This window comes from Zootoca vivipara, chromosome 11 (genome assembly GCF_965207765.1).
Source record: "Zootoca vivipara chromosome 11, rZooViv2.hap1.1, whole genome shotgun sequence".
Classification (NCBI taxonomy): Eukaryota; Metazoa; Chordata; class Lepidosauria; order Squamata; family Lacertidae; genus Zootoca; species Zootoca vivipara.
This window is the reverse complement of record NC_142594.1, coordinates 13,735,889-13,868,123: the sequence shown is the minus strand read 5'-3', so window position 1 is coordinate 13,868,123 and position 132,235 is coordinate 13,735,889. Positions and strand designations below refer to the sequence as shown.

The 132,235-nt window shown below is 45.9% G+C and overlaps 4 protein-coding genes across 19 annotated transcripts; 2 read left to right on the top strand and 2 right to left on the bottom strand.

The window, feature by feature from the left end:
* Window positions 1–13,219: 13,219 nt before the first annotated feature.
* RPL14 (ribosomal protein L14) lies at window positions 13,220–19,414 on the bottom strand. Its single transcript, XM_035130053.3, has 6 exons — window positions 19,388–19,414; window positions 17,996–18,097; window positions 16,903–16,997; window positions 15,393–15,492; window positions 14,335–14,388; window positions 13,220–13,327 (listed from the first exon to the last, which is right to left on the bottom strand). The coding sequence occupies exons 1-6, from the start codon at window positions 19,388–19,390 to the stop codon at window positions 13,256–13,258; spliced, it is 426 nt and encodes a 141-aa protein (XP_034985944.1). The 5' UTR covers window positions 19,391–19,414; the 3' UTR covers window positions 13,220–13,255.
* A 2,143-nt stretch (window positions 19,415–21,557) lies between these two features.
* Window positions 21,558–49,645, bottom strand: ENTPD3 (ectonucleoside triphosphate diphosphohydrolase 3). 3 transcript variants are annotated; one of them, XM_088653872.1, is made up of 12 exons: window positions 49,473–49,645; window positions 47,552–47,606; window positions 46,268–46,482; window positions 41,536–41,663; window positions 40,506–40,623; window positions 35,945–36,095; window positions 31,583–31,742; window positions 28,159–28,389; window positions 27,294–27,566; window positions 26,280–26,390; window positions 25,374–25,511; window positions 21,558–21,807 (listed from the first exon to the last, which is right to left on the bottom strand). In XM_088653872.1, exons 4-12 carry the CDS (start codon window positions 41,641–41,643, stop codon window positions 21,574–21,576), a joined length of 1,524 nt encoding a protein of 507 aa, XP_088509998.1. In that variant the 5' UTR covers window positions 41,644–41,663; window positions 46,268–46,482; window positions 47,552–47,606; window positions 49,473–49,645; the 3' UTR covers window positions 21,558–21,573. The 3 variants fall into 3 exon arrangements, with proteins under 3 accessions (XP_088509998.1, XP_088509997.1, XP_034985983.1); XM_088653871.1 differs by lacking the exon at window positions 46,268–46,482 and adding an exon at window positions 45,444–45,581; XM_035130092.3 differs by lacking the exon at window positions 46,268–46,482.
* A 22,821-nt stretch (window positions 49,646–72,466) lies between these two features.
* On the top strand, window positions 72,467–83,134 carry GGCT (gamma-glutamylcyclotransferase). Of its 4 annotated transcripts, none has more exons than XM_035129231.3 (5): window positions 72,467–72,567; window positions 75,228–75,408; window positions 76,221–76,366; window positions 79,290–79,425; window positions 82,738–83,134. In XM_035129231.3, the coding sequence occupies exons 2-5, from the start codon at window positions 75,244–75,246 to the stop codon at window positions 82,882–82,884; spliced, it is 594 nt and encodes a 197-aa protein (XP_034985122.3). In that variant the 5' UTR covers window positions 72,467–72,567; window positions 75,228–75,243; the 3' UTR covers window positions 82,885–83,134. The 4 variants fall into 4 exon arrangements, with proteins under 4 accessions (XP_034985122.3, XP_088510223.1, XP_060136631.2 ...); XM_088654097.1 differs by having other exon boundaries at window positions 82,577–83,134; XM_060280648.2 differs by lacking the exon at window positions 82,738–83,134 and adding an exon at window positions 80,991–81,167.
* Window positions 83,135–84,479: 1,345 nt separating this feature from the next.
* Window positions 84,480–119,641, top strand: NOD1 (nucleotide binding oligomerization domain containing 1). Of its 11 annotated transcripts, none has more exons than XM_035129229.3 (12): window positions 84,480–84,724; window positions 90,390–90,729; window positions 93,226–93,400; window positions 95,697–97,500; window positions 99,281–99,364; window positions 102,920–103,003; window positions 105,258–105,341; window positions 106,310–106,393; window positions 112,056–112,139; window positions 116,007–116,090; window positions 117,729–117,812; window positions 119,396–119,641. In XM_035129229.3, the coding sequence occupies exons 2-12, from the start codon at window positions 90,514–90,516 to the stop codon at window positions 119,466–119,468; spliced, it is 2,856 nt and encodes a 951-aa protein (XP_034985120.3). In that variant the 5' UTR covers window positions 84,480–84,724; window positions 90,390–90,513; the 3' UTR covers window positions 119,469–119,641. The 11 variants fall into 11 exon arrangements, with proteins under 11 accessions (XP_034985120.3, XP_088510218.1, XP_034985119.3 ...); XM_088654092.1 differs by having other exon boundaries at window positions 84,507–84,724; window positions 119,221–119,641; XM_035129228.3 differs by lacking the exon at window positions 84,480–84,724 and adding an exon at window positions 84,742–84,803.
* The last annotated feature ends 12,594 nt before the right edge of the window (window positions 119,642–132,235 follow it).

Sequence of the window (132,235 nt, the reverse complement as noted above, 5' to 3'; positions counted from 1 at the left end):
AATGAACCATGGAAGGAGAAGAAGGGAAGCCATTGGATATTTTAACATTTGTAAAATGTTTATTTTGAAATGTAAAATTGAAAACTTAATAAAAACCATTTTTCACCTCCTGGCAAATAAAAGGGGAAGAAATGGAGGCAGTGAGAGATTTACTTTCTTGGGTTCCTTGATCACTGCAGATGGTGACAGCAGTCACGAAATTAAAAGACGCCTGCTTCTTGGGAGAAAAGCAATGACAAACCTAGACAGCATCTTAAAAAGCAGACATCACCTTGCTGACAAAGCTCCGTATAGTTAAAGCTATGGCTTTCCCAGTAGTGATGTATGGAAGTGAGAGCTGGACCATCAAGAAGGCTGATCGCCGAAGAATTGATGCTTTTGAATTATGGTGCTGGAGGAGACTCTTGAGAGTCCCATGGACTGCAAGAAGATCAAACCTATCCATTCTGAAGGAAATCAGCCCCAAGTGCTCACTGGAAGGACAGATCCTGAAGCTGAGACTCCAATACTTTGGCCACCTCATGAGAAGACTGTTGATGTTTTTATGACCGTGGTGCTATAAAGTTCATTAGTGGGTCATAAAACACTTGTGGACCCACGCTGCCAAGTTGCAATGGTGCCCAGCCACGTTCCCGCTGTGCCAGTTTAAAATCCTCTTCTTGTATCTAGCAGAGTTACTGCGCAACTGGAACCAGATAGCAGTTTGCCGGTGTCTTCAAGAAAACAAGCACACTGTAGCTTCAAAGACTAACTTAAACTTTATTTACTGAAGCTTAACATAATACATCTAAACCAACTGAACTAAGCTGCATTTTAGCAGCACTCTTATCTCTTAACACTCCTCTCACCTAACTTTCTGCTCTCATGCTCCGACTCAAACTTCACACAGACAGAGAGAGAGAGCATTCTCTTTAGAGCATGATTTATGACTACACGACAATTAGCAATCAGCGCACAGCTGTGGGCTAGCACCCAGAGAAATAAGAACGCCTGAGAGGGTTTTTTAACTCCTTGCTGTCCAGAATCCCAACACCCCCTCTCGTTCGCAATGTCCTGGGTGCGATTTCAACATCAACTCTATCCCATGTTCAACATTTCACAGAACTTATTGTGCTTTTCAAAAGTCAATGGCTTGGTAAACCCGTCAGCAAGGTTTTCCTGACTAGAACAATATCTGAGCCTGATTACATTTGCTCTTACACTTTCACATACATTTTTGAAGCGTATATCCAAGTGTTTTGTTTGTGCTTTAAATTGGCCTGAATCTGCCAATTTTAGGCATGCTTGATTGTCTTCCCATACTGTTACAGGCAGGAAACAATTCTCACATATCTCCCTGACCAGACATGTGTAGAATTCCAGTTCTCTGCACACACCCGAAAGAGCGCTGAATTCTGCCTCAGTCGATGACAAAGCAATGAGGCTTTGACGCTTTGAACGCCAGCCAACCACTGAACCTCCGAACGTTACCACCATTCCGGAGATTGACTTCCTGTCAGCGGTATTGGCCCAATCCGCGTCAGCCCAGCACTGAAGCTGTGTATCACCCTGAGCGGATAATTTAAGGCTGAATTCCTTGGTCTGTTGTAAATACCTAAGGACCCTTTTTATACCATTCCAGGCCACAGTAGAGGGTTTTGAAGCCTCTCGGCTCAGGAGATTGACCGCAAATGCTATGTCGGGTCTACTCCATTGGGACAGATAAAGCAGACTTCCCAAAGCAGATTGGAACACCTCCTGGTTCTCAAATTCTGGTTTTTTCTCTAACTGGATGTCTTTGAGAAAACACACTTCCATTGGTGTTCTCACACCCTTACAATCTGTCATTTTGAACTTTTGCAGTAATTGCTCTATTTTTGCCTTTTTGCTTAGTAAAAAACTGCCATCATGTTCTCTTTGGATCTGAACTCACAGGACCTAGTTCTTTGAGTCTGAAGTGCTGCTTCAGCTGCCTAGCAAACTCCTGCACCTGTTTGTTTGTCTGGGCAACAAGAATAATGTCATCAACGAACACAAGAGCTAGTTCCTGCTGCGGGCCTGACCCTTTCAGGTACAGGCAGCTGTCTGCCAGACTCTTTTGAAACCCTAGCTTGTTCAGAGCTTCATGGAGACATTGGTTCCAATTTCTGGCCGATTGTTTCAAGCCATAAATGGAACGGTGCAGTCTCCATACCAGTCCCGGCCTATCGCCCTCGAATCCAGGCGGAGGTTGCATATAAATCTCCTCTTGCAGTGGGGAGTTCAAATATGCCACATCAATGTCAAAATGTGTGACCTCTGAACCTCTCTGCGCTGCAACTGTTAGGAGCAACCTCATTGTCTCACTTCTAGCTGTGGGCGCATACACCTGAGAATAATGGACCCCAGGTCGCTGGCTGAAGCCTCTGGCCACCAATCTTGCCTTATATTGTGGCTCTCCACCTGGGGTAGGTTTTAACCTGTACACCCAGCGACAGCCCACTGCCTGCTGGCCAGCCGGCAGGGTTGTGAGTGTGTAAACCCCCAGAGATTCCATGGAACCAATCTCCTTTTCCATGGCTTGTTGCCACTTGCAGAACTCTGCCTGAGGCAATGTCTGCACCTCTGCGAAGCTTTCTGGTTCACACTGTGCAAACCCTGCGTATATATTGGCCATTGAAAAACGATCAGGAGGTTTTCCTTTGGTGGTGCGCTTAGATCGTCTTGGCACCTCAACCAACTCCTCCTCTGACCCAGACGCACCTGTACCGGACTCTGCCTGTGAGTCTGACATACCAGGTGAACCACCACGTGACCTGCTTCTCTTGCCACGTCCCCCTGGACTGGCTCTGGCTGATGGTGACAAGGGAGACCTGTTGCGCTTCTGCCTGCCAGGCCTTGCCTGCGGCGAAGAGAACGGACTCCTGCGGTCTGGCTTCACCTCCCTGTCTGGGCTTGCCCCCTCTGACTTGACACTCTGAACCACATCCTCAGCAGGTTCACTGCCACCAGTTCCATCAGCGTTTTTCTCTGCTGAATCTAAACCACTGATCCAGCTTCTAAGTACCTCAGGGTTTGCGTGAATTCTGGTCCAGCCACTCTGTTCGCAAAATTCAGCATTTCGGCTGATTGTCACCTTGGACCGATCACCCCCTGGGTTAATAAACCTCCAGGCCTTGGATCCTGGCTCGTATCCGCAAAAAATCATTTTTCGTGATCTTGGGCCACCCTTCCTGCGCAACGGCCTGGGGATCAATACCCATGCTTCTGCGCCAAATGTTCTGAAATAATGTACTTTAGGCTTTCTGCCGTGAAGCATAAAATACGGCGTGTTTCCTACCACTGAGTTGAACGTCCGGTTCAACGTGAACGCTGCGGCCTTTACAGCTTCTGCCCAATAGCACCTTGGTAGCCCTGAGTCAAACAGTAGAGCTTCCATTGCTTCCTGAAGCACCCTGTTTTTCCGCTCTGAAACTCCATTCTGCTGGGGGGAGTAAGGAGCTGTCATCCTATGCTTGATTCCTTTTGCCCGGAAAAACCCCTGCAAACTAGAGGCCAAGAACTCCGCACCTCTGTCTGTCTGAAACGATTTGACTCGGGTGTCAAATTCCAGCTCAATTGCAATTACCCACTCTCTTATTTCATTGGCTGCCTGACTTTTGTCTTTAAGCGTAAAAACCCAAGACATTCTAGAGAAATCGTCCGTTAGACACAAAATGTAACAGGAATTCCCCATACTAGCCACCGGCATCGGCCCACAAAGATCTGCGTGGACAAGCTCAAATGCTTGCTTCGCCACTCTATCAGATTTTGGAAAACTGGCCGTGTGGACTTTAGATTTCATGCAAGCTCTACACTCCAGGAACTTAGAGCAGTCCTTCATATTGCAGCCAATGGCGCAATCCACCTGCTTGCGCACATACCGCCAGTTTGCATGTGAAAAACGTCGGTGCCATAAATGAAGGCATTTGTCATGTGCGGGAATGTTAGCGCACTTGGCTTCTGCTTTTTCAGACTTAGCACCGCCCACCTCAGCAACTTGCGCCCCCTTTGAGGCACCACTGTCTGTTTCCAGCACGTACAGACCCTTGCGGCCTTGTACCTGGACTAACTGCTCACCATCCTTGGAGATGGTACAGACCTGGTTCCCAAACTGCACCTGAAAACCAGCCTGGTCTAAAGCATAAACAGACAATAACCCACATTCCATGCCATCCAGTACATATACATCAATATCAGATTTTAAACAGGGCATAAACCTAACAGCAACTTTTGTAATGCCTCTCTTTGTAGCATCAGCTAAGGTGACTGTAGTCCCAGCTGGAATTTTCCTGCAATTTTTCATCTGGTCACTAGGTGGGGCTAGGTGACTACTCGCGCCACTGTCAATTATCCAGCGTTGTTTACAGTTGGTTTTGGCCTGTCCAACAAAAGCATATGCAGCTGTCCTTTGATGTGTTCCAGCACCGCTGCCTCTGCCCCGACGCATCTGGCCTCTTCCAGGACGTGCTCTTCTCCTTATCTCCCAGTTACCATGGAGATTTGCCTTGGGGCAATTTCTCTGCAGGTGTTGCTCAGAGTTACACACATAGCACCTCTTAGCTTCAAACGCATGCACAAAGTTCTCAGCTACTTCTGCACCCCCACGCCTGGGTGCTGGGCAACCTCCCTTCGCAGCTTTCTCTTTCTCTCTTAGCCTTTTGTTCTGATGATCCTCCAATCTGCCTGTCACATAATTTAGATCAAGCTGATCTTGAGGCATGGCTTCCAACGTGAGAGAAAGTGTCTCATAGCTGGGGTCTAAAGAACTCAACAAAATGTAGACTTTCTGCTGCTCTGTGAAGGGTATCTGTAGTTGCCTCAGTTTATTAAACAATGCCAGCATCTGGGATATATGCTGCTTTACGCAGCCCCCTGGCTCCAAACGCAAATCAAACAGCTGCCGGGTAACGTGAATCCTGGCCCCTGCTGTATCACGCTGATATACGCGTTGCAGAGCCTCCCAGATCTCGTGGGCGTTCGTGGCCTGGTCTATGTGCACCATCTGGGATTCATCAATTCCCATGGTTAAATAAGCGACAGTTCTCTGGTCCTCCCTCAGCTCTGCAGCCGCAGTAGCTGGAGGTGCTTGTGCGGGTGGACCCTGTGTACGTGCCCAAAGCCCTTTAGCCACTAAAAAAACCTCCATCTTCTTAGACCAGTCCACCCAATTACTCCCCATCAGTCTTGGGAATGGCACCACGAAAGTTTCCTGAGCCTCAGCCATCTTTCCCCCTGGGGCTGGTGATACTCACACTACTGCCGCTGCACTGTTCTCTCCAGCTTCCAGCTCTCAGCACTCAGCTCCCAGCTCCGGAAAATGGCTTGCTTTCACCAGCGAGTTTCTACTGACCTGTGCCTTAACAGCATGCACAGGCAGGCCTCCAGCTGGGCTTCTCTAAGCTACCGGCTCTTGAAGACACTCCGACCTCCTGTCCTGGCAATCCATCACCTCAGGACGCGCTGCCATCAAAGCGTTGCTATCTTTCCGTGTGCTGGCATAAACAACCATAACCTGTTGATGTTTTTATGACCGTGGTGCTATAAAGTTCATTAGTGGGTCATAAAACACTTGTGGACCCACGCTGCCAAGTTGCAATGGTGCCCAGCCACGTTCCCGCTGTGCCAGTTTAAAATCCTCTTCTTGTATCTAGCAGAGTTACTGCGCAACTGGAACCAGATAGCAGTTTGCCGGTGTCTTCAAGAAAACAAGCACACTGTAGCTTCAAAGACTAACTTAAACTTTATTTACTGAAGCTTAACATAATACATCTAAACCAACTGAACTAAGCTGCATTTTAGCAGCACTCTTATCTCTTAACACTCCTCTCACCTAACTTTCTGCTCTCATGCTCCGACTCAAACTTCACACAGACAGAGAGAGAGAGCATTCTCTTTAGAGCATGATTTATGACTACACGACAATTAGCAATCAGCGCACAGCTGTGGGCTAGCACCCAGAGAAATAAGAACGCCTGAGAGGGTTTTTTAACTCCTTGCTGTCCAGAATCCCAACAAAGACTCCCTGGAAAAGACCCTGATGTTGGGAAAGATTGAGGGCACAAGGAGAAGGGGACGACAGAGGACGAGGTAGTTGGACAGTGTTCTCGAAGCTACCAACATGAGTTTGACCAGTGGAAGACAGGAGTGCCTGGCATGCTCTGGTCCATGGGGTCACGAAAAGTCGGACACGACTAAACGACTAAACAACAACAACAATTGGTGAGAGATTAGGAATAGGTGGGAATAGAACCTCCAGGTCCTGAGGCAGTATATCTCAATTTTTCAGGCAGTAGGATTAAGTGGAAGTAGAAATCTCCACCTGCCCATTAAGCCTTGTTTGTGCACTTCCAAGCAAGAGGAAGCACTTAGATGGTAACTTTTGAAGGCAGGGGGCTGAATTAGATGGAGATTGGTTGGTTTGATCTATATCTCCATTTTTGTGTTGTTGCATTTCCGTTTTTGTTTTTTTTTTCTAAATGCAAGTCTTTTACTATACCATTGCTTGCAGTTCTGAGAGATCTAGAAGCAGGAGAAATGTCACCTCACCTGTCTGAATTCTCCAGCATTCATGTTCAAACATCATTGGATGCTTTTCTCAGGCACCCTGGCTTGGGGAAAATATGGTGTTTGGCTTTCAGAGGGAGTGATTTTATTTTTTCAGTGGAGCTTGTTGGAAGTGGGCAAGCAGGGCAGCGATTCGGGTCTTACCCTTCCTTTCCTGGTTTATTTGTAAAATTTATATGGGACTTTTCACATACAGTTTCACAAAAGGCAATCATAACACAGCATAAATACAGACAATTACAAAAGGCACATGAATAGGCATGAAACAGGCAGAGAAACAAAATCTACCCAAAAATGGAAAACGAGCAATGTCCCAATTAAAGAAGAATGGCAATTTAAGTTGACAGAATATGCACAACTCACAGACTTAACATATAGAATAAGAGAACAAGAAGAACATATGTTTGGAAAAAGTTTATTGAAAATAGGTGAAATAATTGTGTCCAGCTAAACGCTGGCAGCATTAAGATAAATTCAACAGTGTAAACAAGATTGGATGGGTGTAATAATGGAATACCTGCAAAATACACAGGGATTTATGATATGTAAAATGAACCATGGAAAGAGAAGGGAAGTCATTGGATATTTAAAAAATTTTTAACTGTTTATTTTGAAATGTAAAACAGAAAATAATAATAATAATAATAATATTAATAATTGCTTCCAGTAGCACCTTAGTACCAACTAAGTTTGTCATAGGTATGAGCTTTCATGTGCATGGTAATAATAATAACAGCAATAAATTACAGAGAGAAACAAAATCTAGACCACAGACAAGGAAGTTAATGGACCAATGTAAAGGTAAAGGTAAAGGACCCCTGGATGGTTAAGTCCAGTCAGAGGTGACTATGGGGTTGCGGCGCTCATCTTGCTTTCAGGCCGAGGAATGACATCCGGGTCATGTGGCCAGCGTGACTAAATAGCTTCTGGCGCAACAGAACACTGACGGAAACCATAGCGCACAGAAATGCCGTTTACCTTCCCGCCGCAGTGGTACCTATTCATCTACTTGCACTGGTGTGCTTTCGAACTGCTAGGTGGGCAGGAGCAGGGACAGAGCAACAGGAGCTCACTCCGTCACATGGATTCGAACCGCCAACCCTCCAATCGGCAAGCCAAAGAGGCTCAGTGGTTTAGACCACAGCACCACCCACGTACCTGGACCAATGTAAATAAGGCATAGCCGGATGAACGAACCTTTTTGATAGTGAACGAAAGTGGCAAAGGTAAGACAGGGGCTGAAATTACAGTACAAATATTTAATGCAGGGATCAGGAACCTCTGCCCCTGCAGATGTTGCTGCTCTGCAACTCCCATATTGGCTGGAATGGATAGGAGTTTGAATCCAACAACATCTGGCTTGCCAGGTTCTGTTAAGCTGTGATCTATCAAATCTCTGGCACACGCATTGAAAGGTAAGCAGGGTCCATGCTAAGTTTTCATTTGGTACAGATTCTTCTTCTTGCCAATAAGAAAACAGCACCCGTTGCCCGAGGATTTCAGATGCCCACCTCCGAGTGTGAGTCAGTTTCTATCCGAATTGGAAGAGCTTTTTGCAAGGTTATTTATCTTAGCAGAACTCTAGTGTTGCTCAGAGAGACATTCGAAATCTCACGTTTATTGGGTGCTCAGAAAAGCCTTGCTTATTTAAATAATCTCATCTGGAGTTCTGCAAAGGCTGCTTTGTGGTTAGAAAAGCAATTGGAAGCTTTTCAGTATGCACAGTTGGGTCAAGCCATTGGAATGAGTAAATACTTCTGGAAGGCATGATGGTTGCATATTTCCTGCCGCCATATGGTTATCTGAGTCTTAATCATAACCAGGGAATAAAATAAGTATTTAGGAAATGCAAAAATACTCCAGTTTGGGGGGCGGGGGGGCATATAACCTTAGCACAGATGTTTATGTAATCTCTAGGATACGGGTGTTTGTTAATTTTTTCATAAAAAGATTCTCACCTATTGCCAAAGCTCTCTTTGGAGGTGACATCCTGTTTCTATATGGAAACAAACTTCTTTTTTATTGCAAAATAAAAAAAATTCCTTCAGTAGCACCTTCAAGACCAACTAAGTTTTTATTTTGGTATGAGCTTCCGTGTGCATGCACACTTCTTCAGATACACTTGAAACAGAAGAGTCAGACCCTTATGTACCGTATATACAGAGGGTGGGGGGGTGGGAATGGGTGATGGGTGATGGGAGTGGTAAACCTGTAGATGGCTGTTAACGACTGCTGATGACTGCAATTGATCCTGCGGGGGAGGGGGGAGCAAGGGCTGAGGTGCTAAAGAAAGCTTGATCATGCATAATGAGATAAGAATTTTTTATTTCTTTTTTATTATTATTTATTGAATTTATATACTGCCCTGTACCCGGAGGTCTCAGGGCGGTTCACAGAACAAAATCAAAATATAAAACCACAAAATACATCATCAGCATCAATATACTCTGCAAGCTTGTCTTCTGTTTCCCATTCTAGTAAATAATTAAACATTTTAGACAGAAGTTTATCCTTATTTTGTAGGAGTTCTTTTTTTTCAAATTGTGAGCTTTGTCCAAAAATCCATTCTTTCTATCTAATTAAAACATGCTGTGTATCTGGTGATATTGCAAGCAATGTGTAACTAGGCTCCTTAAGTTTTCCATTGATTTCAGTTTGGGTTCCCCTCCCTGTAAAATCTCTTACCAATATTATTTAACGCCGAGCTACATTGTAAGGCTGCCACAAGCCATTCTCTTTCAGCCACAGAACACACAATATGGAAATAATGGGCTGTATCTATATTAGCTCTGTGGCATTTTAAAAATATGTTTTCAAGCTTTCCCCGCAAAAGGGTCCGTCTCCAGTTTGGTAACAGCATACATACACCCAGAGGGAAACCCAGTTTTTAACAACTGTCCCACACTGTGACCGTTGCTTGCTTATCTCTGTAGCCAAAAAAAGCTTTCGTATTCTTCTTAATTACTCAGAATGCTCAGCCCCTAACAAAAATGATGATAGGACATCCGTAAGCTGAATTTCTTATAGCAAGCACTATATCTCTGCCGCAGGATGACTGAGAGTTAACCATTTTGGTATATTGCCCAACAAATGTCTGCGGTTAAATTTCCTTATTTTAATATTCATTTGCAAACAGATTGAAAAACAACTGGTGCTTCTAATATCAACATCCATTTTATTTTCTGCACCGACTCTCGATCCCCCTTCTGTCCATCAATAAAGCTTGAGATAATTTGATTGGGATGAATACTGGCAAGTTGAGATAAATGACAATTTTCCACAGGTACAGATTTGCAGTGCTCGCCTGACAATTTTAAGGGAAATGCATGATCATGTTTTCCCCAAGAGAACTTTTCAAAAGGAAGAAACAGCACCACCTTGTGACACATAGTTGCCTACTGTTCTTGTGTAATCATTTGCAGATGCCACGGGAAGGTTGCTTCTTCTTCTTCTTCTTCTTCTTCTTCTTCTTCTTCTTCTTCTTCTTCTTCTTCTTCTTCTTCTTCTTCTTCTTCTTCTTCTTCTTCTTCTTCTTCTTCTTCTTCCAATACCTATAAACCTCCTCGAGGTTTCTAAAGGATGTACATCTGTTAAAAGACTGTCCCTGCCCACAGCTTCAAAAATCTAACAGGCACGACACAAAAGGAAAAAGGAAAAAGGAAAGGGGAGGGAAGAGGAAAGCAAGCTGTTCTTTCTCCAGCTCATCAACAGAGCCAGGTTGGTCTCTCCCTTGCCATGATGAGAATGCAATCTCCCAAATAAGACGCAAAATGGATGAAAAGAGGGGGATAGATGAGACAATGTTCCAATGTGCACATTTTTCAAATCACACAGGTTAGTCGTGGCAATGTGTAGCCAGGCAGTGGAAAGAATTGTGCCACCAGTTGTTCGCGACTGTACCTAATGGTCAGGGGTCCCTTTACCTTTTACCTCTGTGAGTAAGCACCAGGAAGCCCTGGACTTTTGTTGGGGATAATTCAGTTGGAAATTCCCAGGTGTCAAAAAAAGGTTATTTATGTATGCCACTACTGCGGCCCGTGTTTCTTAGCCCAAAAATGGAAAACGAACAAGGTCCCAACCAAAGAAGAATAGCAACTTAAGCTGACGGAGTTATGCGCAGCTCATGGACTTAACATATAGAATAAGAGAACAAGAACATACATTTAGAGAAGATTGGAAAATGTTTATTGAACATATGGGGGGGGGATTGTGTACACTTGAAAACGTTGGCAGCATTAAGATAAATTCAACAGTGTAAATAAGTTTTGATGGATGTAATAATGGAATACTGAATGGTTTAGTTTACGTAAAATATCCAGGGATTTATATGCAAAACTAGTGGTTTTCAGCCCGTTTAATAACGGGCGCTAGAATCCTGGGGTTCGGAGAAGCGCTTGCGCAGCGCTTCTCCGAACCCTGGGACCTGTCCTTGCTGTCGGCGGCAGGGGGACAGGAACGGAGGAGAAAGCGCTGCTTTCTCCTCCTCCGTTCCTCTCCCGCAGCCGCCGACAGGAAGCAGACATCCCAGAGTTCGGAGAAGCGCTTGCACAGCGCTTCTCTGAACCCTGGGACCTGTCCTTGCTGTCGGCGGCAGGGGGACAGGAACGGAGGAGCGCTTTCTCCTTCCTTCCTCTCCCCCAGCCGCCGACAGGAAGGACGCGTGCACTCTCCCCCCCCCTGCCTCCTCCAACCGCCGCTCCTCTCACGGGCCAGGGAGGGTTGTGAGGAGGCCTTCGCCGGCCTCCACCCTCGCTTCCCTGACGTGCCCTGCAGTGAGGCGGTGTCCGGCGGGAGCGGCGGTTGGAGGAGGCAGGGGGGGAGAGTGCGCGCGGGCAGTCTCTGCTGTCCAATCCCTGTATCCCTGGGGCACATGCGCAGTACCTCAGGGACACACGGGACAGCTTGGACGCAGGGACAACTTGGACATTATTATATAGGATGAACCATGGAAAAAGAAGGGAAGTCATTGACATTTTAAGAATGTTTAAATGAGTATTTTAAGTTGCGAAACAGAATTTTTTAAAATATATACATATAAAAAGAAAACTGCTCCTTCCAGAGTATTGCACTGCATTGTTTTATATTGGCAAAGGAATGGCTTTTCTCCCCCTACCCTCCCCCATTAAGAGTTTGTGTATTAGGTTCCTGGTCTGTTCATGTAGAACAGACATGTTGTGCTACAGTGTTAAGTGAAAATATTGTCTGTTTGGGCAAGGCAAGTGAGGAGGAGTGAGAGATTTATCTTGAGGTAGTGAACACATTTGGATTTTTGAGGCAGTGCCACGGGCGTCAGTCCCGGGGGGGGGGGCATGGCGGAAGATGGCTGCCACATCAAACAGTGGAGGATCATTCATTCATTCATGCTCACCCCCACATCAAGAAAAGGCTCCGTCGTCAACCACAGCCATATTTTCTCTGAGACCGCTCTTTTTCTCTCTCCTTTGCTCAACAGAGGGCACACCGTTGCCCAATGAAATGTTGGGAGCATTTTAGACAGGGAGGGCATTTGGCAGACAGATGTTTCCATTCCATACCTGCTAAAATCCCGCAAGCCCACATGGCAGTCCAGCAGGGCAAAGGTGCATGGAGGGAGGAAGTGTGTGGCATAAATCTTTGATTGTGTAGATCTCACTTGATGATGAGGGGAGAATGGGACGGTCATAATATAACAAGTACTGCCTCCTCAGCCCAAAGCTTGTTGGTCAGAAGCAACCAAGCAATAAAACCCAATAAATAAAAGGCAATAATTCAATCTTGGTTTCACATTATTACAGCTGCAGAACTAAAAAACTGGGTTTACTCCATGGGAAGGCATTGTAAGGCCATAATTAAAGCTAAAGGTTTCCCAACTAAGTATTAACTGGCATGGTGAGAATTTGTGTATATCTCATTTTTTCTATGTGTTTCATGTTTCCTCTTTATGACTGCTGTTGTAATAAATCACCCTTCATAAAAGTTATTGCATTACATTCTTCACTAAGCTATCTTTCCACTGATATGTATTTGGTATTACTCCAAAAAAGTGGTGTTACGAGCCATCAAACCTCGAAAATACACTTCTTACAAAAGGTTTCCACAAATTTGGCCACTAGTGTATGTAAAGGACAAACTTGAACAGTTACCCAAAAGACATAAGTTTTAACTGGCTATTGCCTAGTTGACACCTGCACCAGGTATCGATTTGCCTGCACTAAGATGAATGGTAATGGGACGCAGGTGGCGCTGTGGGCTAAATCACAGAACCTAGGCCCTAGGGCTTGCCGATCAGGTCGGCGGTTCCAATCCCCGCGACAGGGTGAGCTCCCGTTGTTCTGTCCCTGCTCCTGCCAACCTAGCAGTTCGAAAGCACGTCAAAGTGCAAGTAGATAAATAGGTACCACTCCGGCGGGAAGGTAAACGCCGTTTCCGTGCGCTGCTCTAGTTCGCCAGAAGTGGCTTAGTCATGCTGGCCACATGACCCAGAAGGTGTACGCCGGCTCCCTCAGCCAGTAAAGCGAGATGAGCACCGCAACCCCAGAGTCGTCTGCGACTGGACCTAATGGTCAGGGGTCCCTTTACCTTTAAGGTGAATGGTAGCCATTTTATGCACATCTTAGTATTCAGTTTTTATCAAAAATCTGGCAAAAGCAGCTGAAGAAACAGTCATACAGCTATACTAGGTGCACATGAAAATCTTTTATTTGCTGACAATTTATGCTTTTTTGGGAGGAGCAGCGGCAGCCTTTTGCAGCTTCTTCACTTCGTGCTTGATGATTCTGTTTCTCTGTAAAGGAAACAAAATTATACACGGTTGTAAGCAGGACTCACGTTTTCACCCTATCTAACTGACTTTATTACCCTGTTTTCCCTATTTTAAGACTTAGTCATAAAATAAGCCATAGCAGGATTTTTAAGCGTTCAGCCATACCCCGAAAATAAGACATAGTGATAGACGCAGCAGCAATGCCGGCCACGGCAGGAGGGGGGGGGAAATAAGACATCCCCTGAAAATAAGCCATAGTGGGGTTTTGTTTTGTTTTTTTGAGGAAAAATAAATATAAGATGGTGTCTTATTTTCGGAGAAACACAGTGGTTACTAGTGTTTGAGTTGCAATGCAGACTGGGGTTATTTTGCTTGAGCTGCGGTCAACAATTTCCGTTTCCATTTCGCAAAAGTTAAGCTTGCAGAGACTGCGCAGAAAGGACTGCAAAAGTGCAGAGTGAGTGACAGAACAGGTCGGGGGCAGCCCTGTGATAAGGCAACTGCTTCAGGCAGCAGATTGGGAGGGGTGGCAGACAGTCCCCGACCTCCACTTTGAGGTCGCCTCTTGTAAGGAAGGGAGCACTGCTGCAGTGAGCCTTTAAACAGACAGCAAAAATGGTAGGGCTACCTCACCCACAATGCCTCGAATGACCCCTTCCTTGGAGCGCACAGCATGGAGGGCTCAGGTGCGAGGGTGAAAGATGGAGAGGGAAGTGGGAGGTGAAGGAAAAGGCAGCCATCAAAATAAAGCACTGCTTCCCAGCAAGGCAGCGGAGACAACCCTAGAGCCAGCGAGTTGTGTTCCATCCACACATGGCTAGCAGCTGTATTTGGACCCACTGCAGTTTCCAAGGGGTCTTCAGATGTAGCCTTGCATACCATGAATTGCAGCAGTCTAATCAAACCCAGAACATGAAACTACAAGGTGCTCACACTGATATGAAGGACAGTTCTGTTCAAACAGTTATTAAAATGACAAAGGAAAAGGAATATAAATCTAGATTGCCAGCAGTTTTGCCTTTACCTACCATTTTCTTGGCCTTCATGACCTTGTAACGATCAAAATCTGACATCTTGGCTTTCTGTGGAAAGATTTTCCAGGGCAGACAAAAAAATAATTGTTAGAAATATAACCACCTTGCTAAATAAGGCTGAGTTTTGTTCAAACTTTCAAACTTGTTTTCAACCCAATGAAGTACATATCTCATGCCTGCCAATTTAGCTTCTGAGCATTCTTATTTATCTTATTACATTTAGATCCTGCCTTTCCTCTAGCAAGGTCAGGGTAGCGTACTTAGTTCTGCTCGTTTGTCCTTTTTATCCTCGCATCTCTTCTGAGAGGCAACATTTGAAATTTGTCAGGCACTAGGACATCTCCACCACCTGGAGGTGCAAGCCTGGGGATCCTTGGATCTTGCCTGTTTTCACTCAATAGCAACACAACTTGCAGAATTTTGTTGTATTTTATCTGCACCATGATAATGAATTTCAGGAACCAAAAAGCCATATTGGAAAACACAACTTTTGAGCTGTCTGCATGCATTCCATTTTGGTGACTTTAACCCTGATTTAAGGAGCTGTTTGGCGCCTAGCTTTTACAGTATATCTGAGTTTCTAATACTGTGAGGTAGATTAGGTGTGAGAGAGAATTGCTCCAGCAAGGTCTGCGTGGTACGCCAGTTGCCTGTTCTGAATGGTACTTCGAAGAGCATGCAGAGTAGATTTGTTTAGTGTTAATTATAGCTGTTTTTACTGGCCCTTCAAAAAAAAAACTTCTGGGCTCTTCAGAAAACCAGGAACACAGCAATAAGCAATTAAGGTTTTAAGGGGGGGGGGGAGAGAAAGAGTGATCCATTGCAACACCTAAAGGTCCTCTCCTAAATGAACTTAGCATACCGGCAGCCAGGCACATGACAGAGGTGGCTTTTTAACTGAATAGATTTAGATTCAACCTTGTTGACCTACTGGGACTTTTGCTGCTGAAGTCATCCTACTAATCATTCAGTTGCCCACGCAACAGCTTATTTGGCTAGTTTAGCATCAGTATTTCAGCCCAATGTTGCAGCCTTCATTTTCAAAAACATACCTTCTTCCTAGCTTCAATTTTTTGTGCCCATCTGGTGGTTTTCCACTTCTCGTTAACGTTTTCCTTCTCCCAAGCAGCTCTCACATACTTTTGACGAGCACTAATTTAAGAAAAAAGCACCAATATTTGTTACTGAAACAAAACACCAGCTCTCATTATCAAACAAATCTCAGTCTCATTTTCAAATGATTCTCTCATTTTCAAACAAATCTCAATGCACTGAAAAACATTCTACTGTACACTGCATTTCCCTGCTAGCCTCTTGACCTAATAGGAAGGGGTAAAAGCTTTGTAGCAACCATACACCTAGCCCTTCAAAAAATAGTCTCATAAGAGCCGCTTAGAAAAAGTAACAGTTCAGATCCTAACATGGCTTGAAGAATTATCTGTATGGAACGGACTTTTGCTTTGTAAGGACAGTGGTCACAAACAGCAGGTTCTTCTGTTAGGCAGCCTCTAGCAACTATGATTATGTGATGTCATAGTTTCAGCAGACATTCTGAAATCATTTTTATTTGATTTTACAAATATAAATTTATAACAATAACAAATGCATATCCATATACAGATTTCTCTGAATCTCCAGACTTCCCTCCATGGGTCCTATTGTCAACATTTTCAACTGCATATTACTCCATAATCTATACAGTCATACCTCGGTTTAAGTACGCTTCAGTTTGAGTACTTTCAGTTTAAGTACTCTGCGGACCTCATACTTCGGGTTAAGTACACTTCAGGTTGAGTACTCCACGGACCCGGCTGGAACGGATTAATCCACTTTCCATTACTTTCAATGGGAAAGTTCACTTCAGGTTAAGTACGCTTCAGGTTAAGTACACACTTCCGGAACCAATTGTGTACTTAAACCGAGGTACCACTGTATTTTATATCCATCCATATTACCCACCGTATTTGTTACATTACAAGTGAAATTAGAATCCTGCTAATGTTTTCATCTGCTTACAGTGGTCTCCTAAATAAATTATAAAATTTCCCCCATTCTTTTCAAAAGTTTTTGTCCTCTTGGTTCCTGAGCTTTCCAGTCAGCTTTACCATTTCGGCGTAGTCCATCAACTTATGCTTGCCATTCCTCTCTGGTAGGTACTCTTTCTTTTTTCCATCTCATAGTTTCAGCATACATGACCCTATCATGCCAGTCCTTTTGGGGGGGGAGGCAGGGGGAAGGTTTGTGAAGTAAGGGCTGATACCCATTTTTAACATATGCAGTGGGTTGGGACAAGCTAGCAAACTAGGGCCTTCAGCCCAACTATAGCAGGATACCCTTCAAGCTGATACAAAGTGAAGCCTTCCTCGAAAATGAAGGAGAGTCCTATGAAACCACACATCTTCAGCAAAGATTTCAGCCAATGCTGAACATGATAAACAGTTAACAGAAGTGAGTATGATGCACTTTGCTACAGCAGTAGCAATGCAAGCTATTTCCACAATTTTCCAAGTTTAGAGAGGCAGTGATGCTGGATTACAAAAAAAGAGAGAGACAGACACAAACCTGTGAGGAAACTTGAGAACAAAGTCAGTCAGCTGCATGCACTTGAAGGGCATAGCTTGCCTTCTGACACCGCTGCAGGGACCATCTACTAGTGCCTAAAGAAAAGAGAAGGTTTTCAATAGGACCCTTGGATTCAGGGAGAAAAATACAATACTGTTTTGCCAGTCTAAAAGAAAACCTGAATCGATTTAGATTCTAAACCTAAGCACAGAAACTTCAACAGGGAAAAGGCACACAGCACCAGTCGGCAACCATTATTATAAAGCAGCCGTTTCTTGAAACCCAGAAGTTCCCTTGCTACCTCAGTAGCTCACCTGCACACAAGTGGCAGAAAGAAAAGCATCTATGGCAACATTTTAATGGCTAAAGTAGCCATTTAGAATGCAGTTTGACACACAATTTCCCTGGGAATAAGCCCAACTGAATACAGTCACACCTCATGTTGCGTCCGCTTCAGGTTGCGTCTTTTCAGCTTGTGAATGCGGCACCCGCGGAAGTGTTTACTTCCAGGTTTCGCCGTGCACGCAGAAGCACTGCTCTGGTTGCGGACTTTTCGGGGTGCGAATGGCACCCCGGAACAGATCATGTCTGCAACCAGAGGTACCACTGTATAATGGGACTGACTTCTGAGTAAGCATGCATGGGATTGAGCTGCACATGTTGGACAAGGCAACTGGGATATGGCAGACTACAACAATAATAATTTGTGGAAACGTTAAATGTCTGAAAGCCTAACCTTTAGCACAACCCCACCTAAATCTTAGGTAATTGCTCAGTGTCACAGAGCACACACAGACCAGTCATAGGAACTACCGGTAGAAGCCTGAGACCTTCAAAGACTTACATGGTGCTTTTTTACAGGCAAACTAAGGACCACCTGCACCCATATGAACCCATACGCTTACCTCTGTAGTGGTATGTAAAAGGGATAAATTAGTAACTAATTATATATTTTAGGTTGCATATTTCATTACTGCTGGGTTGCTTCAGCACTCAAGTATTTGAAAGGACTTATGTTTAGTAAAAAAATAATGGCACCGACTCTGTTCCTTCTCAATCATCAAGAGACACAAAAGGTAGCATTCAAACTTACCCTGTTCTGATCAATAACATCCACAATCGCTACCAGCTTGCCCGCATGTGGTCCAAAGGAAATATAGGCAACTCTGCCAATCTCAACGTAGCGTTTGAACACCTTAAAGAGACAGGACGTTATTTTAACAACTTACAATGGTGTACTGCTGGGCACTTAGGAACACTTTGAACTGTGAACCTAGCACTATTACAGAACAGCAAAACAAAACAAAACAAAAAAGACGCCCAAGAAACAGTAAAACTCGAGATTTCCTGAAGTGCTCAAGAAAACTAGTGGACAGAACAAAATATATTTAAATTATTACATCTAGGTATCATGAACTTCTATCCATCATCAAGCCCTTGCTTGAAGAGCTTACCCCATCCCCTGCATCGTCCCTTACCTGTAACCAGAGTTCCATCATTAACCACCTTTCCCATTGGGTAAAATCACCAACAGCCAGGGGCTGAGAGAATTATTGGAGGACTTGAACAAATGAAGTCATTACCCCTCCTTCACCCTTCAAAACAATTTTGAAAGGGTAAAAAGTGCTTCAAAACAATTACACAATTCCCCTCGTCACACTTCTATGGTAGGCATTTTTACCCTTTACTTGTTTAGATTGCACAGTCCCTTTGGAAAGACAGAAAAGAGCGAGCCCTTAGTGCTTGCAATGTACACTGGGAGAGGGCAGACAAGAGTAAATTGGGGGGGGGATGAAATGCGATGAGCTAGCAAAGGCTTCGAGGAGAAGACTTGAGTTCTGAAACGGGATCCGAATAAGTATTTCGCGGGACGCTGCAGGGGCATTTCCTTGCAGAAGCAGCGAGCAGGAAGTGGCATCTATGCTATTCATACACAGAAATGCGCGGGAGGGTGTTTCTTTTAAATGAAAATCGTGATTTTTTTGGGAGGGGGGTGAGAGAAAAAAGCATCTCTCTTGCCAATAGAAGCATCTCTTACTGCCTCTGCATAAGGATTTGAACGGCAGGCAAGAAAAGTCTGTAAAAGCTGCGCGGAAGAGCGGGTTTCAGGCGGCAGCTGCTGCTGTTCCGCGGGGCCTGGCTCTTCGCATGCGGGCCGACGGCTGGGTGGCACGAGGTGGTTGGCGGCGGGGCTCCCTCTCCCCGAGATCGCATTCCCCCCCGAGACCGCACTTTCCCCCTCCGTCCCCCTTATTGCCCCCCGCTCCCCGCCCCCCTTGGCCTATTCCCCCCCTCCGAAGCCCTACGGTCTCCCCCCTCCCTCAAGCGAAGGCCCTTCCCGGCCGTCCCCCCGCCTCACGCCGCTCCCCCCGGGCGCCTTCCCCGCCTCACGTGAAGGGCAGGTCGCGCGGCTCCCCTCGACGGCCATTCCGGCCCCCACCCAGTCGCCCTCGAGATAAAGCCATGCGGAGCAGGCTGCGCTCACCATGATGGCCGCCTCACGAGCCGAAGGCCGCGGGGAGAAAGAAAGAGCCGCTTCCGGTCGCTTCGCGTATCCGTTTCCGCTGCTCTGTACTGCGCAGGCGCCCCGGGCAGGACCTCATGCGTCGATTCCCCTCCGCGTTCATTCGAAGTCGGTCGGAGGGGAGGGGGTGAAGAAGCCTCCGCAAAGGCGCATGCGCATTAGCGGATGCGGAGAGAGCCGGGCGAATCCGAGGGCTCGGAGAGCGCGCAAGCGTCGCGAGCGTAGCTGAAGTCCGAGCGCAGGTTGGGAATGGGGAATACCGCTTCTTCGCGAAGCGTACGCGCATGCGCGCTGAGCATTCTGTGTGCCACGGGGATGATTTAGAAAGGAAGCGAATATTCCGAGTAGTTGGACAGTCTTGAGATGCATGGAGAGTGCAATGCTCTGCTGTGTGGTGGTGCTTTGCAAGGCAGAGTGAACAGCCCATATCGGAAGTGGGTTTGGGGCGATTTTCCTATTAAAAAAAGATTTTAAAATTTTCTTTCTTTCTTTTTTTCAACCACTTTGGGAAATTTTCGAAAATCGTGAAAAACGCAGGCAGGAAAAAGACAAGAAAGCTCAACTGCTTTTGGGTCGGGATTTGCACTTTTGGAAATATGGCAACCCTAAAATGACTGAGCATTTGTTCATCTGACTCACATTCACTTTTTGAATCGTAAAATAAAAGGTTCTTTACGTACTTGCAAGCTGTATATTACCCGTGCACACAGTTCCCCCCTTCAATTACTGTTATACATGGAGTTGTAACAAATAAAATGTGGAAAGAGAAGTCATAGATATCTTAAAGGTAAAGGGGCCCCTGACCATCAGGTCCAGTCGTGTCCAACTCTGGAGTTGCGGCACTCATCTTGCTCTATAGGCCGAGGGAGCCGGCGTTTGTCAGCAGACAGCTTCCAGGTCATGTGGCCAGCATGACAAAGCTGCTTCTGGCGAACCAGAGCAGCACACGGAAACGCCATTTACCTTCCCGCTGGAGCGGTACCTATTTATTTACTTGCACTTTGATGTGCTTTCGAACTGCTAGGTAGTTCCCTCCCTGCGAGAAGTGAGGTTACAGGAAACCAAGCAGTGGGCCTTCTCGGGTAGTGGCGCCCATCCTGTGAAACGCCCTCCCATCGAGGAAATAAACAACTACAGTATCTGACTTTTAGAAGACATCTGAAGGTTAGGGAAGTTTTTAATGTTTGATGTTTTATTGTATTTTTATTATTACTATTCTATTGGGAGCCACCCAGAGTGGGTCGTGTATAAATTGATGTTGTTGTTGTTACAAATGTGAAAACAGAATTTGTCTATCACCCAGAGTTCTGGAGTGACCAGTGTATTATATTAGCACTCCTTGTATTGCTCCGATTCCATTTTCTCTGAACCCAAAGGACCTAGACCTGCCTTTTGCAGTATAGAGCTAGTTGCTTTTAGGTACCATACATAGTGACTGTACCGTTCCAGAGCACTGAAAAGAATAAACTGTCAGAATCTTCAGTGGCCGTTGAATGCCTGAAAAGATAATCTGCTGGGCATGGCAATTGTGATTAATATTGAATTGTTTTGTGGACAGATGAAAGGCGATATTGGAAGGCATCTAATGAACAGGAAAATCGGCCAAAGTCTTAATAAATAAAGACACTTAAAAAGGGTTACCGTATATGCAATCACATGATATTATGATAAGGGCTGATCTGAAAAGCCCAATGATTTGATTGGTTTAGGATGATGTCATTGGGTTGCAACTATTAAGACTGCTGTGATCCTTTCATTGGTGAAATGAAATGACGTGTGTAATCTGGAAGTGTATAAAAAAATGACTTTGGATGTGGTCCTTGGCAGCCTCCTCCTTATTTTTGAGACTGTCCCTATGCGTATTTGTATTTCAATAAGGGTCTTTATTTTCACTTGGAGCCTGCACCCTTTTCTTTGGGGTTTCTGGGAGGAATACCTCCGGTCTAGGGACTTCTTTTTAAATTTTCCCAACAGATGCATCATAGAGGCACCCTTTACTGCTCAGGGCTTTTTTCTGCCTGTACTTCATTTCGTCTTGTTGCTGCACCTAAACAGCTCAATTCGGAAGCACCCGCCGTTTTCCTTATGTCGTAAAACACTGCTTTTTCAAATAAGGGACCGTTCTGTTCTCTCCGTTATAAGCGTATTTATTCTACTGGAAACACATGGTCGGCATGGCAGGCGTTCTTTCGCATACGCGACACCACACACGAATACACGAGGAAGATGAGGCACAGTAACGCCACGGCCGTGAAGAAAAGAAGCAGCCCAGCAAACAGAGAGGGGCTCATGGGGGACAAGATCCTATTGCTCTCTGCTGGAATCATGTTGGTGAGACTGAGCATGTAGCCTAGCGACCAAGCTATGCTGCTGTTATCGACCTGAAACAAAGGAAAAGAACAGCAAATTAGACTCTCCAGATAAGAAACCTCAGGGCCATTCTAGAAGACAGAAGATCTGCTTTTCCTGTGTACTGTGTTGCTCCTTTCATCGGATCTGCACACATAGCGGCATTTCTGCATGAGGGATGAGCAGTATCTTCTGTTCAGGGAGGCTAATCTTTATTGTCATTGTCCCATGCAGAACAACAAAATTGAGAATCTACATCAAACTTACAACAACCGTCAGCCTACTATCCAAAAAATGCATATCGACTCGCTACCCATCCCGCCTATACATAATTAACCCCCTAAAAACTCTTAATACCCCTCCTGATTTGCCCCCTAAAACTCTGATGCCCCACAACTGAATACAGACCCTCGCTCACAGACTGCCTTTTGCTGCATTCAAAACCAAAATCGCTCTTGGGTAGAAGCTATTTCTCAGGCGGCTTTTTTCTGGTCTTTATGACCCTAAACCGCCTTCCAGAAGGCAGAAGCTGAAAGAGATCATTTCCAGGCCCGTTCTTCCTATTGGGGATACTGGCGCGTTGCGCCAGGGCGCCGCCCTCTCAGGGGCACCTCTCAGGGGGGAGTGGGGGAGCTGCGCGGCTTTGCCAGTGGTGTCCCCTTTCCCTGAATGCCGGCCACCATGCCGCGCTGGACCTCTGGCAGCCGCGACTTGGTGGGGGGGGTGTCCTTGCCGCCAGCCCATGCACACCACCAGGCCAGCGGCCGAGCTCCAGAGGCGGCGGCCCGGGGCGTAGCTCCATCCTGCCTGCCTGCCGGGGCAGGACCCGGTCCACTGCTGCTACTGGGTGGCCGCTGGGTAGAGGTCGGCCCGCCTGCCGGCTCCGCGGCACCTGCCCGCCCGCCTCCACCGTGCACTCTTGCCCTCGAGCTTTCTGCTCGCTTCACAGCCCTCGAGTTTTCTGCTCGCTTCACAGCCCGGCCGCTCCTTGGACGAGGCGAGGGAAGCTCGGGCGGGCAGGGAGCAGCGGCAGTGGCGGCCCTGTCTATCCCGAGCACGCACGGTACCCTCGGCGCCTCGGAACGGGGTGGGCTCTTCCTTCTTGGGGCCTCTCCCTGCCCAGCGTAGCCCCTTGCCTGGTTCCTGCCCCTCTGCACTCCCTGCTCTTCCAAAGAGGGACGAGCCCGCCCAGAGGGAATCCCTGCACCAGGGCACCAGATAGGCTTAAGATAGCCCTGATCATTTCCGGGGTGCACACTATCTTGCACAATATCTGCAGCTTCCTTATAGCACCTGGAGGCATAGATTTGATCCAAAGAAGAGTGCACTCAATTATCCTCTCCGCAGTCTTTACGACCCTGGACAGTGCTGTTCTTTCTCCAACCGTGCAACTCCCAAACCACACACACAGACCACAGATTAAGACACTTTCTACAGTACAGTGGTAAAATGCCCTCAGCGGGTCCTTTGAGAGATTGTTTTCCCGGAGGATTCTCAGAAAGTATAGCCTCTGCTGTGCTCTCTTCATCAGGTCTTTGCTATTTGCTCCCCATGTTAGATCATCTTTCAACTCCATTCCCAGAAGTCAAAACACCGAGACCTGTTCCACACACTTCCCCTTGATATTAAGTGTTTGAATATTCAATTTACATTTCCTAAAGTCCACAGTTTGGACTTGGTATTTGATGCTTTCCAAAAGAAAGAATAGGCGTTTTAGTCCAGATCGACCCGCTTCAAATGTATTGGGAAATCATGGTTTTCCTTTGCAACCTGGGCTTTGTGCAGCCTCCACTGTTCCCTCTGCCCAATTTAAAAAACAAAGACCATTTTTAAAATTAAAATTTAATTTACTGACTGCTCACATATGATCCCTACCAGTGCTTTCTTCCTCTTTTTTCTTTTTTAATAGGAAAAAGCACTCGCCAGGAAATCCTTACGGCAAGCACCACACTTTTAACATTTGAAAAAGAAAAGGTGCTAACACTGTGTACCCTACAGTACCTCCAGAAAAAAGTACTGATCCCTAGGGGGATGCCAAAAGTTTTGGTGTCCCCCATTTGTTCATTAATATACACACATACAAATGTAAATATACACGCAGGTATGTATTTACTGACCACCCACAAGGGTCCCCTGCTCTGATGCCACACTGCACCTTTCGACGTGCAACCCATGGAGGTTTGGCCAAGGGTTAAGGCATCCATCTACTTGAAAAAGAAACCTTTGCCACCACTTAAAAAAACCTCAAGCTGCCATCTGACAAAGTCCTGGGGGAGCGTCATAGCTCAGTGGTAGAGCAGAGGGTCCCCAGCATCTCTGAATCAGGCTGGGAGAGGCCCCTGACTCATATCCAAGAGAGTCACTGCCAGTCAGTCTAAGCCAGGGGTCCCCAGACTACGGCCCGCGGGCCGGATGCGGCCCAATTGGCCTCCCAATCCGGCCCGCGACGACCCCCGCTGCCGCTGCCCGCTCTTACAGCGCGCGGCGCGGCAGCGCTCTTCCAGGTCGGAAAAAAGCGTCGAAAATCGTTTGTGCACATGCGTATGGGCCTCTCCCAACCCAGAAGAGGTCATTTCCGGTGCACTTCCGGGTCGGGGGAGGCCCATACGCATGCGCACAAACGATTTCCGGGGCTTTTTCCAACCTGGAAGCGCACCACCGCGCCAGTAAGTGTGTGTGCACACGGGCCCACACTCCCCTGCCCTCCGGCCCAAAGCCTGGTCTGGGTACCCCTGGTCTAAGCAATCCTAAGCTAAACGTACAGATGCTCGGACTCTGTAAACCAGCTTTCTATGTCCCTAGTGGCTGGAAAAGTTTTACACATCACTTGGGAAGACAAGTGAACTACAGTAATGCCAGTGTCCTGGAAGAAGCAAAGATTACCAGTGTCAAAGCGATGATTCTTCAACATCAACTTCATTGGACTGGTCATGTTGTGCGGATGCCTGATGATTGTCTTCCAAAGCAACTACTCTATTCCCAACTTAAGAATGGAAAGCGAAATACCAGTGGACAATGAAAGATGTTTAAAGACTCCCTCAAGGCAAATCTTTAAAAATGTGGTATAAACACCGACAATTGGGAAACACTGGCCTGCAGGCACTCCAATTGGAGAACACCCTTTCCAAAGGTGTCGTGGACTTTGAAGACACTCGAACTCAGGACAAAAGGGAGAAACGTGCTAAGAGGAAGGCATGCTTGGCAAACCCTCACCGTGGTCAACTCCTGCCTGGAAACCTACATCCCCACTGTGGAAGGACGTGTGGATCCAGAATTGACCTCCACAGTCACTTACGGACTCACTGTTAAGAGCGTGTTCATGGAAGACAATCTTACTCGGCTATAAGTGATCGCCAGAGAAGAAGTAGTGGCTGGAGCAATTGTGTTCACAGTAAAGTCAACTGTGTTCCAAATTTATTTTTAATTTTTGCAACGGTTAAGAAACATTTCTTGACAATGGCTCTGAGTCCCTAACTTTGTTTTCATCTTTCAAGACTTCCACCCTTAAGACTTCCACCAAGACTTCCAAAGTCTGAATCTTTCAAGGCTTTCAAGACTTCCACTATCTTTTTTTGATGGGGGGGAGAGTTAAACTTACTTCCTTCTGAAAGCGAATCTGTGGCCAAGTCTCTGCACTGAACTTATACCCGTGTATAAGCAGGTGATAGATGTAGTTCGCTGAAAAGCAGTAAGATTTTGCGTAGATTTCATCAAATTTAGGTATCATGTACGGAAGCTGAAAAACAAAAATGGTTACTCAAAACCAAATCAACGTTAATACTTATTTATTTCGTTGGGGAAATTTCTACTCTGGCCTTCTGTTATGATCATGGTCATTATGGTACTCTGAAAATTCAAGGCAAGACTCTTGGTGTAATTACGGTAGCTCTGAATACGAGTTTGTCAAGGGAAAGAAATATGGCAAGGAAACAATATGAATGTGGAGCTCTGCCTGGAAGCAATCATGCCAAATTGTTTCAATGTGATATATATTATATTTCTAGAGGATATTTGCTAAGACGTCTGCTAGAGAATAGCAATTTGGTTTTAGTAATTCGTATAGAACTGAGTATGAGAATAATAGAATCATAGAATTGGAAGGGGCGCTAGTCCAACCCCCTCCAATGCAGGAATATTAGATTTTTTTCTGTTCTATTCTAACAACAAAAATTAAAAGCATGATCCAGCAACAGTTAAACACTTGCATCTAGATAATTTGGCTAGGTAATTCTCAGCATTAGGAATATGGTTCTGTTGTCAAGTTTCAGAGTCTGAATCTAAATTTTATGAAAAGCAAGAGAGTACAATTCTATACATATTTACTTGGAAGTAAGTCTCATGGTAAATAGTGGAAATTATTCACAGGAAAGTGTGCATAGGAATGCAGCCTAAATAAATTTTGTCCGGTCATTTTTCCCCTTAGGCATTTCGATGAAAGTTTACCCAGGTATAGCAAACTTTTGTCAACAGTTCCCTTCTAAAAGTTCAGAAGATCGATACAGACCTGATTCCAATTCTCTGAACATAATGTCCACATGCTTGAATTAAAAACAGCCAGTGAAAATTCTCCAGTTAAATTCAGAGCATTGACTGTGTAGTAAAATCCAGAAAAGGCCTATGGATTAAGGCAGGTGAAAGTTAGATCTCAACTGTGGGTTGTTGGTTTTTTTGTTTTTTAAAAAACTTATTTATTTACTATTTTACGAAAACAAAAGCATGACAGAAACAAAATGGAATAAAAACTGTAAACACACAAACATGTGTATGTATAGATACATGATTCTAAACCAGGGGTCAGCAACCTTTTTTAGCTGTGGGCCGGTCCACTGTCCCTCAGACCATGTGGTCGGCCAGATTATATTTTGGGGGGGAGAAATGAACGAATTCCTATGCCCCACAAATAACCCAGAGATGCATTTTAAATAAAAGCACACATTCTACTCATGTAAAAACACCAGGTAGGCCCCGCAAATAACCCAGAATGCATTTTAAATAAAAGGACACATTCTGCTCATGTAAAAACACACTGATTCCCGGACCATCCGTGGGCCAGTTTGAGAAGGCGATTGGGCCGCATCCGGCCCACGGGCCTTAGGTTGCCTACCCCTGTTCTAAACAATAGTTCACCAAATTTCCTTTAGAGTAACACATGGGGAACACAAATCAGACTTTTATCCTGCATGTTATTCCAGAAATTTCTTAATAAAACCCCTCTTCCAATGAATATTTATTTTCTTGAAAATGCCTTATTTAGCTCTTATCTGGGAAATCATTCTTATCTAAGTTTCCTCCCCTGTTCATGCAATAATAGCAATCAACTTTTCAACTTATCTTTTTTTCAACTTATCTCTTAATCATACATAACATGATTATTTGGGGGCCTTTAGATAAGCAATATCCTGTAATTCCTTGAATAGTTTCCAACACAGTTGTGGTTCTAGTTGTAAGGAAATGCTGACTACAAAACTACACACACACACACACAGCGCACAATAAGCACCAGGAAAATAAGACATACCACAAAGTTCCCTTTAACCTTTGGCTGATAGACTCCATTAAACGAACAGTCTTCCTTCTCCCTGCAACTTGCGAAATCAAATAACTTGGAGACGGCTTGCCTGCAGAGAGCTGGATCTCCACTTCCAGTGACATTTACAAGCTGGTCTGGGTTGTAGTTCTCTGGCCTTAGAAATGCCGTGCAGAGGCTGCCGTACAAGTATTTCATGGTTAAAACAGTTTTATAATTCCGAGGATAGCATGGATTATTGATCCCGGATTTATCACCTGAATTCTGGCAGTTGACAAACAACAAACAAACAAGGAGGTTTTAAACAGGAGGAATAATTTCAGCAGGAGTCATTGTTACAGGCAACGTCACTAAAACAGACTGTGTATGTTTTGCATTTTCCCCTTACCAACATGCATCCATAAAGGGAGGCAGCTTTGCAGTAGAAAAACCTCCCCCAATGCTTCTCTGAATTCCACCTTTCTGAAGTTGCTTTGGCTTAATAAAAACCATTGGGTTTTTTGTTACATCAGCTTTGGACTTCCTCTGTTTTCTCGTCTCTCCATCTTCCCCTGTGGCCAGTAACTTGGACTGACGTAACTTAGATTGTCAATCGCTTTTCTTTTCTTTTTTTGGTGTTGTCTTAAAAAATCTCAACCATTCCTAAACACAACTTTCGGGGGGCATCCCGCTTTTTTTACTTTTTGAAATATATGTCTCTGGGAGAAAGAGGACTGCTGATTGAATCTCCACTGCCCCAGGCTTTTTGTTATGAGAAAATAGCAACCAAGCCATGCTCCACTACTGAACTCTGTACCCTTCTCTGCATTCAAGAAGCAGACCGTCCTAGCAGAGAAGAGGATTCCTTCGGCCATACCTGTAGTATCGATGCCAGCAGTTTTTTCTCTGCTTCATCTCTCCCGTAACACTGGAAGCTGTGCGTGTACACGCTGTATTCATAGCCGTACAGCTGCACTGGCAGCGTGCTGTTGGTCGTGTCGCCAGTCTCATCGGGGATGAATGATATTTGGGTGGAGGCCCCTCCTAAATCAAGGGCGCCCGTGGTCTCTGCTCCGTGGGGATGGACCCAGGCCCTCCAAAGGTTTCTCTGGAAAGGAAGAACTAGATTTGACATCCCGGGCTGCCACGGGGGCTCTGCTCTCCTGTCTAGACTTTCCCTCCTGGGGTTACAGGGCGTCACAAAAGTGCGCTGTAGATCGATGCGGAAAGTGCTCCCAAGATTACCTGCGGGAGTCGTATCGATTGGAGCGTTCTTCCAAAGAATGAAGCCGAAGAAGTAGCAAGACGCTGTCACAACAAGATTGTGTAATAGTATAATTCACCCTACGTGCATTTGATCAGGGTGGTAGGGGTATGATATGCCAACCAGGCCTGTATTGCGAGCCAAATGTGTAGGCAAAGGTGTTCAGCCCGTGCACATTCAGCAGCACAATGCTGAAACCAACAGGATGGGCCAGTTCCAGGTTTGAGGGGGCATTGGGCAAAGTGTTCCCCACAGTCTGTGGGCACTGGCAGGCATACCTGGCCATAAAACAATGAACAGGATGTTGATACAATGACTACTGCAATCAACATGAGATAATATCACCAAGGAGCGTCTCCACCCCCATCATTCTGCCCGGACACTGAGGTCCAGCGCCGAGGGCCTTCTGGCGATTCCCTCGCTACGAGAAGCCAAGTTACAGGGAACCAGGCAGAGGGCCTTCTCGGTAGTGGCACCCATCCTGTGGAATGCCCTCCCACCAGAGGTCAAAGAGAACAACAATTACCAGACCTTTAGAAGGCATCTCAAGGCAGCCCTGTTTAGGGAAGCTTTTAATGTTTGATGGATTTCTGTATTTTAATATTTTGTTGGAAGCTGCCCAGAGTGGCTGGGGGAACCCGACCAGATGGGCGGGGTATAAATAATATATTATTATTATTATTAATATTATTATTATTATTATTATGAAACTGGTGATGAAAGCAAACAATAAACGTCCCTAGAAATGGCAAAAGCAGTTTCTTTTCCAAAGAGGTTTTCTTTTATAACAATTGCAAACGCAGTAAATGAAGAGTTCACTTATGATCTATCAGGGGTTCAGTGCTCATTTCTTCACTTTCCAAAATAGGTTTTATCTTGAGCAATTGCAAACGCAGTAATAAAGATAAAATAGTTGCCCAGGCTTCCATGGCAGCAGTGGCACCACTCTGAGCAGCTCCGGGCGGCTAGGTCTAGCTGCCCTTTTAGTTTCCCACAGTGCATTGAGGGAAAGTAGGCTAGATCTGGCTGTCTGGCACTGCTCAGTGCCAAGCCAGAAAAATAATGCCACCCCTCAAATCAGCGGACAGAATCAGTGGCCTCTGTCAGGGCACTAGCACCTTGGCAACTTGGCCAGCTGCTATCACCACTCCTATCAACAGAGCTCCTTATTCTGTGCATGGGGAGAGAGTTTGCTGTGGGATTTTGTCAGACAGCTGTGAAAGCAAAGGGGCTGCCATACATAGGGACAGGGCTATTGTGCCATTAATTCCTCTGTCCCCGGTTTGGTGTTTTAGCACCAAAGGATAAAAGGAAGATTGCTCCGCTGGGAGAACTGGGTTAATCTGGGAATGGCATGGCTTAGGAGGACATTGAGTGTGGAATGTAAACCACAAAGTTGCACCTGCAAGTGTGATCAGGATGTCTTAGGGGGGCGGAAAATGTTGCAATCTGCTTGGCATATTCTGGCGTGAGGAATTGCCTCTACAATTTAAAATGCCTGTGAAATTTAGAGGGGTTTCCTTTGCCCTGGGCGAGCTACATTTGAAGGTGACTCAGAAACTGCAACTAATCCAGAATGCGGCAACTAGACTGGTGACTGGGAGCGGGCGCAGGGACCATATAACACTGGTCCTGAAAGACCTACACTGGCCCCCAGTTTGTTTCCAAACAGAATTCAAAGTGTTGGTGCTGACCTTTAAGGCCCTAAACCTGGGGTCGGCAACCTCCGGCCCATGGGCCACAAGCGGCCCACGGGGGTCGTTTAAACGGCCCACGAGTCGCTTCCAAACCGAACCACCCACTCGGCGAGTCCCCGTGCGTTGCGCTAAACCGGCACAGCACAGAGCAGGGACTTGCTTCCGTGGTGCCGGAAATCATGTCTGCGCAGACACAGATGCTGAAAAGCGCATCTGCGCAGATGTGATCTGGCCCACGGAGCGATCTTTGCAGGAGTGAACCAGCCCAGGCAAGGAAAACCTTGCCGACCCCTGCCCTAAACGGTCTCGGCCCTGTATTCCGGAAGTAGCGTCTCCACCCCCACTAAGGTCCAGCTCCGAGGCCCTTCTGGTGGTTCCCTTACTGCGAGAAGCGAAGTTACAGGAAACCAGATAGAGGGCCTTCTTGGCAGTGGCACCCTCCCTATTGAACACCCCATCATATGTCAAACAGATAAAAAACTACAGTACACAACTTTCCAAAAAGACATCTGAAGGCAGCTCTGTATAGGGAAGTTTTTAGTGCTTGATGTTTTATTATTTTGTTGTTGTTGTTGTTGTTGTTGTTGTTGTTGTTGTTGTTACCCCACCCATCTGGATGGCTTCCAGCAAAATATAAAAAATAATAAAATGTCAAATGTTTAAAACTTCCTGACAGTCTGCGGGCAGGTAGGGTCTCAGCCTGCGTACCTGATGGAATTTATAGACAGCTGCCCTGGACACAGAATTGATCTGTGCCTCCATGAACAGTCCAAAATGACTCCCAGGGTGCACACCTGGTCCTTCAGGGACACAGTTACCCCATTCAGGACCAGGAAGTCCCTCACACCTGCCCACCCCCTGTCCCCCCAAAACAGTACTTCTGTCTATATTTGTTGGAAGCTGCCCAGAGTGGCTGGGGCAACCGAGTCAGATGGATGAGGTACGAATAATAAAATTATTATTATTATTATTATTATTATTATTATTATTATTATTAAACTTTAAATGGGTTTTGTTGTTTTAAGAACATGACCCAATGTCATCCCCTTATATGATGTTTTATGCCTTTAACAGGAGAGACCAGTTTGCTAGGTAAAACAGAAGACTAATGCAAGGCAGGAACCTTTGCTATAAAGATGTTAGTACTACAACCACAGTTTTAGGTGGTTGTATATTTATATACTGTATGTATACATCATACCACAATCTTCCCTTGCCGGTGTGTGTGTGTGTGTGTGTGTGTGTGTGTGTGTTATGCTAATCTCAGTGTACATCCATTCAAACACTAGCAATTCATCAAAGAATAGTATGCAATAAAACATGCAGCTTCTTCCACGCACCTCCAAGAAATTGCCCATTAAATAGTTGGCTGTTATCCATCCGTACACACCTTCCTCTTGCCCGGTTATGATTTGAGTGCCCCTAAATTCAAAGGGCAGGGCTGCGAAGTAGCTTTGAATGCTCCGAAGGACTTCATGGGCTGCTGATTCATTTTGCAACCTAAGCAAGTCACAAGAATACAAAAGGCTGAGTGGCCAAAAGGAGATGTTCGCCCTTCGTCATCTGCCAAATCTAGTGACTCAGCTTGGCAAGTCAAGGGTTGATTCATACATGCATGTACATCACTTAATTATTCAACATCGGATGGTCCAGGGAAATGTGTGGACTGCTTTCATGGGAAAATACCGTGTCCGAAATGATAGCAGGGGATATGAATGTTCTACTTTGTGCCGGCTGGTTCACACATCAATAGTCAATGCTCCGGTTTGCACATTACAGTAAACGGTAGTTAGTGTTAGGATTCATTCCCCGTCTGCAGTCATAGGGTTATTGTGCATCATATGACTGTATGTGTTTTCATTCCCACAGAGTGGAAGTGACGTAGACAGGATGTTTACGTGGGACTGTTGTTCCTTTGTTCTTACTCTTTACTGGCTGTGATGCCAGAGAGAGGGAGCCATGATGTAGAGCTCTGTTTGTTTATCTGTAAATAAAGCAGTTTAGCCTTATTTACTGACTTGTGTGTTGTTCATCACGTTTGTGAGAGCAATCGCATATTTGGCCTGTGGGACCAGTCTAACAGCTGGCCCCCGGGACGGCCGAATTACTGACAGTTAGTGGTATACCATGAATATCTGGGCTGTGAGTCCCCTTCCCACTCACACAGAGAGAAAACAAACCATGAACTCTGGCTTAGCTGAACCACACATCATCAGTTGTTTTGAACCCCCCCCCCAAAAAAAGCCCCACACTCAGTATGCCGAATAACAAACCATGGCTATAGAGTGGAGCTTGTTGGGAGCATCTAAACCCTGGTTTATGACTCCTAGTTTATATGGGATGTTAGCCAACAAGGATCATGGTTTCTTTTCATTCTTCTTCTTATTATTATTATTTTCCCCACCACCGAGGCCATTCCATTATAACTATCCAGCCTCCCAAAATTTCAACACCTCCTGCGATGGTTTGACCCCTTTCCGTTTTAACAGTACACGTTCCATATCTCCTCAAAATCACTTCTCCCCGTCTTATGTTAATTTATCATTAATAGCTATATTTCACACCTCTTTATACCATCCTTCCATTTTATATTTTGCTTGCCCCTTCCTAGCTATCGTAATTTGTGCAGCTGTCAATAAATTTGTGAGCAAGTCCTTCCTAGCCTGCGAACTTTCCAACCCATCGTAAAATTGATAATAATGCTACCTCTGGACTTTTGGTCAGCTTTCTGTTATCTCCTTAAACACCCTTTGCCAAAAAAATTGTACATATTTACACCCATGATTTGTTTTCTTCCTGCAAACGGGGTTGGACTAGATGACCCTCGGGATCCCTTCCAACTCTGCCGTTCTAGGTTTCTATTATTCTACGCAAGAAGGGAGAGGAGCAGAGAGGAGTGAAGTGGGCATGATTGCTCATGCACAGGAAACCACGGTTTAGGCTTACTGTGATGTGCGAGCTGATGTGTACTGAGACTAGTGAGAGAAGAAAATGCATGTGCAAACAAGCCCCAAGACACACAGCCAGCTAGACCCGTCGGCACAATTTGATGCATGTGTTCTGGGATATAAGGGCTTCTGTGTTCGACAAGGCTTGCTCCCAGGTAAATGTGTCTAGGATTGCATGCTCATTCATCTCCAAAAGATTCAGCAGAACATTATTTAAAGCTGCCAAGTATGTTTCTCCTCATGTCTTCTCTTTGGCGATCCCTCGTAGCCAAGTAAGATTGTCTTCCATGAACATGGTTCTAACAGTGAATCCATAAGTGACTGTGGAGGCCAATTTTGGATCCACGCGTCCTTCCACAGTGGGGACATAGGTTCCCGGGCAGGAGTTGATCACGGAGAGGGTTTGCCAAGCGTGTCTTCCTCTTGGCACGTTTTCCCCTTTCTTCCTGAGTTCAAGCGCCTTCCGAGCCCATGGCTGTTCTCCAATTGGAGCGCTCGCAGACCAGTGTTTCCCAGCTGTTGGTGTTTATACTACATTTTTAAAATATTTGCCTTGAGAGAGTCTTTAAACCGCTTTTGTTGACCACCAGCATTACACTTTCCATTTTAAAGTTTGGAATAGAGTAGTTGCTTTGGAAGACGATCATCAGGCATCCGCACAACATGACCAGTCCAACAAAGTTGATGTTGAAGAATCATCGCTTTGAAACTGGTGATCTTTGCTACTTCTAGTACACTGGCATTAGTTCGCCTGTTTTCCCAAGTGATGTGTAAAAAATTTTGGAGACACCATTGATGGACTCTTTCGAGGAGTTGAATATGGCCCTAAACGGCCTCGGTCCTGTATACCTGAAGGAGCGTCTCCACCCCCATCATTCACTGAGATCCAGCACTGAGGGCTTTCTGGCGGTTCCCTCATTGCGAGAAATGAGGTTGCAGGGAACCAGACAGAGGGCCTTCTCGGTAGTGGCACCCACCCTGTGGAACGCCCTCCCAGCAGATGTCAAGGCAATAAGCAATTATTTTACTTTTAGAAGACAACTGAAGGCAGCCCTGTTTAGGGAAGTTTTTAATGTTTGATGCTGTACTGTTTTTAATATCTGGTTGGAAGCCGCCCAGAGTGGCTGGGGAAACCCAGCCAGATGGGCGGGGTATAAATAATATATTATTATTATTATTATTATCATCATCATCATCATCATCATCATTATTATCATTATTATTATTATTATTATTATCATTATTATTATGGCGTTTATAAGTGGTTCATGTTTCACAAGCATACAGGAAGGTTCATAGTACAATAACAATAAGGTTGTAGTAGAATTCCTGTACTACTACTACTACTAATAATAATAATAATAATTTTATTTCCCAGTCAAGACCGGGCTCAAGGCGGCTAACAACAAGAATATCAAAGCATAAAAGCATAAAAGAAACAATTCGATTAAAATGCAGATTAAATACAATGTTAAAATTCAATTTTAAAATTAGGAATCTACAAGTGCAACCTCATTTAAATATCTATAGGATAAAGCCTTAGGGGAGGGTAACACTGGGGTCAGACTGAGTCAGTCCACACCAGGAAAAAGAATATGCTGTGGATCTTATTTATACGGATTACCATATATCCCGGCGTATAAGACGATTGGACGTATTAGATTACCCCCAACTTTTCCAGTTAAAATACTGTATAGAGTTTGGGATATACTCGCCATATAAGAAATAAGACCCGGCGTATAAGACGACCCCCGACTTTTGAGAAGATTTTCCTGGGTTAAAAAGTAGTCTTATACGCAGGAATATAATTACAGGTGTGTTTTTAGCACAGTCTATGTGCACCCAAAGACCACTCATACAGCAGTTGTAAGACACCATTCCCAAGTATCAGATCTGGCTTTTTTTTATAAGAGGGAGGGAGGGAGGAAGAGAATAATCCCAGCAAACACTTTCTTTATTCAAAATAAATAATTCCTGCCTATATTCCTGCGTATAAGACTACTTTTTAACGCAGGAAAATCTTCTCAAAAGTCGGGGGTCGTCTTATACGCCGGGTCGTATTTCTTATACGGTGAGCATATCCCAAACTCTATATTTTAACTGGAAAAGTTGGAGGTCATCTTATATGCCCAGTCGTCTTATATGCCCAGAAGCATATACGGTAATCCAAACCCATCTATAACCTGCCGGGTGTGTTGAAGGCTACATGACATAGCATGAGTGACACATTGGCCCTTATCTATACTATTTGTCAACACTTAAAAGACAAATCTGTGCACGCACAAAGGATTTTATACAACCACTGGCACATACATAACAACAAGTGCAGGCTGTTGTCAGGTTTGCAACATGGGCCAAGCTGCCACTCTCTCCCTCTTCCTTGGTTGTGGCAGCCCATGGCACAAAGTCCTTGTTTGCCCCCCTCCCCCAAGATTACACATCTATTACAAAATATTCAGGAACACTCCGATCTGGGATCGACCATCTTCTATAAGGCAGTCAATAGTCACAACAAGTTGAATCTGAGGGAAGATTGTACTCACCAGCAATATACCCTGGGAAGATCCAAATCCCTCTTCGGTTTATGGGCGTTGTCTTAACATGCTCCTATCTATTAATCCCCATAGACTGATAGGTTTTAAGGCGAGGACGAGAAAACTTTGTCATGAATAATTTCCCCCGGCTTTATCCACTTAACAATGGATAAAACGATCCACACAACACATCAGCATCTGCTGTGGTTTCCAACCATACCTCAGGAGTCTCATGCCAGCTGTGGCTCCCAGGTAGACAGGTGTGGTTGTATGTAAGTGCAAAGGAATTTTCTCCTTTACTTTATCCATGCAGTCATTAATGGGCTTAGCAATTTCTTGAGGGTTGCTCGCATAGCTGGATATCCCAGGACCTAGGAGAGGGGAATCAATGGATTCAGTTTTGTTACTCACCAAGATCATCAGGACTTTTACTATTCCGCTTTATCTTTACGCTAGCGTCATTCTGAGCACTTTTGCTTCTTTATTTGGAAAGCAAATAAATAAAGTTAGTAAGTAAATAATGTGTAGGAACACTTGAACATTACAGAGGCCATGGAAGCATTGAATTCTAGATGCAGAGAAGGCCTTTGACAATGTTTAATGGACTTTCATGGAAAAAACCTATTGAGATGATGAACTTCGGAGAGTCATTTCTTAGAGGAATTGATGCAATTTTATTCTGACCAACAGGCAATGCTGATAGTAAACCATGTAATAACAGGAAAATGTAAAGTAACGAAAGGGACAAGAAAGGGATGCCCCCTGTCACCATTATCATTAGTTTTAGAGACCCTGGCTAGAAGCATAAGATCAGATGAAGATATAAAAGGGATAGCAGTAAGTTATAAAGCATATAAGCTAAAGGCATTTGCAGATGACCTTGTGTAGAAGACCCTTTGGCTAGTATACCGAGGGTCTTGGAACAGATTCTTAAGTTTGGAAAAGTAGCAGCTTTTAAATTAAACAAAAGTAAAACGAAAGTATTGGTGAAAAATGTGACGGAGCAATATAAAAAAGACCTACAACAAGTAACAGAACTGACAATACTTAGGAGTATGGATAACAGCTAAGAATATAAATATTTTAAGGATGGAACCCTAGAATTGTCGAGTTGGAAGGGGTCCATGGGGTCACCTCAAATCGTTTTATTACTGTCAATGACCAGTATCAAGCCAAGGGTCATCTAGTCCAAAATAATGCACGATCAAAGATGTAAGATGTTGGAAGAATGCAAGAAGTGTTCTGTTTATGTTTCAGTCAGGCTTCATTCCTCCATGCTGTGCCCCAGTCCACCGGATTTCAACTGGTGGGTTGTAAAGCTTATCCCTGTTCCTCCCAGTGGCATAGCATGGGCTGCCAGTTAAAAACACCTAAGCACATAAGCAATCAGGGTGAGAATTTTGCTTCAGATTTAGGTTGATGGATTATGCCAAATTGGCAAAAATGACCAGAAGAATCAGAAGTCTGGAAGACCAAAAGTTTAATAAAGAATGGGGGAAAATATATAATTTATCTTAAAAACCACTGTAAACAGTTAAAATTGTTAGTAGGCTTGGAATAGCACTTGTAGTTTAATGGTGAATTTTGGATATAATGGAGATGTAAAAGATTTGGATTATTATAAAACAGGCACGTCCAACAGGTAGATCGTGATCTACCAGTAGATCACTGGATGTCTGTGGTAGATCACTGGTAGATCACTGGCTCCCTCCAAAGAAACTCAACAACTTTGGCTCCCCTAAAAATGCTCAACATTTTAGCCCTTCACCCCCAAAACAGGGCTTTCTTCCCACCTCAGAAAATCTCAACAACTCTGACCTGAACCCCTAAAAAATGGGCCTTCCTCCTTCCTAAACAACTTTGACCTGAACACCCTAAAAGGGGGTAGATCACTGCCAGTTTTTAACTCTGTGAGTAGATCACAGTCTCTTCGGAGTTGGCCACCCCTGTTATAAAAGATGCAGGAGGAAATGACTAACAGTAGGACCCACAAAGGGGAGGAGGGAAGTCCAGGAGATTCTGTGGAATCTATGTTGTATGTTGGATATGTCATTGTAAAACTGTAATTTGAAAAACTAAATAAATAAATTTTAAAAAGAAGATTTTTGCTTCAGATTACAGCAGAGCCGAAATGATCCTGCCTTTAATTCGTTTGTTGTTGGGTTTTTTTTTTAAAAAAAACCAAACCAATCCCACAAAGCCAATAATTTTCAGACCAAATTCTATTTGCAGGCTTCAGTTCCTATATATATATATTTCCATTCCTGTAGTACAAAAAGCTTGGAAAGAACTTCAAATGCTGTTTCTGAAATGACACTACCTAATTGCATGCATGAAAGGATTTGCTCAGGGGTTTGTACCCATCAATTGGAAATCTCACTTTGCTGAACAGCAACCTTTGATTAAAAGAGTCTGTGCCTTACAAGAGAAGACGGAGAGGAAAACTGTGATCTATGAGAAAATCCCACGATTTAAGCAAAATTTTAAACCTAGGTTAACTCAGGCACTATCTTGTCGGAAATAACGATGAAAGGGCTAGTCGTGAGATACAGCGAGTTAGTGATTCGTTTTGAACCAGGCGTCCTCAAGAGTCAACCTTCCTCAGATTAACCTACCTCACAGGGGCGTTGTGAGAATTAGGGGGGGGGAGAGAGAGAGGGAAGGACCCTGGCACTCCTTGGAGTTATAGTGGATTAAAAAATGAACACATGAACATAATTCTGGTTACAGGTAGGTAGCCGTGTTGGTCTGGGTCGAAGTAAAATAAAATAATAAAGGATTTTTATTTTATTTTACATGAACATAAGAAGAGTTTGCTGGATCAGGCCAATGGCCCATTTAGTCCATGATCCTGTTTGCAGAGCCAAACAGATACCCGGGGGAAACCTGCAAGCAGGATTCAAGCACGAGAGAACTGTCCCCTCTTGCATTTTCCAGCCACATGCCTTTATATGCAATGACCATCATCGTTGTCCTAAGATTTTGAGCCTCATTTTCTTAGGTGTGCAAACACACAAGCATTCGCACCCACGGGAACAAGCTGCCACCGCAGTAGTGTCCGTTAGGCCGGGGCAGCAGAAGATGCAGATGATTTCGATCTGCCGCCCCCGCCGCCCCCGCTTGCTAATCTGTCACGTTTTGAAATGCCACAGGCACGCAAATGGCAAGTCGTGCACGATTTCCACCCGGCTGCATGACACAGCAGCTTCCCACGCCCATTTGGAACGGCAAAACCTGTCCCTGAGTCATTCGCCCAGCCAATACGTCCCCACCGAGAAGCCCGCCCCAATACAAGAAGGGCTACTTCAATTGCTTTGCCTGCCGTTGTATTTTGATTTATAGTCATGGCAGGCAGATTCAGCCACTACTTGCTTAATTTTGGGGTTTGTTGTTGTATTTCATACGCTTATTGTGTGAAGTGCTGTGAATAATAATAATAATAATAATAATAATAATACATTTAATAAGAATAATAAGAGTAATAAGAATAAAATTACCATCCTTCAGGAAGAAATAAACAGGTACCAGATTTTTAGAAGACATCTGAAGGCAGCCCTGTTTAGAGAGGTTTTTAATCTTTAATCAATTATTTTATTCTTCCGTTGGAAGCCGCCCAGAGTGGCTGGGGAAACCCAGCCAGATGGGCGGGGCGGGGTATAAATAATATATTATTATTATTATTATTATTATTATTATTATTATTATTATTATAGCAATACCTTGAAAGCACTATCATACCCCTTTAAACAGTCATGGCTTCACCCAAAGAATCCTGGGAACTGCAGTGTGGTGTTGTTAATTGAATTTATATACTGCCCTATACCCAGAGGTCTCAGGGTGGTTCACAGAAAAAAAAAATCACAACCTATATAATCAGAATAGAAACAACAACCCAATAACATCGCCCCTGAAAAGAGCCACATTTTAAAAGGGTATAGGATGTCATACAGATCAACCAAAGGCCTGGTTAAAATGGAACATTTTTGCCTGGTGCCTAAAGGTGTATAACGAAGGTGCCAGGCGAACTTCCCTGGGGAGAGCATTCCACAGACAGGGGGCCACTGCAGAGAAGGCCCGTTCTTGTGTTGCCACCCTCCGGACCTCTCGTGGAAGAGGCACACGAAGAAGGGCCTCAGAAGATGGTCTCAGGGTCCGGGGTAGGTTCATATGGAAAGAGGCGGTCCTTGAGGTATTGCGGTCCTGAGCCGTTTAAGACTTTATAGGTCAAACCCAGCTCTTTGAATTGGGCCCGGACATTCATTGGTAGCCAGTGCAGTCGGACCAGGATCGGTGTAATATGCTCAGACCGCCTTCCCACGTTGAGCAACCCGGCCGCTGAACTCTGCACTAGCTGAAATTTCCAAACAGTCTTCAGAGGCAGCCCTGTGTATAACGTATTGCAGTCATCTAACCTTGAGCATAGACAACAGCAGTTAGGCGATCCCTGCTAAGGGTGCTGTGAGTACTTAGGGGGTTCCTATTCCCCTCACCCAGCTACCAATCTCTCTTCCCAGAGGGATCTGGGAATTGTAAGTCTGTGAGGAGAATAGGAGTCTCCAAAGAGCAGTTGGCAGCCTTAACCATCTACAGTTTCCAGGATTCTTTGGTGAAAGCCATGGTTATTTAAAGTGGAATGTTGATGCTCTTAATGGACGGTGTATAAGGGGTTTCAAACACAGAAGCTGCCGTTTCTCTTCCTGCCCCCCTCCTTCACCCAACTCATACATTCCGCCCTTAGTATTTGTTTTGGGTCCACCCCAAAATCCACATTTCCTCCTCACCTTTCACATTGCACTTGAAGGTCTGGCTCACGACTCCCGTGTTGTTTTCTTTCTCTGCTGGCCATTCATATACATAGGCAGTGGTCCGAGATGATCCTGCATCAAGCACTATTCCATACTTGGCGGTGGGTGGGTGGGGGGAGAGAGAAAGTTATAGGTTACAAGATGAGCATGATTTCTTGTTGAAAGCGATCAAAGAAAATACAAGTGTTAGAAAAGTAGCCCATCTTTTTGTATTAAGCTAGAGTGATTTCTGTCTCCTTCCTTCCTTCCTTCCTTCCTTCCTTCCTTCCTTCCTTCCTTCCTTCCTTCCTTCCTTCCTTCCTTCCTTCTCTTTCTTTTTTTCTTTCTTTCTTAGTGATTTCTAGCTTCTTCTTTTCTTTGAACAGCTGTTTCCCTATGGGCCGGCTCTACCATTGGGCAGAGTGATGGAGCCGCCTCAGGTGGCAGATGCCTGGCCATTCCCATTCTCTTGATCTTGCTTCTCCTACCTGTTTCTTCCCACTTGCAGTTGAGAGATGGAAAGGTAATACTGTGGGCATGTACTAACTGGTAGGGCAAGCAGGCAGCTCCACCCATCGGGTCCAAATCCTGCCTCGAGGAAAACAGACACAGCCAAGATATGTTTCTTCAAGAGGAGCTTTCAAGTGAGAAGCCTTCGGGCATGTAACTGTCCAGAGATCTTTTTAATAAGGATCTCACCCTCTTATGTAATCACTGCCCTAAAATCCTGATATGCTGCCAAAGGGAGCTCTTGTTGGTTGGCATGTTATGCTCAGGGTTTTGATAATGCTTTCTATGCTAACAGTGATAAGCTTCTAGAAAGGGAGGAACTAAGGATCAGACCTGCAAGGCACCCCTTTTCTAATTGCAGGCACATTCGATCGAGCTGTGCTTACTTTCTGGTGCTGGAAAACTCTTTCCACATGCTCAGAAGCCCTCTTGACTATCCTTACATCACCGGTTCAGCAGCTGAGCCCCGGCACCCAAACTAAGCAACGGATACTGCAGCATATTCCTTTCAACTTACCTTCAGCCCTGGCGAAAGGACCTCTTTCTGATTTACTTGGATCAGAGTAATAGTAACAATAATTGCTATGCTTAAGAGCAGAAAGACAAAAGTTACTATGGTTGACATTTTGTACAGTACTCGGGAACCTAAAAAATAAGAAGGGGGGGGGAACTGATATCATTAATTTGTCAGGGTTAACGTTATTATTTTTCACTGCACTGTAACTTAAGAATTCCAGGTTCATTTGCTCGGGATGAGGAACTCTAGAAATTGTTCATCTGAGTGAGCCCAGAATATATATAGAATAAACGTATGAAAACCCATTAGAAGCCTTTGATGTTTGGAACGAGCTAGAACAGTACAGTGGTACCTTGGTTCTCAAACTTAATCTGTTCCAGAAGTCTGTTCCAAAACCAAAGCGTTCCCAAAACCAAGGCGCGCCTTCCCATAGAAAGTAATGCAAAACAGATTCATCAGTTCCAGATTTTTAAAAACAACCCCTAAAACATCAATTTAACACAAATTTTACTCTCTAACCAGACCATTGGTTCATAAAACGAAAGCAATCATCAATGTACTGTACTATAAAATAAATAAGACAGTATTGTAGATGATAAAAATTATCATCCACACAGTCACAAAAACAAATTAACCGAAAAAGCTTCAAAAACAAAAAACGCAAAATAAGTAGCAAAAACAAAAGTATAAAACTTAATCCGTTCCGGAAGTCAATTTGACTTTTGAAATGTTCGAAAACCAAGGTGCAGCTTCTGATTGGTGCAGGCACCCCAGAAACAATAGCTGACAACTGCATTGGATGTTTGCTTCCGAAAAAACTTTCAAAAACTGGAACGCTTACTTCCGGGTTTTCGGCGTTTGGGAACCAAGGCGTTTGAGAACCAAGGTACCACTGTACAGTAGATGTATTTTCATCAACTAGTCTCGGTAGAATGACCCTCCTACCCCCCCCACCTCCAAACAGAGCTCTTGTGCTTTTCACAACTGCGTAACAGGCAGAAATTCAACAGGTACAGTAGAAGCCGATTCATAGGCATTATGGAACATACAAAGATCCTTGTTCTTGTTCTCACAGTGGCCAACCTGGTGCCTCTGGGAAGCCTACAACCAGGGCCTGAGCTCAACAGCCCTCTCCCCTCCTGTGGTTTCCAGCCTCTGGTATTCAGATGCATACTAGAAATAATTCTTAGCCTATTCTTAAAGGTAAAGGGACCCCTGACCAATAGGTCCAGTCGCGGACGACCCTGGGGTTGCAGCACTCATCTCACTTTACTAGCCGAGGGAGCCGGCGTACAGCTTCCGGGTCATGTGGCCAGCATGACTAAGCCGCTTCTGGCGAACCAGAGCAGCACACGGAAACACCGTTTACCTTCCCACCGGAGCGGTACCTATTTATCTATTTGCACTTTGACGTGCTTTCGAACTGCTAGACTGGCAGGAGCAGGGACCGAACAACGGGAACTTACCCCGTCACAGGGATTCGAACCGCCGACCTTCTGATCAGCAAGCCCTAGGCTCTGTGGTTTAACCCACAGCGCCACCCGCATCCCTAACCTATTCTTAACTATTGTGAAAACCAGAAATATTCCGCAGGCGTAGCCAAGACCGGCTTGCCTAACTCCTACCGTACACTTATAGGACTTACACTTATTAGGAAACCCAACAGGATTTTGTACTTAAAGGGGGGGGGGCGGGAGGATACTGATAACAGAGGTGTAGGATGTTACCATTTCCAATTCCTTGCTTTGCTTAGGGATGATTCATCATCTCATCACGATTCAGTGGAAACAGAATTAGCAACACTTCCTTACCTTAAAGGCTTGTTGCATAAATTGATCTCTTAAACCACGGGAGGTGCACTCCTGACAATGTTCCTTTAGCTAGCAAAGGAAGGATTAATCATGCCCTTTTTTTCAGCGGCCTAGTTATCTTCAAAAGGTGTGCATTTTAAAGGGTGTTTTTTCTTAAAACGATTGCACGTAAACAGGTGAATGTGTACTTCTTCAAGTATCTTCTTCATAGCTGCCAAGTTCTCCCTTTTTTTAAGGGAAATTCCCTTATGCTGAATAGGCTTCCTCACGAGAAAAGGGAAAGCTTGGCAGCTACCGTGTTTCCCCCTTTTTAAGACGTAGTCATAATATAAGCCATGGCAGGATTTGAAAGCTTTTGTAAAATTTAAGCCATACCCTGAAAATAAGCCATGCCGCCGCCTGCCAGCGCTGGGCATGGGAGAGAGCAGGAGACTGATCAGCCACTGCGGCATCGCGCTGCCAGAGACTCGCAGCCACTGAGGAGCTCGCGGCACTGGGGCTTGAGGGCGGCTCTCGCCTTGCCGCCCTTTCTCCCGCTCCCGGGGGAGACGCGGCTTCCATCCCCCGTTGCCAAGGAAATGGCCCAGGGGAGAGACGCCAGAGCGGAGGTGCCGCCCGGCTGTTGCCACCGCCGAAAACGGCAATGCTTAGGGCCGCCTCCTCCTCGCGCGAGATGAAGTAAGGCCCCTCGAGCGGTCCAGGGCTCGCTTCCGAATGCGCAGGGATAGGGCTGCGCCATTAAACTGCTTGCAAACTCCTTGGAAAAAAGAAACGTGTCCTGCAGAGCCCAGATCAAGGAGGTGGCCTGCGGGGTTGTCGCCGCTCAGCACCGCGCAGAGCGCCGGATTAAGGAGCCGGTCTGCAGAGTCGGCGCCCAGCAGCGCGGCGCTGGATTGGGGAGGCGGTGCTTCGTGCGGAGCTGCTGGGCACCGACCCTGCAGACCGGCTCCTCGATCCGGTGCTCTGGGCGGTGCTTCTGGGCGCCGACCCGGCAGGCCACCGGATCGAGGAGCCGGTCTGCAGGGTCGGCGCCCAGCAGCTCCGCACGAAGCACCGCCTCCCCAATCCAGCGCCGCGCTGCTGGGCACCGACTCTGCAGACCAGCTCCTTAATCCGGCGCTCTGCGCGGTGCTGAGCGGCGACAACCCCGCAGGCCACCTCCTTGATCTGGGCTCTGCAGGACACGTTTCTTTTTTCCAAGGAGTTTGCAAGCAGTTTAATGGCGCAGCCCTATCCCTGCGCATTCGGAAGCGAGCCCTGGACCGCTCGAGGGGCCTTACTTCATCTCGCGCGAGGAGGAGGCGGCCCTAAGCATTGCCGTTTTCGGCGGTGGCAACAGCCGGGCGGCCCCTCCGCTCTGGCGTCTCTCCCCTGGGCCATTTCCTTGGCAACGGGGGATGGAAGCCGTGTCTCCCCCTGGAGCGGGAGAAAGGGCGGCAAGGCGAGAGCCGCCCTCAAGCCCCAGTGCCGCGAGCTCCTCAGTGGCTGCGAGTCTCTGGCAGCGCGATGCCGCAGTGGCTGATCAGTCTCCTGCTCTCTCCGATGCCCAGTGCCAGCGCAGCTGGGCGCCAACCCGGCAGGCCGCCTCCAGCAGCAGCAACGTGGCAGAAGGAGAAGGAGGCTTGCTGCACGTCCTGAGCCCTGAGTCCGTGGGACCCAGCAGCAGCAACGTGTACAGTATTTTTTTTTTTTTAAAAAAGACACCCCCCGAAAATAAGCCATAGGCTTGTTTTCTTGGGTAAAATAAATATAAGACGGTGTCTTAAAATGTGGGAAACACGGTATGATCTTCTTCCTTAGAACTGACAACAATTATTGCTTAAGCTGCTTTTGGATCTCCCTGCTTTGGTTACTCTAGGAAATGCTAAATATAGCAACAAGAAAAGTAGGAATGGACTCTCAATGTCGAAATGCTCTCAGTGCTACCAGAGAAGAAGAGAGGGCAAGCATCCAGGAAATCTAAGGCAGAATTGGGAGAGTTTGTCATGCAAATGAATTGTCCAAATGAACATTTGTCATTGAATTCAGCATCTGCCAGTAGTTGTATATTTTACAGAAAACCAGACCCAGCCAGCAAATCTTCTGACATATACACACCTCATGACCTTGTGTCAGCTGAATGTTTTATTACATAGTACAGTAATTGGCTTTCGGGAGGTTCATAATGCAGGAGTGAAACACAGGGCAGTGTTGAAGCCTCAATTTAAACCAAACAAGGCCATTGTCTGCCAATGCCTAAAGGGAAAGAGAGCAACGTTTAACCCCAGGGGTGGCTAAACTGGTTTTGGTTGTCCTCTAGATGTTTTGGATTCCCATTAATCCCAGGCAAGATGGCCGCTGCTGAAGAATGATGGGTATTGGGGTCCAAAACATCTGAAAAGGCTACAGTAGGCACCCCCAAACTCGGCCCTCCAGATGTTTTGGGACTACAACTCCCATCATCCCTAGCTAACAGGAACAGTGGTCAGGGATGATGGGAATTGTAGTCCCAAAACATCTGGAGGGCCGAGTTTGGGGATGCCTGGGCTACAGGCTCCCCATCGCTGCTTTGCCCAATCGTGTACACGTCCGCTCACAAGTAAGCCCCATTGAATTCATTGGGGCTTTCAGGCAGACGTGCAAAAGCTTGATGCCTTCAAGAAGTCATTGACGTTAGTGAATGCAGTCCAAAATTTAGCCATGGTTGTAGGGATGTGAGCAGAATTCTGCTCAGTTTAGATGAATAACTTCATCTAGGTAAAAAGGCAAAGGTAAAAGTCAAAGGCGACTATGGGGTTGCGGCGCTCATCTCACTTTCAGGCCGAGGGAGCCGGCATTTGTCCACAGACAGCTTTCCAGGTCATGTGGCCAGCATGACTACACCGCTTCTGGTGCAACGGAACACTGTGACGGAAACCAGAGCGCACGAAAATGGCGTTTACCTTCCCGCCGCAGCAGTACCTATTTATCTACTTGCATTGGCGTGCTTTCAAACTGCTAGGTTGGCAGGAGCTGGGACAGAGCAACGGGAGCTCACCCCGCCGTGGGGATTCAAACCGCCGACCTTCCAATCAGCAAGCCCAAGAGGCAAATAACTCCATCTATCCTCAGAGTGCAGGGTGGAAGGTAATATTTTGAAAGCAACATCAACAGGACCCTTAGATGTAAAACAATAAAAAAAGAAGGGACTGTCTTAAACTGAGAAGACCTTACATCAACACACCACCTCAGTCCTAGTCACCAAATGTGAGCCCAGAGAAGGAAGTCTTGCAAACAAGAAAGTCTTCCTCAATACATGTAGACATGTACATAACCCCTTGCCATGCTACCTATGGGACCAGGGAGGACACATTTGTAAACTGGAAGGGAGTTGGTTCTTTTTGGCTGTCGGTTGTCTCAAATAACTAACCAACAGGTAAAAAGGAAAAATGTGGGCTGATAACTTTTCGGAATTAATTTCAAGGCGGCTCTAGCACAAATTAAAGCGAGCCCCTAGGGGATGGGAACTGTAAACAGGAGGACATTTTTGTCATTGTCCTCACACAGGTGGAAGAATTAAGAGGGTATGCCTAGCAGATCAGAGGGATGTAGGGGAGGTGGCAGAATCCAGCTCGCTAATGTTTTCAGCCATCAGTCTTATTTCACAGAAGCTAGAGAAAAAGCCAACAGCTACATAAAAAAAAAATGAGAAAGAAACCCCAAACAGCAGTTGTATTTCGCTTTTAGAACAGTATCGTTCTGGAGCAAGGGATAAAATAAATACATTCAATTCCCACGTCCTAATTCAAGTTACAGACCACACAGGACTAGTATTTGTTTCCAATAACTTACTGAAGATGAAAACATGAAGTCTGCTCTCTCTATCACACCAGAATGTGTGTGCAGCCGGCCAGGACAGGACTTTGGAGCAGCGGCCGAGGGCTCCACTCAGATAGATGGGCTCCCAATGCAGCAGGAGCTGGTTTACATGACATTTTGCAAAAATCGGAGTCATAACGCTTTGCTATCTAAAGCCCCCCCCCCATCCCACATGACCATTACTTAAGTCCAAAGTCTAAAATCACCTTAACTGCAGCACTGCCCTGAACATACATGATAGCTAAAGGTACAGCATATTAGGAAATGAACATACATTTCCTAACATACCTATAGCTATAAAGTATTATATACAGTACATGGCAACCCATCTTGGCATGTTGCCACGGCAACCGGCCACAAGTACTGACCTGTATGTTCACAGGATTGTCGGGACAGCGCAGTAAACATCTCTTTATGTTCAAGCTACACAGCAAGAGAAACAGATTATTCGGTGTGAGGCTGGGTTTATGAAAAACAAGCAAGGAGCCGGGGGGGGGGGGAATCATTGCAGGCCCATGACTGCAAAAGGAGTCAGTTCTTCCCAGAGATGGAGAAGGTGAGAAAGTGCTACACAAGCGTAGGGGAGAAGGGGGACAGCTATTGATATGAGGGGTTGGCCAAATCACAGCATGGCACCATCAAAATAGGTGGGAAAGAGAGAGAGAGAAGGAAGGAAGGAAGGAAGGAAGGAAGGAAGGAAGGAAGGAAGGAAGGAAGGAAGGAAGGAAGGAAGGAAATACTACCAAGCAGAGGTTGCACACCTGTATAAGACAGAAGATGTGGAGATAAATTGTTTGTGTGTTCCTGCATGTGTAAGTTGGTGTGTGTTTATTATAGAGAAGAACAAAGCTTTCTAACTGCACATATTATGGGAATCTTTTTAGATGAGAGGATGTGAGCCTAAAAGAGCATGGGACAGGCAGAATGCCTGCCGGAAATATCTCTGTGGATATGAAAGAGAGAATGTGCATGATGTGGGGACTGCCTCTGTGTGTGTGTGTGTGTGTGTGTGTGTGTGAGAGAGAGAGAGAGAGAGAGAGAGAGAGAGAGAGAGAGAGAGAGAGAGAAATAGGAGGGGTGTGTGCATGAGAGAGGGAAGGAGGAAGAGAAATTGCACACTCTCAAAAGCCAAAGCCATAGACATTAAATTGCTTAAATGTAGCCTTGGGCAGCAGCCACCGTGCATAGGCATCTTCTGTGAGGCATTAGACCAGGCATAGGCAAACTCAGCCCTCCAGATATTTTGGGACTACAACTCCCATCATCCCTAGCTAACAGGACCAGTGGTCAGGGATGATGGGAGTTGTAGTCCCAAAACATCTGGAGGGCAGAGTTTGCCTATGCCTGCATTAGACCTTTTGGGAAGCAAGGCCTGCATGATCCCATATACATGGCTCAGTACCCCCACACACCGAGAGAGAGAGAGAGAGAGAGAGAGAGAGAGAGAGAGAGAGAGAGAGAGAGAGAGAGAGAGAGAGAGAAGAGAATCTCTATTATTATTATTTTTTAAAAAAACCTAGTTGTTGCTCATTGCCATTTCTAAGCACCATGCTTTCTAAAACGCGGCGACGTTGCTAAAACGTTCAAAGAAAGATGCAGCATTTGTCCAAGCGAAAAAAACCAAAGGCAACTTTGCATTCGGGAAAAAGCAGCGAACCAATCTCAGTTCCGAATACGTTTAAAATATTGCCAACGCTCCACCTTACTACTGTAAGGAGCATTCCCTGCGTGGTCCAGTCGATTGCTGCTAGCCTGTCTGCTTGTCCTCGGGCAAGCGGCACTCAATCACCCATACACGAAGGCTTTCCCTAGATCATGCCTCGGCCAGCCTGGTGCCTCCACCCCCATCCGGGAAGCTTTGAACCCCAACATCCACCATCAGCCCCATCGGTTCCAAACATCTGGGGGGCACCAAGTTGGGGCAGCCAGCTGTGGAGCTCCAAACTCGACGACCCTCTGTGTTCACACACCCACGAACACAGGCGTCCCCTCCCGACACACCAACTCATCCCATCCAGCAGAATCTCCCCAGCCAGCTCTTCTCTCCACATGTCCAAAAGGAACCCCCTCCCCGCGCGATCCTCAGAGTGCAGCTCCTTGCTCCAGCCATTGGAAATCGCCTGCAGCCATCGGAAGGGAGATGCAACCTTGCAGGCAAGCCGGGCTGCGCTCTCCTCTCGCCAGCTGCGTAACGATTGCGCACGGAAAAGAAGCCTTGCCATTCGAACCCAAAGGGAAACACAAACGCGCGCGCACACACACGATCCCTTGCGCCCCGATGCCTTTTACCTTCCTCTGCGGCAGCAGCCAAGATGGGGAAAAGCAGCTTCCTCCGAGAGGAAGATCCTTCTCCTTAGTATATTCCGCGCGGGGGGTAGAAGAGCAGCCGCCGCCTGGGTGGGGAACCGGGACTCCTCATCGCCCTGTCAGCCGGGCAGCGATGCCCCACGGCGGCGGCGTGGATGGGGCCAGAATGGATGGAGATGGAGGAGGAGACAGAGGAGGGTGACGCCGCAGCCCGGCAGGTTCTTCCTCCCTCCCGTGGCGTCCGAGGAAAGCTCCGGGAAGCTCTCTCGGGCTCCGCCTCTCCGCCGGGGAATGGCAAGAGGGCAAGCAGAGGTGGCAGGATTCGGAAGGACAGCAGCCGGCCACCCAGCCACCCGCTCGCTGCCAGGCGACCGCTTCTTTGCAACCCCCTTCAGCAGGCTTCCGAAGGGTTGTTTTTTGTTTTTGTTTTTGGAGATGGTTTTAAAAAAACATTGAAGATTTATTAATTTACAAAAACACATGCATTGTCTCTTTTTTCAAGTTGCGTTTTCTACAGATCAGTTTCGTTTGTTGTGAGACATTAGTGTTACATAGTGTTGGGTTACATAGGGACCCAGGTGGCGCTGTGGGTTAAACCACAGAGTCTAGGGCTTGCTGATCAGAAGGTCGGCGGTTCGAATCCCTGCAACGGGGTGAGCTCCCGTTGCTTGGTCCCATCTCCTGCCCACCTAGCAGTTTGAAAGCACATCAAAGTGCAAGTAGATAAATAGGGACCGCTCCGGCGAGAAGGTAAACGGCGTTTCCGTGTGCTGCTCTGGTTTGCCAGAAGCAGCTTTGTCATGCTGGCCCCATGACCTGGAAGCTGTCTGCGGACAAACGCCGGCTCCCTCGGCCTATAGAGCGAGATGAGCGCCGCAACCCCAGAGTCGGACACGACTGGACCTGATGGTCAGGGGCCCCTTTTAGTGTTGGGTTAGGAAGAAAAGAGGGGGAGGTGGCAATGCTTCTATTCTTCTACTGAGTGTATGTGTGGGGTTTTGTGTCAGCATCACTTGTGCAGGTTCTCTTAGATGATATTTAACACCAGGGAGATTAAATCAAATAAACATTCGGCGTTCTGTTGGAGGGGACTTGTGTTCACATGTGGCAGGGGTGTAAAAATGCACAGGAATTGGCTCCTATGACTCTAAGTCATCGTTGTAGCGCCCCCTGGGGAGCCCTCTCGGCTCGGCACTCAGTGCAGGCGAAACACTCACACTTCCCTGGATAATGGCCTCTTGGGCTTGCCGATCAGAAGGTTGGCAGTTCGAATCCCTGCAATGGGGTGAGCTCCCGTTGCTCGGTCCCAGCTCCTGCCAACCTAGCAGTTCAAAAGCACACCAGTGCAAGTAGATAAATAGGTACCGCTGTGGCGGGAAGGTAAACAGTGTTTCCGTGCGCTGCTCCGGTTTCGGTGTTCCGTTGTGCCAGAAGCTGCTTAGTCATGCTGGCCACATGACCAAAAAAAAAAAAAACTGTCTGTGGACAAAAGTCGGCTCCCTCGGCCAGTAAAGCGAGATGAGCATCACAGCCCCAGAGTCGTTCGCAACTGGACTTAACTGTCAGGGGTCCTTTACCTTTTTAAGAGACCACAAAAGTCATCCCATCCAACCATGTGTAAGGCAGGAATCTTTCGCCCAGCATAGGACTTGAACCCACAACCCTGAGATTAAGAGTCTCATGGTCTACCAACAGAGCCACCTCTGTAAGACCCATTCCATGTAGTGGGCCTTACCGGGTAAATATGGCAAGGGTCAGGCTCTTGGTGAGACATGTCCTCCTTCCATTGCCTCTGTCCACACATGATATTTTCTGCACCCAGGGGTACAAGGGAGTCAACCATGAAGGGAAGCCCTGATTAGTGGGTGGAAAACATGGCACTTCTGGAATCCAAGTGTGCAAGGAGGTTGCTTGTTTTGAACACATGGACCTCAAAGCCTAGCAGATATGGGATGCAGAGTCAGTTTAGGCTGCGATCTAAAAAAGGAATTTGTGGCATTTGATGACATTCTAGTGCAATACAGAGCAGTCGGCAACTACTAATGTCCTGCATGCCAAATCCTAGCAAGTGAGAATCACTGGTTGGTCAACCAACTTTTACATCCACTCATAAGAACATCACAAAAAAAGAGTTGAGCTGGATCAAAGACTAGCCCCTTCAAATATTTTATTGGCTCCTATGATTGATTGATTGATTGATAAAATATTGTTTATAACCATATTGTCCAAACTAACAAAGGCAACAAAAGGGCCAGCTAAAACAGATTTACTCTGTTCTCTTCCTCTCCCATCAGAAACCTTTTCCTGGACATGCGAAGGGTGAAAGAAATGCGGAACATCATCAGGATTCCCTGTTATTTCTGGATTTTCCAGAAGTGATCCGGGAAGGGCAGAATGGTTGCTAAGCAATGCTCCCTTGTGCTTTCTCCACTTCTTCCCACTTTACTAGCTGCTACTGTGCGGACGAGAGAAAGGAACGACAGAGAAACTCCCTCCTGCTCACTATCAATGCAAGGATGTGGGAGGAAGATTCATCGGGACTCAAGAACACAGATTGAACAGAGTCGCCTACTTCTCTGGCACCAGTGGCGGCTGATCGTGTTGTTGTCAAGAGAATAATGGACACAAAGAAACAGGCCTGGCGTTAACACACAGCATCCTTGGGCAAATGTGGGGTCCCACGGCTCTGTGGTATTATTATTATTATTATTATTATTATTATTATTATTATTATTATTAACAGCCTGTGGTGGCTTTAAAAGTGCCGATTCCGCCAATTGAAGTGGTCAAGCGGGCACCTATGGGCAAGGATGGGACGTGGGTGGCGCTGTGGGTTAAACCACTGAACCTAGAGCTTGCCGATCAGAAGGTTGGCGGTTCAAATCCCCGCCATGGGGTGAGCTCCCGTTGCTCGGTCCCAGCTCCTTCCAACCTAGCAGTTCAAAAGCACGTCAAAGTGCAAGTAGATAAATAGGTTCCACTAAAGCGGGAAGGTAAACAGCATTTCCGTGTGCTGCTCTGGTTCCGTGTGCTGCTCTGGCTTTGTCATGCTGGCCACATGACCCGGAAGCTGTACGCTGGCTCCCTCGGCCAATAATGCGAGATGAGCGCCGCAACCCCAGAGTCGGTCCCGACTGGACCTAATGGTCAGGGGTCCCTTTACCTTTACCTTTACCTATGGGGCAAGGGCACCTTGATCCCATCCTGCTCACCACTGGGCAACCAAGACTGGGAAGCTGTCAAACAGGGCTTACACCCTCTGGACCGGTTCCTTGTCAGGAAGGTGAGGTGCATTGGAGGGCAGGCTGTGATTGGTGGGGCACCATGCCCGTCGCCCCATGGGCCAGCCTCCACCCACAGGGGCCCCCAAGACAGGGACCCCCTCAAACCTGGAGTCAACTCTGAGGAGGCAGGCATAGGGTGGTAGCAAAAAGAAGCCATGGGGCATCATAATGTGAAGGGAACATGAAATATACTCGGAGTCGAGAGTGAATTTCATGCTCTTTATTCAGCTAGCAACAGAAGAAGAGCTGTTTCCCCAAAACGTCTGCTTATATACCGTACATTATTTACACAATGGGCCTTGCGTGAATGCCTACTTCAGGGCTGCACCTGTAGGCCAATCAGGTTGCAGATTCACTTCTGCCAGCAGCCTGATTGGCTGCTCCTGCAGGCCCATCAGGTTGCTGATTCACTTCCACCTGGAGCTGGATTGGGTGGCTCCTGCGGACCAATCAGACTGCTGCATTCTGGATCCTATTGTTCTAGGATTCAGCTCTGCAGTCATTTTCTGTTGCTGAGTAAGTTCCTGAGATGAATAAACCCTCAATTAGCAATTTCCTGCAATTAGTCACTCCTTCCTACACTCTTGCCACCGCAGTTATTCCACCCGCCATTCTTCTCCTGTCGACACAAGCGAGAGAGCGAAGCAAAGCAGGCTGACGCCGCGACATCTTGAAAACCAACCCACCTCGGAACCACGGATCTCGCCTTTTGCGGAAGAGATGCTCCATTGACTTGGTTTGCAGATGCAGAGTGACTTGCCTAAGGAGGATCGTTACACTTCAAATATTCCAAACTATGTTACTCACCCCAAACACTGCTCCCCCATCAGCGCCGTCTTAAGCGCTCCCGGCGCCGTGGTGTGCCGGATCCTCCGGCGCCCTCCCGCCCCATTCCGGCGCCCTCCCACCCCGTTTTCCAGCGCAGTGGGCGGGTGGGCACCGTGCGCCGCACGGGTGCAACAGGCGCAGCTGCGCGGCAGGCGGGTGGGCAGGCGCAGCTGCACGGCGGACCGGTCGGCCAGCGGGTGGGCGCAGCTCGCGGCGCCCTCCTGGCGGGCCGGCACCATGGTGCCCTGCGCCACCCAGCCTGCACGTAGGGCCGGGCCTGTCCCCCATGGCATAAAACGTGTGCATTTCAAATTGTTGCAGATATAATGTAGCCCTTCCTTTTACTGAGATTGGAGCACAGGATGTGTTATTTTACGGTTTTTAAGATCGTGAGAACATTTGAGATACAGTATACAGTGTGCAGTGGCAAGTAAATTATTTTTATATGATAAAAACAACAACAACAGGAAACGTTATGGTTTGTGTACCACCATTATGTTGGACAGAAATGCCCTAGTGCAGGCACGTCCAACAGGTATATCGTGATCTACTGGTAGATCACTGGACGTCTGTGGTAGATCACTGGAAGATCACTGGCTTTTCTTCTCCCTAAAAAAGCTCCACAATTTAGACCTGAACCCCTAAAAAACGGGCCTTCCTCTTTCCTAAAAGAAGCTCAACAACTTTGACCTGGAGCCCCCAAAAGAAGGTAGATCATTGCCAGTTTTTAACACTGAGAGTAGATCGCAGTCTCTTGGGAGTTGGCCACCCCTGCTAGTGCATAGGGAGACGGATAATTAAGACGATTATCCGTCCCCCCCGAAGTAGCGTAAGTCCCACTGTGTCGCTTCTTCAGGTTGGTTAACCCATTATGTCTTTTTTTCCATGTTTGTTCTTTTCTCCCTACAATTTTCATTACATTTTTCTGTTTTACAGGTTAGAATATTCATTTAAACAACCTTGAAATATCAATGACTTCCCTTCTTCTCTTTCCATGGTTCAGTTTGCATAACATAAATCCCTGCCTATTTTACATAAGCTAAACCATTTAGTATTCCATTATTACATCCATCAAAACTTATTTACACTGTTGAATTTATCTTATTGCTGCCAATGTTTTCAAGTGACACAATTTCCCCCCATATATTCAATAAACGTTTTCCAATCTTCTCTAAACGTATGTTCTTCTTGTTCTCTTACTCTATATGTTAGGTCCGCAAGCTGCGCATATTCCATCAGTTTATGTTGCCCTTCTTCTTTAGTTGCGAACCTTGCTCGTTTTCCATTTTTGGGTTAACAAAACACGGGCTGCAGTAGGGGCATAGATAAATAACTTTTTATTGCACCTGGGAATTTCCGTCTGAATTATCCCTAACAAAAAGAGCTCTGGGTTATTTTTGAAAAGTACTTTTAAACATTTTTTTTCAATTCATTATGAATTATTTCCCAATACTCTTTCATGGGTCCACCACATATGATAGAACGTACCCTCAACCTCATTGCATCTCCAGCACTTATCCAATTCAGTCTTGTACATCTTAGCAAGTCTACTTGGAGTTAAAGACCATCTGTAAATCATTTTCAGGTAGTTCTCCTTCAAGGAATAACAAGCTTTAAATTTCAGAACGCTCTTCCGAAGCTTTCCCCAGAGATTAAACTCTATACTATGTCCTATATCTATTGTCCATTATGTTGATCCCTTGATGAATTATCAACACAAGTAGAATTGTAGAGTCAGAAGGGACCCACGAGAGCCAACCCCGCTGCAATGCAGGAATCTTTTGCCCATTGTGGGTCTCAAACCCATGATCCTGAAATTACGGATCTCATGCACTACCCACTGAGCTATCACAGGGCAGTGGCAGAGGAAGGGGGTGCGGAGGGTGTGGTCCGTCCCGGGTGTCATCACTGAAAGGGGGTGACAAAATGAGTTATAAATTTTTTAAAAAAATTGGGCTCACAAAACTTTTTTCTGCGCGCTGCCTGAAACGGCAACGTGGGACTTGCGTCTATCTACTGCCTCTCCCTCAGCCGCCCTACAGCTGAGGGGGAGACGACAGAGAGGCTCCAAGCGTTAGAGAGGCTCGTCCCGCCCCCATGGGTGCAGATTACCCCACCCCCAGCTGCAGGACACCCTCCCACACCAGGCACCCAAGCGGCTAACTATGCCGCTGTCACAGGGGTAGGTGTGTTGGGAATTAAACCTATACACTAGGGCAGTTCATTAAAAAAATGCCTGCTCCAAATGCCTTACTACACCAGGGATTACCGTATATAGTTATATCTGAAATTTCATGCATATCAGTTAATATCTTGCCCCTGCTCCACTGAATTGAAATGTCAGCCTTCACGACATAGGAAAATGGCCAAGTAAACAGCTATTTTCATGGAGGAGGGTCAAGATATTAACTGATATGCATGAAATTTCAGATATAGCTATATAATCCCTAGTATAGTAAGATATACTAGGGGACCCAGGTGGCGCTGTGGGTTAAACCACTGAGCCTAGGGCTTGCTGATCAGAAGGTCGGCGGTTCGAATCCCTGTGATGGGGTGAGCTCCCGTTGCTTGGTCCCAGCTCCTGCCAACCTAGCAGTTCGAAAGCACATCAAAATGCAAGTAGATAAATAGGAACCGCTACAGCGGGAAGGTAAACGGCGTTTCCGTGCGCTGCTCTGGTTCGCCAGAAGCTTTGTCATGCTGGCCACATGACCTGGAAGCTGTACGCCGGCTCCCTCAGCCAATAATGCGAGATGAGCGCGCAACCCCAGAGTCGGTCACGACTGGACCTAATGGTCAGGGGTCCCTTTACCTTTACCTATAGTAAGATAAGATCTTTGGAGCAGTCATTTTCAAAAAAAGTTTTTAATGAACCGCACTACTATACACTCTTACTTGAGAGCAAGACCTGGCAAATTCAACAGGGATTACTTCTAGACTGCTAATAAATTATAGGCTTATTATATTTAACACTGTTTATACTTGCTCTGTATTTTAAAATGAATTCAACATCATATACTCCGGTAGCCAAAGCTGACTTCTGTCTCCTATATTAGTTATCAAAATTAAGCAGATCTTTGCCCGTATTTCTTTGCACCAAATAATTTCTTCTTCTTTTTGGCGGGAGTTTAAGGAGTTGTGCAGGGCAGTACGCCAACCGAAACACCGCCCTCTTTTGAAATCTGCAGTTCTCCAGATTTTACGGCATAGTTCTCCACTCAAACAATTATGTACAAAAAAGACTAGGATAAAGGGTGTGTTTACATTAGTGAAAACAGCATGCAAAACGCTTCGTATCAGAGGAGATTGTACCCTGCAAGTGTGTGCACGTTAGCAAGATTGCACACAAAATGGTGTGTATCAGAAGCGACTCGCACTAAAATGCTGGTGAGTTTTCACAAGGACTTGCCTGGTCTTTGTGTTGAAAAGAACTGGAGTCAGCAGGATTCTATACAGCGGTGTTGTTGTTTTATCAAAGTGCTGGAGACGAAGCGTGCCTGGGAGCCCCGTCAAACGGAAAGCACGTTCTGATTTCCTCTGTGCTCCGAAATGAAAGGATTAGGGGGGAACTGGTAGAAAATAGAAATCCGGAACAGAATCCAAACAAAAAATTAGCAGCTGCATTTGTGCTGCTTCACAAACACACATACACTTTCCTAGGCACTACGGTTACAGTACCAGCTTACAAATTTCAGAGGCTCCCATGCTGCTTATTGTAGGGCCTCGGACAGGGTTGATATTGAAGCAGAATCCTTCCTGTCATGAGAAAACATGGCTTTTGCTTGGAAGAAATCTCAGCAACGGCAGAACTCTGCTGGGTTTTAATGTTGCCAGATCTGAAAAAGGAGGCACCTTTTAACATATGTGGTGGACATGCAAGGTGGTAAAAGCATTCTGGGAAATGATATATAATGAACTGGAAAAAATGTTTAAAATAACTTTTTCAAAAAACAAAACAAAACCAGAAGCCTTTCTTTTAGGAATTTTAGGTGCCAAAATCCCAAGGGAGCAGAAAGGACTATTTATGTGTGCGACTACGGCTGTGTGGATGCTATTAGCCCAGAGATGGAAAGAAGATAAAGTCCGTACCAGAGAAAGAAAGGCAGATCAAGTTGATGGACTATGCCAAAATGGCAAAAATGACCGGAAGATTCAGAAATCAAGAAGACCAAAATTTTAATAAGGAATGGGGAAAATTTATAATTTATCTTTAAAAGCATTGTAAACAGTGAAAATCGTTAGTGGGATTGGAATAACACTTGTAGTGTGACAATGAACTTTGGACAAAAATGGAGATATAGAAATTTGGATTCTTATAAAAGATGCAGAAGGATTAACAATAAGACCCACAAAGGAGAGGAAGGAAGTCCAGGAGATTCTTTGGAATCTCAGTTTTATATATTATGTTGTTATGTGAATTTTTTTTTTTAAAAAAAAATGTTGCCAGATCCACTCGTGTTATCAGACTTTTGGAGCTTTGGGTTTTTTTTGGGGGGGGGGCGGTTATTGAGTCATTATTGTTTTTATTTCTTTTTTTCTATTTCTATTTCTATTTTTATTTCTATTCTTTTTTAATAACATTTTATTAATTTTCCAACAATAACAATAACAAAAACCAAACAAACAACAATAAAGATAAAAACAAAAACCAAACAAAAAACCCTATTCTCTTCCTTGGTTCGTATATCAATGTAGTGCATGTCTATTATAAAGTTTTAACCATTTGAATTACTCATTGTCCATTCATAATAAAATTACAAGTATTCTTAAAACCCTGCCTATATATGAACCTGTGTACATTGCTTCTGTATATATGCAATAAAGTCCTTCCATTCTTCCTTAAATTCGCTGTCATCTCTTCCTCTTAATTTGATTGTCATTTTTGCCATTTCAGCATATTCCGTTAATTTAACTTGCCAATCTTCTTTAGCTGGGACACTTTCTTCTTTCCAATGTGGTGCTAATAATGTTCGTACAGCCATGGTTGTGTACATAAACAAGTTCTTTTGCGATCCTGGTAAATCCATTCCTGTAATACCTAATAGGAAAGCTTCTGGGTTTTTTTTTGGCAAAGGTTATTTTAAACATCTTCTTCATTTCATTATAAATCATTTCCCAATACTTCTTAACAATTTTGCAATCCTACCACATATGAAAAAATGTATCTTCTATTGTTTGTTTTTATTTCTATTCTAATTATGTACTTTTGCACACAGCTATATAGACAAACATGAGTTTGACCAAACTGCGGAAGGCAGTGCAAGACAGGAGTGCCTGGCGTGCTATGGTCCATGAGGTCACGAAGAGTTGGACACGACTAAACGACTAAACAACAACATATAGACAAAAAAGTTGTGACCGTCCAGAAAAAGCTAAAATTTTCAGCGGAGAATATTATTCTGACATATATACCTATTGTATGGAAATTAACAATGGGACAACGAAAATGGATTCTACATGCTCCTTTGGTAGCCAAGGGATTGATATTGATGAACTGGAAGAAAAAAAGATATGACCCCCTTCAATAAATGGACCGACAATAACACTCGCAACTTGTGAATGGACTTCTTACTCATTTATCCAGATTTTGGATAAATATGACAGTATTTGGATTGAGTTTATACAAAAAGTAGCAGGTTATTAATATTTGCTTGTGTGTTAGGATAATAATATCAAATTTATAAAATAATGTATGGGTTAGGGTATTTTTCACATATTGTATATACTCATATAGTGGTACCTCGCTTTTTTAATGTTTCCATTAATGAACATTTCGGCTTTCGAACGCCGTAAACCTGAAAATAAATGCTTTGGTTTTCAAACACACCTTGGAAGTCGAACATGAAACACGGCTTCCGTATTGAGGCTTCCTTACTGAGTTTTTAGTTATTGAACGTTTCGGAACTTGAACGGTCTTCCGGAATGGATTATGTTCGGAAACTGAGGTACCACTGTATATTGTTGGGGTATTGTTGTTGTTTTTATGCATTTTTGTGCCTTTTTATTTTTCTTTCCTTCTCTTTTTCTTTTTATCACTTTATTTCTTCATAATTGAACTCCCCCCCATAAAATATTAATACAAATAAATAAATAAATAAATAAATAAGCATTTTGTGTTTTTATATTGTGATTTTATGTTGTTAGACCTGCGGCTATAGGGTGGTAAACAAATTAGCAACATACCTACATAAAATAACCTGATCTCCCAGCCCAAACAATTGTTGTTGTTGTTGTTTAGTCGTTTAGTCATGTCTGACTCTTTGTGATCCCATGGACCAGAGCACACCAGGCACTCCTGTCTTGCACTGCCTCCCGCAGTTTGGTCAAACTCATGTTCGTAGCTTCGAGAACACTGTCCAACCATCTCGTCCTCTGTCGTCCCCTTCTCCTAGTGCCCTCAATCTTCAATCTTATTACATTATTACATGCAATGTAACGGGTCGCCCAAGTGGTGCCCAGGAGCTCACATGTGCCCAGAGAGACCTTCCCTGGCATTTTCAGGGTCTCTTCCTACCCATGCCTGGAACCAATCGAACCAATAGTAGCCAACAGAACAGGCTGTGATGCCCACTCATTTTTAAAGGATAATAGAACCCATGAAAGTTCCTCTAACCTGCAGATGTAGCTGTGGACCCAATAAGGTCAGAAACATCCTATTATGTGATGATTTATATCCCCATTGCCTTACATTTTATATTAGAGTAAGCTATGGATAAGCAGGAATCCCAAACTGACCATAGGGATGAAGTCAAAAAGATGCAAAGAATAAATTAATAGAAATAATAAATGTGTGATCTTCCATTCAAGAAGCATGTGATCAGTTTCTTTGTTCCTCCGTTGCAGAAGCTTGGGATCGATTCAGGGAGAATTTCACCCAGGATGCTAAAAGAAGGGAGGGGAGGAAGGAAGAGAAGAGAAGAGAAGAGAAGAGACGAATAAGTGAAGGCAGGAAGGCAGGAAGGGGAGAGGGAGAGGGAGAGGGAGAGGGAGAGAGAGAGAGAGAGAGAGGGAAGGGAGGAAGGGAGGGAGGAAGGAAGGAAGGAAGGAAGGAAGGAAGGAAGGAAGGAAGGAAGGAAGGAAGGAAGGAAGGAAGGAAGGAAGGAAGGAAGGAAGGAAGGAAGGAAGGAAAAGTGAAGGGGAACCAACCATGGTGGAGATTATTTGGGAAACAGGAGGGAATTTCAGACGTAACGACAGCCTGTGTGTATTTCATCATGGTAATTGATAAAATCACCACAATTCAGTTTTTGGCAGGGTTAGTGAGCAGATGGGCCTCTCATTATAAAACTCTCTCTCTCTCTCTCTCTCTCTCTCTCTCTCTCTCTCTCTCTCTCTCTCTCTCTCTCTCTCTCTCTCTCTCTCCCTTCCCAGCTAATTATATAGATTTCTGTCAAACTGTGACATTCTTTCATTGGCAATCCCAGGGCTTCGGCCATTATTCCCCCAAAGCCCTCTTGCTTGTGGGAGAGAGGAAAATAGGTTGCTATTGAAACACATTTGAATTATGGTGCTGGAGGAGACTCTTGAGAGTCCCATGGACTGCTAGAAGATCAAACCTATCCATTCTTAAGGAAATCAGCCCTGAGTGCTCCCTGGAAGGACAGATCGTGAAGCTGAGGCTCCAATACTTTGGCCACCTCATGAGAAGAGAAGACTCACTGGAAAAGACCCTGATGTTGGGAAAGATGGGGGGCACAAGGAAAAGGGGACAACAGAGGACAAGATGGTTGGACAGTGTTCTCGAAGCTACAAACATGAGTTTGACCAAACTACAGGAGGCAGTGCAAGACAGGAGTGCCTGGCGTGCTATGGTCCATGGGGTCACGAAGAGTCGGACACGACTAAATGACAAAACAACAACAATTGAAACACATACAATGTCTCCAATTTGTCTAGCTGTTCATCCGGAAAAAAATAACAGAGAAGTTCACATTTACTTCCTCGCCCCACCGTCATCCCTCTCTGCTGAAATCTCCAGAGGATTAAGATCGCATGGTGATGAGTGGGACTTGAAATGAACAGAGGAACAGAAGGAGTATGCCAATTCACGTGTCTCAAATTTTAGTGCCCGCAGATTGCAAACAATATCGACCAACTAGGTTGTGCCCAGGTGGACAGCCACTTTTTTTGGCCAGATCCTGATCCACAGCCAGTAGAAATTCAGCAGGTGAAGTCATTCTGATTTTATCCCATCTCCAAGCTGGGGAGAAGGGGAACTGCTAAATTTTTGCCCGCTGTGAGGTTGTTATGATCCTTTCTAGATAGAAATAAGTGGCAGCCTTCATAGGATTGATGGCCCATAGCTCAGAAGCACAGCAGCGGGTTTCCCCTTTCACATGTTGTTAACCGAGTTTCATAATTTGCTTAGTGGGGTCTTTCAAACCCTCCAAGTGTCCTTATTTTCCAGGCACAGTCCCCGATTTACAGATGCCGTCCATCAGATATTGATTTTAGCGTAGTGCATAAATTTTTAATCGTAATCTTAAACTTTTCTTTTTTAATTGTTAATATTTGTCCTTGTGAGCTGTGAATTGTGTTATATTATTTGTGGCTTGAACGAGTCCGCTGTTTTATTTGATTTATTTTGTTGTGTTGTGTTTTATGATGGGCGTAAAGCCGAATAAACATCCTGACTGACTGACTGATGCCGTCCCGGTTTCTGATTTGATCCTGGAATGTCCCTATTTTCATCAGAGAAGTGTTGGAGCGTATGGAGTTATGTGACCCCCGAGCCAAGGAGATAAGTAACTATACAACCTTTAAAAGACACCTGAAGGCAGCCCTGTATATCATAGGATTTTTAAAAAATATATTTAAATGTTTTATTATGTTTTTATACATGTTGGAAGCTGCCCAGAGTGGCTAAGGCAACCCAGTCAGATGGTTACAGGTAGGTAGCCGTGTTGGTCTGACATATTCAAAACGAAATAAAAAAAATCCTTCAAGCAGCACCTTAGAGACCAACCAAAGAAGTGTGCATGCACACGAAAGCTCATACCAATGACAAACTTAGTTGGTCTCTAAGGTGCTGCTGGAAGGATTTTTTTTATTTTGTCCAGTCAGATGGACAAGGTATAATAATAATAATAATAATAATAATAATAATAATAATAATAATGTGAAATGTAAAGGTAAAGGACCCCTGGACAGTTAAGTCCAGTCAAAGGTGACTATATGGTTGTGGCGTTCATCTTGCTTTCAAGCCAAGGGAGCCGGCATTTGTCCACAGAGAGCTTTCTAGGTCACGTGGCCAGCAGGACTAAACCGCTTCTGGCACAACGGGACACCGTGACAGAAACCAGAGCGCATGGAAACGCCATTTACCTTCCCGCCACAGCGGTACCTATTTATCTACTTGCACTGGCGTGCTTTCAAACTGCTAGGTTGGCTGAAGCTGGGACAGAGCAACGGGATTCAAACCGCCAACCTTCTGATCAGCAAGCCCAAGAGGCTCAGTAGTTTAGACCACAGCGCCACCCGTGTCATAATAATAATAATAATAATAATAATAATAATAATAATAATAATAATGGAATGGGACACCCCTGTTTTCATCAGAGAAATGTTGGAGGGCATATGCCCGCCAGGCTCGGGGATTTCAAAATCTCCCAGCTGTGTAGACTGCTTGGATTTCATGTTACCGGAAATCTAGGATCAGACCAAAGCCGTCCTCTTTCCTCTGCGAGAGACTGGGAGCGAGCCCAGGCTGCCTTTACTCCCTCCGTAAACAATGAAGGATCTTGACTAGAATCTTTGATCTCTGGAGTGGGATAAACAACTGGACGCTGCCTTTCCCAGCTAGTGATGAAAAGTTTGGCAAAGAGCCCCTTTAAACATCATTTTGTTGGAGCCCTGGATTTCCTCCCGTCCGCTACTAGTTAAGTCAGGGTCCTATAACTGGCATCTCCAGAGGGCTGCTGGGTGTCAGCTGCCCAAGGAAGGGACTCTCCTGAGTCCTCCCTTTCAGTACATGGCCAACATTGTGCATATACCACTTCCCGATCCAGGAGTGGGTTCACACTGGATTGCAGAGCAAACTGGAGTGTATACAAAGCTCCAAAGAAAGAAGGGACGATGGCATTCCAACCTTGAGTCATCTATTGCCATCAACCCCCTTGACCCTCCCTAGAAAGCATCAACATGTACCTGGAAGACGGTGTAGCTCAGGCACCCCCAAACTTTGTCCCTCCAGATGTTTTGGACTACAATTCCCATCTTCCCCGACCACTGGTCCTGTTAGCTAGGGATCATGGGAGTTGTAGGCCAAAACATCTGGAGGGCCGCAGTTTGGGGATGCCTGGTGTAGCTGCTCCACTCCGCCCAAAGAGCCTCTTTTGTTGACATTTCAGCTCCACCTTTTCCAGAAAAGGGCCCATCTTAGATTAGATCAGCTCAGGTTACTGCGACACCTGCTACATGGGGCTGCCTTTAAATGCATCTGGAAACTTCAGAATGCCAGAGTCTTGGCAGAAGCTTGTTTCTATAACGCTGCGATTGCTCCATCTTCACTGGCTCCCAGATTTTTCCTGGGTCCAGCCCTGTGTTGGTTGATTTGGCACCTGGGTATTTAAAGCCTCTGCTTACAACTATTTTCATGTTGTTGAGGTCCCAGGTGAGGGCTTCCTGTCGGATGTACAGCGGCTGTCGATTCAGCTGGACAGACCTTCACAGTGGTGGCCCCAGTCTCTGTCCTTACTTGTTTTTAGGTACCAGATCAAGATGCTTCTCTTTCTGCAAGGAGCTGACTTGGGTAGCAGCTGAAAACTGCTGGCTTCAGGTGTTGGTGTTTTTCCCCTGCTGGTGTGATTTTTTTTTCAAGAGGCTGCTGCTTTATTGAGGGTGACGTTAATGGGGTTGTTGGCTCATAGGTCCTATTAATGCATTTGCACTGTTATATTTATGAGTACTGGGAGCCACATTGAATGTTCTCTGTGGACTGAAAGACAGGGAATAAATGTTTCAATAAAGCCATAACATAATACAGCAAGTAGGACCTGCAGTGTGAACTGCTGCTGTTTTTTAAAAAATATTTTTTATTAAAGATTTTTTGAATTACAAAGCTGTGTGCAGTGTCACTGTGCATGTATCATTGTTGCAAATCAGGTATTCATTTGTTAAGACACTGAGAAGAAAGAGGGAAAACGAGGTAGATAGGGGATGGGAGGGTGGATGGATGGGGGTGAGAGTAGGCGACGATGTTTCTGTTTTGCTTAATATATGTAGGGCTTGATGTCAGCTTTCTTTGTGTTGGTACTCCTTTATTCGCTTGTGTTCTTTTGATGGTGAGAGAGATTTGGGTTGGCCAAGGGTGTAGTTGTTCATTTGCGATTGGCTATGATGGTCTTTGTTTTCATGTGTGAGTGGGGTGGGTGGGTATTTTTGGGTCAGGTTAGCCATACTGATTTGTACGCTGGTGGTAAATTTTTGCCATTATCTTGTTGGGCTGTGTGTGTGATAAAGGGGAACCATACCGGGGTGAAGGCATTCTCTTCTATTTGCCCCCGTGCCAGTTTCAGCTTGTTGGTTAGTTTTTCTAGTAAGGCTGTTTCCCATACTACTTGGTACCACTGGTCCATGCCTACTCCTGAACTGCTGCTGTTCAGGATTTCAGCCAGTCGTACCCATTGGCCCAACTCCAGCCCACCCCAAATAATAGTTTAGAGTTCTGTAGCCACTGTGCACTGTCTCCAATGGGTCGTTCTGCGTACATCCCTCTCTTATAAAGGTAAAGGGGCCCCTGACCATCAGGTCCAGTCATGTCCGACTCTGGGGTTGCGGCGCTCATCTCGCTCTATAGGCTGAGGGAGCCGTTGTTTGTCCGCAGACAACTTCTGGGTCAGGTGGCCAGCATGACAAAGCTGCTTCTGGCGAACCAGAGCAGCACACGGAAACGCCATTTACCTTCTCGCCGGAGCGGTCCCTATTTATCTACTTGCACTTTGATGTGCTTTCGAACTGCTAGGTGGGCAGGAGCTGGGACCAAGCAACGGGAGCTCACCCCGTCACAGGGATTCGAACTGCCGACCTTCTGATCAGCAAGCCCTAGACTCTGTGGTTTAACCCACAGCGCCACCTGGGTCCCTATCCCTCTCTTATATTCCCCCCTAAATATTTTTTTCACTTCTGCAAACCTTGAGGTTCCCCTAAGAGCCTACTGATCTTTCATTCATTCTTTTTATGTATATTTAGGTATTACTTTTAGGCTTTGAATGGGGGATAGCCCCCACAAGGCCACTTTCATGAGACAGTCGTAAAATATAAGACAATGGCATGAAAAGCAATCCAGGACCATTTTAAAAACAACAGCATAAAGTCAATACGAAGGCCAACATCCTTTTGCAGAGGCATCCACATTAAAAAGCCTCAAAGGCCATGTAGATGGGCAATACCGAAAGACCAGTAAGCAAACACAACTGAAAACCGATGTGTTTTTAAGCCTCATTTTTGGTCAGTAGAGAATTCCACAAGCGGCAGCTGGGGCCATTCCTGAAAAGGCCCTGCCTCTCCTGCCTGCCAAACTTATTGTCTTGTCAATGATCATAAGCACTCGCAACCGGAACATAGGAAATAGTAGGGTTGTATAAAATATACTTGTTGAATAGCATGTTCTGTACACCTATATTAAAAAAAGCCTTTCAAAGTAGCTGTTCCTTTGCAGATTGACTACTCCATCATTTCCGCACGGGCAAAGAAATTGGGCCATTTACTAAGTACATATAATTGCCACCATCTGCCACCAAAAGTATGTCCTGCAGGTGAATTTCCAGGAAGCCTGACACTGATTAATCTGCGTAGCCAGTCTCTGCGGTAATATTGCCACTGACACACTTCTAAAGAAGAGGATGCTGACTTTCCAGATTCAGCAGATGGGTCTGGACCGTCACCTCTGCTGAGAAACAGTGGTTCCTCTAAATCACAAGGCATTAGAAGTATTAATTAGAGGGGATGCTAAGGAAACCAGGCTCAGCTGGAGAGCTTTATGCCGCTTGTTCGCAAGCGGCGTCTATTCCTTTCCGTATTTATGGTCGGTGCTGGGAGAACACCCTAGCAGACTGAATCTGAAATACAGTATGCAACGTTTAAAAAGCTATAAATGAGCATAGCTTAGGAAACAGAATTGCAAGAGACCCAACGGCTGTTCTCCCAGGCTGACGCACTAAATACGCTTGTTGAAGAATCAAATTAAGTGGGAGATGGACTGTGCACAGGCTTTGTGGGAAAGAAATGTCTGCCTGAGCCCTGTACACTGAAGAGGGATGAGAGGATGAGAGAGAGAGAGATAGAGAGAGAGATAGAGAGAGAGAGAGAGAGAGAGAGAGAGAGAGAGAGAGAATATTCTTGGTACACTTGCCAAGAATACAGTCAGTCCCCTAACATTACTAAGATCTAAGAGCCACAGAGGAATAATTTGTAATTAGCTGGTGGATTGAGTTACTCCTGTTCCAGGAAAAAGTACGGTATATCTTTCCATTTTTCTGGCATTCTGTCTGGAAGTGCCCCAACCCATCCACAAAATTATAGCTACGAAGAACAGTAGTTGCACATGCTTTGGATAATTAAAGACACACACCATAATTTCCAGCAAATTTAAGTCTTATCTAGGCTGAAGTTTTCTTCTTGATCTATTATAAATCACACCAACACCTCTCCATTTTGAGAGGTCTAGTGTTTCTTGGAAGGCTATTTCCATTATTTAGTGTAGATGAACATGTAAAGAAGGGAGATTTCATCTTCTTACTTACTCCCCACGCCATCCAAACAGTGTCTGTGCGATGTTGCACATGGTGGATTTCTACCATAAACATTATTGAGGACAGTGTGCGGACATAAATTACCGGTATGTGCTGGTTTGGGTTAAATCCATATTCCCTCATGAAGTTTATTGGATGTCCTTGGTTGAGTCATTTTCACTTAGCTCCAATTACCATACAGCATAGTTGTGAAATGCATAATTGCTAAGCCACTCTGTAATCTCAAAAACTGCTAGCAAAATGTTGCCCTTCACTTTAAAAAAAAAAAAAGTTTGGCTGGTTTGGTTTATTTTACTCAGCGTTCTGACAAAACACGTTTGCTGGATGATTATTGTTTTTAGCTTCAGGGGCTGGCTCTACCTTGGAGATATGGAATAAAAATTCAACACAGAGAGAGAACCGAAATATTGGGGAAGGGGGAGGTATAAATTGAGAAAATAAACAAGCAATCCTTTTCCTTCCTTGTCGTGGTGTTCATTGCAAGGGGTCTGCTAAATGTCCACATTCCCCCTTTTCTAAAGCTTTGCAACGGAAACAAACAAACTCTCTAGAGAGGCCCAATTCCAGAGAAAGAGGCAGTAGTCTGGTGTTCTGTGTTTGTTCTTTTTCACATCTTGTTCTATGCGCTGCAGGTTTTTGTGATCATCTCTGCACCGCGACCTCTGGTTCACAGAATACCATATTTAGGAAGGGAATTGTCTTAAGAAAGATTCTTGCAAGCTCCCAAGGGCCTCCGCGAGTCTCCATGCCAGCAGCAAAAGTTGGATGCTTAGAAGCAACGAACACACAAAGAAATAAAAAAAATCCACCAATAAATAAATGTTAGAAAGGGGCAAGATTAGACATGGACTTGCACAAAGCATTTTAAAAAACAAACTCCAAGGCTCCTTATATTCCCCTCACCCCTCTTCCCACCCAGGGCGACCCTGCCCTCTGCCTGCCCCTCAGAGTTGGCATGCCGTGCGAGGCTGGGCCTCAGAGTTGGCAATCTCTCCTTCTCGCCAGGTTGCTGCCAGGAGGATATGGCTGTGGCTGATCCACACTCTGAATTGCAGATCCCCACTCCTAAGAGGGTCAGGAGCAGGTTTCTAAGTTGCAAGTAACACTGGCGGTAAAGGAGAGTGTGGTCATTGAAAGGAGACAGCAGTATATACAGTACAAAACCATTAAAGCACTGAATTGCTTTGAGCCGAATTCTGGCTGCTCTGCAGTTAATGGAAATTTTAGCATTGACTTCTGTTTGGATTAAACTTCACTCTGTTTGGCAGACTGCGTCTTAATTTTTGCTTACCATTAGGATAAAAATAGCCAGGGCACCATATCATTCCCCCCCCTCTCTCTCTCGGCAATGGTTCAATCATAATAGAATTGACCATTCTGCATTTCAGGGGAAAGGTAAAAAAGAGAATCGATGTGTACACAATTTCAGCATTATCTTAGATCTGAATTTCTCCCTGATTCATTTAGGCACTATAATGCATCCTAAGTCCTTCTTTTAAAGCATTGCAAGCAAAGGAAATGCAGGGTTCCAACAGAAATGCTTCCTCAGGGTGAAGGAATTGATACCAAGTAAGGTTCTCATGACCTTTCTGAAATTGAGTTAACCAGGTTCTTAAAATATCACAGACTGAGTTTTGGCAGGCACATTGCTTTTCTCTTAAAATAAAAGTTTAAACAGAGCAGTAATTTAACTATCTTTTTTTAAGTGACATAATAATGTTATGCTTTATCATATAATTGACACAGTCTTCTTAAACTGCCTTGACTCCACTGAATCCATATCATCATTTGCATCCTGATATACACTTGCAAAAGAGCTTCCTCATTCCTATTTGTGGGTGGCTCCACCCCCATTTCCCAGTGGCCCAATTTGTTTCCGGGCCTAATTTCAGGTGCTCATGCAAGAGTTTGAGGCCACAGATGCCAAGTGCCCGGGGGGTGGCGGTGGAGAGACATCCCATTTTTTCATGTGAGATCATGGCGGCTATTTGGGGTGCTGTGCTCCCCCCCCCAAAAAAGCTCTTTTTTCGGGGCAAGAGTGAAGCATGGGTCACATGACTTGCCCGGGAATGCATCCCAGAAGACTCTGGGCTATGCATTATGTTCCTTGCTGTGATAACAGTCAGATCTGCCAGTTGAAACGTCCAGGCGCATTTTTACCATGTGCCCAAAGACATGGCTCCTAGACACATGCTGTGGTAGTTGTCGATAAGGTACATGGTAGATAAATGGGAACTTTTCATTCTGTGAATGAAATGGTCCAAACTGTGCCTTTGGATGAATCAGTCCTGACAATGAGTAGTGTGTTTTGTTTGTCGGGGTTGCCAGAAAATGTGCCTATTTCCCCACATTACTGGATGGCAAGCGCTCCAAATTTCCTCTTGGCAGACGACTAATAGTGCTTCTGAACCTATTCATTGAGCCTTTGTCCCAACTGGTTTGCAGGGAGAGTACACAACATTTCCACATCCTTTTCCTTATTGAAAAAAGTCAGATTTCGCGGTGGAGTGGGGGTATATTTTTTGAGGAGCAAGAATGATCAGCTTTATCATTTCTGGGAAATGATATATAATGAATTGAAAATGATGTTTAAAATAACCTTTGTAAACAAAAACAAAAACCCAGAAGCTTATCTTTTGGGAATTGTAGGGAGAGGACTTGTTTATGTATGTTACTTATTTATGCTACTACAGCAACAAGAATGCTACACAGCATTCTACCAAAATGCAACTGTTTGGCACCATTTTTGAGTGAATTGGATAACGTTAGATTTTTCATGAAATTGTGACCACACGGGTTAAGGCGTCGAGGGCTGATTTTTTTGCCTATGATAAAAAAACCCCTTCTGTTTCCACCACCAAACCTTGCAGGGGAGAATTTACAACTGTTTGGCACCATTTTTTTTTAGTGAATTGGATAACGTCAGATTTTTTTGTGAAATTGTGGCCGCGCAGGTTAGGGATTTTTTCCAAAAATGTTTTTCCGCCTGTTAAGGCACCAAGTGCTGATTTTTTTGGACTATGATAAAATGTGCTTTTTGCATTTTTATGCTGTGAACTGCCCTAAAATCTTTGGGTGAAGGGCGGCATACAAATCTAATCTAATCTAATCTAATAAAATAGCAAAATAAAATGAAATGAAATAAACTAGAACAGAATAGAGTAAACTAGAACAAAACAGAATAAACTAGACTATGCAAAAGCCTTTGACTGTGTGGACCACAGCAAACTATGGCAAGTTCTTAAATAAATGGGAGTGCCTGATCACCTCATCTGTCTCCTGGGAAATCTCTATGTGGGACAAGAAGCTACAGTTAGGACTGGATATGGAACAACTGATTGGTTCAAAATTGGGAAAGGAGTACGACAAGGTTGTATATTGTCTCCCTGCTTATTTAACTTATATGCAGAATTCATCATGTGAAAGGCTGGACTAGATTAATCCCAAACCGGAATTAAGATTGCCGGAAGAAATATCAACAACCTCAGATATGCAGATGACACAACCTTGATGGCAGAAAGTAAGGAGGAATTAAAGAACCTTTTAATGAGGGTGAAAGAAGAGAGCACAAAATATGGTCTGAAGCTCAACATAAAAAAAAACCAAGATCATGGCCACTGGTCCCATCACCTCCTGGCAAATGGAAGGGGAAGAAATGGAGGCAGTGAGAGATTTTACTTTCTTGGGCTCCTTGATCACTGCAGATGGTGACAGCAGTCACGAAATTAAAAGATGCCTGCTTCTTGGGAGAAAAGCAATGACAAACCTAGACAGCATCTTAAAAAGCAAAGACATTACCTTGCCGACAAAGGTCCGTATAGTTAAAGCTATGGTTTTCCCAGTAGTGATGTATGGAAGTGAGAGCTGGACCATAAAGAAGGCTGATCGCCGAAGAACTGATGCTTTTGAATTATGGTGCTGGAGGAGACTCTTGAGCAGGGGTCCCCAGACTACGGCCCCCGGGCCGGATGCGGCCCAATTGGCCTCCCAATCCGGCCTGCGACGACCCCCGCCGCCCGCTGCCGCCGCCCGCTCTTATGGCGCGCAGCGATCTTCAAAATCGAAAAAAAAATCGCCGAAAATCCTTTGTGCGCATGCGTATGGGCCTCTCCCGACCCAGAAGAGGTCATTTCCAGTACACTTCCGGGTCGGGGGAGGACCATACACATGCGCACAAGCGATTTTCGGCGATTTTCCCCCGACCGTGTGCGTATGCGCACGGGCGCGCACTCCCCCGCCCTCCGGCCCGCTGCACGGTCAGCGCGGTGGGCACCAGCCCGAAGCCCGGTCGCCCGGTAAGTCTGGGGACCCCTGCTCTTGAGAGTCCCATGGACTGCAAGAAGATCAAATCTATACATTCTTAAGGAAATCAGCCCTGAGTGCTCACTGGAAGGACAGATCCTGAAGCTGAGGCTACAATACTTTGGCCACCTCATGAGAAGAGAAGACTCCCTGGAAAAGTCCCTGATGTTGGGAAAGATTGAGGGCACTAGGAGAAGGGGACGGCAGAGGACAAGATGGTTGGACAGTGTTCTTGAAGCTACCAACATGAGTTTGACCAAACTGTAGGACGCAGTGCAAGACAGGAGTGCCTGGCGTGCTATGGTCCATGGGGGTCACGAAGAGTTGGACAAGACTAAACGACTAAACAACAACAACAAGAACAAAAAATCTAAAATTGAATAAATTAAGTAAAATGAAATGAATTAGAATAGAACAGAATAAACTAGAACAGAATAAAATAAAAGAAAATAAAAGAAAATAACTAGAACAGAATAAACTAGAATAGAATAGAATAAACTAGAACACAATAGAATAGAACACAATAGAACAGAACAGAATAGTCTAGAATAGAATAGAATAGGAGAACTAGAACAGAATAGACTAGAACAGAATAACCTAGAATAGAATAAAATAGAATTTAAAAAAAAACTAGAATAGAATAGAGAGCAGAGGCACTACAGGTAGCCGAGTCGCGCCTGCGCAGTCAGAAACTCCCTTCCCCGCCTCCACCTCCCTATCCTGCGAGGTGCCGGCGCGGGAGAAGAGCGTCAACGCGCTTCCACCTGGGCATCCGGGAAAGCAACGGAGGCCGACTCGGGAGCCAATGGGAAGGGCCAGCGGCGGCTCAGCCAATGGCGGCGTCTCGCGGCCCATCTCGGCCGCCGGGTTTCCTGCCGGTGTTCTGCGGCTGCTGCTGCTGAAGCGAGGAAGGCGAGACTCGGGCGGGCGGCGAGGGAGGGCAGGGGCGGCGGGTAGCCGGGCCAGGGGAAGAACGGGAGCCCCCCGAGGAAAGGGCGCGGGTCCCGCGGCCCTTGGAAGGCGGGACCAAAGCGCAACTCTGCGCCCCAGTCGGCCTTTCGTGGAACTGCAGAGCTGCGAAAGAGACCCCCGGGGGTCATTCAGCCGGACCCCTGAGACGCGGGAACCTGAGCTAAGCATCCACGGCAGACAGCCTCAGGGACAGCTCAGTCTGTGGAGCCTGAGGCCTTCGGGGTCGCGGGTTCGAGCCCCACGTCGGGCATTGTCAGGCCTTTGGTTGACTTGATGGACATACCCTTTTAAAATGTGGCTCTTTTTGGGTGGGTGGGGGGTGTTATTGAGTTACTGTTCTTATTTTGATTTTATATATTGTGATCTCTTCTGCGAACCGCCCTGAGACCTCCGGATATAGGGCAGTATAGAAATTCAATAAATAAATTTCAGGGGGTTGGACCCAGATGGGTCTCGGATCCACCGTTCCATCTCCACGATTCTTTAGAACAGTGTAAATAGCTAAACTGTAAAGAGCGAAATAACATTGCACAGTAGAGCAGCTAAGGGGAACCCGATTGGGGAAACCCTGCCAGATGGGGGAATAATAAAATAATAATAATAATAATAATAATAATAATAATAATAATAATTCAGATAGGGATGGGGGTCAAGTGTGTACACACACACAACCACCATCCCCAATGTCTCTCTAGACCAGTGGTACCCAACCTCTTTTTGGCCATGCCCCACCAAAGCATCTCTAAAATCCTGACCCCCCCCCCCGGTGACATATAATTATTAGTCAAAAAGGGAACTATTTCACGTGGAGGAAGCCTAAAAGGCCATTCACTGTTAATAACTCATTCTCAAATTGCCCCCCTTAAAATCAGATTGCCCCCCTGTGGGGCGTGTGCCCCATGTTGGGAACCACAGCTCTTAACACACGCTGTTCTTCAGGATTTTCCCATTACCGGGAGGTTTCTCAGCACACTCAACTTGAAAAACTCTGTGCTATACTGCATTCATTCATTCATTTAGAAATCAAGTAGCTTTTATTATGAAAAGTACATCATAGCTTCATATTTCTATATAAATTTATTTATTTTTTGGTTTTTATAGTCACATATCGAACATACAACATAAAAACAAGATTCCAAGGAATCTCTTGGACTTCCCTCCTTCCCTTTGAGGATCCTATTGTTAATCATTTCCTCCTGCATCTTTTATGATAATCCAGATCTTTTACATCTCCATTGTATGCTGCACTGCATTTAAGCAATTTTGGGTCCTCTCATTTTTCAAGCTTTTCCTCTTCCTGAGTGCACATTTCGAACCCAACACCCACCCTCTTTGCCAATCAGGAGGGCAATAGAGTTGTGCTTAAAGGTTTCTGCTGCTCATAATTTGCCGGGTTCCTCTCTTTCTTAAGTCTTTTGGTTCCATTTCCCTCTTTAAAGTTCAGTTTTCTTAGAACTTAGAAAGTTTATTAGAAAGGATTTGGCCCCTTGATCTAAACTGAAAAGCAGCCATTTTTACAATAGCTGCTACATCGTGTGTTTGCTGCTTACGAAGGTGTTGAGTCTGTTAAAAAGTCTTGGATGCTTTCCTGATGATGCACGCACGCTTGCAAACTTCCTTTCTACGTGCCTCCAATCCTATGCATGCTTCTCTTGGAAAAACCTTTATTTGAACACAGCAGGATATACTGCCAAGTAAATATGCTTTGGTGTCTGCCAGTTTCCCTAGGAGGTTTTAATCTGAAGCCTCAGAACATCCACATCATGCATTCATAGCACAACTAAGGCATTTTTAAAGTGCATGGCATCCTCCAAAGAATCCTGGGTGCTGTAGTTTGTTAAGAGTGCTAGAAATGGCAGCTCTAGGAGAGGAAACTGCAGTTCCCTTGATTCTTTGAGGAAACCATGTGCTTTAAATGTGCTTTTACTGTATGGTGTGGATCTGTTTTATTGATTTAATATGCTGTAAACCGCTTTGAGATTTTTAATAAAAATATAAAGTGGTATAGAAATTAAATAATAAAAAAATAAAAATCTGCAACCTGTCCTTTCATGCTCCAATCTCTCTCTCTCTATTGAAGAACTTCCAGTTCTTCATCTGTCCGCTATATACATATAAACAATAATCACTTCATCCACTCCAATATAACTCCTAAGAGAGCACCACTTTCTACAGTATAAACAAATTGTCTTCAGCCCTTAAATCCAAATGCCTTTATTTCATTTTCTTTCTCACACAAAGAGTCTTGAGTGGTTTCCAATCTTTAGTAAATGTTAACAATGACTTCATTTCTTATTAAACATGTCAATTTTGACATCTCAGCTAAGTCCGTAGATTGTAAAAACCCGTTCTTCCATTGTTGGTAATGATGTCTCTTTCCATCTTTGCCATCCACTCCAGTTTTGACAGCAACGTGACTTTACTAGGCAAAACAAAGGAAAAGCAGAGCAATAAGGAAGGGAACATTTCTGTTGTTTTATATTCAGGGTCTGGGCACGGGTAAATTTTGTGGTACTGTACTTGTGAACTACTGCTCCATGCTGTTTTCCCTGCCTGCACACCTTACGAACAAATATCTCACCTCCGTTTTCTTTTAACAGGGCTCCTTTCTAGGAGATGGAAACTTTTCACTGTACACCAACCGGATTGGGTGACGGACTGGATGTTCGAACCTTTGGGAATGAAAGCTTATTGTATTTTGCCTATGGTAGTAACTTGTTGCGGGAGAGAATAACGTTAAGAAACCCGTCTGCAGTTTTTCTCACCTTGGCACAGCTACTGGTTGGTGCTGCCTGTTTTTCTCTTTACGTTGTTCAACATATGCCAAAAATACCTTTGGCTGCCATTGCTGTGACTAGGACATGCGGCAGATATTGCTGTGCAATCATTACTTTCTTCTGTCAAGATGTGATTGTTTTTCCAGGGAAAGTACCTAGCTTGGGAGGCTTCCAATCTGGTGCAGAATCAGTCCTGCTCATACCCATGTAGTAGTGGTGTTTTTTGCAGCAACTGACATGGTGTCATTGTTGTCATAACGCCGATCCATACTTTTTTATACATTCAATCTGGATTTCCACTTCTTGTGGAAAATTTGCTAAACAGCCTGTTGCCCATCTGCAGTCACTCCTGGTGCAGAAGCATAATAGTCCATTTAAAAAATGGACTAATGAATGTAGCACTGTTTTGCTGGGCGGTCTTTGTCACCACACCTCTGCTTCTGTTACATCGGTGGAATGCTCTCCCCAGGGAAGTTCACCTGGCGCCTTCCTTTTTAACCAGGCCTTTTTGGGGTGTGTGTGTTATTGGGCTGTTGTTTTTATTTTTATTAGGTATTTTGTGGTTTTATACTATCTCTTGATTTTATTCTGTGAAGCGCTCTGAGACCCCCGGGTATAGGGCGATATATAAATTCAATAAATAATAATGATAATATTTTTTATTAATGAATGGGATTTTAAATGGGACCCACCATTCACTTTTCTTTCTCCTGTTTTACCGATCCACTCCACAGCTTTGCTTGAATTAATCGCATGTCTTTTAAACCTTTAGATATATACACAGAGGTTAATCGCTCTCCTCCTTTTAACCTGCAGGATTACAAACTTGCTTTTGGCTCTCATCATGGCAAGCCCAGTTCTAACTGGCATGGAAGTACAGCAACCATAATCCATAGTCCTGGCGATGAGGTGTGGGGAGTCGTATGGAGAATGAGCACTACCGATTTACCTTCTCTGGATAGGTGGGTGTCTTCAAGTTCTGCCATCTTCTCTCAATTTAGTAACTTAATGAGCCACACACTTGCTTAAAGGTTCTGGGTGTTTTGTTGTATGTATGGCGTCATGTGTAACATTTACAAAATAGAAACTCAGCGAATTTTTTTTAAAATAGTGATTTGCCTGCATGTGCTAATTACCAAAGCCCACCAGTTCACTTTTCTTACAGAATTAACAGCTTTAATTGGGTATTTGGCACCTGTCACAGAACCTGATTTAATCAAATGGGGTTTTGATCTTTGATAAAAGTAGCAGGAAAAACATAAAGAACTATGCCGTTGTAATAAGTATACAGATCCTGTGCATATTTACTCAGCGGTAAGCCCTACTGTATTCAGCGGGCTTTACTGCTAGGTAAGCGTGCATAGAGTTGCGCTAGAAAGTTACTTGGTGAAACAGAAAGCAACAGGAGATCTTTTTTTAAAGGGGAACTACAGTGGAACCTTGGTTCTAGAATGTCTCCGTTGAGAAACGTTTTGGAACCCGAACCCCCAAAACCCGGAAGTAAATGCTTCCGTTTTCGAACATGCTTCCAAAGTCGAATGCCTTCTGCTGCATGTTTTTCAGTTTTCTCAATTGAATTTGCCGACAGCCCTTTGAGCCTTGGTTTTTGAACATTTTGGAAGTCAAACGGTCTTCTGGAACAGATTACGTTCAAAAACCAAGGTTCCCACTGTACCTGTTGCAGGAGTTTAGAGCTGTGCACGATGGCCTGTCCCCTGGGGCTTTTGCTGAACACCAACCAGTGCCTAACCTTGATGGTTTTATTACTGTAATCCCTCTTATGACCTTCCTTTGGACTTGCAGAGTTTCAACCATATGTGGGCTGGTTGAAATGGTGCAAGTCTAGGCCCAAGCAAGGCAAAGAGCTTAAAAGCTCTTTTCCTGCCTGGTCCACCTGGGGTTACACAGCGCAAAAAGAGAGCTTTTAAGCTCTCTGCCTTGCCCCCAAGCTCTAGGAATGCCGGGGACGCTCTCTCTCTCTCCTCCCTCACCCTTTAGTCAGAGGGCAGCTCCAAAGGTTTGGCTATACTGATATTTTATGCATATTCCCCCAGGAACTGACACCCCGCATAAGATTAGGTATTCCTGCATAATGTTTTCTGCTGCTTATCAAGTCATTGTAGTTTTATTTCTTCTTGGCTGTGCTTTTTCTCTCATGATGTTGGTTTAATTTTAATGTGCCCTGCTTTGGGCGCAAGAGAGGGTGGTAATTGTAAATACAGTGGCACCTTGGTTTAAGAACAGCTTAGTTTATGAACAGCTTGGATTAAGAACTCTGCAAACCTGGAAGGTTTTGGTTTGTGAACTTTGCCTTGGAATAAGAACATGTTTCGCTTCCTGTTGAGTGTGTTCCATTTGTAAATTGAGTCCCCCGCTGCTATGGGAAAGTATGCCTTGGTTTAAGAATCCTTTGGTTCAGTGTTTCTCAACCAGTGTGCCTCCAGATGTTTTGGGACTACAACTCCCATCATCCCTAGCTAGCAAGACCAGTGGTCAGGAATGATGGGAGTTGTAGTCCCAAAACATCTGGAGGCACACTGGTTGAGAAACACTGCTTTGGTTTAAGTACGGACTTCCGGAACGGATTAAGTTCGTAAACCAAGATACCACTGTAGATGAATAATGGGGTTCTCTCGTGCTGGTCTACAGGGATCTTCCTCCTCGCTGGGCAGGGCAACTCTCTTACGATCTTTAAGTATTCTAGTACCGGTAAGTATTAAGACTAAGTAACATTGCAGATGCGGGTGACGCTGTGGGTTAAACCACAGAGCCTAGGGCTTTAATAAGAATTAAAGTAGTGAATTCCAACGTAGTAAATGGCGAAATGAAACACGATAACTGTAATATTTGTTTTTTATTGTGATGAATTATTTTGATTGTGATAATTGTAATAAAGCTCTTTTTTAATAAATAAATAAAAAACCACAGAGCCTAGGGCTTGCTGATCAGAAGGCCGGCGGTTCAAATCCCCGCGACAGAGTGAGCTCCCGTTGCTCAGTCCCAGCTCCTGCCAGCCTAGCAGTTCAAAAGCACGTCAAAGTGCAAGTAGATAAATAAGCACCGCTACAGCAGGAAGATAAACGGCGTTTCCGTGTGCTGCTCTGGTCACATGGCCTGGAGGTTGTGCGTTGGCTACATCGGCCAGTGGAGCGAGATGAGCGCCGCAACCCCAGAGTCAGTCACGACTGGACCTAATGGTCAGGGGTCCCTTTACCTTTAACACTGCAGATGAATCAGTGAGACTGCACTCGCTGACCAGCACATTCTGAGAAAAAGCTTCGGGATCGTACAACACACATCACATGCTGGTTGATGGGTTGGTCAATGACTTCAGATATTCTAGGCAGAAGCATCAGGAAAGGAAGTGAGAAGTCTGTACGTGGTGGCAGTTCCTTCTTCTGGCAAGGGTGGGATTGGTAGCGACTGCAGCCTTGTGACTCACTTCTTGAAATAACTGCCCATATTAATAAACGCTGTTAACTAGAGGCTCTTCCCCTTTAACAGGGCCAGTATGGCATACGTAACATTTTATGCTTCCAAGCCCTTAAAAGCTGTACAGATGTGTTGCCAATTGCTACCCCATTCAGCCAAAAGATTATGGCACCAACGGGGTGTAATGTAGCACAGTCCATAAAAGAAATTACCTAACGATGTTCAGTAAAAAGCCACACAACTCTATAACTCCCCTCGTATTTAGTTCTAACTTAATTTTGTGAACAGGAGCTCAGAAAGCTGCTGTGTGGATACAGCCTAAATTTCATGAACTTGCCTTGCCTATAATCTGGGTGCCTTGCTAAATTAATAGCCTGCTTAGAAAGCAAATTACTGCACTTTCTTTCTCAATTTAGTGATTTGATCTGAAAGGTATTCCTTATTCTGTTTCAGACAAGAGGGAGTTGAACAAGGTCTTTACATCCCAATAGAAGTTACAGTCCGGACTCAAGAAGGGAAAGCACTTAAGAGTCGTAGCTACCAAATGACAGACTATGTCTTAGGCCTTCCTTCCCCGCATTATAAAAAGGTAAGTTTCCTTTGTGATTCTAAGGAGAATACGAGCGGATGAGAGAGAAGCTGAGAAAATGAGAGAGAAGCTGTCTGTGGAACATGGAAAGCAAAATAGCTTAGCTACTTTGATACTAGGGTTATGTGAGTTGTGCTTTTATAGCGGCACGTGGGGATTGCCGCGTGACATGGTGGTTTAGCCAGACCAGTGCTGCCTCTTTTTCTCCACCGAGTAGCAAACTCAGGCTCAGTATAGGCCTGCTGAGTTAGGCAAGTTGCTTGTATCTTATCAGTCGGGCTGATGACTTAGTGATAGCTTCCCCACTTTAATATAGCCATGACCATGAATATACACTAGTGGCCAAAATTGTGGACACCTTTTGGGAAAAAGTGTATTTCGGAGGTTTGATGGCTCATAACACCACTTTTTTGGAGCAATACCATAAAATTATATATCAATGGAAAGATAATTTAATATAGAATGTAATGCAACAAAGTTTGTTCAGTTATCTGTATTCTATCAAACGTTATAGCCAAATAACCAGAAAAAGGAAGCACAACTTGGTTAGGTTGATATGCAGTAGTAGCTTTCCTTCGTTTGAATGCACCGTAGCTAATGAGCATGAGTGTTTAGAGAGCCAATCAGGTGTTGTGAGCCATCAAACCCCGGAAATGCACTTTCCCCAAAAGGTTTCCACAATTTTGGGCGCTAGTGTAGTTGAAGACACTTCTGCAGCCCTCTCCTTTGCAGGGATTAGGTGACAGACTTTCCTAACCCTGTTGCATCATGGTCTGATGCTGGTCATACATATTCTTTAAGAGGGTTGTCTAAGTAAGAACCATGTCAGCTTGAGCCCAGATCCAGCTTGGCTTGGAAGCACCCGACTTAAAACTCATACCCTTGTTCAACAGCTAGCTGATCATTACTTTATAAGCAGCTGTAGCAGTAGAGAGCAGTTCTGGCTTCATAGGGGGCCGATTGGCTTTTCCAGAGTCTCTTCCTTACGGGGTCGGGGAAACGTTGGAGGAATGTGCAGAATGGTTGGGAAGACCCAATTGCTTCCCCCAGCTGGCTCCTCCTTCCTAACCGCTGAAACTTTATTGTCAATGGCGCACAGAAACGGTGGATCCAGTCTTGAGCCAGGGCCCAGTCTGATAGGAAGAGTATCATAGAATCATAGAGCTGGAAGGGACCCCAGAAGTCTCTAGCCCATTGCAGGAATCTCCATGGCACATGGCCACCCGACCTCTGCTTAAAAACCTCCAAGGAAGCAGAATCCATTCACAACTTTCCAAGGGAGGCCGTTTCATTCCTTACCGCCAGAAAGTTCTCCCTGAGATTGGGTCGGAATCTCCTTTCTTTTAACTTGAAGCCATCGGTTTGAGTCCTACCCCCCCAGAGCAGGAGAAAACAAGCTTGCTCCCTCTTCTTCCATGGGGCAGCCCTTGAGTAGCAACCTCCCCTCTCTTCTATCGTGGACTTTTCCACTCCTGGGAACAGGGATGAGGAGGTGTTGTCCCAGCACTCCTGGAGATGATCCACCAGTGATACTAACACGCTCCATATGTCTGTTTCAAATACAGAACCAGCTCAACCTGCAAAACTTGTGAGAGCTGTTAAGGCTCCCAACGTTGGCCGTGTTATTACATGCCAGGAGTTGCTTGGCAGACACTTAATGGCACGTGCAGCCCATAACGCAGTAGTTTTCAGCTGCTGCTGGATGCCAAGACTGTTACCCAAATAAAAACTGATATACTGTACTTCCTGATTATTATTATTTTTTAATTATCCAATTTTTTAACCAGTTAAGACAATCAGATTTGTATCCCTGTACAGATAACTGTCCTCAGCCCCGTTCTCAATTGATGTAGAGAGAAATAAGTAATCTGCCCATCTCTCACCTTTGTCGGCTCCCACAAGCTGTTGCCTTGCCAATCTTAGGGGCAGGGCACATGTTTTCAGTTTCAGGAAGCTATGTTGTAGAATGAGCATTCCTGCTTTATTTTGCTGCTTCCCAACTAGGACCCGGGACGCGGGTGGCGCTGTGGTCTAAACCACTGAGCCTAGGGCTCGCGATCGGAACATCGGTGGTTCGAATCCCCGCCAAGGGGTGAGCTCAAGTTGCTCGGTCCCTGCTCCTGCCCACCTAGCAGTTCAAAAGCACGTCAAGTGCAAGTAGATAAATAGGTACTGCTCTGGCGGGAAGCTAAACGGCGTTTCCATGCGCTGCTCTGGTTCGCCAGAAGCGGCTTAGTCATGCTGGCCACATGACCCGGAAGCTGTACGCCGGCTCCCTCGGCCAGTAAAGCGAGATGAGCGCTGCAACCCCAGAGTCGTTCACAACTGGACCTAACGATCTTTACCCTTAACTAGTACCAGATTCTGAAGATGTAAACAGCCCCTCCGGTGCCCTTTAAAAAGCCTCTCCTGGGACCCGCAGATCCTCAGGGAAAGGCTGGGAAGTGTTGCAGGGAGAGGAGGCAACTGGGAAAAATGGGTGTGAGCTCGGTCAGTCCTTTCCTGACGGTCCTGTGACATGGCAATAGGCCTATCGTCCGGTGTTTGTGGTTTGTAAGTGTGAATGGGTTTGATCTTAAACCGCAAGGGAAATGTTTTGATTGGGTGCTGTACAACTGGTTTTCATTTGGTTGACTAGATCACTGGATCTATTGAGTGAAACTGAGTTGAATGCCCACCCATCACCTGCCCGTTTGAATTAATTTACACACTCACCTGCCAATCATCCAGTACACAGAAATGGAGTTTTGTGCGGGTATGTGTGAACCAGCGCTAACGTATTCTCATCATCCCTTTCCCGGGTTATTTATGTGGATATGGCTTGTGGAATCAAACACTGCTGCTTTATATTTTTTTAATATAAATTTTATTAAACTTTCTGTTTTACAATTTAGAATATCCATTTAAACATCCTAAAAATATCAATGACTTCCCTTCTCCTCTTGCCACGCTTCATTTTGCATATCATAAATCCCTGCATATTTTACATAAACTAAACCATTCAGTATTCCACTATTACATCCATCAAAACTTATATACACTGTTGAATTTATCTTAATGCCGCCAATGTTTTCAAGTGTACACAATTTCCCCCCATATATTCAATAAACATTTTCCAATCTTTAAACGTTTGTTATTCTTGTTCTCTTAGGTCCACAAGCTGCGCATATTCCATCAGTTTAAGTTGCCATTCTTCTTTAGTTGGGACCTCGATCGTTTTCCACTTTTGGGCTAACAAAACACAGACTGCAGTAGTGGCATGCATAAATAATGCTATCGCTTTAAATCCCCACTTAATTTGGTTCTTCGTAGGTCATTTGTATGGGTGCAAAGCAGAACGGTTTGCCAGTGGACTACCAGAAGAAATTAGACTCTATACGGACGAATGACTATGCAGGACCCGTGCCGGTTTTTGATGAAATTGAAGCTGCCCTCGGCGAAAATGAGATAACGAAATAATAATGAAATGTTTTGGAATCACCTGCTTTGGTTTCTCTTGATCATCATTTTATTTGAGTGCCTCTCTTTATTTTGTTAAATCCTATGCATGTCTGCTCAGTTGTGAGCCCCATTGAATTCAATGGTACTTCCACCTAGGATGGTGTACGATTGGATCCAAAAATGAGAACAAAAAGCTCTTGGGTGCATCCTTGATTAAAAAATGACGGTTAAGGTGGTCTATGCTTCTAATACACAACTGCAATATTAACTGTATTTAGTCCAGAGTGGTTTTTTGCTTTGTTTTCTATCTCCATGGTAAACACTACAAAGCCAGACTGATGACGGGTAACACAATTTGCTTTAATGGACGAGGGTGTCTGCATACCAGCTCGGTCTGTCATCAAAAATATCACACAGAGCTGGCGCTGTCTTCCTTACATCTCCACCACCACCACCCCAAATTTTATTTCTTTTCATAATAATAAAAGCTGGTTTCCCAAAAACCCACCCGTTTCACCATGGAGATTTTGAACTACCTAATTTATTTTGGAGTGGGGGGGGGGAAGAGTTGTTTCTGGCCTCGCACATTTCCCGCTGTTTTAATTACCCCATGCAGATCTTTGAATTCCCCCCCATCTTGTCACATCAAACATGTGGATGTAAGCACACCGGTAGCATTGTGCATAACCAAGATGCTGAGTTTGGGAAAGGAAAAAAGAACCAAAAAGATACAGCACTGCAGTAGGAGCGCACACTTCAGTCAATCCAAGCTTAATTTAAAATGTTTCATCCACTAAAAAGGTGGCCTTAATTGGGCAAATCTATAATATTTGAAGTGTAGTTTTTCTTTTTAAATGAACACTTGAACGTGCTAAGTACTCTTTCACTTTTTATTTAAACCGTAAAACGTAATGGCGTGGAAGGGCAAAAGTTCACAGTGCAAGAGGATAACGAAGTATTAAATCATAGCAAGATTTCCTTTACAAATAAAGATTCGTAAAAACAAAAGTATTCTGGTTCATTTCTGCAACAAGGTTCTACCTAGTCCCAAATGAGCCAAACATTTGCATATACCTCTGGCAAAAGGAGTGACCATGCGCTTCAACAGCTGTTTCAGAAAGCTTTTTTTTTTTAAAAAAAAATTCTCGGTCATTGGAGCTCTGCCCTTGAGATGCTTTTAATTTAATTTTCCAAGATCCTCTGCATAGCTCAGTAGGCAGTGCGTGAGACTCTTAATCTTGGAGTCTTGGGTTCAAGCCCTATGTTGGGTGAAAGATGCTTGCATGCCCGGAGGCTGGACTAGATCAGTGTTTACCAAATTTGAGTCTCCAGCTGTTTTTGGGATTACAATTCTCATCATCCCTGACCACTGGTCCTGCTGATGCTCCTCGTGGCCAAGCCTGCGATTCTGTGCAGGGCAAATTGGCCCAACCGTCGAATACGAGCCCTCCAAATCAGGAGGTTCAAAGATCTCCCGGGATTCCGTGATACGTACAGACCGGGAGATCTTGCTCCGTTCGGGACACGAGGAACGGGGATTCTTGCTCTCCAGATCCCCTTCTGCTCCCGCCTCCGGGTTGCCCAAAGCGCACCTTCCAGCCCCTCGACACGTCTCCGGATGAAGCCGCCTTGCCGAGGGCGGCGCCCGGCTCGCCCCCGTTCCCTTGGCCGGACGGGGCAAAGCCGGGCTCCGACTCCATCGGCTCGGGATCCCGGGGAGGGGGCGGCAGGAGAAGCCGCCGCGGCGCCCGCTCTCACTTTCGGCGAGTCGCGCGGGGGAGGCGCCCACCTCCTTTCTCCTCCCCGCACTTTCACTTTTCCTTTCTCCGCCTCCCTTTCTCCCATGATCCAGCTGCGGGTACGTTTCCGGCGCTCAGTTGGAAAGTTTTCGACCGAGAAGGAGGCAGGCTTGTGGGGCTGGAGAGCAACCAGAGGGGGTGGGTATTTTCTCCTGCCCCCGCCCCCCTTGACTGGCCTGCGGATCAAGAGACCTTCCCTACTCCATCCTAGAATTGGGAGGATCGTGCGCGGGGGGTGCCTGAGGATGCAAGTTTGTTTATTTGTTTAGTTATTTTTTTTAAAAAACACTGTTTGCTGCATTGCAGGGGGTTGGTCTAGATGACCCGGGGGACTTACCTTCCAACTGTGCAAATCTAGGATTCCTTGTTAAAAGAGAGAGGCAGAAATCCTAAAGAGAGAGAGAGAGAGATGCACATCATTGCATGCCACCTAAAAAGACTGAAATGCTGCAGAACTGAAAGCCGTTTTTGGGTGCCGGCTAAGAGACAGGGGGGTCTCCTTGAGTGTTGCTTTTGGAAGGCTGAGCTGCCGGGAATGGGTGGCAGAGGCCCTGTTTTGGGAATGGGCACGAGAATATTGGTGGGTGGCGCATTAATTGGCAGAGGCCCCCAGTGGAGAGAAGCAAGTGGGTTGTGGTTAGATTTAGATACTTCTTTGCATTGGCAGCAGCTGACAGCAAGCATGTGCCTTTGTTCTGCTGCTTTCAGGACCTGCCCAAAAACTTTTTTGTTGTTGTTTAGGCAAGCCTATCCACAACATGTGGTTTTATTTTGCCCCTTCCCCCCCAAAAAATCTGTAGATTTGAAATCATACTTCATTTACATTTCAGCCATTTTATGTCTATGTCTACCGTGGTCTGTGATTACTGCTATTTTTCAACGAATATTTTTATACTGTTTCATGTAAACGGCTTGGGCCTGTGCCTAAAAAATTAAGCGGTGTGTAAATAAAACGAGAGAGTTGACCTCATGAGGACTAGCCTCTTCCCCGGAAAGAAATGTGATGGCATTGTTTTGGGTGCTTGACTCCAGAGACTTCTAGCCAAGAAAGAGTGACAACTCTGTGGTCGAAAGGAGATGTGTGCCTGTGACTTAAAAATACTATAATTATTAATTTGCTTTTGGTGCGAAATGTCCCAAGATTTGCATGGGCAACATGAGCAAGTGCTGGGTGCAGGAAGCCTGGTCTGCACCCTTATTTTTGAAATATATTTTGCAGACCCTGTGTGCTGTAAAATATAAGAGTATTGGAATTGCGTCGTTAAGCTGGGGTCAAGCTGATAGTTCCCATCAGCCCCTTGTAGTCCAAAACACTTGGGAGCCTTCAGATGTCTTCTAAAAGTCAGATTGTTCTTTTTCTCCTTGACATCTGATTGGAGGGCGTTCCACAGGGTGGGTGCCACCACCGAGAAGGCCATCTGCCTGCTTCCTTGCAACCTCACGTCTTGCAGGGAGGGAACAGCCAGAAGGCCCTTGGTGCTGGACCTCAGTGTCCGGGCAGAACGATGGGGGTGGAGACGCTCCTTCAGGTACTCTGGACCGAGGCCGTTTAGGGTTTTTAAAGGTCAGCACCAACACTTTGAATTGTGCTCGGAAATGTACTGGGAGCCAATGTAGGTCTTTTGGGACCGGTGTTATATGGTCTCAGCGACCACTCCCAGTCACCAGTCTGGCTGCTGCATTCTGGATGACTTGTAGTTTCGGGGTCACCTTCAAAGGTAGCCCTACGTAGAGCGCATTGCAGTAGTCCAAGCGGGAGATAACCAGAGCATGCAACACTCTGGCAAGACAGAAATAATTTCTCTCACTCACAGTGAACCTAGGCTGATTTCATAGAATCATAGAGTTGGAAGAGACCACAAGGGCCATCCAGTCCAACCCCCTGCCAAGCAGGAAACACTATCAAAGCATTCCTGACAGATGACTGTCATGCCTCTGCTTAAAGACCTCCAAAGAAGAAGACTCCACCACACTCCTTGGCAGCAAATCCCACTGTCGAAGAGCTCTTACTGTCAGGAAGTTCTTCCTAATGTTTAGATGGAATCTTCTTTCTTGTAGTTTGAAATTTCGAGGTGCTGGTTTTGGTGTGCAAAGCCCTAGACAGCTTGGGACCCGGATACCTAAGATAACTTCCTTGCAGATTCCCCCTTATCGGGAGGTCTGTCCTGTCCCCAAATCGGTGTCTTGTGGCACCTACCCTTTGGAATTCCCTCCCCATGTTGTTTTCTCCACATCTATTGACGACTTCCCTCTTCCAAGAAGCCTTCTAAGAAGAGATCTTTCCCAGCCTGCATCTGGATTGGAATTGCTTTTAGAAGTTTTAATTGTTAATCCATGTTTGCCATCCTTGGCTCCTTGGGGAGGAAATCTTAACAGGTGGTACATGACAGTTCACTAATGTTGTACAGATGTAGGAAGGTATGTGGGGGGGGGGAATAAGATTTTCACCAGGAAACTGGGAGACCACCTGGGATTTTTTGTGTTCAGTTCTGCACATAGCTCAGAAAATATCTGAGATATTGAGCAATTTTTCATACTTGACTTCCCCACCCTCTTAATCTAGGTTGTTTTTTCTCTCTCCAGCATTCAGATCCATTTATTTTAATAGATCTGCTACATTGTGTATCACCCCTAGATTTTATCCAGTTGTCCCTAGATTTTATGCAGTTGTAGGAAAAACATTAATAGGTGTAATAGGTTTGGAATTTTTAATAGTTGCATTGGCGTAAATAGTAATACCTGGTTTTGCTTATTTGTTTGTTCGTATTTTGGTTTGTTTATTATACTCTGGATTTCGGCCATGCTCCTGAACTGCAGTCCCGGAGTTTCTAGTTTCTTTAGGGAGAGACACTCCCTTGTCTCAGGAATTTGTGACATCCTTGTGTTGAGCAATTCTTGCAGCTCAAACATGTGAGCTACCTTTTAGTCAGAAGCTCAAGCCAAGAATTGATGCTTTTGAATTATGGTGCTGGAGGAGACTCTTGAGAGTCCCACGGACTGCAAGAAGATCAAACCTATCCATTCTGAAGGAAATCAGCCCCGAGTGCTCACTGGAAGGACAGATCCTGAAGCTGAGGCTCCAATACTTTGGCCACCTCATGAGAAGAGAAGACTCCCTGGAAAAGACCCTGATGTTGGGAAAGATGGGGGGCATTAGGAAAAGGGGACAACAGAGGACGAGATGGCTGGACAGTGTTCTCGAAGCTACAAACATGAGTTTGACCAAACTGCGGGAGGCAGTGCAAGACAGGAGTGCCTGGCATACTATGGTCCATGGGGGTCACGAAGAGTCGGACACGACTAAATGACTAAACAACAACAGAAGGAAGGATTTCAACCGTGAATTCTGATCACTTGAAGAACCTACCATTTTAACCTATCTCTTTGCCTGGAAGGATTTCCTGTTCACCACTCGGAAATAATTTTATTTATTTGAAAGCTTCTATTCAACACGTGTGTGTTTATCAAGCGCCCCGCCAGACAGCCGTTTGACTTGTCATTAATGATTATTTGAGTTCATAGTGATATCGAGGCATTGATCCTACATTTAGAATGAACTGTATTCATATTTATTTATTTATTACATTTATATCCCACTTTTCCTCCCAAAGGCCTGCAAACACATCTGTAACAAACATGCTTTTATTGCTACTGTATATTTTAAAACAACTAACACAGAGTTAATGGCAGTCTTCTCATCTCTTTAAAGTATCACAATGCCTGCTTTTACATATATGCAAGAGTGCATCTCTCTTAATATCAGCTTCATTATCTCAGAGATTATAACTATAGGAACACAAATATGTTTTCAGCTTTTGAATCTGTTTTTTAAAAAACCAAAAAAAAAAACCCAACAACTGTTGCCTGTAATTCTCAAGAATGACTAGGAAAACAATAATTTGGGAGTGATTAAGTACAATTCTCAAATTGTTTAAGCACTGGGTTTAAATAAATATTATGCTAATCTACATACCGGTCCATTATCAGTTGACCACATAAGCCGATGTATTGTGCCGAAAATTCTGCTCTAACTAAGCTACACAGGACTTTATTTGCTCTCCGAGGCTGAATCACTTGGGTGCTTTTGCAGAGAGAGAGTTTGTGTGTGTGGTGGTAATTCATTAGCTGGGTTACTTCCAAACGATGTCGCAAGCGCATGCCTTGGATGTGTGTGTTTGTGTGCGGGGGAAGATACTTTCCGGGATCTCAGCCCTCTTGAGAAATAAAGGAAATGGCTTTCTGCTGAGTTGTGCCATTGCTCCATCTATCTCAGAATGGCAGAAATTCTCCAGGGCCTCGGGCCGTCGTCCTTTCCCCCAGGCCAAACTGGAGATGCTAGGAATTGAACTTGCTATCTTCTGCTTGCAGTCTCTGCCGCTGAGCTTTGGCCCACACCAAAGATATGAACCAGTGGACCGAGCCAAAGATGTGGCTCCCTCCAGACATCCTTTTTCCTGTGCATTTGTGACGATTCATTCCTATGACACCATCTGGACGGCCACACACACGCCTGCTGTCAGCACTATTTGTGCCTTCCAACGTGTGGGGCGGTCAGAACGCTCTGGTAACCTCTAGGTTATATTACTGCAGTGGGTGATATGTAGGGCTCCCTCTGAAGATGGCTTGGAAACCTCAGCTAGTGCAGAACTGGAGCAAGATGGTTTGAGCATGTTGCACCGATCCTCGTCTGACTGCACTGGCTACCAATTAGTTTCCGGGCCCAATTCAAAGTGCTGGTTTTGACCTATAAAGCTTGAAATGGCTCAGGACCACAGCACCTCAAGGACCGCCTCTTTCCGTATGAATCTACCCGGACCCTGAGATCATCTTCTGAGGTCCTTCTTTGTGTGCCTCCTCCTCGAGAGGTGCGGAGGGAGGCAACAGGAGAACAGGGCCTTCTCTGCAGTGGCTCCCCCATAGCTGCCAAGTATCACGTATTTCCTGGGAAACCCCCATTTTCCTTACCGTTTCCCGGAGATCTCCTGTTCTAGCTCCTCTCCCACTAATTTCCCTTATTTTTGTTCCTTTCAGCGGCCATTTTTCTGGTGCCACTTTGCCCATGTATGGGCACCAGAAAATGGCTGGCGCCGGAAGTCGCATCTATGCATGTCCGGAAGTGCGTAGACGCAACTTCCGGTGTTGCTTTGCCCATCTATGGGCACTGACACTGGAAGTTGTGTCTACGCACTTCCGGACATGCATAGACGTGACTTCCGGCGCCAGCCATTTTCTGGTTCCCATAGATGGGCAAAGAGACACTGGAAGTTGTGTCTACGCAACTTCCGGTGTCGCGCGGCTGCCGATCCCGGATTTCTCCGTGGGGTACTTGGCAGCTATGGGCTCCCCATTTGTGGAATGCTCTCCCCAGGGAAGTTCGCCTGGCACCTTCGTTATACACGTGTGGTTACGAGGCGAAAACGTTTCTCTTCAACCAGGCCTTTGGCTGATTGCCATCCAATATCCTTTTAATTGTGTTGTGGGAGAGGGAGATTATTGGCTTGCTTTTTTTCTTATTTTTATTACCGTACATATTTTATGTTTATTAATATTGTGATTTCATGTCGTTAACTGCCCTGAGATCTACAGACAAAGGGTGCTATCCAGACTTAATAAATAGAAACCAATAATAAAACCACCATTTCCAATTGGCGCATGTGACTCCGTGACCTTTCCTCGGAGTCGCCCTACAGCTTAATGGATGTTTGCATTCTCCTCTCTTTGCAGATCCAACAAGGCCGAGCAGAATCATTCCTCTTGCATGGAGCCGACAGCCGGGACATCTTTACATCACACCTCTGCAGCTTTCCAAAGATGAGTTTGGAAGAAGCGGCCTCTTATTCTCATCACGATGGAAGCTCAGCCACCTGATAATGGAGAAGTTCTTCAACAAGGCCCTTCGGCGGCCCGTCCACCGTCCTTCGTTAATTTGCTGAAAGTGCACCGAGAGCTGCTGGTTGGCAAAGTCCGTAACACCCAGTGTTTGATTGACAACTTGATCAAGAATGAATATTTCTCTACCGAGGACGCTGAGATCGCAGCCCAATATCCTACACAAGCGGACAAGGTACATGCATCCATTTCAGACTCGTATTCGGATTCGTTGGCAAGGAGATTAGAGGAGGTTGACTATTCTGTGAGCGTTCGTTCCGATTTGCCAGCAGAGACCGTGGGTGGGCAAACTAAGGCCCGGGGGCCGGATCCGGCCCAATCGCCTTCTAAATCCGGCCTGCGGATGGTCCGGGAATCAGCATGTTTTTACATGAGTAGAATGTGTCCTTTTATTTAAAACCCCTGGCCCCTGGCTTTGTTCCCGCTTCTCTGCCGTCAATTTCTGCTGCATTGGGGGCGGGGGGCGTCTCCCCTTTGTCTATCCCCCGTGAAGCCAAAGAAAGAATCCCTGCTTCGGCTTGACTTCCCCCAGTGGTGGCTGAGCGCCCGGGAAACCCACAAGGGATTCTGACAGGTGGGCGGGGCAACCGACCTGACATCACAGTGACATCATGTGGCACAGCAGATTTTGCCCGCAAGGCCAATCGTGATCAAGATCTGGCCCGTGGAGCCAAAAAAAGATTCCTCGCCTCTGCAGTACACCATACTAAGATTACAAAAAGTGAGGTGGTTTTATTCATGTGGACCGTGGACTTGTCCCTGTTGTGGTTCTGGGCTCATTTGTCCCAACTGACAAAGCCATAGCCCATGCGAATAATAGTCTTCTCCTGCCAACATCCCAGTAAGACGACGATGATTTATGGGTCCCCCCCCCCCCAAACAGTAAGGGAGAGAAAACCTGTACTTCTGGCCATAACTGACCCTTCCTCCAGCCTTGGGAGTTAATTCTGTTTCTCCAGTTAATAATTGTTAGTTTTCTGCAGCCTCTGGCTGATGGGCTTAAGGAACCGGATATTCAACATTTGAAATTTCATTCCTTCACTGCACACTGTACTCAGAGATTCTTCAGGGTGCCGATTCTCAAGGCTCGAAATGACTCCTGCTGTGTTTGTGGAAATGTATTTATGCCTTCTATAGTTCTAGTTACAGCTAGGTAGCCGTGTTGGTCTGCTGTAGTTGAAACAAAATAAAAAAATTCCTTCCAGTAGCACCTTAGAGACCAACTAAGTTTGTTATTGGTATGAGCTTTCATGCGCAGAACTGTTTAATTGCTCATCTTCTAACATTGAGTATGCCAACTCAGCGCCCTTCAGCACTCTATATTGGACAAACAGGCCAAACCCTATGCCAAAGGATAAATGGACATAAATCTGACATCAAGAATCACAAGACAGACAAACCAGTAGGAGAACACTTCAATCTCCCAGGACATTCTAAACAAGATCTCAAAGTAGCTGTCTTATTACAAAAGAATTTCAGAAATAGACTGGAAAGAGAAGTTGCTGAATTGCAACTTATTACCAAACGTAAAACCATGGAGGTCTGAATAGAGACATTGGATTCTTATCTCATTATACGTGATAAAGCTCTTTTTAGCAATTTCACCACTTGCTTTTTCCTGGAAGACCAATTGCTGTCGTTAACAGTCGTCAACAGGTTTACCACACCTATCAGCCAATCACCCACTCCCACCACCCTTCTGAGTAATACCCCTCCCCACCCTCTGACTATACATTAGGGTCTGGTGACTTCTGTTTCAGTGTATCTGAAGAAGTGTGCATGCACACAAAAGCTCATACCTATGACAAACTTAGTTGGTCTCTAAGGCGCTACTGGAAGGATTTTTTTTTTATTTTGCATTTTTACCCTTTAGCTGGTGTTCAAACCAGTGTGGTGAGACAGGCAGCCTGTTGCCGAATCTAACCACGGTTTCTCTGAAAGTCTGCGCATTTGTGGAGCCGATTAGCTAAATCGTATTCCTGGGATTCAGAGTTTGGTGTGTTTGCTTGTCTGGTGGTAGTTGGGTCGATGTTTGTGCAAAGACATCTGGAGGGTCGTTTCCCGCATGTCACAAGAATGAAGTTATGGCCAATTGGGGGCTTGAACCCACAACCCTGAGATGTAAGAGTTTTCCTTACCTGATAAGGGTCACATTTTATGTGACCTTTCACACGACGTAAACGCCGCTTCTGGAAACCGAGTGGACCCCAGTGGAAGTTCAGCACTCGTTTCTGCTTTTTGAGAATCCGATTGTATCCCCATTTAACCCGCAAAAACGTCGGCCGAAAGTTGGGGTGGTATCCCTCAACGTGTGATTATTTCCCACCTGTTTCATAGGTGAATCATGGGGAAACAGTCAGAAATGCACATAAAGGGGGAGGGTGGCAACATGTCAAATGATGTCCACTGTTAAGTCACACCAGTTTGTGTCCCTCTACCCACAACTGGTGCGATTGGAAATTGGCACGACGTGGGGGTGTAGCCGCAGCTCCGTTAAAAACCATGCACGCAGGAAAAAACACATCATTGGGACGTTGTTTTTGGTTCGGCAAAGAGGAAGGCAGATGGTGTTACCCCACACCAGTGATTGACTCTAGAGTGCTTGAGAGTACTCTAGCTATTAATCCACTGCCTCAGTAGATCTCTGACGTCTTGTGTGATGTTTCCGCAGGTCCGCAAAATTTTGGACCTCGCGCAGAGCAAAGGAGAAGAAGTTGCGGAATACTGCATCTATATCCTGCAACAAGTTGCAGATGCTTATTACGATCTGCAACCGTGGCTAGAAGAGATTGGGTTTCGCCCTTCAGAGGTCGTTGGTAATAAGCCCGTTGAAAATACTGACCCAGGTAGGGTGCCAAACTTTTGGAAGACTTTCATTCCCTATAGAAAAAGCTTGTCTGGGTAATCCCATCATTCATTGCTTCAGTGTTGGTAAAACGCTTTTCCCAGGAGAAATAAATAATAAAGGTTAAGAGGGTGATTTTCTCAGGGTAAAGGTAAAGGGACCCCTAGCCGTTAGGTCCAGTCGCGGACGACTCTGGGGTTGCGGCGCTCATCTCGCTTTACTGGCCGAGGGAGCCAGCGTATAGCTTCTGGGTCATGTGGCCAGCATGACTAAGCCACTTCTGGCGAACCAGAGCAGCGCATGGAAACGTTGTTTACCTTCCCGCCGGAGCGGTACCTATTTATTTACTTGCACTTTGACGTGCTTTCGAACTGCTAGGTTGGCAGGAGCAGGGACCAAGCAACAGGAGCTCACCCCGTCGCGGGGATACAAACTGCCGACCATCTGATCGGCAAGCCCTAGTCTCTGTGGTTTTAACCCACAGCACCACCCGCGTCCCGTTTCTCAGGGTACGCATCCCATAAACAGACTGGAGAGTGCCCCTACATGTGCAGATTGCATCCTGCTTTTCTCATTTACCTAGCCTGAAGCTGGTGGTTTGTTCCTCTGTGCATGAAACATAGGAGCTCTAGCAGAGTATCTAATGCACCCTCCTCCAACCCGCTCCTCCTCCTCCTAATAATAATAATAATAATAATAATATAACAACAACAACAGCTTATTATTTATACCCCGCCTATCTGGCTGGGTTTCCCCAGCTACTCTGGGCGGCTCACAGCAGAATATTAAAAACAGGATAAAATATCAAACGTTAAAAAACTTCCCTAGACAAGACTGCCTTCAGATGGCTTCTGAAAATCAGATAGTTGTTTATTTCCTTGACATCTGATGGGAGGGTGTTCCACAGGGTGGGTGCCACCACCGAGAAGGCCCTCGGATTTGGACCTCAGTGTCTGGGCTGAACGATGGGGGTGGAAATGCTACTTCAGGGATACTGGGCCAAGGCCGTTTAGGGCTTCAAAGGTCAGCACCAACACTTTGAATTGTGCTCAGAAAAATACTGGGAGCCAATGTAGGTCTTTCAGGACCGGTGTTAAGTGGTCTCGGCGGCCCCTCCCAGTCACCAGTCTAGCTTCCACATTCTGGATTAGTTGTAGTTTCCAGGTCACCTTCAAAGGTAGCCCTACGTAGAGTGCATTGGAGTAGTCCAAATGGGAGATTGCTAGAGCATGCACCACTCTGGTGAGACAGTCTGTGGGCAGGTAGGGTCTCAGCCTGCGTACCAGATGGAGCTGGTAGACAGCTGCCCTGGACACAGAATTGACCTGCACCTCCAGTAAGAGGTTGTTAGATCACAACTCCTATCTGTCCCAACCAGTCTGGCTGTCCTGCTTGGGACCAATGGAATCTGAAGCCAAAATCCCTGGAGGGTGGCAGGTTGGGGAAAGCCGATGTCATGGCTACTTCAAATATATCGTGTATGTTGTAACAAAGGCTTGCTGCACATTTCTGGTGTCAGAAGCCACTGGTAGACAAAACTGAGAAGGAGCTGCTGTGAACTTAAAATACTCCCCCCCCCAAACAGTCCAAATAAGGTTCACTAATTAAACAGAATAGCGGGGGGACTTTAGAGAGCTGAAATGTGTAAAACGAAATCACTTCTTTGAACAGCAGACCCGCATGGCATAAAACGAGCTTCTTTGAAAGTCCTCTCAGGGTCAGAGGTGACTTTGCTGTAGGCCAGGCATGTCCGAAGTCCGTTTCGGGGGTTTAATCCTGCCCCTGTGGCAGTTTATTTCCCAGGGTAAAATCCTTAAAAAACCTCAACAACTTCAATCCTAAAAAAAAAAAGGTTCACAACTTTCGTCGGCCCTTTGGTCGGCCCTCACAGCCCTTCACTTCATCAAATCTGGCCCTCTTTGAAAAAAGTTTGAACACCACTGCTGTAGACAAACACAAGCCCATACCCTTCTAGAATCCAGCACGGTTGTGGTGGTTGTTACATTTATATCCCAACTTTCCCCCAAAGAGCTCAAGATACACAATTCTCCCCCTTTGCATTACAACACTAAGGTGTGTTAGGCTGAGAGTGAGTGACCGGCCCAAGGTCACACAGTGAGCTTTATGGCTGAGCGGAGATTCGAACCCTAATCTCCCAGGTCCTAGTCCCTCATCTAACCATTACCCCACACTGACTCTCTGCTTTTCTTGTGTGTAATGGTTTTGCATGAAGTCCCTCTTCATGCTGGCTCCCCTGTGCTAGAATTTCTGTTCGTCATAACCAATGCTACCTTTAGTTAGCAGGTACCGTCAGAAACTTAAAGATGAATTGGGCCGAGACACAAAGTTCATCATGTCATATGGCCAGAAGGAGGACATGTTGCTTGAGGAAATTTATTCCTCCAACATTATGGAGTTTATCAAGGACAACAACGAGAAACTCAGCAACGTGAATTGCTTGGAGGACTTGCTTGACGTCAACGTTGGTCTGATCAATGAAGCTGGAGAGGCGATCTATATCTTCGGCGATGCAGGGATTGGGAAGTCCATTCTCTTGCAAAAGATGCAAAACCTCTGGTCCAAGGGCAGCCTCGACGTAGGGGCCAAATTCTTCTTTCGTTTCCGATGCCGGATGTTCAGCTGTTTCAAACAGGACCAAGCCATATGTTTGAAAGACCTTCTGTTCAAGTACAACTGTTTCCCAGACCAGGACCCTGAAGAGGTCTTTGACTTCATCGTGAAGTTCCCTCACACGGTTCTGTTCACCTTTGACGGCTTTGATGAGATCCATTCTGACTTTGACCTCAACAGCGTTCCGGAGATCTGCTCCCCCACTGAATCGATCCACCCACTGGCTTTGCTGGTGGGTCTCCTCAGCGGGAAACTTCTGAAGGGATCTCAGAAAATCCTGACGGCCAGGACAGGGACAGAAGTTCCTCGGAACATTGTCCGGAAGAAGGTGCATCTCCGAGGGTTTTCCAGCAGTAACCTGAAAGAATACACAAAAGTGTTCTTCAAAGATGAAGGCTGCAGGGCCTTAGTCCTGAACCAACTGGAAGCCAACCCAAATCTGAGCAGCCTCTGCTTGGTGCCTTTGTTCTGTTGGATTATCTTCAAATGCTTTGACCACTTCCACTCGGCCTTCGACAGCCACGAGCTCCCGGATTTCACCGTCACCTTGACCGATATTTTCTTGCTCATGACCGAAGTCCACCTCAACCGAATCCAGAAGACCAGCTTGCTGAAGAAGAACAACAGGAGCCAAGTGGAGACCTACAGGTCCAACAAAGAGACCCTGTTTGCTCTGAGCAGAGTGGCCCACGCGGCGATGCAGAAATCTCTCTTTGTCTTTGACCAAGAGGAAGACCTCGCCAACCTCTCCGAGCAGGAGCTGCAGCTGGGTTTCCTCAGGGCGGTTCCCGACTACGGTGGCTGCGGAGACCAAGCTTCGTACGAATTCCTGCACTTGACCTTGCAGTCCTTCTTCACCGCTTTGCATCTGGTCACCGACGAGAAGGTGAGCGCCAAGGAACTTCTCTGGTTTTTTGCCGAATGCTCCACCTCGGACACTGCCCTGCGCTCTTGCTTCCCGATCGCTTGGCTGAAGAGGCACCGCCCGACGGGGGAGGACCCTTTCCGGAACAACGAGCACTTCCACTTCACCAACCTCTTCCTCTGCGGCTTGCTCTCCAAGTCGAAGCAGAAGCTGCTGCAACACTTGGTTTCTCCCGCGTCCCTTAAGAAGAAGAGGAAGGTGCTCCTCACCTATTTCTTTGAAAGCATGAAGTCCCACCTGAAGGGGCTGACCCGGGCGAGGCTGAAGGAATACCGGCAGGTTCAAGTGATGCCCAATTTCGTTTGGATGTTGAGGTGCATCTACGAGACTCAGAACGAGAAGGTGGGCATGGGAGTGGCCAAGGGCATGGGGGCCAACTACATCAAGCTGACCTACTGCAACGCCTACTCTGCCGACTGCAGCGCCATCTCGTTCGTCATGCATCACTTCCGGAAGCGCCTGGCCCTGGACTTGGACAACAACAACATCAACGATTACGGGATAAAGCAGCTGATGCCTTGTTTCAGCAGGCTGGCGGTACTCCGGTAAGTTCCCGGGCTTGTTGTCTGTGCTTAAGGGTCACCAGCCCATCTCTGATACAGTGGCACCTCGGTTTTCGAACGTCTCGAAAGTCAAACGTTTCGGTTTTCGAACGCCAAAAACCCGGAAGTAAATGCTTCCGTTTTCGAATGTGCCTCGGAGGTCGAACAACTTCCGCTGAGTTGTCTCCCCCAATTATCTTTATTGAATTGGCAGACCGCCCTTTGTGCTTCGGTTTTCGAACATTTCGAAGTCGAACGGTTCAGCATGCTCTCTTTCTTTCTTCTTTTTCCTTTCTTTTTTAAAAAATATATTTTATTAAGTTTCAACATATGCAGTCGAAATCCAGTTTCATCTTTTCTCTTATTTTTGTCTACTTCCCACCCCGTTTTCCATTGATTTTTTAATCCCTTTCTGCTGCACCCTATCTTCTAGCTATCAAATCATAACCACAATATTGTAATCTAATTGCCATATTTTTCCATGGCAAAGAGACCCCCATGTATGAGACAACCCCTATTTTTTTGAACCCTGACTTAAGAAATTTTTGGCGGCCGCCAAACAGAAGCTGAACGAGCAGCTGGAGCGCTGGACTGTATTTTTCCATGTATAACATGACCCCCTATTTCGGACTAATTTTTTTTTAGCAAAAAGCATTGTCTTATGCCCGGAAAAATACCAGTACTTCTTTTGCTTGTAGCTCCAATCCTGCTCGTGAGTTCATCATACTATAATATTTCTTTAAGTAGTCTGAAAAAGGCATCCATTCTTCCACAAAACACCCCTCCCTAGATCCTCTTTATTTTTCTGTTAATTTTGCCAGTTCTGCACGGTCCATTATCATACTTCTATCAATTCTTCTGTGGTTGAATCTTCTTCCTGCCTTCAGAATCGGCTTTAAGGACAGCAGAGAATATCAGTCTGCTTTTGAATTTTTAACCTGTCAAGTTAACCAGAGAATGCATTTTGTTTCTATTTCTCTCTCTCTCTCTCTCTCTAATTTTTATTAAATTTTCTGTTTTACAATTTTGAATACTCATTTAAACATCCATAAGATATCAATGACTTCCCTTCCTCTCTTTCCACGGTTCATTTTGCATATCATAAAGGTAAAGGGGCCCCTGACCATCAGATCCAGTCGTGTCCGACTCTGGGGTTGCGGCACTCATCTCGCTCTATAGGCCGAGGGAGCCGGCGTTTGTCCGCAGACAGCTTCCAGGTCACGTGGCCAGCATGACAAAGCTGCTTCTGGCGAACCAGAGCAGCGCACGGAAACGCCGTTCACCTTCCCGCTGTAGCGGTCCCTATTTACCTACTTGCACTTTGATGTGCTTTCGAACTGCTAGGTGGGCAGGAGCTGGGACCGAGCAACGGGAGCTCACCCCGTTGCAGGGATTCGAACCGCCGACCTTCTGATCAGCAAGCCCTAGACTCTGTGGTTTAACCCACAGAGCCACCTGGGTCCCTTCATTGCATATCATAAACCCCAGCATATTTTAGGTAAACTAAACCATTCAGTATTCCATTATTACATCCATAAAACTTATTTTCCCTGTTGAATTTATCTTAAGGCTGCCAACGTTTTCAAGTGTACACAATTCCTCCCCATATATTCAATAAACACTTTCCAATCTTCTCTAAATGTATGTTTTGTTCTATTTCTTTGATGCTGCAACAAAATCTAAAGAGCACATTTCGGTGCCTATTAAAAGGAGGGTTCTCCAACTATTCCCCCCCCCATGTATCTCAACAAGCCATTTATTTTCTCCCTTTTATTTTTTCCAGGTTAAGTGTTAACCAGATCACAGACCAAGGAGTCAGAGTGCTTTACGACGAGATGTCCAAGTACGGAATTGTGAGTTATTTGGGGTACGTATGAATGAGGAGCTCGGATAGCTGTCATGTTAAGGGCCGCTTCCAATGACCAAAGGGAGCCTCGTGAACATTGTGTGTTCATGTGCGACTCTAAAGGTAAAAGTAAAGGGACCCCTGACCGTTAGGTCCAGTTGCAGACGACTCTGGGTTTGCGGCGCTCATCTCGCGTTATTGGCCGAGGGAGCCGGCATACAGCTTCCAGGTCATGACAAAGCCGCTTCTGGCGAACTAGAGCAGCAATGGAAACGCTGTTTACCTTCCCGCTGTAGCGGTACCTATTTATCTACTTGCACTTTGACGTGCTTTTGAACTGCTAGGTTGGCTGGAGCTGGAACCAAACAACGGGAGCTCACCCCGTGGCGGGGATTCGAACCGCCGACCTTCTGATCGGCAAGCCCTGGGCTCTGTGGTTTAGGCCACAGCGCCACCCGCGTCTCTGCCTTGCGCCAAATCAATCCAGCAAGCACCTGGGTGCTAGCCAACACAAAATTCATTGCATCACGGCAAAGCAACAATATTTTAATGGGTTGAGTAGACATAACTGAGTTTGACACATGTAGCAGGACCACATTGCTACACGCTGATAGTTTCATTTGACTTATCTGTTCAAAATAAGCCCATTTTGCTACAATGAATTGTCCCTTCTATAGGACCCTTCTTCCCTGTCACATTCCCAATGTGGAGGGTTGGCATTTTAGGTCTGCCATTCACATATTTTAATTTGTAGATGTTAAAGAGCTCCAGATAGGACCCCTTTTCTTCTTCTTTTTACTTTGAAGAGAAATGAAATGTTGCTTGGGGGCCTAATGTTCAGTATAAGAGCTCATGCTTTGTATATAGACAGTCTCTGGTTCAATCCTGGCCAGCTGTAATTTAAAAGGACCCCAGGTTGCAAGGGAGATCTTGGAGAAACGCTGCTAGTCAAGAGAAGCCAATACTGGGCCAAACTGGGAATTGTGGGGACCTTCTGGAAGGCAGCTTCCTAACTTTTGTTTTGTTTTGTTTTGTTTTGCTGCTCCTGGGAGGGTGGGAGGAAACAGATTCATGGCTCTTTACAGCTCAAGTAGAATTGTGGAATCGTAGTGTTGGAAGGGGCCACAGGATCATCTAGTCCAACCCCTTGCAATGCAGGAAGCTTTCACCCAATGTGGGACTCGAACCCACAACCCTAGGATTAAGAGTCTCATGCTCTACCGGCTAAGCTATCTAGAAATGGGGGGGGGGGCATTCCCTTCTTCCCTTGTTAGGGCTTATCTGCACAATATGTATACTTTTCTATATGGAACTGGGGTGCACCTTTAAAATCCCAGCTTTCTATTTTTAAAAAATAGAAATAAAGTGTGTTGCACTTTATTATGGGAGCACTGTAACAAAATACCTTGGAGGAAGCATTTCCCAGCAGGCAAGTGCCACCTAATCTTCTCTCCCCACCCCCATTGTCACTCCCTCATCAGTGTTGGCCCCAGGGGGAGACTTTCCAAAGGAAAGGCGTTTGGATCCTGCCCCCACTCATTTTCCACCGAGTCTTGCGGTTGTCTTTTTTAAAATAATAATTTTATTTATGGTTTCCAGGTTTATATGTTTCCCCCCCCAAAAAAAATTACAGTCATTTTAACATTTCAGAACTTGACTTCCTTCCCCCTCTTTCAGTGGTTCCTTCAATTTATATTTATAATATCTTCTGCATATCTAAATTAACTTAATTTGTTCATCTAATCATCTACTTTAATATATACTCTTAATGCAATAATCCTGCCAATGTTCTTATCTGTTTACAGTTTGTTCATAAATATTCCATAAACCATTCTTTTATAACAAAGTTTGTGGTCTTGATTTCTTATTTTTCCGGTAAATTTCGCCGTAAATTTCTGCATATTCCATGAGTTTTCGTATCCATTCTTCTTTGGCTGGGACTTCTTCTTCTTCTTTCCGCTTTGGGGCAAGTAGCATTCTAGCTGCTGTAATCATGACTAATAAGTTTCTGTACAGTTTGGGTATTCTTGCAGTTGTATTGCAGCTGTGGAGTGAAATAATTATTTCTCCACGTTCTCCATCTTATCACACGCTGGCTCCAAGCCAGGTCTAGGTGCAGGTAAAGAGGGTGTTCATTTTCTGTGAATTGCCCAAGAAGGAGGTGGGTGTTGGCAGACTGGAATAGACATTGGCACGCGCATTCCTTTCAAAGCCTCTCTAGAATGTGCAACCGATAAGGATCCATATTTTCCCATCCAGCAAGCAACGCGGATACAGTACAGAACACGCTTTGCAGAATTGAGGCAACGGGAGTCTTAAAGCAAACTGCAAACCTCTTTGCTGAACTTGCACAGTTAATTTATCAGGTTCTCGTACAAAATGAGCAGGTCTCTGACCCCAAATGAATTATAGTGGGAGGGGTTTTTTTTGGGGGGGGGAGGGAATCAGATCACAAGCATCTGATATAATAAGCCTGCTTAGTTTGTAGCCGTTAAAAAGTTACACATTAAACACCCTAAAATAAAATAATCCTTCCAGCAGCACCTTAAAGACAAACTAAGTTTTTTATTTTGGTATGAGCTTTCGTGTGCATGCACACTTCCTCAGATACACTGAAATAGAAGTCCCCAGATGCTTATATATAGAGAAAGGGTGGGGAGGGGTATCACTCAGAAGGGTGGTGGAAATGGGTGATTGACTGACTGGTAGCTGTTGACGACTGTAAATGACTGCAAATGGTCTTGCATGAAAAAGCAAGGGGTGAGATGGCTGGAGATCGCTTTATCATGTATAATGAGATAAGAATCCAACGTCTCTGTTCAAACCAGGTCTTTCCATGGTTTTAAGCTTGGTGATAAGTTGCAATTCAGCAACTGCTCTTTCCAGACTGGATTCTTACCTCATGTGCAGGACTATTTAATTGCTCATCTTCTAACATTGCGTGTGCCAACAGTGCCCTTCAGCGCTCTATATTGGACAAACAGGCCAAACCCTACGCCAAAGGATAAATGGACATAAATCTGACATCAGGGATCACAAGACAGACAAACCAGTAGGAGAACACTTCAATCTCCCAGGACATTCTAAACAAGAGCTCAAAGTAGCTGTCTTATTACAAAAGAATTTCAGAAATAGACTGGAAAGAGAAGTTGCCAAACTTAAAACCATGGAGAGACCAGGTCTGAATAGAGACATTGGATTCTTATCTCATTATAATTTTTAGCAATTTTACCACTTACTTTTTCCTGTAAGACCAATTGCAGTCGTTAACAGTCGTCCACAGGTTTACCACACCTAACAGCCAATCACCCATTCCCACCACCCTGAGTGATACCCCTCCCCACCCTTTCTCTACATACAGTATAAGCGTCTGGGGACTTCTATTTCAGTGTATCTGAGGAAGTGTGCATGCACACGAAAGCTCATACCAAAATAAAAAACTTAGTTGGTCTTTAAGGTGCTGCTGGAAGGAATTTTTTTATTTTGTTTCGACTACGTCAGACCAACACGGCTACCTACCTGTAACATTAAACACCGGTTCCTTTTTTTAAAAAAAAATTCCCTCCCACTCCCCAGCTTGTACAACAACCAGATTACCGATGTTGGAGCCAAGTACGTTGCAAGACTCATCGAGGAATGTCCAAGCCTCACATATGTCAAGTATGTATTTCTAACACCCTCTTTCTACCGTGTTTCTCGGTGCAGCGAAAGCTTGAAAGATACAAGCAGGACTGGAAGAACGCTTGTAGTTGAATGGTGAAATTTTTGGAGATAATGGAGATGTAAAAGATTTGGATTATTATAAAAGATGCAGGAGGAAATGACTAACAATAGAACCCACAAAGGGGAGGAGGGAAGTCCAGGAGATTCCCTGGAATCTTGTTTTTATGTTATATATGGGATATGTGATTGTAAAACTTGGATTTGAAAACCAAATAAACAATTTAAAAAGAAAGGAAAAGAAAGCTTGAAGGATAGAGGGAAATATAATTTTTCTTAGACAGTGAAGCTTCTGCATGGATAGCTGCTGTTATTATTATTATTAATATTAATATTATTATTATTATTATGCATTTAGGACATTTGTACCCTGCTTTTCAGCCAAAAAAGGCTTCCAGGGCGGCTTACATGCAGCCAAAACAAGGCAGTGCCTCTCCACAGGATTACAGTCTAAAAAGACATGACACACAAGGGAAAGGGGACATGGAGGGAAGAGGAAAATCAAAAGCAAACCTCAGACACCAGTTTCTAAGCAGTTGTTCCCATAACAACCAGCTGGCAGAGTTCAGGGGTAGAAGCTCGCCTCTCGCAGCATAAAAAGAGTTATGCTTCTCTGCTTCTCAGTGATCTAGCTCTCTCTGTCATAGCCAGTTGTCTGCCTGAATAGCGTAAATGGTAACTTACATTTACTAAGTGGTGTGGGTGGCGATGTGGGTTAAACCACAGAGCCTAGGGCTTGCCGATCAGAAGGTCAGCGGTTTGAATCCCTGCGACGGGGTGAGCTCCCGTTGCTTGGTCCCAGCTCCTGCCAACCTAGCAGTTGGAAAGCACGTCAAAGTGCAAGTAGATAAATAGGTACCGCTACAGCGGTTAGGTAAACCGCGTTTCCATGTGCTGCTCTGGTTTGCCAGAAGCGGCTTTGTCATGCTGGCCACATGACCTGGAAGCTGTACGCCGGCTCCCTCGGCCAATAACGCGAGATGAGCGCCGCAACCCCAGAGTCGGTCACGACTGGACCTAATGGTCAGGGGTCCCTTTACCTTTACCTTTTTATATAGCCAATTTTAATCAGAGCTTCATTTTAATTGGCTGACAATTAAGGACACACTACGTAAAGCTGATTGTGACGCTGATGCATAGGAGTGAAAGAGAATGAAAAATAAAATATTGAAGATGGCCTTTAAAGAGTACACAGTAGCTTCTTGTTGTTGTTAATATTAATAGTATTATTATATTTTATTTTGACAAAGTAATAATCATACATAAATAAGAAAAAAAATGTGCACCCCACCACCGAGACCATTCCATTGTAACTATCCAGCCTCCCAAAATTTCAACACCTCTTGCGATGGTTTGACCCCTTTCCGTTTTAACAGTACAAATTCTACAAACACACCTTCCATATCTCCTCAAAACCGTTTCTCCTGCATGTTCCCCATCTTACCTTAAATTAACTCACATTTTCTTTAGAGTATCTCTAGCCACAAGGAGGTTTTAAAATATGCACACTTGTTTAAATATGAGGAGCCCAAAGGCAGATAATTGGGCAACCAAAAAATTTTTAATCTGCCTATTATGTTGTTTCATAAAGAATTCAGCAAAGTATTCCTTTGTTGGAACCGATTCATTAATAGCTGTTCCAACGAGAGACATTCCGGTTACAAAACAGCAAACACAAGTGAACCTGGTTTTCTTTCTAGAAGTGCAGAAAGAAACACTAGCTAAAATGGCATTGAAGGAATTCCATGGCATTGCTGACTTCAAAGCCCTAAATGGCCTCGGTCCAGTATACCTAAAGGAGCGCCACCACCCCCATCATTCTGCCCGGACACTGAGGTCCAGCACCGAGGGCCCTCTGGCGGTTCCCTCGTTGCGAGAAGCCAAGTTGCAGGGAACTAGGCAGAGGGCCTTCTCGGTGGTGGCGCCTGCCCTGTGGAACGCCCTCCCAACAGATGTCAAAGAGGAAAACAACTACCAGACTTTTAGAAGACATTCAGGGAGGCTTTTAATGTTTAATAGATTACTGTGTTTTATTTTCTGTTGGAAGCCGGCCAGAGTGGCTGCGGAAACCCAGCCAGATGGGCGGGGTATAAATAATAAATTATTATTATTATTATTATTATTATTATTATTATTATTATTATTATTCATGACTGGCAAAACAAAAATCTACCCACTTGGCATTTCTTTGCAGAATAGGAGCAAACAGAATAACCACAGAAGGAGGGATATGCCTCGCTGATGCCATCCGGAAGAGTAAAACGATGTATGAAATTGGGTAAGTTGGATCACACTTGTTCTTGGTTTTTAATAACTGGGGTTTCCCCTCCCCGCAACGGATCCTGGACACTGAGTGACAGTTTGACTCTTCAGAGGGTGTTCTCTTTTTCTTTCTTTTTTTGTCCATTGTGGGACCCAGGTGGCGCTGTGGTTAAACCACTGAGCCTAGGGCTTGCTGATCAGAAGGTCGGCGGTTCGAATCCCTGTGATGGGGTGAGCTCCCGTTGCTTGGTCCCAGCTCCTGCCAACCTAGCAGTTCGAAAGCATGTCAAAGTGCAAGTAGATAAATAGGAACCGCTCTGGCGGGAAGGTAAACAGCGTTTCTGTGCGCTTCTCTGGTTTGCCAGAAGCGGCTTTGTTATGATGGCCACATGACCTGGAAGCTATACGCCGGCTCCCTCGGCCAATAATGTGAGATGAGCGCGCAACCCCAGAGTCGGTCACGACTGGACCTAATGGTCAGGGGTCCCTTTACCTTTACCTTAATGCAAGTTTTTTATATTATTATTATTATTATTATTATTATTATTATTATTATTATTAATTTATATACCGCCTTATACCCGGGGGTTTCAGGGTAGTTCACAGAATAAAATCAAGATATAAAAGCACATAATAAAAACTTAAACAACAACCCAATAGTCCCGTTCCCCGCACACACACACACAAAAAAAACATTTTAAAAGGGCGGCTGAGCTAACCTGTCCTGAGACCTACTGGTAATAATCAGTGCTTTTTTCTGGGGGGGACGCAGGGGTACACATACCCCTAAACATTTTGTGAATCTTTGTCCATTGACTGTATTTATTTTTCCCAATTTGAACTATAAAATGGTGATCTTTTTCTTGAGTCAAAATGAGAGCATCCCTTAAAAAAAATTAAGAAAAAAAGCACTGGTGGTAATAATAATAATAATAATAATAATAATAATAATAATAATAATTCCCAACTCTTTCTTTTTGACAGGATGTGGGGTAATCAGGTTGGAGACGAAGGGGCCAAAGCCTTTGCAGAAGCATTGCAGAATCACCCGACTATAACAAATGTCAGGTAAGACCATATGTGAGATGGGAACGACGGTTTAAACTCTTCAGGGGACCCATATCTTGAAGGATTATCCTCATGTTAGAAGAGCAAGCACCTCGCATTTCAGAACAATGGAGCACCTTAGAATTGTTCAATGGGGCTGGTGAGGCTGGAGTCACACCATCCAGCATACTGGGATAGGTGCCGGGGCCCGAGCCCCCTCTGGCGGGGTCCGCAACTGATACCCGCCTCAGGTGATTGGACCATAGGTGCCAACTTCCAGATTGAAAAATCCGGGATCGGCAGCTGCGCGGAACCGGACGTCGCGCTGCGGCCATTTTGGAACTGGACAGAGCGACACTGGAAGTCGCTTGTACGCATGCTCTGACCATTTCCAAAATGGCCGCAGCGCCAGAAATTGCTTCTGCGCATGTCCAGAGACTCCAGACATGCACAGAAGGAGCCTCCCCGGGCCAGTAAGAATCCAGGGGATCTACCGGGGGGGTTAAATCCGGGCTGCCAGTGGGAAATGGCTGGAAAAACGTGGGTTTCCCGGGGAATACGGGAGACTTGGCAGCTATGGATTGGACCCGGCCATCCTTTGAATTTCCCACAATGCCCCACAAGGATGCTAGGACAGAGGCATTGTGGGAAATTCAAAGGGTGGCCAGACTCTAGGCCATGGGTAGGCAAACTAAGGCCCAGGGGCCGGATCCAGCACAATTGCCTTCTATATCCGGCCCGCGGACAGTCCAGGAATCAGCGTGTTTTTACAAGAGTAGAATGTGCCCTTTTATTTAAAATGCATCTCTGGGTTATTTGTGGGGCATAGGAATTCGTTCATTTTTTTCTTTCTCAAACTATAGTCAGGCCCCCCGCAAGGTCTGAGGGACAGTGGACTGGCCCCCTGCTGAAAAAGTTTTTTGAACCCCCCCCCCCCCCGCTCTAGGCCTAGGTTAATAGAGTCGGTTGTTGTCAGGATCTGGCTTGGGCAGGAACTAAGTCATCCTCTGAGTCTGTTGTAGCCGAGCAATACCAATAGGCTGTTGGCAGAGAACCGGGGAGTCTAATTTAGAGCAAAAACCTTTTAAAAATCAAATATGATTGATGTCTTAAATGGTGGCATTACAGTACCAATACAAACATTGCCAGTCCATATTTGGCTGTAAAAAGCATTAAAAAATAAAATTGGCGTTGGCAGCTGCTCAGAATTCGGAGAGACGCTTTTAAAACACAATTTTCCTTAAGGGAAAAAGAAAAAGCTTGTCAATCACTTTTCTGTCAACTAACAAACAAACCTTCGACGATTCTCTGTTAAGGAGAAGGGCCGTTTTCCTTCTCCCACAAGATGGCAGACTTTACTGGATTTCATCAAGTGAAAATCTCCAAAGTCTGTTTAGTTGGGTGAGAAGAGAGGGCCGCTTCTTGCAGCGCAATTTTTTTTTTAGAGTGCTCCACCTGCACACAAATGTGTGAATACAAAAAACAACAACAACACACATTTATGCGAAAATAAAATATCATACAAGGAAGCCGTAATTGTTTCTAGTTCTTTCTGGAAGTACAAACCGTGGCAGACCCATGTCTCCCCATGCCGAATGTGTGAAACAGCCGAGAACCAGAGAAAATGTTGAGTCTTTTGTGTTTGGAAATCTCGGTTGAACTCACCGAGAGTGATCCTTGCTGGCTAGTTTTGGTCAAAAGTCCCTCTCTGTCTGCCTTGCCTTCTTTGCAATGGTGTTGGAAGGTTCTGAGCTCTTTGGCGAGAAGGCAGCTGCATGGAATGAATGAATGAATGAGGACGATGATGATACTACTACTACTATTAGTAATAATAATAATAATACACAGCGAAAGCTTAAAATCCAAGATGTTGCACAGTTGAAGTGTCCAATGTTGTATTAGAAGCCAATTGGAATAAAAATATTTTCAAAAGCTTAAAATCTAAGGCGTTGCGCAGTCAAAACATCCAGCGTTGAATTAGAAGCCAGATGGAATAAAAACGTTTTCACTGCCTGCCTGAGAAAACTTAGGGATGATGGTGCTCATCTATGCTCTCTTGGGGGGGGGGGTAATCCATAACTAGGGGGCTGTCACTGAAAAGGCCCTTTCTAGTTGTCCACGCCCCGCAGTAACACTTTATCTGATTGGCTCCTTGTCTGTACAGGCAGCAGCCATTGGAGGCTCGGTGAGGGCAGCTGACCTAGCCAGCACCCCAGTTCTGAGCTTGCTTTGTGAAACCTCCCCAGAAACCCCATTTGGTTGCACCTAAGGGACCTGATGGGAAGCACTTTTGAGTGGTCTTCTTCCAAGCCAGGCTTGAGCAGAGCGAGTGTAAGAGTGGCCTTGCGGGATTGTGCTCAGGGAATCCACCTGCATCGGAGCCCAGGGCCTTACGTGAGTGGCCTCGGGTGCAAGAGTTGTAAAACAGCAGCGCCCCTCTCCATGCCACCTCGCAAACTCCATTTTGAAACGGAGAAGCGTCAAAAGCCATTTCTTGATGTGGCCTTGCTCCCCAGAAACCGAAAAAGCCTACAGGTCTCATTGGCAGACGGTTACAGCATGGATTCTGCAAGCTTCAATTCCTTCCTCGCTTCCATTTAGGACACCCATTTGAGGAGGGAGCTCCCAGGTGACTCCATTCTCCCACACCCTTCCGTTTTGCTGTCTCTGTGGGGCATCATTTATCCCTCTGATGAGGTACAGTCGCACACCATGGTTCTCGAACAGAATGCGTTCTGGGAGTCCGCCTAACTCCCGAAATGGTTCGGAAACCAAGGCGCGGCTTCCGATTGGCTGCAGGAGCTTCCTGCACTCAGCCGGAAGACGCGCCGGACATTCGGATTCCAAAAACCATTTGAAAACCGGAACACTCACTTCCAGTTTTCGATCGTTTGGGAGCCGAAACGTACGAGTTCCTAGACGTTCGGCAACCAAAGTACAACTGTTCACATTGCTGGCTTTGAGCGAGAGAGATGAAGTTCCTTGTTTTGGGGCACTTCGAACACCCAAGACACCTTGAACTACCTATGGAAGAAGAAGAAGAAGAAGAAGAAGAAGAAGAAGAAGAAGAAGAAGAAGAAGAAGAAGAAGAAGAAGAAGAAGAAGAAGAAGAAGAAGAAGAAGAAGAAGAAGAAGAAGAAGAAGAAGAAGAAGAAGAATCAAAGTGGAAGTTTTCTGCCAGTTTTGGAAGGATCTTAACAATGTTGATACCTCTGGGAATAACGTCGACAGATCTACATGTGAAGAGGAAGGGCAGGAGAAGAGAGCTGAGGAGGCTGGCATGCAGAGAGCTCCCCGAGGCTTGCTTGAGCCCCAAATGATTTTTCCTCCCTCTCCGCACTTCGAACAGCAGCAGCCCTTCGGGCCACGGCACAAACGGCTGTTGAAACACCCACTCACCAGATACAGGTGCAAGGAAAAAAATTGTGAGAAATCGTAAGAGCGGGGCGTGGGGGGGGGCAACTGCTCTGAGACGTATGGAAATAGCTGCTCTGCTTTTTGGATCCTGACCAAAACGAACAGCTTTCCTAATCGGCTTAATTATCTAGAGTTGTCACTCAAAATGGTTCAAATTTTACTCAGAAGAATTTCCGGACCCAATTATCACGGGGTGGGGCTTTCCTTGCCTGCAAACATTTCCTCCGTTGGCAGAGCGAGGCTGTCGGGTTGCACGGAAACGTTCTCTAGTTATGCGGCCGTTAATGCTTAGTTTCAGGAAGGAAGTCTTTGGGGCAGATATCAAGGCATTTCAAATGTGGGGTGTGTGGGTGTGTTTTCATTCTCTTCTTCTTCACCTCTGCTTTTTTCTTAATGCTACTCTCCAAGAAGTTTCTCATTGACTTTGCAAAATGCATACCCTCCAACATTTCTCAGATGAAAATAAGGATGTCCTATTCAAATAAATAAATAATAATAATAATAATAATAATAATTATAATAATAATTATAATTATACCCCGCCCATTTGACTGGGTTGCCCCAGCCACTCTGGGAGGTTCCCAACATACATAAAAACATAATAAACATTAAAAACATTATTTTCAAAAACTTTCCCTATACAGGGCTGCCTTCAGATGGCTCGGGGGCCGGATAACTCCATACCCTCCAACATTTCTCCGATGAAAATAGGGAAGTCCTAAGGAAAAGTGGGACATCCCGGGATCAAATCAGGAACCGGGGCGGCTTCTGTAAATCAGAGACTGTCCCTGGAAAATAGGGACACTTGGAGGGTCTGACATAGGCTAAGCTAATCCTACTGTGGTTGGGGGGTGGGGTGGGGTGCTGAGAGGTTCCCTGCCCCCAAAGCCCTCCACTTTTGACACCACTGTATGAAACAGAAGGAAGAGGGGTCCTATGCACCATATCTGTGGGACATCCATGTGAAACGTTGTTTGTATACTGTCCGGTCCTGCAAAGCCTCGTCCGGATGCAAGGTTGTTGAAAGAAAACATTTGCTGCTCTTTTGCGTGTGCACTGTTGTAGGAATTTTAAGGTCTTTTATATATGTGTGTGTATGTATGTGTGTGTATATATATATATACATGTGTGTGTATATATGAAATAAATGTTCATAAACGTACCAAGCAAACAGTACAGGAAGACAGGCCTGGAAACCATTTTGACTCCCAAACTGACCAAATATTTCTCTGCGAGGAGGGAGGAAATGAAAAAAAACCTCCCCTTTGTCTCTCTGCTCACAGATCCTGCCTTAAGGGCACATTTAAGATATGAACAGGGTGTGAGTCTGTGTCCTGGCTCAGGAACTAAGTATTTATCATTTCAAAGGACTGGCTAGGCCCCCTGGTAATCCAACATTAACAGGTAACTTGCCATACAGGAGATAAACAAGGTACTCGGATTTCTGCTGTAGACCGTCCCTTTCTATGATGTACGACAGGCACGTCCAACAGGTAGATCGTGATCTACTGGTAGATCACTGGACATCTGTGGTAGATCACTGGTAGATGATTTCCTCTTTCCTAAAAAAAGCTACACAATTTAGACCTGAACCCCTAAAATATGGGCCTTCCTCTTTCCTAAAGAAAGCTCAACAAATTTGACCTGAAGCCCCCCAAAGGGGGTAGATCACTGCCAGTTTTTAACACTGAGAGTAGATCGCAGTCTCTTGGGAGTTGGCCACCCCTGATGTAGGATGACAGGGCCGCCTCAAGCCGGTCGGGTGCCCTGGCGCCGTGGTGCGGAGATCGCTCCGGTGCCCCCGCCCTTGTGGGCGGCGCAGCGTCCTCCTGCCAGCCCGGCACCCCGCGCCACCAAGACTACCCCTAGAGCCGGGCCTGTAGGATGACGTGCCTGGGGGTTGGTCTTGGGCTGCACCCCTTCTGTGATGTGTGTATGATGTATGTATGACGCTTCTAGAGGTGGCTCTGATTGGAGGGGGGGATTTTAAATTGTTTATATAAGGGCGGGCAGGCTTTTGTTCGGGGGTTCTTCTCCTCCTTTGTCCTGCCATGAGGGAAGACCCTGTTGCAACAGTCAATATAAAGATCAAGCTTACTAGCTGCTTTGCTTCTCAATATTCTCTGCTTGGCTCTGTCATTTCCTCTTACCGATGGAGAACTCTGTAAGGCCCTTGTACCCCATAAGGGAATAAGGCCAGATTTTATTTATAACAGAACGCATGTGCATCTTTTAAATATTTCCCCTCCTGTCTTTTGCTTCACAGTCTTGCGTTTAACGGCATCACCACCGAAGGGGGGAAAAGCATCGCAGAAGCCATGAAGCACAACAGCACCGTGAATATATTTTGGTAAGGATCCGCTTGTCGGCAGATTCTGGGAGGGGGGGCAGCTTCGCGGGGCTTGCCTCTCCTTACAAGGAGAGGGGACATGGGTGCTAAACCCACAAACACTGGATGGGAGGGGTTCTACATGGCGGGTGCACCTCTCACGGCCCGTACCAGGTTCCAGAGTGGGCCTAAGTCGGAGTGGCGGATTTTTGTGCAAGCTACATGAGGGAACTGGAAGGATCACTTTGAGCACAGAAGAGGCCAAGGGACGCAGTGAGGATAACAAATAAACCACAACAGGAAACTTCAGATTTTGTTTGGTGCATTTCTACCCTATCGTGTGAGACCAATAGCGGCCCCTCCCCTCCAGGCTGACAATCGAAAAGACGACGCAAAAGGAAAGAGGTTTGAGGAGGGAGGAGGAAAACAAGCAAACCCTTAGAAAGTTACATCCAGGCTGAAGCACAAGGTGGCGCTCCAGCCGTGGTTGGGGCAACTCCTCTTTATCACTGGCCATGTTGACTGGGGGCTGTTGGGTGTTGGAGTCGAACGACACCCAGATGACCACATGTTCTCCACCCCCGAGTTATGACGTAGCTCTTAGGATGACCAGCTGGAATGGAAACATCGGCCTTGATCCCCTCTCTACCTCTGCTGCAGCCGGATATGTTGAGTTTTGCATTCGGAGATCACCTCCCTTTTCCTTGTAGCGTAAGCCGTGGTCCTGTTGGAAGGGATGTGTTTTTTCGCAGCAAGACAGCCAAGCTAATGTGCCCCAGCCAGGAAGTGGTGGTGATCGAACAGCTTTGTACTTGTGAATTGGAAGAACCAGCATCCCCTCCCACCGCCATGTTGCTGAGCTCTCAAGGGCCTGAGAATCTGACCAAATATGATTGATTGATTGATTGATTGAATTTATATACCGCCCTATACCTGGAGGTCCCGAGGCAGCTCACAGAATAAAATCAAGATATAAAACCACAAAATACAGTTGGAACCTCGGTTGTCGAACGTAATCCATTCCGGAAGACCACTCAACTTCTGAAACCTTTGACAACTGAGGCGCAATTGCCAGTCGGCAAAATCCATTGAAAAAAATGGAGAAACACGCCTCAGAAGCCGTTTGACTTCCAAGGCGCGTTCGGAAAAGGAAGCATTACACTTCCAGGTTGTTGGTGTTCGAAAGCCGAAACATTCGACTTCTGAAGCGTTCAACAACCGAGGTTCCACTGTACATAATAAAAATGAAAACAACAACCCAATCGCCCCCCTCCCCCCACAAAAACTCACATTTTAAAAAGGCATAGGATGTAAATCAGATATCAACCAAAGGCCTGGTTACAAAGGAATGTTTTTGCCTGGCACCTAAAGGTGTATAATGAAGGTGCCAGGCGAACTTCCCTGGGGAGAGCATTCCACAGTCAGGGAGCCACTGCAGAGAAGGCCCCGTTCTCGTGTTGCCACCCTCCAGACCTCTTGAGGAAGGGGCACACAAAGAAGGGCCTCAGAAGATGATCTCAAGGTCTGGGTAGGTTCATATGGCAAGAGGCAGTCCTTGAGGTGCTGCGGTCCTGAGCCGTGGTGTGTGTGGGGGGGTTTAACCCACCATGGTTTCCCTAGCATTTCGGTGTGTTCCGAGTAGTTTTGGGAGAGTAATTCTGCCTTTGCTGATAAGACCCTGCGGGGTCGTTCTAGCAGCCCAAGGATGTCTGAGCTAGCAAGAACCAGCATCAGAGCTGAGACCACATCCAACCCCAGGGAGCAGCAGTGAGTTTTCAAAAAGTAAACCCTTTTAAGTATCCCCTGTATTAAAAGCAGCTGATTAAGTTGACTACATCTGATGATTAAAAGAATCAAAAATGAACTTGGGAGCGTACGGTGAGAGATTTAAATGTGGGAAGGGATGGAAGGCTAGAGAGAAGCAGTGCTGGCGGGGGGAGTATAGCTAGATTTTTGAACCCTAAATTACAGATCCCTGGAGGAAAGAGGGATCTTCAGTGGAGAGCAAGAGACATTTCCTCCTCCCAAACCGAGTTATCCAGGTAGATGAGTCTCCATCCCATTGCGTTAACAAACAGGTTAGACCAATGGAGCTTTTGTAGTGCTTGTTTTTAATTTGTTAGTTTACTTTTTTTAAAAAAAACAACCACATGATATTCATTTAAAAGAAATCCCAGCACAGATGACAACAAAAATCAGCAAGCAGCGAACGATTTAGCATTAGCCAGGTGTGTTCGCACAGCCTTTGGTGGCACACCTGTAAGACACCCCGTAATTATCGTAAGGAATATCTTTCTACTCCTTTGTGCCCCAGACGTTCTCCCTCCTGTGCCTTTGAACCGGTTTTGAAGCAGGGGCACAAAACACCCCACCTGACGCACTGGAAAGCCAAGCCCTCTCTTGTTCCACCGTCGTTCTAACCATGCCTGGCTGATCACAACAGCCGCGTTTCTGGAGGCAATAAATTACATTGTGCTTTTGGAACAGCCAGTCCCGGGCATTGACGGTAAAGGGGAGGCAACTTTGGATTGCGTCCCAAGTGCTGCCCGAGATCTGATGCAAGGCTGCAACGCTGTCGATGGCTTGAACAGTGAAGAGCTTGGGTTGAAGGAACAGCACCAGTGTCCTTTGTCCTAGGCTGCAGTGCCCTGAAAAGAGAGCCTGGGGAACCTATGGGCAGCCATGATCCTAGCTCTGCAAACAAGGAAGAGAGGCAGACTCTTGGAAGTGGAGCTGCTCAGAGAAGGGATCCTTTGGGGAACATGGATTTGAGGGACAAGAAACGGGACCTGCTAGAACCTACCCTCCGAGCAGACTTGAAGGGTTGGACTAGATGACTCTCAGGGTCCCTTCCGACGCTACAATTCTATTTGTGTTGATAATCATCAAGGGATCGACATAATGGATGAACCAGGCAATAGATATAGGACATAATATAGATTTTAATCTTTGGGGGGGGGGGGACTTCGGAAGAGCGACCTGAAGTTTACAGCTTGTTATTCCTTGAAGGAGAACTACCTGAAAATGATTTACAGGTGGTATTTAACACCAAGTAGACTTGCTAAGGGGACCCAGGTGGCGCTGTGGGTTAAACCACAGAGTCTAGGGCTTGCTGATCAGAAGGTCGGCGGTTCGAATCCCCACGACGGGGTGAGCTCCCGTTGCTCGGTCCCAGCTCCTGCCCACCTAGCAGTTCGAAAGCACATCAAAGTGCAAGTAGATAAATAGGGACCGCTCTGGCGGGAAGGTAAACGGCATTTCCGTGCACTGCTCTGGTTCGCCAGAAGCAGCTTTGTCATGCTGGCCACATGACCCGGAAGCTGTCTGCGGACAAACGCCGGCTCCCTCGGCCTATAGAGCGAGATGAGCACCGCAACCCCAGAGTCGGACACGACTGGACCTGATGGTCAGGGGGCCCTTTACCTTTAGACTTGCTAAGATGTTTAAGACAGAATTGGATAAGTGCTGGACATGCAATGAGACTGAGGGTACATGGCGGACTTGTAAAAGGGTAAAAGAGTATTGGGAAATAATTTATAATGAATTGAAAAAAAAATGTTTAAATGTACTTTTCAAAAAAATACCCAGAATCCTTTTTGTTGGGGATAATTCAGATGGAAATTCCCAGGTGTCAAAAAAAGGTTATTTATGTATGCCACTACTGGGGCCCATGTTTTGTTAGCCCCAAAATGGAAAACAAGCGAAGTCCCAAATAAAGAATGGCAATATTAGGTCCAGCTTGTGGACCTAACATATACAGGTGAAACTCGGAAAATTAGAATATCCATGTCAAAATGATTGTAAAATTAGTGAAATGTACACGCTTGAAAAGTATAAACAAAATTTTTTTTTAAAGAAAAGAAAAATCCCTTTCGCTTCTCTCACCAGGCTAACAAAGAACGAGCTGGATGACGAAGCAGCCGAATGCTTTGCCGAAATGGTAAAGGTCAACAAGCGATTGGGTCATCTATGGTGAGTTGTCTTGGCTCACGGAGAAGGAGCTCTTGAGTCGCTGCCTCGGGCTACGAGTCACATTTCAGTCACTGTACATTTTCTACACAAAGACCCGACCCTGAGCTTTGGGCTCCTTTTGACAGAAAGGTCATTGGAAGCCCTTAATTTGCATTGAGGCATCAGATTCATGCTGATCTAATGTTTGAGTGCCTCATTCTTCACAATTCCCGGAAGGAGTTGCTGAACCAGTGATTGGATGTGTGATTCATCACCATGGTGAAAGCTAGGAGAGAAATTAGTTGGACTTTTGAGGGATTCCTATGCAGATGACATGTTTAAAAATGTAGCAAACCGTCAAACGTTGAAAGCCTTCAGATGTCTTCTAAAAGTTGTGTAGTTCTTTATTTCCTTGACATCTGATGGGAGGGCTTTCCACAGGGTGGGCGCCACCACCGAGAAGGCCCTCTGCCCGGTTCCCTGTAACCTCACTTCTCGCAGGGAGGGAACCGCCAGAAGGCCCTCGGTGCTGAACCTCAGTGTCCAGGCTGGACGATGGGGTGGAGACGCTCCTTCAGGTATACTGAGCCGAGGCCATTTAGACCTTTCAAGGTCAGCACCAAAACTTTGAATTGTGCTTGGAAACGGAGCCAATGTAGGTCTTTCAGGTCCAGTGTTATGTGGTCTCGGCAGCCACCCCATTCACCAGTCTGGCTGCCGCATTCTGCATTAGTTGTAGTTTCCGGGTCACCTTCAAAGGTAGCCCCACGTATAGCGCATTGCTGTAATCCAAGCAGGAGATAATTAAAGCATGTACCGCTCTGGCGAGGCAGTCTGTGGGCAGGTAGGGTCTCAGCCGGCGTCGCAGATGGAGCTGGTAGACAGCTGCCCTGGACACAGGTGTCCCATGTACAAAGTGTTTAGTTTAATCACCACCAGCAAAACACCAGCAAAATTGTAAGGCTTGGCTCTCGTTTGTAAGGCTTGGCTGACATTTCCTTTTGTCCGTGTGTTTTGTTTTTCCATTATTATAAACAAATTATCCCTGAGTGACTAATGCTAAAGAAATAAAAGCCTTGAAGCTTTTCTTTTAAAAAATCAAAAAATAAATTGCAGTGCTCTGGGCAAAGAAAAACGGGAGTGATCGAACTCCAAGGTGACTTTAGGTATTTTTGATGGTTGGCCCCTCTGAGCCAGTCTCTTCCTGGCTCCTCTCTTGCGGTGCCAGCCCAAAGTGGCCAGTGAATTGCCTTCCCCGGCCGTCGCTTTGGATCCGTCATGAATAATCCCCCAGACAGCTGCTCTCCTGTGATCAGAGAGCAGCTGTGTGGTCAATTATACAATTAAGCTCAGTAACCCTGAAAGTCGCCCATGCACTTTAGACTGAAGAGGCTTGGAGCCTCTTGGCCGCGCTTCTATGGGGGGATTGTCTGATGCCAAGCAGGGCAGCCATGCAGATGGAAATCAGAAACCACCAGTTCCTGGCAAGACCCCAGCCTTGTTCAGCAAAAAAAAGGAGTGTTGATTTTCCGCTTCAGACACACCGTGCCCAAGCCAAGTGCGTGACAGGCAGGGTGCTGTGGACCGGGCGCAAACAGAGAGAGTTTTCACCGGCGCTGAGGGCTTTCCTTTCTGTTCTTTCTCTCTCTCTTTTTTTAGGCTTATCCAGAATCAGATTACTAGCAGAGGTGCCAAGTGCCTGGCTGATGCTCTCAAGCACAATACGGCCATTAAAGAGATCTGGTAAGGACGGCGGCCGTGCGGCATTCCAAAGTGCGGCAGTCGCACTCCAACTGCCTGCTTAGACCCATGTGCAGGATCTCGTCTAGTGAGACGGGGAGCCTGTGGCCCTTTAGATGCCATTGGGGCTTCCAAGTCTCATCAGCATGGCCTAACATCCACATGCTCTCCGTTTGCTGATGTACAACGAAACATGCATGGGATGTTCTCACACGCGACACAGTGGCAAAACGCCTTGCGTCTTGGCCACTTTTGTGCTTTGGCGATTGAATGCGCACCCAAATCCATTCCACCTGTTTCTGGGGCCAAGAGGGCAAACGCGCCAAGAGAGATTGTGGAGCTGAGTTGGACCGCTGTTCCCGCCACAGTCACCTTGACTTCTGAGCATGGGGGTCCTTCAAACGCAAATCAGGAGTCTGTATCATTTGGATAGTTGGGAGCAAGTAATCCCGCCCTGTGCTCACAGTCTTAACTAAGGAAGGAATAGCAGAGATCAGGAAGAATCGTGTTGGGAGCCCTGCATGCAGTCGTGGGCCACCAGCTGGCTAGACCTAAGGTGCCCAGCCACATCTTTGATTGACATTTAAATCACAAGTCTCTCAATGTGGCTGTCAGTAGTCATAACCAAGTCCCATAGAAACCTGTGGACCAGGTTATTCAGGCCCAGTGACAGTTAACTTTTTAGCTGGCTCAGGATCAGCGTTTGTCAATTTTGCCTCTTGGTTTATAAGCTGGTGCCGAAGACTCTTACCAGGGGCGTCTTAGCCATAGAGGCTACTGGCGCAAGGCGCCACGGCGCCAAGTTCTGGAGGGCGCCTCCGCCATGCTGTGCCATGCCCAGAGCCTCAAGCCCAGAGCCTGCCGGCAGCGTTGCCCTCGCCTGCCTCTTCTCTGGCTGCGGGCGCTGTTGTGGGGAAGCTGGCCGCGAGCCACCCATCGGCGCGGCAGCCAGGGCTCCCTGGGCGGCAGTTTGGGGATGCCTGGTCTAGGACAATGGGGGTTTCAAACGCTGGTCTTGACTAGCCACCTAAAACTGTTCAGAGATGGGGCCAGGGGCATTTTAGTAGGGAGGGAGTTCTATGTCTTAAAGGAGCCACCACTGAAGAGGCCATTTCCCAGGCCTCATCTTGAGAAAGGACCACCACGAGGGTCTCACCTTCTGATCTCAGAACACAAGTAGGTAGATGTGGAAGAAGGCATTCTTGCAGATAGTTGCGCTTCAATATCTGCCCTGTTCTGCTGAGCCCAGAGCACATCAGCTAGGTGAAATTCTTGCACCAGAAAGAAGAGAGCCTTAGCTTATATCTTGTGATCTCTAAAGGGAAGTGTGTGACTTTCAATATGTTTTAGTATTGCCGCCTGCTACTGGCTAAGCATTCCCAAGAGATGAAAACCTCTTGGATTTCTCTAGGTGGAAATTTCACGTCCTCGTCAGAAACCCAGGGCTACCTTGTGCCATTCGTCCCAAAACAAACAGGCAACAGGAAGAGCGCCAAAAGAAAGAAAGCGCGAGAGAACCTTCAGAAACAGCTGCTTTATTTTAATTTCTCTTTCCCTCCCCCCCTCCCTCTTTCCACCTCCAACAGCTTAAATGGAAACCTAATAAGCCAAGAGGATGCGAAAACTTTTGAAGATGAAAGGAGGCTCGTTTTCTTTTGAGATGGGGGGGGGGGGAATTCAGGTTGGACGGCTGTCAAGATGCCAGGCCTTTGGAACAGTGGTGGCTGAAGCCCGAATGCGATGCGCAATTGACTCCTCGAGGGTGGAAGACATGTGCCTTACATTGTGCTTAAAAATAAATATCTCCATGCTGCTGTTTTTACATCTTTTAACAGAGTCTTGACGGTAGTTGTTGCCTTAATAACTAACCATTTGCACCCTACTTCAAAGGGGGAATCGTTTATCAACTGACACAATCGTTTGTTGTTACCGTACTTTATTATGTACGTAAATGCTAAAAATTGTGTGTGTGTGTGTGTGTGTGTGAGAGAGAGAGAGAGAGAGAGAGAGAGAGAGAGAGAGAGAGAGAGAGAGAGAGAGAGAGAGAGAGAGAGAGAGAAATTTATGAACCGATGTGGTTAAAAAAAATATGTAGGACATTCACAAGCTAAGAGCAATCTCACCTGGCAGTTGAGCAAGTGAATATCATTCATCCAAGTCTGGGATAGCTCACTCAGTAAAGGATGAGACTCTTAACCTCAAGGCCATGTGTTTGAGCCCCATGTTCATCGCTTGGGGTTGGACTTGATGACCCTCGTGGTCCCTTCCAGCTCTACAATTCTATGGTTCTATTTTTGATTATTCTAATTTCAGTTCCTTTCTGCTCTATCCGCAGTGACAGCATTTTCTTGACTTAAGGCTTCATCAGCCTTGACTAGTGTGCAATCTCTTCGTGATCTTCGGCAGGAGGGGTTGAGAGTCCAATCTGCAGAGAGACAGGGAAGTGGGAGGGGGAAAGGAGACATACACCATAATACAGTGGTACCTCGTGTTCTAAGCAAAATCTGCTCTTATTCCCTTATGGGGTACACAAGAGCCTTATTGGGTTCTCCATCGGTTGGAGAATATATAACAGAGGCCAACCAGAGAAGTTTGAGAAGCAAAGCCTTTATTTGCTGTTGCAACAGGGTCCTTCCCCTCACGCAGGAGAACAAGGAAGGAACCCAGAACAAAAGAGAACCTCCACTTTTATCAGTTTCCCCATCACCAAGAAACGCCCCCAATACATCATTCCTACATCACAGCTATGTAATCAATACCTCACAAAAAAGGAGGGTTCAAGGTAGAAATCTGAGCACTTTTGACACCTCTCCTAGTCCTCCTATCACCCCTCCCAGGTGTGAATTCCTAAACACAAAGAGAAATTAACATTTTTATAAGAGTTGATCACTGTCTTTTGTTCAGAGGAGTCTTCCATTGTGAATGAGATACCACTGACAGCGAATTATGGCTCCCAAGTTGCTAGTCATGTGGAAATGTGCGCATATGCTGATCCTTAAGCCTTCCTTAAGGCAGGGTTGAGTCCAAGCGGGAGGGGTGCGGGTCTCTGGAGTGGAGCAGAGGCGAAGAAGGTGGTGTTGCGAGGGATTCTGGGTAACTGCAGCTGTCAGGTTCGGTCACCCCTCTCTGTTCATTAGTAATGGTGTCCTGCAACCCCCCCAATATTATTTTATAACACTCGCAAGACGAAATTAATTCGTTCCACGAGTCATTTCGTGTTGCGATAATTTCGTCTTGCAAAGCGCGGTTTCCCATAGGAATGCATTGAAATTTAATTAATGCGTTCCTATGGGGGGGAAGAAAGTGCAAAGAAAGGCGCCGACTCACCCGCCATGGTCGCTCCGGAAGTTTTTAAGGCTCTGGGGAGGGGGAAGCAGGAGGAGGGCCAGGGAGAGGCTCCCTCCCTCCTTCCCCAGCAGCCATTCATGCCCAACCAGGCAGCCAGTGGGGCGGGACGGGGGCGGATGGAGCGCTTTGGCAGCCCGCGCTCTGCTCAATGACGGCCGCTCTCCCGTTCACGCACCTCCGCGCAGCCATGCCATCCTACTCGGTGACGGTGGCAACGGGCAGCCAGTGGTTCGCGGGCACCGACGAGTAAGGGAGGGGCGCGGGCGGGACGACAATGGAAACTTCTGCCCACTCCCTCCCTCCTTCCCTAGCAGCCGTTCACACTCCGTTCGCACTCCCAACCAGACGGCCGCTCTCCCGTTCGCGCGCCTGCCCTGCTTCGTCTTGCAAAGCACGGCCATAGGAAACTCCGTCTTGCGAGTTTTTCTTTGTGCGAGGCGTTCGTCTAGCGAGGTATCACTGTATAGGGCTAAGCGGAAGCTCCACTTTGGCTGGCGGAAACCCCTCACGCCATGCCAACAAACCTCTAGCGAGCAGGTGCTCTGTGTGCTTGTCATTGCTTGCCACCTCCTGGGATGCAGGTGGCGCTGTGGTCTAAACCACTGAGCCTCTTGGGCTTGCTGATCGTAAGGTCGGTGGTTCGAATCCCCGCAACGGAGTGAGCTCCTTTTGCTCGGTCCCAGCTCCTGCCAACCTAGCAGTTCGAAAGCACGCCAGTGCAAGTAGATAAAGAGGTACTGCTCTGGTGGGAAGGTAAATGGCGTTTCCGTGCGCTCTGGTTTCCGTCACCATTGCGCCAGAAGCGGTTTAGTTAGGCTGGCCACACGACCCAGAAAGCTGTTTGTGGACAAACGCCATCTCCCTCGGCCTGAAAGCGAGATGAGCGCCGGCAACCCCAGTCGCCTTTGACTGGACTTAACCGTCCAGGGATCCTTTACCTTTGCCTTTTTACCTTGCCACCTCCATAGTCTCGTTCAGCAGGAAACAGGAGATGAAGGCTTTGCATTAGTGCCTTAGTCCCAGCCTTTCCCAAGTTGGTGGTCCCCAGGTGGGCCCGCTGGGGCTGATGGGAACTGTAGTCCAAAATATCTGGAAGGCAGCTTGGGGGATGGGGGCGGGGTGGCGGTTGCCTTTGTCTGTGTGCCACTTGCCAACAGATCGGAATGAAACAGGTGACATCCTGCAAACATACGGTAGTGCCAGCAAATCAGGATAAAGGCTCCACAAACAGTGACGGGCATATCACCTCCCCGCAGACTTTGTGCAAACAAATCAGGGTGAACGCTCAGCAAACAGGTCGGTTTAGAAGCAACCTGGGTCCTTGGTCGTATTACAAGTGGTGCAGCCATCCCATTGGGGGCCAAGCAAAAGAGCAACAGAGTTTGTGCAGAGGTGTTGAGGACTGGGCAGAGGAGAAATGGTGGAGACCACCTCCTCATCCTGACCCAGGGAGGAGGAAGAAGAAGACAGTATAGATTTACAGCAGAGGTTTGAGGGAGGTAGCAGCTCATTCATCTCTGGTCGGGACTTATATCTTCTTTCCATCTCTGGGTCAGTAGTGTCCGTGCTGCTGTCGTCGCATACATATGCAATCGTTTTTGCTCTTTTGATCTCTCTGCATCTAAAATTCCTTTAAAAGGCTTCCGATTTTTTCACAAAAGTTATTTTTTTCAACCCATAAATCATTTCCCAGAACACTTTTGTTATCTTGCATGTCCACCACATGTTCTGTGCGCTTGATGATTTCAGCCAGAGCCCAGCTATGTCAAAACCTGGTCTAGAGAAGAGCTAAAATCGATCTGGGGTTAAAATAACTTTTTAAATAGGGGCACTAAACTCTCGCCGGTCACTGGGGAGTGGAGAGCTTGAGCGACCTATTTTAAAATTCTGTGGTCATTTCACCAGCTCCGTCTAAACTCTGCTTCTTAGAAAATACAGCTGGACCCCTTTAATCGTCTCAAAGAGCCTGGCATCTTGGCACAACAACACGGGGGTGAATAGACCTTTTCCAGTGAAGGGAGCTTGGCAGCCTACAATGGGACCTTGTTCGCCAGAATTCAGGTCTCTGGAAATAAAAATAGGTTTACGTTCCAAGTTGAAATAGACGGGTACGTCACAAGGATCGGTAATTTGCTCAAAAGCACTTTCCACGGAGGTCAGCGACTCTGTTAATAAATTCACCTTTAAGGGGAAGCTGACCGATTTTGCTTCGGTTTCTAGCCATGCCAGACAATGCGCCGGATCGAGCCCAAGCTTGATGGCGTCGTTCAAAGGAACTTGCTGGCGGGTTTAGCTGCTGCTGCTTCGTTCCAGATTGTGTGGGCTGAAGTGGGCAGCAAAGGCATGCCACCATAAGGCGGCATACCTGCCAAGTTGCTGTCGGAGAAATAAGGGACCGGGCGGAAGTAGCAGACCGGAAGTAGCGCTGTCGCCATTTTGGAACTGGGCGGAGCATGCTCAGAAGTGACTTTTGATGCTGCTTTGCCCAGTTCCAAAATGGCCGCCGCGCCAGAAGTCACACCGCAGCCATTTTGGAACTGGGCAGAGCAGCATCAAAAGTCGCTTCTGAGCATGCTCCGCCCAGTTCCAAAATAGCCACCGCACCAGAATAAACCGGGGAAAAACAAAAGAAATCCATTTTTTCCAGCTGGAAAAACTGGGATTTCCCGGGGAATACGGGAGACTTGGCAGCTATGTAAGGCGGCTCTCAAAATGCTTGTCCAAAGCAGCAGGGCTTTGAAGCAACATCATCAAAATGGGAGACTTCTTTGGAGTTTACCGCTCAACTAGGGATGGCGAGTAAGGAATCTGGACGCAAATCTTGTCATTACTAGCAGTTATGTTTCTATCTCACTCTTCGTCCCCAAATAGCCCAGGGAGGCAAGCAACAAAGAAGCAAAGCGCTACAATTAAAAACACAGTCATAGCTTGGAAGCCAAACCGAATCTGTTCCGGAAGTCCGTTTGACTTCCAAAACGTTTGGCAACTAAGGCGAGGCTTCCGATTGGCTGCAGGAGCTTCCTGCAGCCAATCAGATGCCGCGCCAGACGTTTGGCTTCCGAAGAATGTTTGCAAACTAGAACAGTCGCTTCCAGGTTTGCAGCGTTCGGGAGCCAAAACATTAGACTCCCGAGACGTTTGGCTTCCAAGGCAAAAGCATTCACCGCTAGGGCCAGCCAAAGTCATTTTGCCACCCGAGGCAGATCCCTAAATGGCTTTCCCCTCCCTGCCAGGTAAGAAGGGGTGAAAGAAAACCTACGTTGGGAACAAGCAGGGGAAGAAGGATCTACATTGGGATCTGCTGCCACAGTGGACTTTGCAGCCTGAGGCAGTTACCTCATATTGCCTCATAGGTGGGGCGGCCCTGTTCACCACATACGTACTCTGAAGAGTCAGAAATATCCATATTACTAGAACAGGCTTGGGGAAGCTCTAACTCATGGGCCAAATTTGGCCCAGGATAGGTCCCAGTTTGGCCCAAGCGGCGATTTCCCCGTACACCTGATGTGGTTTCTGATGTCAGGTGTCAGGCAGGTGGAGACTGTTAAAACCAGGAATGGGGGGGCACTTAAATGACTCCCCAAAAATCCCAAGTCCCCACCACAGCCTTTAACTAAGGCCAGGCACCATACATACACAACAGCAAAGAGGCTCAGAACAGCAGTCTATAAAATTGTAGCAATAAGTGGGTACCCTGCATCGTACTGTTTCCTCCGACTATCCAGTATAGAATCAAATAATCACAAAAATTCAACTGTTTGATCGGTTTCCTTGGTTCCAACGGCTAATGACTCCTCTGGAAGAGGGGAATCCAAGGCTCCGCCTGCCTCCAAAATCCCTTAAGCATAAGGTCACATACTCCTTGCCCCTCCACAAGGATCTTGGAGGATTCACCCAAAAGACAACACATACGCAGCCTCCTCTGGCAATATCCGCCCTCACCCCTCCCTTCAGGTGGGTGGGGTTTGCAACACCGCGTGGGGCTTACCTGGCTGGTGCCACCCACCTGAGCGTTTTGGCCTATGACCTGCCACCTGGCCAGGTAGGACGAAGGACACCTGGCCGGAGGGGGCGGGGTAGGGCCAAAGAAAGGAGCCAGAGCACATTGGAGAAGCCTCTTTGTTCTTTCTTCCTTCTGGAGGGAATTTCCACCTCCAACTGTGCCAGACAGCCGACTATCTTCTATACAATGGATTTTCCTCCCAAACTGGATTGACTCAGGATCTAATCAAAGAACAGTTATCAGCTTCATAATGACTGAAACTTCTCTTTGTCCTGTGGAATGTAACAGGGAGGGGGTGAGAAGAGGCCAGGAGCAGCTGGCCAGATACTCAAATTTCTACCTCTGGACCCCTCCTTTTTGTGATGTATCAATGACATGTCATAGGTAAAGGTAAAGGGACCCCTGACCATTAGGTCCATTATTGGCCGAGGGAGCCGGTGTATAGCTTCCAGGTCATGTGGCCAGCATGACAAAGCCGCTTCTGGCAAACCAGAGCAGCACATGGAAACACCGTTTACCTTCCCGCTGTGGCGGTTCCTATTTATCTACTTGCATTTTGACGTGCTTTCGAATTGCTAGGTTGGCAGGAGCTGGGACCAAGCAATGGGAACTCACCCCGTCACAGGGAGTTGAACCGCCAACCTTCTGATCAGCAAGCCCTAGGCTCAGTGGTTTAACCACAGCACCACCTGGGTCCCTCCATCAATGACATATTAGTGACATATTAGTGATGTATCTTTAGGGGTGTACCTTGGTGGTGGGATGCTAATAAAAGGGGAAGACCCCCTTTGTTCGGGGTCTCCATCTTGCTTCACCTTGTTGCAGGTGGGGTCCTATCGCGACAGTATTTTTCATTAATAAAGACCAAGCCTACTGGCTGCTGTTTTGCTCCGGTATTCTTGGCTGGAGTCTTGTTTTGTCCAAGGGAGCCCTCAGATTTTCCGTTAACAGTACGCTTCAGGTTAAGTACAGACTTCTGGAACCAACTGTGTACTTAAACCAAGGTACCACTGTACAGTCTTTTGAAGCTGCCCACCCTGTAGCCAGAGACCACCCCCAAAAACATCATACATACATCACAGAAGGAGGTGGGCTACAGCAGAAATACATCACAGAGGGTGGGCTACAGCACAAATCCTGTCTGGAGGGATAGTGATAATGGTCACTTGATTGCTTCCCCTGGCCATTCTTTTGTGATGGTAAATACTTTAATTCCTGAATCCAGTTCGCAGGCTCACCCGGCCTAAAGGTAAAGGTAAAGGGACCCCTGACCATTAGGTCCAGTCGTGACCGACTCTGGGGTTGCGCGCTCATCTCGCATTATTGGCCGAGGGAGCCGGCGTATAGCTTCCAGGTCATGTGGCCAGCATGACAAAGCCGCTTCTGGCAAACCAGAGCAGCACACGGAAACGCCGTTTACCTTCCCGCTGTAGCGGTTCCTATTTATCTACTTGCATTTTGATGTGCTTTCGAACTGCTAGGTTGGCAGGAGATGGGACCGAGCAACGGGAGCTCACCCCGTCACAGGGATTCGAACCGCTGACCTTCTGATCAGCAAGCCCTAGGCTCAGTGGTTTAACCACAGCGCCACCTGGGTCCACACAAAGATGCCCCAAAGACAGGTAAGCAAAAGGCAATGGAGTGGCTTTCCCATTTCCTTCCACCTTGCGGAGAAACATTTGAGGTCAATTTGGGAAAGTCAAAATGGCTTCAGGATTGCTCTCCTGTACTCTTTCAGACACATGGTTTATATACTTATGTATGTTTTTGCCTTGTGAATTGATGAACATTTAATTTATATATTTGAGACCCTAAATTCTTATAACACATAAAATCACAAAATCACAAAATAAAAAAATTCCTTCCAGCAGCACCTTAAAGACCAACTAAGTTTTTTATTTTGGTATGAGCTTTCGTGTACAAGCACACTTCTTCAGATACATAAAATCACAGAAGGAGGAGGTCTACAGCAGAAATCCTGTTTGCTAGGACACCTGATAATGGTCACTGACTGCATTACCTGGGCAGTCTGGACCGTTCTTTTGTGATGGTCCCTGAAGCCTGCTCACAGGCTCACCCTATTAATACACGAAGATGCCCTTAAGACAGGATTTGCAAGCAAAAAGGCAATGGGAAGGCTTTCCCCATTTGCCTCCCTTACTGCAGAGGAATATTTGAGGCCACTTCAGGATTGCTCTCCCATACCATGTCAGGCACATGGTTCATATATTTAGATATGTGTGCATTTATGAATATTATATATTTGAGACTGTTCTAAGCAAAAATCTGCTCTTATTCCCTTATGGGGTACACAAGAGCCTTATTGGGTTCTCCATCGGTCGGAGAATATATAACAGAGGCCAACCAGAGAGGTTTGAGAAGCAAAGCCTTTATTTGCTGTTGCAACAGGGTCCTTCCCCTCACGCAGGAGAACAAGGAAGGAACCCAGAACAAAAGAGAACCTCCACTTTTATCAGTTTCCCCATCACCAAGAAACGCCCCCAATACATCATTCCTACATCACAGCTATGTAATCAATACCTCACAAAAAAGGAGGGTTCAAGGTAGAAATCTGAGCACTTTTGACACCTCTCCTAGTCCTCCTATCACCCCTCCCAGGTGTGAATTCCTAAACACAAAGAGAAATTAACATTTTCATAAGAGTTGATCACTGTCTTTTGTTCAGAGGAGTCTTCCATTGTGAATGAGATACCATTGACAGCGAATTATGGCTCCCAAGTTGCTAGTCATGTGGAAATGTGTGCATATGCTGATCCTTAAGCCTTCCTTAAGGCAGGGTTGAGTCCAAGCGGGAGGGGTGCGGGTCTCTGGAGTGGAGCAGAGGCGAAGAAGGTGGTGTTGAGAGGGATTCTGGGTAACTGCAGCTGTCAGGTTCGGTCACCCCTCTCTGTTCATTAGTAATGGTGTCCTGCAACCCCCCCAAATATGATTTTATAACAAGACCTTGGAATTCTTATAACACAGATCACAGCTTCCTAAGAACATTTTGCAAGGGAGAAGGGGCTTTGTTACTCCCTGGGCATATATTTTGAGCAAGGATTTTCCTGAAGCTTTAACAGAGTTAAACCCCAGAGGGCTGTGTTTTGATCAAAGTTAATTGGCTCGCCAGCAACCATTTGCTGAATCAGAGATGGAAAAATAGAATGGGGCATGAAGGCAGCAGGGGTTAAGACAAATGGAAGATGACCCAAGGATTGCTAGTGAGTTAGTCTCTCTGACAGTCAGTAAAAGCTGAGGAGGAGGGGCTGTTTGGAGAGATTCCCCAAGCAAGACCCCCACCCCACCCCCCACGACCGCAAGTAGCACCCTTCCTTAGAAACAAAGACGGCGTGAGATGAATACGACTCTGAAAGAGGCATGCAGGGGATTTGAAGAAAAACTATCACATACTGCAATGTGGCCCTGTTCTCTGCAAAGAAACACTGTGGTTGGGGTTTTAAACAAGGCGGACAATTTTGAAATCACGTCGTAACCAAAGAACTGTCTGTACTATAGTCATGTGAAGTTAATGGATTTGTTCCCAGTCCCATCAAGAAACTTCTTTAGTTGAATTGCAGCTCAGATCTAAATACCAACCCACCAGTGGACCGCGACACCATTAAAGAAGAACCACGAGTACAGCAGAGCATTAAATCTAAACAAGACACCGAAAAAAAACCAGCATAAAATATTTATTCAGTGGAAGCATTTTTTTAAAAAAATAACCCTGCTTCTTAACTGGAAAAAAAATAAATCCAGAGCTTACAAGACAAGTCCCTGCTTATATAGTCAGGGGTACTGTGTAAAAAAAAAAAAAACAGCTCAAAAGGAAAGAGGATTGTGGAGGGAGGAGGAAAGACATTAACTCAGGCACTGCCTGTAGGTCTTAATTACAGGGTGTTTGTAAAGATCTGCTGGAATGGAAAGAGTGCAAGGGGAGGAAGAGCTAAAAGTTGCTGGCCTCTCCACTGAGCTGATGAAAAGACTCAGCCATATTCCTTCCTTCCTTCCTTCCTTCCTTCCTTCCTTCCTTCCTTCCTTCCTTCCTTCCTTCCTTTTTCTTTCTTTCTTTCTTTCTTTCTTTCTTTCTTTCTTTCTTTCTTTCTTTCTTTCTTTCTTTCTTTCTTTCTTTCTTTCTTTCTTTCTTTCTTTCTTTCTTTCTTTCTTTCTTTCCCTCTCTCCCCATCCTTCTGCTGATGGGATTGTTGATGCTTGATGACCATGTTCAAAATACGAAAAATGCAAAAGAAGCCTCACCGAAACAATAACTTCCAAAGGCCTGGGCAAATAAAAATAAGCGCTGGTGGGGCATCCCTTTAAAGCAACAGTGGGGAACCTGAAGCATTTCTGACGTAGTTGGCCTCAAACTCCCAGCAGCCTCAGCTAGCAGTGTTTTTGGGCAGGCATGATGGGGCTTTTGGTCCAACACTAACTATCTACGGTAGTGCAGTGTTTCTCAACCAGTGTGCCTCCAGATGTTTTGGGACTACAACTCCCATCATTCCTGACCACTGGTCTTGCTAGCTAGGGATGATGGGAGTTGTAGTCCCAAAACATCTGGAGGCACACTGGTTGAGAAACACTGATCTAGTGCTCCACATGCTCCCCACTCTTACAGAGCTTGGGACCCGGGTAACTGGAGAAGCACCTGCTTTCAACCTGTCATTTTGTCATGGGTGGGAAACCACAGCTCAGGGGGCCACATACAGGCCTCGGTCTGGCCCTCAGGACTCTCCACAAACCAACGGCCTCACCAACCCTGCTTCGCGCCCTCCCCAAGTTTTTTTGGCCTGGTTGGAATGAGTCCTTGAAGCCAGAGAATGCCTCTTGCTTGGATGAAAGATAGCAAGGGGTGTGAGAAACTATCCTACAACACGAGAGCTTTCCAAACAGTGTGTCGCGACACGTTAGTGTGTCGGCTGCGGTGTGTAGGTGTGTTGCGAAATGATGCATGTCTAAAAAGTGTGTTAATGGCACAAAAAGTTTGCAAAGCTCTGTACTACACAAGCGGCAGGGATTGCTCTGCCCTCCTTTGCTTCTGATTCCGCCCTCAGAAGGGAATGTGGGCCAAAAAGGTTCTCTATCCATGTCTTTTCCCCATCTATAGAGGCCTTCCTCTGGCTCTCACACACACCACCGAGCCTCTTGGGCTTACCAATTGGAAGGTCAGTGGTTCGAATCCCTAAGAGGGTGGTGAGATTCCATTGCTCTGTCCCACCCAGCTCCTGCCAACCTAGCAGTTTGAAAGCACGCCAGTGCAAGTAGATAAATAGGTACCGCTGCGGCGGGAAAGTAAACAGCGTTTCCATGCACTCTAGTTTCCATCACAGTGTTCCGTTGAGCCATAAGCAGTCCAGTCATGACCTGGAAAGCTGTCTGTGGACAAATGCCTGCTCCCTCGGCCTGAAAGCGAGATGAGCTCCGCAACCCCATAGTCGCCTTTGACTGGACTTAACTGTCCAGGGGGTCCTTTACTCTTTACCTTCTGAGCTAAGAAAGATGGTGACTGGGGACAGGGCCTTCTTGGTGACGGGACCCTCCCTACCCACATAACGTTTTCTCCAGGAAGGCTTGCTTCTTTCTGGTGACTGGCAAAGACTGGGCTGCCTTAGGGAAGTCTTGAAAGCCTTGTTTGCAGAGCTCCCAGAGAATGAAAGTCACTCCTCCATGATGTGCTGGCTTGCCACTGACTGTGGAGTTTCCACACCACCAGCAGCATCGGCACTAGAGAGGAAGCTTTTTGTGCAACTCAGGAAGACCCATGTGGCAAATGGCATCAAACGTTACAGGTGGAGGACAGGAACACGGCATCCTCCGGGGATACGAAGGCGCTTCCCTGTTCCAAATGAAAGCTTTATCCTGTCTTCTTTCTCATATACCCGAATGCGTTTGGCTACCTGAATGCAATTTACACACAGTAAATAATTTAAGCCAGCAAAGAGCTACACACGCTTGATAGCTTAGGGCAAGTAAGAATTGCTTGTAAGCAAGGGAAGCCTTTTTTCCCAATGAGAAGAGAGCTGGTGATTTCATTTTCCTTGCCCACCAACGTGCTAGCAGTGCAGTTTGTGCCCTCGTTTGTACCAGGGCAAAGGAACGATCTGTATCTTCACAGGCAAAAAATGTATTCATGCCTCGACTCTGCAGCCTAGCACATCCAAGGTCTATTCATTAAATGCAACGTTCTGCTGTGCACCAGATTCCTCAAGCGTACCAGGAACTCATCTTGCAGCATCCCTGTAGAAAAAAAGGCCCATCTTCTCCTGCATTACTCATTTAAGAGGCAATGATGAAGTACTACTTTGAGAACCTATTGCTAGAGGGCTCCATCTACTAGCTGTCGGAGGATAGCTGCCTGCACGGGGAGATTTCTGTGCTTTGCCCTGACAATATTTACACTTGAGCTTCTTCCAGCCTTGAACCTGGCAGACGAAGCTGCAGGCTAGGTGACAAGTTCCGGACCTCGCTGATAGCTTGCCGCAAGGTCCTTAGACGCAGACAGCAAGATCTATTGAACCGTTGCTGTTTGAAGGTCCAACAGAAAGAAACACAAAGAAGTGATAAGGTGCGGCGCAGAAGTCCAAATTGGTGGATTAGTCATTCGAAGCATGTCTGCAGCGCAGACTAAGCAAGAAAGCTGTGTGGTGAAAGGTTAAGGAATCCTGCCCAATGGGACGTGCCTTTTAAACTATTTGTCAGCCCTAAAAGGTAAAGGGACCCCTGACCATTAGGTCCAGTCGTGACCGACTCTGGGGTTGCAGTGCTCATCTCGCATTATTGGCCGAGGGAGCCAGCGTACAGCTTCCGGGTCATGTGGCCAGCATGACAAAGCCACTTCTGGTGAACCAGAGCAGCGCACGGAAACGCCGTTTACGCTGTAGCGGTACCTATTTATCTACTTGCACTTTGAGGTGCTTTCGAACTGCTAGGTTGGCAGGAGCTGGGACCCCATCGCAGGGATTCGAACCGCCAACCTTCTGATCGGCAAGCCCTAGGCTCTGTGATTTAACCCACAGTGCCACCTGCGGCCCATTTGTCAGCCTAGTCGGCAGTAAAGTATAATTCTTCTCAGCTT

Excerpts from the sequence above, each read along its gene's own strand:
- RPL14 (XM_035130053.3), bottom strand. Across the intron at positions 16,998-17,995 it reads ATGTTATTGATCAGAACAGG|GCACTAGTAGATGGTCCCTG; the intron begins GTAAGTTTGAAT and ends TCTTTTCTTTAG. Across the intron at positions 15,493-16,902 it reads GTTCTCAAGTTTCCTCACAG|TGCTCGTCAAAAGTATGTGA; the intron begins GTTTGTGTCTGT and ends TTCTTAAATTAG.
- ENTPD3 (XM_035130092.3), bottom strand. The coding sequence starts at position 47,591 with ATGTTTACTGCGCTGTCCCGACAATCCTGTGAACATACAG. Across the intron at positions 41,664-47,551 it reads ACAATCCTGTGAACATACAG|GTTCCCGAGTACTGTACAAA; the intron begins GTCAGTACTTGT and ends CTTATTTTTTAG. Across the intron at positions 27,567-28,158 it reads TGCTGGCATCGATACTACAG|AATTCAGGTGATAAATCCGG; the intron begins GTATGGCCGAAG and ends GTCAACTGCCAG.
- GGCT (XM_035129231.3), top strand. The coding sequence starts at position 75,244 with ATGGAAACTTTTCACTGTACACCAACCGGATTGGGTGACGGACTGGAT. Across the intron at positions 76,367-79,289 it reads GATTTACCTTCTCTGGATAG|ACAAGAGGGAGTTGAACAAG; the intron begins GTGGGTGTCTTC and ends ATTCTGTTTCAG. Across the intron at positions 79,426-82,737 it reads CTTCCCCGCATTATAAAAAG|GTCATTTGTATGGGTGCAAA; the intron begins GTAAGTTTCCTT and ends GGTTCTTCGTAG.
- NOD1 (XM_088654092.1), top strand. The coding sequence starts at position 90,514 with ATGGAAGCTCAGCCACCTGATAATGGAGAAGTTCTTCAACAAGGCCCT. Across the intron at positions 90,730-93,225 it reads ATCCTACACAAGCGGACAAG|GTCCGCAAAATTTTGGACCT; the intron begins GTACATGCATCC and ends ATGTTTCCGCAG. Across the intron at positions 105,342-106,309 it reads AAAACGATGTATGAAATTGG|GATGTGGGGTAATCAGGTTG; the intron begins GTAAGTTGGATC and ends TCTTTTTGACAG.